This window comes from Solanum lycopersicum, chromosome 8, assembly GCF_036512215.1.
Source record: "Solanum lycopersicum chromosome 8, SLM_r2.1".
NCBI classification, from domain to species: Eukaryota; Viridiplantae; Streptophyta; class Magnoliopsida; order Solanales; family Solanaceae; genus Solanum; species Solanum lycopersicum.
In genome coordinates, this window is record NC_090807.1 from 64,233,943 (window position 1) to 64,337,933 (window position 103,991).

The 103,991-nt window shown below is 29.8% G+C and overlaps 10 protein-coding genes and 1 non-coding gene across 16 annotated transcripts in view; 7 read left to right on the forward strand and 4 right to left on the reverse strand.

The window, feature by feature from the left end:
• LOC101264960 (uncharacterized) overlaps nucleotides 1–2,360 on the forward strand; it is an 8,493-nt gene extending 6,133 nt beyond the window's left edge. The window contains exons 11-12 of the mRNA XM_004245747.5: nucleotides 1–85; nucleotides 1,819–2,360. The exon at nucleotides 1–85 is cut by the window's left edge and continues 8 nt beyond it. Of these exons, the coding sequence (XP_004245795.2) occupies nucleotides 1–85; nucleotides 1,819–2,145 (412 nt within the window). The 3' untranslated portion in view covers nucleotides 2,146–2,360. The remainder of the gene's footprint in view (nucleotides 86–1,818) is intronic.
• Nucleotides 2,361–2,653: 293 nt separating this feature from the next.
• Nucleotides 2,654–6,689, forward strand: LOC101253613 (uncharacterized). The gene is made up of 12 exons (XM_069288597.1): nucleotides 2,654–3,022; nucleotides 3,314–3,398; nucleotides 3,879–3,930; nucleotides 4,058–4,078; nucleotides 4,386–4,439; nucleotides 4,741–4,791; nucleotides 4,887–4,949; nucleotides 5,287–5,352; nucleotides 5,471–5,509; nucleotides 5,606–5,728; nucleotides 5,829–5,921; nucleotides 6,018–6,689. The coding sequence occupies exons 1-12, from the start codon at nucleotides 2,929–2,931 to the stop codon at nucleotides 6,198–6,200; spliced, it is 924 nt and encodes a 307-aa protein (XP_069144698.1). The 5' UTR covers nucleotides 2,654–2,928; the 3' UTR covers nucleotides 6,201–6,689.
• LOC101265264 (phosphatidylglycerophosphate phosphatase PTPMT2-like) lies at nucleotides 6,241–10,957 on the reverse strand. Its single transcript, XM_004245748.5, has 6 exons — nucleotides 10,013–10,957; nucleotides 8,788–8,910; nucleotides 8,002–8,095; nucleotides 7,184–7,266; nucleotides 7,011–7,100; nucleotides 6,241–6,860 (listed from the first exon to the last, which is right to left on the reverse strand). The coding sequence occupies exons 1-6, from the start codon at nucleotides 10,277–10,279 to the stop codon at nucleotides 6,489–6,491; spliced, it is 1,029 nt and encodes a 342-aa protein (XP_004245796.1). The 5' UTR covers nucleotides 10,280–10,957; the 3' UTR covers nucleotides 6,241–6,488.
• A 637-nt stretch (nucleotides 10,958–11,594) lies between these two features.
• Nucleotides 11,595–13,902, reverse strand: LOC101264355 (pentatricopeptide repeat-containing protein At5g47360). The gene has a single exon (XM_004245745.5). The coding sequence runs from the start codon at nucleotides 13,679–13,681 to the stop codon at nucleotides 12,239–12,241; it is 1,443 nt and encodes a 480-aa protein (XP_004245793.1). The 5' UTR covers nucleotides 13,682–13,902; the 3' UTR covers nucleotides 11,595–12,238.
• Nucleotides 13,903–16,824: 2,922 nt separating this feature from the next.
• LOC104648963 (uncharacterized) lies at nucleotides 16,825–18,297 on the forward strand. The gene has a single exon (XM_010327200.2). The coding sequence runs from the start codon at nucleotides 16,825–16,827 to the stop codon at nucleotides 18,295–18,297; it is 1,473 nt and encodes a 490-aa protein (XP_010325502.1).
• Nucleotides 18,298–21,407: 3,110 nt separating this feature from the next.
• On the reverse strand, nucleotides 21,408–23,547 carry LOC101264045 (homeobox-leucine zipper protein HB2-like). The gene is made up of 4 exons (NM_001348415.1): nucleotides 23,230–23,547; nucleotides 22,705–23,015; nucleotides 22,539–22,618; nucleotides 21,408–21,742 (listed from the first exon to the last, which is right to left on the reverse strand). The coding sequence occupies exons 1-4, from the start codon at nucleotides 23,381–23,383 to the stop codon at nucleotides 21,445–21,447; spliced, it is 843 nt and encodes a 280-aa protein (NP_001335344.1). The 5' UTR covers nucleotides 23,384–23,547; the 3' UTR covers nucleotides 21,408–21,444.
• Nucleotides 23,548–45,602: 22,055 nt separating this feature from the next.
• Nucleotides 45,603–47,086, forward strand: LOC101263341 (uncharacterized). Of its 2 annotated transcripts, none has more exons than XM_004245741.5 (4): nucleotides 45,603–46,436; nucleotides 46,519–46,584; nucleotides 46,683–46,733; nucleotides 46,828–47,086. In XM_004245741.5, exons 1-3 carry the CDS (start codon nucleotides 45,849–45,851, stop codon nucleotides 46,686–46,688), a joined length of 660 nt encoding a protein of 219 aa, XP_004245789.1. In that variant the 5' UTR covers nucleotides 45,603–45,848; the 3' UTR covers nucleotides 46,689–46,733; nucleotides 46,828–47,086. The 2 variants fall into 2 exon arrangements, with proteins under 2 accessions (XP_004245789.1, XP_019070584.1); XM_019215039.3 differs by having other exon boundaries at nucleotides 45,630–46,436; nucleotides 46,689–46,733.
• Nucleotides 47,087–49,593: 2,507 nt separating this feature from the next.
• LOC100736471 (ubiquitin-protein ligase-like protein) lies at nucleotides 49,594–58,662 on the forward strand. Its single transcript, XM_010327199.4, has 10 exons — nucleotides 49,594–49,943; nucleotides 52,103–52,493; nucleotides 52,778–52,912; nucleotides 53,002–53,177; nucleotides 53,604–54,005; nucleotides 54,116–54,274; nucleotides 54,631–55,125; nucleotides 56,229–56,366; nucleotides 57,224–57,915; nucleotides 58,035–58,662. The coding sequence occupies exons 1-10, from the start codon at nucleotides 49,827–49,829 to the stop codon at nucleotides 58,210–58,212; spliced, it is 2,883 nt and encodes a 960-aa protein (XP_010325501.1). The 5' UTR covers nucleotides 49,594–49,826; the 3' UTR covers nucleotides 58,213–58,662.
• A 505-nt stretch (nucleotides 58,663–59,167) lies between these two features.
• On the reverse strand, nucleotides 59,168–59,546 carry MIR9474 (microRNA MIR9474). The gene has a single exon (NR_130094.1). It is a non-coding gene; the product is annotated as a microRNA MIR9474 (primary transcript).
• Nucleotides 59,547–61,642: 2,096 nt separating this feature from the next.
• LOC101253309 (2-oxoglutarate-Fe(II) type oxidoreductase hxnY-like) lies at nucleotides 61,643–64,941 on the forward strand. Of its 4 annotated transcripts, none has more exons than XM_010327198.4 (11): nucleotides 61,645–61,838; nucleotides 61,928–62,120; nucleotides 62,728–62,808; nucleotides 62,973–63,024; nucleotides 63,179–63,300; nucleotides 63,489–63,589; nucleotides 63,793–63,851; nucleotides 64,043–64,145; nucleotides 64,242–64,321; nucleotides 64,410–64,466; nucleotides 64,603–64,941. In XM_010327198.4, exons 1-11 carry the CDS (start codon nucleotides 61,770–61,772, stop codon nucleotides 64,649–64,651), a joined length of 966 nt encoding a protein of 321 aa, XP_010325500.1. In that variant the 5' UTR covers nucleotides 61,645–61,769; the 3' UTR covers nucleotides 64,652–64,941. The 4 variants fall into 4 exon arrangements, with proteins under 4 accessions (XP_025888191.1, XP_025888190.1, XP_010325500.1 ...); XM_004246113.5 differs by having other exon boundaries at nucleotides 61,646–61,838; nucleotides 63,483–63,589; XM_026032406.2 differs by lacking the exons at nucleotides 63,793–63,851; nucleotides 64,043–64,145 and having other exon boundaries at nucleotides 61,643–61,838.
• A 7,114-nt stretch (nucleotides 64,942–72,055) lies between these two features.
• On the forward strand, nucleotides 72,056–80,331 carry LOC101262741 (transcription factor KUA1). Of its 2 annotated transcripts, XM_069288598.1 has the most exons (4): nucleotides 72,056–76,301; nucleotides 77,401–77,609; nucleotides 77,926–78,413; nucleotides 79,123–80,331. In XM_069288598.1, exons 1-4 carry the CDS (start codon nucleotides 76,001–76,003, stop codon nucleotides 79,145–79,147), a joined length of 1,023 nt encoding a protein of 340 aa, XP_069144699.1. In that variant the 5' UTR covers nucleotides 72,056–76,000; the 3' UTR covers nucleotides 79,148–80,331. The 2 variants fall into 2 exon arrangements, with proteins under 2 accessions (XP_069144699.1, XP_004245787.1); XM_004245739.4 differs by lacking the exon at nucleotides 79,123–80,331 and having other exon boundaries at nucleotides 77,926–78,639.
• The last annotated feature ends 23,660 nt before the right edge of the window (nucleotides 80,332–103,991 follow it).

The following is a 103,991-nucleotide window of genomic DNA, read 5'->3' on the forward strand; positions in this document are numbered from 1 at the left end:
TGATACTGTTTTGATACCAAAGGAGACTTCATGGTTTGGATACTATCCAGATGGGGCCTTTGAACCTATTTTGCCAGCACAGAAGGTATGATGTGGAATCTAGTTAAGAGAAATGTTCAATTTATATTATTTTTGCTGCCATTTCAGCAAACAAGACACCCTCTCAATTTTTTTTTCATATGTATGATATCCAAGAAGAACCAAATGCTTGCATTGTGTATCTGTATATATAACACTTCCTTGACAAATGCACTATTTTCATACTGAATTTCCTGTTCCTTCCTCAACAAGTTCAAATGAGTTGTCAATATCCTTCATTCCACGAAAGAGCGAGACCTTTTCCTTGTTGACGATGTTCTTCACCAGTACTGTTTTCGCTGTGGTTTGACATGCTTCAGAGAAAAATGTTAATATGAAACCAAATGTATGGGTTACTTAAATGTTCCAATGATGGCAACATATCTACTTCTGGATTACACCGCCACCTCCTTGCTTCTCACTGTTCTCCCAAGTCTTCAACATAAACACTATCACCTTACTTGGTATACTTGCGTCGTATTCTGACAATTACATACCTCCAACCTGCAATTAGTCATATCAGTAACCATGCCTGTATCATTTATCATTGAAAGGGGATTAAATCTCCCTCTTATCCAATCCAAAAACATTGTTTTCACCTGTGATCAGTTTCTTTGTTCACTCTCCCTCTCCCACTCTCCTCCTCTCGTATTCTTTACCTCCACTATCCTGCAATAGTACCAAGGATACTGCAAATACCATAATCTACCGTTGCTTACTTGTTCTAGTTTGTAGGATCGTATTCTGTGACCATTGAGAATTGGATAAGTATGTCTTGTGTTTCTGAACAGACTATATAGGTAGAAGAAAACTTACTATGTAGAGATCGTGTTTGCTACTTTTTCTTTTCTACTTATAATTAATGTCAAAACCAGGGGGGTGAGGGCGTTGAAGTGTTTTTACAATTGCCATCAATGTGTTTAGCAAAGAGTTTCATTGGATTGGATTCTGTGCAATTAGGTAGACGTGAACCAGGCCAAGCTTTAAGATCTAGTTAATCTTGGCTCAACCTGAATATGCTATGCATGGCTTTGACTTTGAGATTCAGCTTCATTGATACTTAAAATATGTTTTATTGTGATTCCAGAACAAATATGGAAAGCTCGAGATCAATATGTTAATAATTCAAAGATAAAAAATTTCATGACCTTTCTTCTCCTCTATATTGTTTTAATCAAGTCTTTCTTCCATTTATGTCTTGCATTTGCATATTTTACACTAAATGCAAGTAAACCACTTGAAGCTACCAGAGAGAACATTAACTTATTCAAGTAGGCTCTATTAGACGTACAAAAACCTCACTGTTTCAATTCAACATGTATCAAACTAGAGTCAATTCATTGATTTTGATCTAGAGCTAGGCCTTTATAGGTTCAATCATGTTGGCAGGGCAGCGTCAGTCCAAGGAGTTGCCTCTAGAGTTTCTATTCTGTAATATTAGACATCCTGTTTTCTTTATGTTTTAATGATTAACGGAAATAATTGGTTCAACTTCCTGATGGAGTCTGCTCTTGTGTTTCTTGCTAATCAACTGTGACCAAGTGTTTCATCTCTCCTGCACCCCATTCTTTTTCCCATAGTTCTATCCATACATTTTACCCTGTACCACATGATCCTATTAGTTAAGCACATTTCAGGTTCGCGAAAACTATGCTTGACAATATTTGAAAAGATACTTTGTTTTCCTGTACATTTGTGCTTCAAGTTCAACCAAGTGAGATTTTTCCTTTTGCTTGGCAGACTCAGCTGTATACTGAGGATTGGATCGGTTTGAAAACCTTGGACGATGCTGGGAAGGTGAAATATGTCAAAGTAGCCGGGAATCACCTCCAAATTTCTTCCAGAGATATGAAAAAGCATGTTGTTCCATACTTGGCAGGGAATGCATCAACAGACGGGAGCTTCTCAAACGTGCAACGCATGGTGGCATTACATGATTTGCAAGACGATGCATCAAGTGTTTTTACTTTTGAAGGTTCATCATCTTATAAATGGCCTGAACCTGTCAATACCTTCTTCGCGGAACTACTTGGCTTGACCATAGATCAACGGTCTATTGACGCTTGATTTGGTTGTTTGATAGTAGATGACCACGATATACAACTTCATTGAAATATATTATGGCTTGGCTTTGATTGGAAGCTTTATGTTGTCTTGTTGACTCTGTATGTGCCAAAATATTCAAACTCTTGCAAAAAAGATGTACTAATATCAGATAGCGTTGTTAGCAACTATGCTGCCTAGTTTAATATCGAAAAAGGATATGTTTTTAACGATAACAACATTATAATTTTATAGGTTATAATTATTTCTATGTTCATACCATATTGACATGCATCAACAGGTCACACAACCTAGTTTAATATCGAAAAAGGATATGTTTTTAACGATAACAATATTATAATTTTATAGGTGGAATCTGAAAAGGATATAATGTATACATAATCTTACTTCATAAGTAAATGTTACAAAGATAGAGAAACTCTTTCCAATAGACCTCCGTAAAAAAAAATGCACATATATGACATCAAACGTTTTTGTTCTTTTTTTTTAATCTTGATTTGCAAAAAAGAAGGAAAAAATATAAACGTGATGACAAAAAAAAAAGTTTATCCTTAATAATTAGATATGATTACTATATATAAGGTAAAAATCAAGTAGATTAATGGAAAACGAAAATTGCCAAATCAAACTCATCCAAAAATATAAAATTGAAACAATTATAAAAACAAATAAAGTAAATTTCAAATGTTTTATTTATACACTATAGTACTATATATATCCAGCTTAAAAGAACCAAAAACTTTCGCCGCACATTTTCTCCATTAAAAGCTTTAAATAAAATTTCAAATGGCTTATTTATGCTCACAAAATTTCATCTTTATCATTTTAATCTTCTGTTCCATATGTTTTTCTTCTTCTATTCCTTTCATAGTATTGCATGGTAATCTTTATTTGTATATATATTGTCATTTTTGTAACTACGTGTTTTTCTTACGTCGATTATCATTTTATTTTGTTGTTAACAATTACTAGCTATTATTTTGTTATTATGTTATTTCATACTGCTTTAGATTATTTTTTCTTGTGTCGAGAGTTTATTAGAAATAATTTTTCTACCTTTGATATAAAATTAAGATTTGAATATACTATATTCTCTCGAAAACACACTTCGTGAAATATACTAAATATGTTATTGTCGTTTGAAAAACGATTTTTTTTTGGTTGATTGCAGGACTAGGAGAGTCTTGCAACGATGCAGGAAGTACATTTTACACGTCACAACTCAGTCTCTTGTCAAAATCCAATGGTTACTGTTTGTACGTTTTTCAATTTTTTTTTCCATATTTGTAACATATTATTTTGTAATAGTATAGTCTCTTATTTTTCAAAAAAGTCTATTAATATTTATTGTTTTGTATTTTGTTACTTTTGCTTTTATGTTTTTCTTTTTTGTAATTCTATTTCGAAAACTTTTCTTTTGAATTTAGTATGTATCAAAAACTACCTTTTTACCTCGCACAGTTAGAGATGATTACACGAAATGTGTTTATTATTATTTTTATTCTTTTTCCAAAATAGTCCTCTTCTCATGCATGAAATTAACCAATAGTCTAAAATCCAAATTTTCACAACTACTCCAAATTCATTATAATTGTCCGTATATATAAGTTAAATTTTCGTAACTATAATTATTTATTGACATATATGATAATTACTTTATATATTTTCGTATATTACTATTGTTTTTACTAGTATGATTTATGAATGTTTGGATTTTTTTTTTCTTTTTTTGGCAGAGAAATTGGAGATGGAGTGTATAGTTCTTACTATATGCCTCTAGAAAATCAGGTAACAATTGATTAAAAAAAAAGTAGTGATTCTCATTATTTTGATTGGATTATTAATTGCATATATTAAAATTCTTGTGAATTGTAATCTGTGCCTTTCTCTTTTTTGGCCCATGCTGTACTTGTAGGTTCAAATTGCTTGTGAAAAGGTATTGAACATCCACTGGATTATCTTCTTTTAGTTAATAAAATAATGCTCCGGTTCAGTAATAATTGTTCTCTATATTAAAAATAAGTGTATAATAATATTTATTTAATTTACTTTTTTTTTGACTATTCCACATTTTTAAAGCATTAAATTTAATAAAGTCGAAGAATAATATTACTCCTATATTATTTATTATTTCATAAGAGTTGTGTCAAGTTAATAGTGGACAATTAATGTTGGCGGAGAAATAAAAAAATTAAATAAACAGAGAAATATATGGAGAAATCTGAATGTGAATTGAATTACAGGTGAAGGGAATGGAGGAACTTCAACAAGGTTACAATATAGTTGGTCTTTCACAGGTAAATTCATCTATAATCATAAATTTGTCTCCCTTATGATAATTCTGGTGTTCGTGCTAATTTTCGTGCATCTTTATTAATTTTACGATATATTTATTTTTTATAATTAGTATTGATTGATGTCAAGTACTTTGTCCATCAAGATTAGAACTAATAGGAAGAATCATTCAGTATTTATATTTGCACTGAAATTTAAATCTAAGACCTCATAACTCTCGATCACTTTTTTTATTTAAAAATAAATAAATAAAGATATGTTAATCTATATTTTATTTATATATTCATGTTTTTTTTTTTCCAGGGAAATATGGTAGCTAGAGGACTTATAGAGTTTTGTGATGAAGCACCTCGAGTAAGAATTTTATTAATATACTTATCTTATTATTTACATTATTTATTTTATCATTTTTTTTATTATTATTTTTTGTAACTAAAATTGTGCCACAGGTCAATAACTTTATCTCAATTGGTGGACCTAATGCTGGCATTGCTTATGCTCCTGCTTGCACTGTATGTAATTTTGTTACAATATTAATATCTATATCAGATTAATATGATTTTTCGATATGAATATAGATTTAATTGGGTATTAAATTTCTTTTACAAACAAATAAAAAAGAACAATAATCATATAACTCTATGATATGTAATTTTGTTACAACATTAATATTAATCATAATTAGAGATTTTAAATTAAAATCTTGAATATAATTTTCTGATATGTATATAGACTTGATCGAGTATCAATTTTTCTTTTTCAAACAAATAATGATAAAGAAAACAATAATCGCATGTATCGCTTAAAAATACTAACTAGCAAAAATATTTTGTTATTATTAATTGACAGGGTAACCCTTGGTGTGATGGAGCTGGTGGTATTTTTGGAATTGGAATATATTCTGACTATGTTCAAGTATATTTATCTTCAAATGTTACTCTTAATTAATTTACTTTTTATTTTATTATAATGTTTTTTCAACTGATTATTTGCTAACACATCAGTTTTTTTTTAATTAATATGCAAATCTTAGACTCATTATGCTCCTAGTGGCTATATCAAGCTTCCAAATGTGAGTAATTCTTGTTTCTCTTTTTTTTAATTCCTTTTTATTATTATTTAAATTTTAATATTCTTTAAAAAATATTTTCTTTTTTTTTTCTCTCAGGATATTGCTGGATATTTAAGAGGTTGTAGATATTTGCCAAAGCTTAATAATGAAATTCCTAACGCAACTAATCCAATTTATAAGGAACGTTTCACTAGCTTGCAGAACCTTGTTCTTATCATGGTACATTTTACTCTTTTTTTAAATAAAATAAAAATGAAAAATAATTTAAAGATTTACTTACTAAATAATTAGTACTATTTTATTTTTAATATCTTTACAGTTTGAACATGATGGTGTAATAACTCCAAAAGAAAGTTCTTGGTTTGGCTTTTATCAAGATGGAACCAATTCTCAAATTTTGCCACCACAACAGGTAACATTATTTCCCCCCTTAAATTCCAATCGAGGATCTATCAGAAACAACCTCGAGATTATAATTTTAAAAAATAGTAGACAATTTTTTTGACAGACTAATCTTTATCTAGAGGATACATTTGGATTACAAACATTGGATAAAGCTGGAAAAGTGAAGTTCATAAAGTTACCAGGATATCACTTAGTAATGGATATTCAAGAAATGCAACAAAATGTTGTCCCATATTTGATTGATGGAGCACTAAAGAATAAAGCTGATGCTCAAGTGGTACATTGATTTTTTTTCAAAAAAAATCTTCTTGTGTTCAAATGGAAAATAAAAAGAACTACTACTAAATAATTGATTATTGAGTTGTTTCACATTTTGGGTTCTAGCTGAGTGAATTAACAGACATATACTCAAACTTCTCATTTGCAACTTTGAGAAGTATATGGCATATTTCGTATTTACATAGAGAACGACGAACGTCGTCGAGGTTTTTTGGTAGAGAAAGCTGAAAAAGTAGACACCTTAGCTTATAGCATCTTTACATATACAGAGGAAATATATGTACAACTTATTAACTTAAGAAAACACATGTATATCTACAGTGAAACTTTCCAGCTGCTTGCTCTCTGGAGTCAGCTTCTGATTCGGAATCTTCTGGTCGGTGTGACAATGTAACCACATACAGGAGAGTCTTGCTAAGGCTGCCCCACCAGCAACTCGAACCCTGTAAATCAAATTCAAATCAGCCCAGAGCTCAGATCCAGCCACCCTAGAGTCGAGGCTTGAATTATATCCATCTAGATCTGTTTCGGTTATCACAACTACAGCACCATCATCGAAGGCTAGCAAATTCCGTCTGGAGAAGATTGAGCTCCGTGGGATCAAACTAGTCAAGGGGGTAGAACTGTATGACTTTTTCACCATGAGATGGTAAAAATCCTGGACAGCCTGATAATCAGTGGGGAAATAGAATCAGCAACAATAGCCAAAAAAATAAAAACCAAGTCAACTGGAGTATCTACCATCAATCTCATTTAAGGAGAAAAATAATGCATATTAGAGAAAAAGGATATAAATATGAGGTAAATCTCGAGACACCTGTCGTTGTGTAGAGGCCAAAAGCACCCTTGGACGAATTGACTTCACATAGTTATATGCATCATTTGGTGTCATCTGCTTGTACTTAACCTACAAAACGAAATAAACTTTAGAAAGAAAATGTATATAGTGATCTTTAAACAATCCATTCAAACAAGTATTAGTTTACCCACCAAGTAGCACAAGACAATGGTCGTGCTACGTCCTCGACCAGCCTTGCAGTGCACATATGTACTTTGTCCATTGGAAGCATTTTCTTCAAAGACAAACAAGAAAATTTTATATAAAGGCTTAACCTACTAGTAAACTCTACTCTGGCAGTACTTTAAGCAATCTCTTGGATATTTCTATAGTTTCTGCCAGGGGGAAAAGGGGTAGAGGTTCAATCTTGATTAGGTAGGAAGGAAAAGGAGAGAATACAAGAGGAAAAGCATAGAAATTTACTAAACCAGGGCTAATTTAATGGAACTTTGTACTTACCCTTATTTGTTTACATAGAAAGCAACAAAACAGAAAACAAGCCATCAAACAAAGGGACAGACACCTCAAAAAGTACTATATCCAAATAGAAGCCAGCAACTTAACAAATGTAGTCCCCCAATCCCATTTTTAAGTGTCATAATCACAATTTAGTGACTCAACAAATATTTGATTGGATCAGTATTTTTGACTTTTACTTAACAATGACATTTGAATTAGTAAAATATTTAACATGGAGTTTAAGGTACTTTTTGTCTTAGTCTCAAAACATAAAATATGATTATCAAACCCATGAATTGGACACTTCAACCCTCAGACTGTCATTTTTGATATGATGGAGACTGCTCATAGTTCCAGAGTTGAAAAAATTAGATGAATCTCAAATGGCAAGTGACTGATGTCGTCACAAAATACCAAAAGCATCCAGGAATTAAGGTCAAGAATGTTGACAAAACGGTAAAATCAACAAACTAATTTAAAAAGGGAGCCAAAAGGCTGGGAAGGTACGCACCGTGGATGAACTCTACTGCTTGACATATATTATTCAGAGATGGGGCAAATAAGTAATCTCTTGTTGGGAGAACCAAATGACGAATACCATGAGCCTGCAAGAAGTAATAGATAACAATAATGTGAAGAAAAAGAAAACTTGATCATGTAAAGGGAGCAAATTTAAATAACAAAGCCATAATTTAAAAGTATTTGAACCAGACAATTAGTTAATAGTGAAAAGTAAAACGTGGGAATTAAGAAGTGAAAGATTTCTCTACTGGGGTAAGGTAGGAAGGAAACGACTACTGTATCCCATATTTATATGATAAATACTAATGGTAATACCATGAAGAAGATCAGAACACAAACAGTACATAAGGTCCTGAAAAGGGTCATTATGGACAGTTGGACCGTTTCATCAAAATATGTTTGGCGATGCACAGCCTCCTCAGCTAGTGCAATGCTACTCAAACATACTTAATTCGTGTATACCAATTTCATAGGGATACAAAAGAAATAAGAGGAAGGAGAAGCTTGGATGAAGCCTGACTTTACATATCTTTCAAATTAGATGAGGATTGACCCACTTAAATTTTAAGTGAAGCATAACAGAAAGATCATGCAAAGTGGTACAGAATAAATAAGGAGAAGGGTCCTGAAGATTAAACTTGAATTATGACTGACTTCCTTTTTTTTTTGGGTATGTGTGGAGGGGGGTTGTTATAGAAAAGGAAAGACTGACCTTATCTTTTGAGTGAAGCATAACAGAAAGAATAAAACAAATATCAGAAGTTCAAGAACTAACCTCATATAAAGATGTCGGAACTAAAGTCTCATATGGCTCATTTAGGGTGACAACACCGGAGACACCAAGCTCCTTTAGCCTTTTCACATCAGATTGGAAAGGGACAGCACCTAATAACACAAACTAAACAGGATATTAAGTCAGTACTACAATCTTGTTATACCATAAAATATTGGAGTGTAAACTACTAACTAACTGTTCACTAAAATAGAATTTGAACGAATGAACATTAATCAACCTATGCAATCTTCCAAGATGATCATGCATACACGCAAACTTAATTTCCAATGTGAAGATAGATGCATATGGAATAACAAGAAATGCATTTCAGCTTATATCATGTGAGTTAAAGATGTAAGAGCACATTCCTTAATATCCCTATAAGCAAGTAACTGGTGGAGAAAGATTGTACGACATTCAAAAAAAATGCAGGAAATGGTGAGAGTAACTAACTTTATAGCAGTGAAAAGAAAAGAAGAGCTGAACAAGTTTACTATTTGTCCATCTTCCTGGATAACTATGCATCCTTTGCCACTTGTCACAGATTAGTGATTACTAATTAGAGGCAAATTTCTTTGAGCAGATCACCACAGAAAAAGTATTAGTTCCCACGTGTCATTATCTAGTCATTCCTAGGACAGACAAGTTTAATCATCTTGCTAATTTGTACAGAGTACTGTATTGATCTTAGTATATTCTTTTTTGTATGATAGAAAAGCATGCCCAGATAGAAATTAAGATTGATATTTCTACAAAATTCAGTTCCACCCATCTTTCTGATAACCATGCATATAGTACTACTATCATTATTCATGATTTAGAAGTTCAGCAAGATGTTATAATAGTTCAACATCAACAATCAAAGTAATCAACTTTAACGAAACTGACATTTCCAAAGCTTTCAGAAAGACCTATCCTGCCTTGAATGTCAATTACTTAGAATCAATGTCTAATATAACTAGTTCAAACTTTACCAGTACATTACATGAGTTAACGTTTGGATATGCAATAGGGATTGCACATTATAAGCAAAAACATTCCAACTTATCTAAACAACTATTGAAACATACTGACATCATTTTCACATTGACATAGATCCATATAAAGACAACAGATACATTAAAGGGGAAACAACAATAACAACAAGGCATTCATTACAAGTTTATACAGTATATCCAGGACAACAAAAAAGTGTCAAAAGCAATCCACGAAAAGGTTATTATACCTCATCAATCCAGTCCCACCAGCGAAACTCTAACTGAATCTTGTTCCTAACAACATTGTAGAGAAGTGTCGGGTAAAACAAGGCCCGAGCCCCAACTCCAACCATCACCCTCCTTACATCCAAAACAACAATAGCATTCTTGCCACTAATACCACTAGAACACAACACCTTAGATGATTTCTCTGCCTTCTCTATCACTCCACCCACCACCACCTCCTCCTTCTCAGTCTCCAACCCTCCTCCCTTCTCTTCCTCTATATACATCATAATACTTGGAAGACCAAAAAAATTATTATATACAACCCACTGATCAAAAACAAGAGGGAAAAACACGATGCAGAACACACTCTCTAAAGAAAATTTACACAACGCACTGATAAACAAAGTGCAAATTCCACAATCTTGCACCTAAAATTTCAAACTAAGAGACGACTCTTCAAAATCAACATACAAACAAACCCACCCTTCTCTCAAAATTAGGCAAATTATCTATGAAACGGATCTGAGTCGCTGAAATTGCAACAAAGGTTCGAACTTTGATCGAAATCAATATAGGGCTTGCAAATTTCGACCATATTAAGAGAAAAAGGTGTCAATCTGACGGCCAAGATCTGGCGGAGACAGCTGAGACCCTCGATTTGCAAAAACAATTGAATCGGAATCGGTAAAAGAGTGGAGATAGCTTGGAATTGACGAACCCTAGACAATACTCTACTTGAGAATTCAGATTGTCCCCTTTGTATATGTGTGCCACGAAATTTCGTACGTTATTATAAATATAAAATTAATTAAAGTAAATTTTGTAGGAGACTGTGACGTGCAAATCCCAAACTACAATTTACGAATCACATTTAAGGCCCTTTTATTTGATTGGATAACCTCGTTGTTATCCCATATCTTATGCTAATAGTGTATTATGTTTGAGATAATTATTTTTATAATTTATGGGCACGTTAGTTAAATATGAAATGTCGCATAAATAAGTTTTTAAATTGAATAAACTTAGGTAACCCATTTTATAGATTTCGAATCCTTTTAGTCTTCCACTTGAGCACTAACTTTTTGATCGCACACCGTACATTGAGAATATTGGGACCCTTATGAGTTGGACTTCACTCCCTGGTCCGGTCATTGACTGATTTTACCAATACAACAAGCACATTGCAATGAGCTCGATTGAAAAGGCATGTGAGGCATTCAAGCTAGGACGCAGATGAAGCAATGTACTAAACCATTAGTTGGTGAAGAAGCCTATGTCCGATGGTTCTCCTGCTACATATTGGTATCAAACAGAAAGTTCAGAGAGTTTCAAAGAACTAATTTTGAAATAAGAGAACATTGATCCAATAATATCCATTGTTCAAATCCTGAATACTAGACTAAGGTTCTTGCTTTTTCAATAGATGCAAACAATACTTGAAGCAGAAAATCTTTTAAAAGATCATCAAGTGACAGGTAATAGAATTATATCTGAAAAACGAAGCAGCAAATTTGTGTTTAACACTATTATCAGGTAAGAAGAGTAATATCATACACAAATGTAATGAGGAAAACTATAGGTAATAGCCAGCAGCACATCTGATTATTGCAAATGAGAACATTCATGCTTGAATGTCATCAAATTTTGTAAGTGAGAGACAATACTTACCCAGAACTCATATTACATAAGAGTCAACTACTGACTGTTCAAGCAGTAACACGGGCTAAACGAAAAAAGTGTACACAAAGAGATATTTTTCCCTTAACTATTGAAATCCCATTTCCCTCTTTTCCTTCTTATCAGATTCAAAAACTCTTCCTCTTGACATTCATTCCCCTGCAGCAACACAGAGTGATTCTGGTGAAAAATCATTGGTTTTTTCGTAAACTCTTTAGACTGTTCCACTTCCGAAGCACAGTTCAAAGTCCCAGTAAAATTTATATAGTAGGGAAAAGTTCAATTCTGTATATACGGCTTGACAGAAAGCACCAAACCAAGAAATGAACAATGTGAGGACTAATATAGAGGAATATAAGGGAAGAACAAGCACTAAACCCGCTCATGCATAGTCTCAACAACCAACAGAATAAGAAGGATGACCAAGCTTTGTGCACATAGTACCAACATTTATTTGATTGCACAAACTGAAGAAGAATTCAATTATGTGGAATATTCCATATAACTGACGAGGGCACTCTTTTGGTGCACAAGTAGGATCAATGTATTAATGGTAATCGCAACATTCATCAGCTCTTAACGTTACCAATACTTGAAGCTAAATCTTCTTTCCCACAACGTCTAAGACATTCAATTACATTCTTAACAGGACCTTTGAGCTGAATTCTTTTCTCTACCATCAGATGAGCAAGATTAGCAGCTTCCGCAAGATGATTTGCATCGCATAGTCCAGCCATAAGAACAGAATAAATATCAGAATCTATAGATGATACACTTGCAGACTGCTCAATCAAGTGATATCCATCAAGTATCCGATTTTGCTGACAAAGCCATCGTATTATTGTGCTTGAGGTGTAGCTATCAGGCTTTAGGCCACCAGTCAACATTCTCCTAAAAAACATTTCTGCGTCCTCGACTTTTCCAATCCGAAACAACGATAAAACTAAAGAGCTATAGCAAGAACCATATGAAATTCCACTCTTAGCTACTCTGTCAATAACTTTATGAGCTTCCTCCACATGCCCCTCTTTGCAAAGACCGTGAATCAAAGTAGAGATAAGTACCCTATTTGGTTTACACCCAAAATCCATCATTTGGTCCAAAATACTTAATGCCTCAATTGACTGACATTTCTCAACAAAATTTTGAACCACGGTAGTATATGTAACGACGTTAGGCTTACACTGCCCACCATCTTTTTCCATTTCTCTCAATAACTCAAGTGCCCTTTCCAAACTCCCGAACCTACAAATCCCATCAAGAAGAGCTGAATAGGTAACCGTATTTGGTATACATCCATGTTCCCTCATAGCTTTGGTTAATCCACAAGCTTCTTCCAACCTACCCACCTCAGACAACCCCTTAATCATCACAACATAGGTGATCATATCAGGATGAACATCAATCAGGTCCATCTCTCTCATCAAACCCATTGCTTCATCCATATCTCCCTTCTCACATAATAATCGAATAACTACATTATACATAGTCGTATCCGGGCGACAATTCAACTCTTTCATTTTCCTCAACACCCACAATCCCAAGATTGCATCTTTTCCCTCTCTACACAAATTCAACACAACTTTAAACATCTTAGCACTTGTGACATATTTATGCATCCTATAAGCCTCAATTATATCTCGAATAATTTGCGGCTTACGATCCACTCCAAGCAGTTTATAAGCTCTACTGTACATGTAGCTACTATGTCTATAGCTGGATTGAAAACCAGCCCAAATGAAGAATCTCAGACACATTTGGGGATCATCAACAGCGCATTTCTCTAATACTTCATCAACACATCGAGCATCTAGCTTAGACCTAACTGAGCTCAATGTTCTCTCCATACCCGATACATTTTTATTTTTCAGCAAATGACTTAAGTATTCTCCAGCTGATGATGAAGAAGTGCTGAGTAAATGTACCAATTTGAGTGAAAAAATTGGTTTATTGAGTGATTTAGTATCGGCGAATAGGCGAGAAATTGATGGAAGAAACATAATTTTTCTCATAAGAAAATGAATTCTAGATATGCTGTATTTTGAACTGCGAGAAAATTGAAATATATGGAATGATAGAGCAATAGAAATGAAGACTGGAACCTGTAACTTGTTTTTTCGCCGGAGAAAGAGGCACCGATGGGAAAGACGCCGGCAACTGCCGCACTTGGGAAGAGATTGGGGAGGCGTAAGTTAGCTTAATGGACGGGCCGAAGAAAATAATATGGGCCATATTTGGGCCCAAATATTCCATTTCAGCTAGATTTGGGCTTGTGAGTACAACCGGGGCCTCTAATGGATCGAATCTGATCATTCGAAATTGTTTGTAATTGGTATTATTAAAAAAAAGAAATATTTCAGAAATAGCAAACATAATAAGGCTTTATAGCTATAGTTTCGATAATTACGCTCCATAGTTATAATTTTGTTTGCTATGAAAGTTGCGGCTGTATATTTCTGTCATTTGTACATTTCGCTTGTGAATATACAAATAGGATAAGTATATACAGATTATGTATTTATATATTTAGGAATTTTCAGGAACTCTTTATATATTTCGCTTGTCAATATACAAATAGGATAATTTATTATGAATTTTTTTTAAATCTTATATAAATATTTAGGATAAACAACTAAACATATTATGCATGAAAGATTATAATTAAAGACAATTTTAAAGAGAATAGTAAATAGTTGAGTGACTTATTACACATATTATACATATTTATAGAGTAAAATCAAATGATTCAAAAATCACCTTACTCTTTTATGATGTTAACTCGATATACACATATTATACTATTCATGTGGATAGTTGAGTGACCATATAAGATATTAACTCGATATTACATTGTGATTTTAAAATCCCTCACATGAAAAATTATAATTAAAGAGAGAGTATAAAATGAACAGAGTATAATATCGAAAGATTGAAGGGAAAAGATTTTTTTTTTTTAGAAAAAAAAAAGGTGGGGACAATCAATACGCACAATGAGGATTTGTAAAGAGGGTGGTTGTACAATTCAAAGTTGAAAAGGAGGTTTGATTAAGATAGAATCTGATACGTTAACATGTTGTTAATGGCACATATCTTTTGATTTTTTTTTTACCTTTAATCAAAGAGATAATCTCCCATTAACTTTTGATTTCTCCTAATTACCCTCTGAAGAATCATACTAACCCTTTCTTAAGATTCTTAATTACAAAATTGATGGACAACTTGAAGAAAGGCATATATAATAGCAATTCGGATTAATTAAAACATCTTTCTTCATACCAAATACACAAATAATATCATCGCATATACTTCATTGCTTGCATAAATATTTTACCTGAATGATTATAATGTAAATGGGGAATTTATACATTGAGATAACTAATTTATCGTGAATACTTTATAGCTTCTAATTCGAGATCATAAAAATTATTGAATCAAAAATTTCATAATTCTTATCTAGAAGTTACTAAGGTCATTGGTAATAGGAGACAAAACTATTTGTGGCAAAGCTATACATACTTTTCTTTTACTCAGAATTATCATGAAAATGGATTAGCTTGTGTGGAAAGTATATGTCCACTGAGGTAACACGCAAAATAAGACCATTATTCAACTTATTCCTCACTACCAAATCTTAGCTTAATTATTATTTATTTATATGTTTGAAAGTTGGAACACTAAAAAAAATAAAATCATATATGTTTATGTTCTAGAAAATATAAATCAAAATACCACTATTTGGGACCGTTATTTATCGATAAAAATATAGTTATTGTTACTTATATTTAGCGATACTTAAATATAATATTATTAACTTAGTTACAATAACAAATATTATTATTAAAGAATATTTTATTATTATTAAATATCTCTTTTATTATAGTTTGATCATTCTGATTTCTGACCCAGGAAATCTTGGAACTTTATCTAGAATCATATATCAAGCTGTAGATATATTGATGACTTGGTATTGCATCAAAATGATAAAGCTTTTTACAAAAGAATAATAAGATAGCATGGAATACAACAATTATTAAGAAGACAAAATACCTTGCATTCACATTAAGAAATGGACATCATGCATTAAACCTCTAAGAATATTGTCTAATCTCTTGATATTACAATCATATATAATACTAAATAATAATCAAGAATGAAAAAAAAAAGAAGGAATAAGAAAGAATTTCTAAATACCAACCCATTCACTTAAATAAAAAATAGACAATGAATAACATGTATAATATGTGTATAACAAGTGCATAATTTATCCGATTATTGATGTAAATGATGCTAGATTTAACCGATACGACATCATCTATTTCTCATACGACTTTTTGATAGAATAAATATCAGATAGCTCTATTACTAAAAACAAATAGGGCATAACAAATATTTTCTTGGTGGGGCAACAAATTAATTAATTAATTAAATAACCTTTTGTTTTCAAATAATAATATTTAAATGATGGATCACCAATTTTGTCACTTGGTGGTCATAGAGCATAAACTCCAAAGAAAGTTTAATATTAGATGAAAGTGGGGAGGGTAGACAATATAGAAAGAAAAGCATAGCCTTCCAAATTAAAGTTTAATGCAAAAAACTCATCATATCCCAATTCCCACATACAAAGCTAGCGTACCCATTCCAAAAGAAAGAATCCTAACCATTCCCCACGCAACCTCTGGGTCCCCTCGTTTTTCTCTATTCCCAAAATACCCTTCAACCCCCCCCCCCCCTCCCAAAAAAAATAAATATTGATAACACAAGTTCACATGATATGTTACAGACGTTTTTGAGGTCATTGATGACGTGGCTCAAATGACAAATTTATGAGACTGGTTGATCCAAAGCAGATAATATGTGTCATGAGTTTGGACGGTCTGACAATAAGAGTATTTTCTAGCGTTTTCACATAGTGGTGAATTGACAAAATAGGAGGACAAGAATGTCATAAGAGTGGAATCTTTTTAAAGATAAAGAAATTAAAGCATATAGCTTGAAATCAAATCACTCATTCCAAAAACTTTCTTCATCACTCTCTCTATACTTTTCCTTAGCATTAAGACTTCTCCTCATCCATCATCTCATCTTCTTTTCACATTTTGCAACATAAAACAAACATCCAAAAACAAACCAAAACTTCCTCTTTTTTTCTTCAATGGGAGACAACACATCTCCTAACACCTCAAAAAAACAGAAAAAAGACACTGAAGTTCCACAAAACCATGCAAAACATACTAAGTTTTATAACCATTTTCTCTTCAAAGCTTCACTTCTTGTGATTTTTCTTGTTGTGCTTCCACTTTTCACCTCAGAAGCTCCTGATTTCATCAACCAAACTCTTCAAACAAGAAGTTGGGAAGTTCTTCAGCTTATATTTGTTGGCATAGCTGTTTCCTATGGACTTTTTAGCAAAAAAAGTGATGAAACAGACAAGGAACAACATAGCACAAAGTTTGATAATGCTCAATCCTATGTATCAGGATTACTTCATGTCTCATCTGTTTTCGATGATGATGATACCGATAATCATGATGAAAACAAAGTTCAAACTTGGAATAATCAGTACCATAGAGGTAAAAATCCTGTTGTAGTAGAAAACCATAGCCTTAATGAACAGAGAGCTACTAATTCAAGAATTGGCGAAAAGCCTCTTCTTTTACCTATTCGAAGCTTGAAATCGCGTGTTGTTGATGATCATTCGGGAGAAATTAATGGATTGAGTTCAAAATCAAGAAATGGGGATTTTGTAGTGTCAAGTCCTAAGAAATTGGTGGAGAGTTTAGAGGAAAATGTTGTTCGTCCATCGCCTATTCCATGGCGATCAAGATCAGCAAGAAACATGGAAATGAAAGAAGATGGTGATTTAGTTAAAAAGATTGAACCTTTTTCTTTAAGGTCTCAATCTTTTAGATTACCTAAGAATAGTAATAACTCAATGAATTCCTCTTCATCACCAAGAACTCTTTCTCCTTCACAATCAAGAAAATTGTCCTTTTCCCCAGAATCACAATCCAAGATTGTTAATGAAGATGTAGTGAGAAAGAAAAGCTTTCGTAAATCGAATCCACCTCCACCTCCACCACCACCACCACCACATTTCTTGTATAAGATGAGATCAACCTCTAGTGTTACAAATGGCAATGTAATGTCATCTGATAAGGAATTGAGGAGAAGCATAAGGAGTGTGCCAATGGGTGAAAAGGTCCAAACACCAAGAAAAGCATATTCAGCAACAACAACAGAGTTAAGGCCATTCATTGGGACAAAAGAATTCACATGTCCTGAAGAAGCATTTATAGGAACAACTGACAAAATGATGCATGAAAGTCACAACTTTTCGACAAGATCAAGATTTATGGAATTCCCAAATGAAGAGAAGAAAGAATATGTTGAGAAATTCCTTGTGGAAAGTGATCAAGAGGACTCAGAGAGTGGTAGTGAAGAGTATGATTACTTTGAAGAAAACGCGGAGAAAACAGAAACTGAAACTCAGAGTGATCATGAAGGACCAGATGTTGATAAGAAAGCTGATGAGTTTATCGCCAAGTTCAGGGAGCAAATTAGGCTTCAGAGAATTGAATCCATAAGAAGATCAGCAGGGCAAACTACAAGAAAACTTGTAAGATAACCTAATTATACTTGTTCAGTTTTCTGTTATACAGAGATTTTTAAACATATTGTAATTAATTATCTCTGACTCATCTACTATAATTCATTTGTTAACCATGAGGCTTCTTATGATGACAATATCTGGAATGAAAATCTTTTCATTATCCAAACTTTCTTAACAACAACCAGATCATGTAATCCTACAAACACGATCTGGGGAGAGTGATGTGTATGTGGTCTTACCCCGAGTGGAAGTAGAGAAAGTTGTTTCGGGTAGACTCTTGGAACAGGTAAAACATATCAAAATCAGCATGAAAAGTAAATACTATATAGTGAGGAAAACATATGACGGAAGAAGGCAAATAGTACGATAACTGGGGGTGGGCATAAATACCAGAAAATCGAATCGAATTGAAAAATTTTGTTGTCGGTTCTTTTTTTCGGAATTTTGATTCTTCGATTTGGAGTTTGATGTAAGGGTTTCGAAATTACGGTCCAAACTTTTATTAAATAAATTTTTAAAATATTTATTATATTACTTAATTTTTAACTTTACTTGACTCATTTCAATTTTTATATTTAGAGCCTAAACTTAAATTGCAAAAATCTGAATAACAAAATAGTAACCCTAAAGCCATAAAATCTAAACTAAACATAAGTTTGAGCCGCTACTCGATGTTTCTACTTTCTAATTTTTACTTTATGATTTTATCATTTTATGTTATTACTTTGAAGTGTGAACAATAAATTGATGTTCTTACCTTTTATTGTTAGACTGTTAGTTGTTACTTTGAAGTTCAAAGTGTGAAGTAAACAATAGTTGTTACTTTATCATATTCTCTCTTTATTTTTATTCATACCAAGAAACCGATTTAAAAATACCAAATTAAATTGAACCGAAGTAGAAAAAATCGAACGAACCAAACCAATTTAGTTTGATTTGAAATATGATGCACACTTTTTTAAAATCGAATATCGAAGACTCAAACTAAAATTTGATTAAATCAAATCGAAAAATCAAATGTACACTCCTAACGATAACCAAATAAGGTTTAATTGTACTAGATGAGGGTCTATTGGTCTAGCTATCCAAAGGAAAGAGTATTGTCGACGTATATTTTACTTTCTTCAGATCAAATCATATCATGTGAAATTATTTGATAATATGTTATTGTTATTATTATTTGCAATTTACACGACTTTTGAATAATTTGGTTTTTCAATAATACTCATAGTATTTTATTATAGCAATATTTGTAGCATGAATTAAGACTTCGGAAGCACCTTTCCTCTTTTTATGTTATATAACTAAAGAGGTAAGCAACTTTGCTCAAGTGTTAAATATCATTTCTCCGTCTTTAATAGTAAGATTATAAGTTCGAATTATTCAAAAGATCAAAAAAATGTAAATGCTTTTTATGAAGGATTATGTAAAAGGTCTGAGTAGTTTACTGAATAAATTGAATATTTGATATATTTCAACATCAAAAAATTTCTCTTTATCGCGAGATTGATTAGATCTACCGCTTGCCACCCCAACCCCCCACTCCTCACCCCTATCCACCCCAAGTGTTTTCCTATATTACTACAAAACAATTTGTAATTTAAAATATTTAACGCCAAAAAAAAGTAAAAAAAAAATTGGTTTTTGATCATTTAAACGTTGTTTGAACAAGCTACATATAATGTATGGGCTGCTTGGAAGTTGGAAGACCTATCTTGGGGCCTTGGTATATAATTAGATAAGTTAATTATTGTATCCTTATTTATTGTTTTCTTGAACTTGAAGTCAAGTTTTCAATAAATGAATACAAGTAATAAGTTAATTTATTTTAGATTAATTAAATTGATCAGTGAATATATATTAATTAATCATTTAGTTTTCTTATGTTAATGAAATTCATATTTTGAAGGCTAATAATTCTCAAGGGTAAAATAGAAAGAATAATGTTATTTATACGTTGATTTTATGAAATGACATGTATAAAGAACTAAACTTCAGTCTCATAGGTCTGAAGCGATTAAAGCTTTAAATAGTTATGAATTATGGCTACATGTTAAATAACTTCCACCCAAATTGGCTATCTATGCAAACTAACGTCTTGGGCCTTTTTGTGGACTATAATTGCACATTATGTACTGATTACGCTATGATGACTTGTTATATAATCATCACACTCCAATTTACAATTTTATTTTCTATGCTCTAAAGTTCGATAAATTTTAATCATATCGGGAAAATCTTATTCATATATTCTGTATCGAATACTTAAAAGAATGAAATAATACTTATTACCTTTTTTCATAGTTCAAACTTCTGAGTTATTATTTTCCTACTTATACAAGATATCATAAGTATACATAATTGTGATATAAAATATTGTTAAAACTATTCAAGCAATCATGAGCAATTAAATCAATAATTAGAAACTATTTTATATTCCTAATGACTAGACAATGACAAAGGGACAAGAAACAGCTTCAAGACACTGAACTTGATGAACCAAACCAAAAAATGTTGTTCCTAGGACATTGTCTCTTTTAATATACTTTCAAAATGTTATTTATATTTTGAACGAAAGGTCTATTGAAAATAATTTCAATCTAATATAACTAAAATTTATGTACATGTTAATATAGTTCAAACTCCACTTATAAAACTACACCATTAATTTGTTTTTTGTTATTGTTAACATATTCACTTTTTGATTTATAACTTAGCAACTAAGGAAAGTTATTTGATAGGACAAGCAATTAGCAAAAAGTTAGAAATACAAAAATATGATCAAAAGACAAACTTTAAAACTTAATGCAAGTAAATCTATAACAAAAATAGTTGATATCCTTCATAACTTTACATCTAAATAGTCCTTTTCCTCTTACCCTACCAATAACCTCAAAATGGGGGGAAAAAGCAAACTATTAGTACTTACTACCAAATATAGTAAAAAAGACTAATAACCCTAATTTGTAAATACAAGAAAAAGATATAGTCAATAATAGAAATCAAAGATTCTTTGACCCACCAAATCCCCCATTCTCAAGTCCCAACAACCATATCTTAGACCATAAATATTCATATTTTTCATACACAAAAAACATTATGGTACACTATTACAAGTTTGTCTTGTCACTTTCATTTGACCAAATCGCCCTTCTTGCAAAATCATGATCTCGGATGTAGTGCATTGGCCCATAGGTTAAATGGCATGGGCCTGGGTTGGGCCTGGCCCATTGGTGTGGATGTGGGCCCAGATGAGGATGGCGGTGGGCCCGCGACACGCTCACATGAAGGGCACATGGTGAGGGTGGTGGGAGGGGTCATTTGCATGTAGAATTGAGGTGAAAGCTTTAATGCCCTCAACTCTTGAACTTCTTTTTGTAATCTCCTGTTTTCCTCTGTCAAATTCTCACAACATCTTTTCAAAAACTCACAGTCAACTTCTGTTTGCTTCAACTTTGTCCTGTTTACAAAAATCAAATCTCCATAAGAAAAAGAACGAAAAGAATACGTAGATTTAACGATCTAAAAATGTTGTCATAGCAAAAAGAAACAACTTTCGAATGAATTTAAGTTATATGTCATGTATGGACCTTTTACATGTACTTAATTGAGATGTCAGCGTACATAAAAGTGGTTAAATTGAAGCAATCATTTGTATCACTTAACATGAATAATTATTTTACTGATCTGATAATATAAAAATTCTTTGTTAGACGTTAAATTTCGAATGGATCTAGATATGTGTGACTCCAACAACTTAATTTATTACTATTGATCACTTCTAGAAATAATAATACTAAGGATCTTTTGATCTATATATTAAATTATTTGAGATTATAATTCTTGAACTAATTCATCTAATTTGAGAAGTGGGACAAAGTTGAATATTCAAGATCCAGGTATATGTTTAATCCAAATTCGAGAATATCGCATCTTACCCCGCGTAAATAATTGTGATGGACCAATAGAATGGAGCCAATCAATAAAGTATGATGAGGAGACAATTTCTTATTGTGGGGTTCCAAAATGTCTAACTAAAGACCAAAATAGCATATGATTTGGTCTCATACACTCAGATGAGACATGTTGTTTTAATCTTTAAGTCATTATTATTATTATTATTATTATTATTATTATTATCACTCCTATCATTTTCAATAATCATGATGATCATTATTCTTATAATAATTATAGCAGTGAAATAAAATACCATAAATACCCTTGAAAACAATACAAAATTACTAAAAATATCACACCTTGCCCTCCTATTCTGAAACCACACCTCAACTTGCCTAGGCCTCAATCCCAGTCTTTTAGCCAAAGCCAGCTTTTGTTTCTACACATAAAAACACAAATCTGTAAGCAAAAACATACAATGACCAAAATACCCCTCAAAGACAAATTCTTTTTTATCAAACTTACTGGATTGAGTGTGTTGTGTTCTTTGAAACTTTCTTCAAGAATGGCAGATTGGTCTTTTGATAGCCTTAATTTCTTTCTAGAAGTTTCTCCATCTTCTTCATCAGAACCACCTCTTTCCATTTCATGTTCCTCTTGATCACAATTATTTGCTTCTCTTTCACTTCTCTTATTTCCACTCACACTCGAAATCGTACTGTTCGGCGACGAAACGCCGGCTTCCTCGTCGGCGTCTCCCGTCGCCGGCAGCCGATTCACATCTATCCCCTTCAAAAAAGTCCTGGTCTCCACTCTACATGTCTCAATGTTCCGATCTGTAAAAAAAAAATATTTACACAATTCGATCATCACTTTAAAATATAATTACACATGATAGCGATGGTAATGTTCACGTAAAAAAATAAACATCCTTTTTTATTTGAGCCTGGGAAAAGCCATGGCCCGGCCCAATACCGCATAACGAAAGCTTAATGCACGAGATTTTAATCAGATCTGAAAGTGAAATGTAAGACATATAAAATTAATTACCTGAAGAAGGGAATAAGGAATCAGTCCAAGAAGTTTTTTGAATGAGATTGAAAGGTGAAAGATTGAGCTGAGTATTCTTCTTCTTGTTATTATTATTGTTATCTGGAAAACTAAGGCTAAGGCTTAACCCCAAATCTTCTTTTTCAACCATCATTTTTGTTTGCTTTTTTTTAGATTTCTTGAAGAAAAATAGAGCTAAAAAAAAGAGCAGTGATGTGAAAAGAATTTATTTATTTTTTTCAGGTAAGAAAGATGAGGAGAATTAATGGGGAGTTGTTGATTTAGAGAGGAAAAAAAGAAAAAAAACTTTGGAGAGTGATATGAGTAGGAAGTGCAAATGAGAAGGACTTATATAGAAAGGATACAATGCAAAAAATTTCCCCTTTTTACTTTTAATAAAATTATTTTTTAAAAAAACTCTGTTTGTCATAATTTATATGATTTATTTTTCTTTTTAATTATCTTTATATAGAAAATAATATCTATCACTCCTCTTAGATTATAAGTTTTAAAAAAATCTTTTTAAATTTTTTTTTGTGTCTGGTCAAATTATATTATATATTAATGAGATGAATAGCGTATTTTTTTCCCATTTTATATGTTAAATATTGGAGTTCATTGAATTTAAAATCGCAAATTATAAAATTTATTTTATAATTAACATTTCTAGTAAGATGATTTGTGTTTAAAATGTTTTTATTTAAATATATTACAATAATCTCGATCATTCTATCAGAACTCACATGAATAGTTGAATAGTAGCAGTGGGTTATTGCCCAAAGGTTCAAATGATGACAAAGGAGTGTCAGAGAAGGGGTACCAATTATCACAAATCATAACTTTTGCCTCCTCTAAATAATTACCTCCATTTTTTTTTCCACTTTTCTTTAGGAAGAGAGGACCCATTCCTTGTTCCCAAGAGACACTTGAATTGTTATTTATGGCTGTGGTAAATGTGAAAGGAAGAAGATGCAAATAATCAATGATAGAAGAAAGTTTTGTTCTCAATGATGTGTTGTGGACTTTGGAGTCTGTGTATTTGATGGGGTTTTTTTTTCATTTTATTAGAATATTTTGGTTACATGTTCAAACTAATTTTTGTTTTGATTAAATATATCTTAGTTTCTAATTAAATTATATTAATTTAATATTTTATACCAAAATATATATTTAAAAATTATACAAAAACCAATATAAATAATTAATTTTTCATATCAATTATGAAAATGTATATGATAAAATGAAATTTAAAATTTTAATAATTTAATCTGAAAAATTAATTATGACCATTAACAATAGGCGGAAAAGATAATACTAAGAGTGTGTTCTCTTTTTTAACAATCCTCTAGTGTTTGACCATTGACCGGTATCGAACAAAACCATTTAATGGTATTGGCTGATTGAATATCTTTTTCCACTTCTTTTTTTTTTCAAGTTTTTTTCTTTTTATCTTTTTCTGTGACCTGGGTAAAGGGGCTTCTTTTTCTGCCAAAAAAAGGAAAAAGAATCGACTTTATTTAGGTCTTATGATTTATTTGGAAATATTTCTTTTTCATACATCACATGGTTAAGCTCTTTTATACCCGTGCAACCTTTATTTTTCGTTTATTTAACAAGCAAAAAATGAAATGTAAAATTCATGTTTTATTTTACTGGATCAATTTTAAAGTAAAAGTCATGATTTCTTTATGCGATACCAGGGTTATACTCGTTGACTCTGAGGTGCATCATTCAATCAGATAGTGAAATATTCGATAAAATATATATGAATAAGGATTTACTGGGATGAATAGTTAATGAAACTTATCACACATCAGATCGAGTGAGAACCCTAAGATTAGATTAGCTAGGTTCAAGATCTATTTCTTGACATTGTAGCATAGCATGGTCCATCCAAACTATTATGCACCAATCTTGGTCCTATATTAAATTATTGGCTCATAAGATGTCAAGCATGGACTCGAGGTTCAAGAGTCACACATTGAATGAAAAAATAATGAATGGTCTTCGTATAAAGCGTTGGACAATCCTATATTCATAAGTTAACATTTGAAATCGAGTCGGACCAAATCTTTCTCTTTGATGAGAGGGACAAACAAATCCCCTCAAGATGAAACTACATTGTATATGTTAGGTTAAAAAAATCTCGAATGATGTATAGTGCATACTGAATTTCCTTAATTCCTTCGTACGTTTATTTTTTTACTTTTTTAAATTTACTTCTAAAAATTTTAACTATATTATTTATAAATTCATTGAAATGTAATAAAAAACAAAACACAATATTTGACCCCATAATTATAATTGGTTAAAAAAGATGCTAGGAACACCCATAGAAAACAAGAAGATGACCCACAAGCACTAGAGGATATGAAATGAATTATGTGCAACAATATCCTTGCCCAATAAGATTAAAACAAATAGCCAATAATGGTGCAAATCAAATGAATAATAATGAAAGGGAAATGCACATTGGTAAATTAATATATGATTGCAATTAATAGACACCTTTTTTTCTTGGCCAACATACCCAACTTCAATTGCCATTTGCCCATTTGAATTTGTCCCTACAACCATCTCCTTAAGGCTCCACTCTTTAGTCATTTCTTTGCGAAAAGAAATTTTGTACTCATTTAATAATCATATTATGTAAATAATTTTTATCACTTATAAAAGAATAACTTAATTAAAAAATATGTTCTTTGAAATCAACCTATAAAGATTAATTTTTTTTATGACTTTTGATTAAACAAAATTGTCTTATATTTAAAAAAAGATTTAATTTGAGACATCTGATCGAGGATATATAAGTATTGATTTACCACGTAATAAATATATTTGAGGGGCCAATATAACTATATGTGACCAATAATTGTACATACTAAGGGAACTTTATGGAACCATATATTAGAGTTTGCTAGAAAGTCTCAATCAAATAATTTGACATACTTATGAGTTTATAGAACAAAGGTCGCAATTAGGGACAACTAAGATGGATGTGGCCATTGAAGCAAAAAACGAAATGTTATATCAAGAAATAGACATTTCACTCTATAAATAATTAAACCAATTCACATGTTTTTGTCACTTAAATACATGAATTGATGAGAAAAGGAGTCAATTTTTGTGCTTCTAAAAATTGATATGATGAAATTTTGTATTTCAATTGAAAAAGTGAAATAAACTATTCTAATTTATAATCTAAAGATTGAATAACTTGGCTTTGAATGAAACTAATTTAGAGTAGGGCTATTCAAATATTAGTAAGTCGTTTTGTAGATAGATAAAAAAAATATTCCTTTATTACTTTTCTTATAAATTACACAAATGTTTGATAAGTAAATAGAAAATAAGTTACTGTAATATAAAATTAATATAAAATTTGGTTAATAATTTACAAACTTTTTATAATTAATACATATATAAATTATATAGTAATGTATGCCTTATATAGAAGGTGAAATAATTAATGCTTACATACCTAATATGTATATGAAATAAAATATAAATCACTCATTGTCATAGTTTATCGATATTAATAATACTTGTATAATCAAATAAGGTCGGAGTCGTCTTATCTTTAAGGGTTCATCCGAACTCTTCCTCAACAAAAAGGTATATTATCTTTTATATTGATAAACTAATTTTTTAAATTTATATAATAAATATTATCCTCTTCAACTATTTCATGTATTATTATTTTAAATTTTGAATTCTTTATCGAAAATTTTGAATCCGCTTTGGAAGAAGAGGAGGTAGTGGGGGTGGGAGACAAGGAAGGGTGGTGATCACGTGGGTCAAAGAAAGTAAAACACCCTTAAAATCCCAGAACTCACGTGCTTCATACCCCAACCATGTCGTGCTGGTAGACACGTGGTTTCACGTATCACTCCATTTCCTCTTTTTATTTAATAAAGCAAAAATATGGATTTTATTTTATTAACTTACCTCTTAAGAAATTTATTAAAATTTTAGAAAATTAAGAAATAAATTATTTCACAATTAATCACTCAATTTTTTTATTACTTTCTTCAATTCAAATTAATTTAATCACTAAAATATTTTTAATTTTTTAAATTAATTAAATTTGTTTAATTTTTTAGATTACTTTTAGATATTTTTTTAATTTTACACTTCATTAATTATTTTAAATTAGTTATTAATCAATATTTAGTTATTTTAATTTAAATTTGACAATAAAGTATGCCTAATTTATATCTTAATTTTATTTTCGTAAAAAATGTGAAACACCTCAACAATTCAATTAATTATATAAAGGAGTATTATTATTATCTCATATTATGAATAAGAAGAAAGTTATAAATTAAAATTTTCATATACTAAGTAAATATACATCAATTTTTAAAATAATGAATGAATAAAAATAGACGATTAAGATGGGAAAAATATTGTTTCAGTCCCAATTTATATAATACATTTTAAATTTTTAGATTTAATTAAATTTATATTTGATTATAATTTTTTAATTGTTCTTTATATATTTAGAATTATTAATTATGGCGACTTGTAATAAAAATAAAATGTATCACATAAATCGAGACAGACGAAGAAACAAGAAAGCTTAATTGGTGGGGTCGCACTTCCCATACAGCTCGTGCGTGTCCTCTTGTCCCCCTATTACCCGACAAGAACTCCACCTACAATCATTTGAACTCCTCTGCTAATCCTTAACCTTCCTCACGTGATGTTCTCACGCGTGTTCTTCAACCACAATTTCCCTTTTTTTATTTTCTTTTTCTTTGTGACTAAAAGAAGAAGTAAAAAATAAAAATTTAATTTAAAAAATTACTAGTGAAATTTGTATTAATAAAATTTAGAAAATAAGTTACTTCACTTTTCAGTCTAAATAACATAGTTCTTGAAAAAGATTTAGCTAAACGCCTACTATTTTTTAAAATAAAGTAAAAATTGACCACAGTAATGAAAATGCAAAGAGAAGAGATTTATTTCTTCCTAAAAATATTAAAAGGTCATCTAACTAGTAACATATTTATTTTCTTTTTTAAATAATACTCTCTTCGTTTGATTTTCAATTGACATTTATAAATAATTTTAAAAAATCTAGTGAGTCATAGGGAATTTCAAAATTAAACTCTTCTCACGACATCAATGGGGCCGGGATCAAGAAATATAAAGGCAAAATATGTATAGAAATATGTTATTTTATCTTGATTTCAATTGTCATTTATGTCGTCTTACTTTGTATGTCTATTAATATACACCTAAATTTGTATAAATTTAAACAAATAAACACACTTATCCTATATGATATAATGTACATAGATCGCTATGTTAAACAGAAATATTTCATATAAAACGTCACCTTTGTTCATGCCCCATATAAGTTGAAATCAAATATAAAAAAGCGCATTTATGCATTATGTCAAATATGCACTGAGTTGAATAATTTAGACAAAATGAGCGTGTGGTATCCTTAAATCCAGGCGTGTAATATGCATGTTGTTGAACCCCTAGTAGTAATTAATGACATAATTATTTGATTATTTCCATTTTACTTTGGAATTTAGTAATTATGGGAGGTGGCTGTCCACGTGAAGTTCAACAAGCTAGAAGCCATTAAACATGACCTAATCATTAGTGTCTCCTTAATTTATATAGCTCTACGCATTATTTAAGTATTTAATTTAATTATGACACTATGATTCCTATAAATTAATATATTATACACTTCATACAATAAAAACTACCAACTCGTGGACACCTAATTATTAGTATTAGCTAATTAATCTAGCTAAGCCTATACGCATTTTATTATAATTATCTCACAGAGACGATTCATTGATCACCCTCTTTTTACTACATATTAAAATAATTATAAAGGACAATAATGGTGATACTTCTAAGTATGGACAGTTTATTATATGAGTCTAATATCGAGTTAATTAAAAATGGGATGATAACAACTCACAAAGTTTAGCAAAACCCTAATTAGCAATTAGAGACGTGGGGCCAAAATAAGAGTCAACAAAAATCCAGCCAAATCATACTATTATTGGGAAAAATAAATCATATTGCAAAAACAATTATTGCCTGCACCATCTTATAGATTCGTTTCTTCTAAAAAAATGTACAAAGTAAACATTACTATTTATACTTCTGGATTTTAAACACATTTTATTTTTTTAAAAAAAAAACTTTAAAACATATGTAGAATATATACACAATTTCTTAATTTTATAATCTTAGAATTAAGTAATTGTTAAAAAAAAAAAAGGAAAACGTATTTATTGAAAAAAAAATCATAAATATAAACTTTTAATTTTTTTTTTGTAAATATAAATGAGAGATGAAAATAAAAAGAATTAATAACTTTTTAAAATTTGAACAATCCATTATTTAGTACTCTTCACAGAAAAAAACTTAATAATTCACTTTTTTAAAATTAAGAAAAATGGATCAATAATTAATTTATTTTTGAAATCAATAGAGAAAGCGAACAGACTGAATATCATGTGACAATTATTTTGCCTACTAGTAAGATTCATGCTTTAAGAAATAATACATAATAGAGGTAAAACATAAAATATATTAATACTTTTTCCGTCCATAATTATTTATCAGAGTAAGGTGATACATTCCCTCAAGAAAATTTATTACAATATATAATTTGACGAATATAATTCTATTATATCAAAAATATAAAAAATTTACATAACTTTTCTATTGAATAAATAGAGTAATTATTAAACTGTTTAAATTGACAATTAATTTTGAATATCTATTTTTTAATGTATCTACAAATATTTATAGTTGGAGAAAATTGACTCTATTAAACATTTATTTATTCAATATATTTTTGATGGTATGATTAATTAAATAATTAGTGGCGACAAGATGTCGGCAATGGTGGGGTTGTAGTTGTCCCCACGTGTTAACACAAAGACCAATAATAGATCTTCTTTCCGACAATCCCTCTTCGTTTAGTTCATGAATCATTATTATCATCATCACCTTCCCATTTCTGGGGTCCGTACGAGGCTCCTTCTCCATGTGAGCTGCACGTGAACTTGACCCACTCTTCTTCCCATCCAATCATTGATTTCTCCTTCTTCTATTTTTTCCGGCTCATCGCTTTAAAAACAATTATATATTCAGTATAATTTATAAAAACAGATTTTATAGAATGTATAGTTATTTAGACTTTATTCTTATATCAGATGTATATAAGCTAGTCACCTCAGGATGATCAGAAAATTATGTTACGCATATATATGTGTCAGGATCTATATTTAAAATTGGAGACCCTTTTAAAAGTTATGGCACTGTGATGTAATAAAGGAGTTTCAAGTTCGAAGCTCAAATACACTATCAAAAACCTCTTAAATTATTGAGGTTTTATTACAGAGATAAATATAAATTTCGTACATAGCATTTAATTACGGATGTTTAAGTAACCCCCGCAATTTCTAAGCAATTTGTGGGGGTCATTAACTGTGTTAACCCTTTGCTAATGGTATAAGGGGTTGGTGAAAACCTCCAGCGACTTAATTATGGCAAATCTAATTGTAGGGGTGTTTTGTAACTGTCGTAACAATAAATTGTGAGGGTTATTGACTGCCGCAACATGTAATTTTAGTCCTTGCAATTTAAATCTTATTTTAGTGATAGCACAATATTTTTATTTTTGTTTTATTTTAACAACTATAGTATTATTCTTGAACACCCTTGATAAAAATTTTAATTTCACCATCATTAATATAAATTGTTTTAAATAACGTCAACTATCAAAATATACCACTGGTGATAATACCTTTATTTTAATTTCTAGGTTTGTGAGAAGATTGATCTATTCAATGGCACAAAATATACCACTGGTGATAATCATTAGTTTTTTATATACATTGTTTCTGCTGCATATAATATTTTGATTTATTTGATTTATCTTACGAACAATACATTGGGAACATTCATGGATATGTAGCAATAATGCTGAATCCACTGCTTTAATGGGAAGAAAAGTGAAATAAATTTTATATTGCTACAATTATGACAGGCCTTTCGTAAATATTTATAGTTTAATAGTAAAAAATAACAATTGAAAATTATATCATTTTATATGAAGATTTATCGAAAGATCTTCCAAGTAAAATTTTGATGTGAAATGTGACTTAAAAAAGTTTAACTTAAAAGAAAAGAAAAATAATCATTTGATTGTGTTTTGTTTTGCATAAAAAATTAATTAACTTTTCAAATATTATATTTTTCAACGTTTAAGTACTTGAATCTTGATTAGCTGTGTTTGTTTATTATTCTTTCGCTAATACTTAATCATGTGCAATCTCTTCAAAGAGAATCGTAGGTAGAGGAGCTTTAATTAATATAACTAATTAAGTGTCAAGTTGTTAAAATTGCAAGATTTGATGCTTAGGGTAGCTAAATCACACAATCATCAACTTGTTCATAAAATCAATAATTTGCTAACATTATAAATAAGAAAAAATATATAAGAAGCAACGATCAAAGATTAAACAAAATAAATAATTACAGAATCAATAAATTTTTACAAGTTGAATCTGAAAAAAGTGAAATGTATACGAGTATTACTATTAACTATCTTTAAAGAATAGGGCTATTATTTTCATTAAGTCTAATCACATATTACTAATTTTTTTTTCGGGTCAAACTTTATCTTTCTTTTAACCTATTATTTTCGACTTCTCGCAACTCCTCACTTAGATATTTATTCTTCTCTTTATATATCTAAATCATTTAAATTCGCTTCTCACATTTTATTTATCATTAAAATGATTAATATTTTATCGCATACATATATCTTTATATCTCTAATTTTATCTTTTTTAATATGTCCATACAATCACCTATGCATCCTTATTTCTATTATCTTAATCTTCTTAAAATATGATGAAATTTTTATCTAACCAACATATACAAAAGTTGATATAATAACCATGAAAATAATAAAATTAATGGTAACTTCATTTACTCATTTAGTAATAGTAGTACCTTTTTTATCGGCTAAAGTATCGCATGCATGTTTGTAAATTGCTTATTGCTATAGAACGTGTGTCTACTAATTTCGAGGTCACCTTTATAATATTAGAGAGTTTTATATTTAATTATTACAATTTGATGTTTTTAACGAGTTTAATTTTAAAATAAAAATATTAATGAACTACAAGAAAATGATGAGCTGTGAAACAAATTTATAGGATTTGTTTTCCGACAATAGCATGATTTAGACAGACAATTTCTGATTAGTAACTTTATTCCATATTTTCATGTGTATAGCATAGATGAATTCTTTAATTAATTAACAAATATGTAATTTTTTAGTTATTGTAAGTTGGCAACGACTCCATTATATGTACTATTCCATGATAATTATAAAATAATCTCAACTGGCTTACCTTTTTTGAGTTTTCAACATTTCCAGGAAATATATATATATATACACAAATTAATTTTAAAAAATATACTCACAAGACATAAAACCATTAAAATGATATGAAGCTCATAATAATGTCGGAACTTTGATTATAATACATGATTAGTAGTAATTATTATTATATATACATTGTTTGATAATTATTAGTATCATGATACTACCACGAATAATAATACTTGAATTAAGACGAACAATATATAATTGATGTATAACTAATTAAACCACATTCAATGATAATAAGTAAATAAATGTTTGAAACTAATTTAAAATCAATATATTTTTTGTATTATGAGAAACGAAATATTTGATAAGGTATACTCCGCAGTATTTCTATTTGCAACCAAATGTCTGGTTGAGTGAAACCTATATGTTATTACGAATGTATTCAATAAATATTTATTTGCATCGAACGTGAAAGATAAGCATGTTTCTTATACTTTGAAATATTCCATCAATGTAAATGTTAGTTTCACAGTATAATTTATAGAGCTTTTGAATATGCTTTGATGATCAGAAAATCATCAAAATAAAGCTAGCTAATAACGTAATGTTCTAAAATTTTGTGTTCAGACAAAGATTGTCATACAAATTACTAAAATTTTCATTTAAAAAAAAATCTCCTACCACTTCTCACTATTATGATATTAACTTTGACTCCTTCGTAACCTTTTCCCAAAATAAAGAAATAAAATTTTATATTATACAAACTCTAATACATATTTAAAAAAGAAAGGAAATTGATCTATACTTTCTTCTCTCGTCTTTCTTTATATTTTTATTTGCTTTGATTTTACGATAAATTATTAACTTGAAAGATTTTTCATCAAAAATTATAAATTTCAAAATTTAAATTCACTCGATATTTAAAATATCAAGTTGAAGATATATGATTAAGCAAGTTCATGTGATTCCTACGTGGCACACATCATTCCCATTCAACAGCTAAAGTACAGCAACAACATGCCTGTACCCACACGTGCACTACTTTTAGTCAAACACCCTTTTGTTTCTGCTCGATCCAGTCAACGGTCAGCACCACTAACCCCCTCCTTAAATTTTTTTTCGTAGATTTAAATTTAATCGAGTTTAAATGTGAGCACCAAATCTTAATCATAAAATCATCATATATCATTTTGAATTTTTGTTTGACATTTCATATTTTCATTAGAGTCTGATTAAATTCAAATTCACGTGAAATGCTTCGTAAGAAAGATAACGAAATAGCTAAGAAAATTCAAATGCGTGAACTCTGATTAAAAATCGATTGAATACTTACCATTCTGACATGGCTCTTATTGATAATTACCTATTATCTATTTATTCTCATACGTGGAACAGTAGTAAGGATTTCATCAGAACCGTTAATCAAGATTAAATGCAATCATTAGCCGTTAATCAAGGGGATTCCCACACGTGCAATGGTGCATGTGAAACAATTGCCCAGAAATAGTGAAGTTTGTGGGCCTTACATATCTGGCCCATGTGATAACCTTATCTGGCCCATGTGATTAACCGTTACAAATTCCCTAATTATTTCAGTTAATTACACTGTTTAGTTTCTTCTTAATTTAATTAAAAAAAGTTGGGTTGCACGTGTGGATGTGTACGGAGAATATATGCAACCTTGTGAAATTCCAAGTTTACCCTTGTTTATTTCTGAGTACATGTTAATTATTGTTAAATTGTGAGGGTAATTTAGGGATAAGAGAAGGGAGAAGGAATTTCAAAGGGAGCATGTTTGGGTTGGCAAATAATTATTTGGTAAGAAAACAATAATGTGAGTGATTAATTATTGAAGCACCCATCATGGTTGTATCATTTAATATTAATTTGAAAGATTATGGGATTATATACTTTTTACCTAATTATATTATTGATTCAAATGATGAGAAGCTATCTCAACTAAGTACAATTTTATTATTATTCTACATTATTTTTAAGTACGTCTATTACACTTATATTTATGATTTTTTCGATTTTGCATCTCTATGTAATAGGCCAAATACTAATGAATATACACCTTGTTTGGGGGTTGTTATCAGTTGTATCGTTAATTTAAATATAGTGTTTATTTTGACTGTTATTTAAATTTATTTTATCGTATCGTTTAAATATATATTTAATTACTAGAAGAAATTGTGAATCACATGAAAATTTTCCTTGAAATTAGTATGAAAATTTGCAAGAAAATAAGTTTCCTGCGAATTCTCATACTAGAAGATCCCGATGTAATTTACCTTGTTTTTGTAGTGAATAACGATTAATTTGATGTCATCACATTATCTAAGTATTTTATCCTCATTTTGTCTTTAATTATTAGTTATGATTTAATAATAGTTACTTTATCCTCCTATGTTTATAATTCATCTAATTATATCATAGACATCACTTCAAGTAAAGTTCATGATGAAGTTTGAAAGAAGATTAAAAGAAAGCCTTTAATCTTGAAAATTGATCCTTTTAATGGTAACCATCTTTTATATGACAAATTAAATATAACCTCTTTCATTCACTCAAAGGCAATTTTGTCTCACTTTATGTGTAATTCACCCACTAAAATTCTGCTTTTTTACACGCACGCCTGAATTAATTTTGCAACTATAATATACTTCAATCATCATTATTTACTTGTTCATATTTAATATCGACGTATTATATCATTCTTAATTATTATTGTAACTCATTTATATGTTGGAAAACTAATAGCATGTAACAATAAGAGGGTAAAATATAGATAAATGACATATTATCACATAATTTTTTAATTTTGTGAAAGTAAAAGTGAATATTTAATATAATCTGATAAGTAAAAATAAACAAAGCGAATATAGAAAAGAATCAACTTTTGAAATTACTCGTAAAGTGGGCCTTAAGTAACAAATGCTTTATTTCTACTTTCAAATCATGGGCTGTTCCTTGTTACATAAAGTTAGTGAAACATAATTTGAGTGATTAAATCTATGTTTAATTAATAATGATCTTACTTTACTGTTTTAATTTCTTCTTTTGAGAGAGACATCGAAGTTATCACTCTCACGTAAAAAAATGAACCATGTTCCACAATGAAGAAAAAGAAGAAAAAAGGAAGTGATATGATTTGTTCAAATATTGTGATTTTTTTTTTATATAATATCTGATATTTATTTTGAAGTTCGACTAATTTAGAATCACATCATGTCATGTAGGGCCTCATTCAAAGGAAAAGTATTCCTTATATCATTTTCTTTTCCTATTTTAAATTCAAACTCGACATTTCTGATTAAGGAGTTTAGCACCATCCACATTTGACTAAAGAGTAGTCAAGGTCCCATTTTGATTAATAATATTCTCATTACTATATGTTATGTTTAAATTAGCATAGTGATACCAGACAGTTGATTTGCAATAATAAAAGTTTGTCTTTTTATCAATCCATGCTTTGATGATTATACCATTGGTTCTCTATATTTGCTTCATTACCAATAAATTGATTTTTGAAGAATGTTAAGAGGAACAATAAAACAATTTTCTTTGTGATTTATAGTTTATGATTTTAAGCCATAAAGTTGGTTACAAATATTTATGTTTGAATAGACAATTTATAATTCTATATCCTCAAGATCACAAAATTCTTTTTCTAACTATGCCTAAATACAAAATTCTTTTATATATCAAAATTTCTCTTTTCCCCTAATGAATTAAGTAAATTTAGGGTCAAAATATATTCTATGAAAAAATTATTGATACATGAATTTAGGATCATCTTCAATATTTTGGAGTATGATACAAAAATTGGTAGTATGAGTATGACAAGGTGTCCAATCAAACTTTGAGATAATGTTGGAGATAAAAGATTGCATTTTTTATCCTATGTTTGCAAAAAATTAGCAATGGTGCTTCCATTAACATGAGCATCTTCTTTCTCCACTTAATTTCTAACACATCATTTCATATGACAAGTTGATTAATTAGTTTGAAACTTGTATCAACCACTAAAAGATATTGATGCAATTATTTTAGGATTGAGCTAGATATTTCTTGTAAATCATGCACTAGTGTCTATTTATATTAATATTAGTTCAAAAATGACAATATTTTATTGTTGAATTTTTTTTTCAATTTCTTGTATTATTCTCATTATGTAGGTAGAGGAAGAGTCGTATGAAATGAAAATCTTATATATGGTTCTAAAATTGAGATTCTTTCAATTGTTCAATTGATTGACCAATATACATAATAGTTTATCTTATATAATACCGATAATATACATATTTTTTTCATTATTAGTGTAATTCATAGCAATCAAAAACTCTTTTTTCACCTTTTTAACATCTTTAGCTAGCAACCACATGTGATTGCGTTACAATAAGACCAAACTATGCTAATTGGTTATAAATTTTGATTGTGACAATAATAGTTTTGGACAATAATATTGATTGATAGATGATTCTATTGTCAATATTTGAAGAGTCAAAAATTGTAATTTACTTGTAGAGGTCTATGTATATAATTAAAATAAAAGAAGAAGTACTTGAGTTGATTGAATTTTTTTCTTTTATCTACAAGTATATATAGTTTAGTAGGTCTGCCGTCAAATAAATTATATTCACTAATTAATCTTTTTGGTACAAATAAAAAAAAGGTCTTGTGGTTCTTACTTAAAAATAATTTTCATTGTCTTTCTAGGTGCCAAACATTGTTAGGTTAAGATTTAAAAAGGATTATCATTGTTAAATTTCTAGTTTATCTGTATATGTATCTCAAATGTTTTTCTTAAATCATAAATATGAGATTTTTTTTTTAAATGACCTTTATGCAAAAAAAATTTGGAAGGAGAAGAAAAAAATAGAAAAGAAAATTTGGGCTTAATGGGCCCAATAAGACAGGCCAGGCATTTTACCATGGTCCAGACCAAATTCATGCCTTTGAGGCAAAACTTTTGGTCGTAGTTTAGCGAGGTATTTTATTTTTAGTTTATTAATTCTTTTGCTATATTTCATGAACACTCGATCGAATCTATCCGGAACAAGTTGACTTACACAGAATGTTAACCTGGCAAGTCGCAAACAACTCTTATATAGTGGAGCTATCAAGTAAAAAGATTTCACAAATAGGGTTATTAGTGTTCGTTTTTGCAATAATTTTTAAGCAAATAAACAAATATAGCAACATTTTCTTTTAAAACTCGACAAAATATATTGTATTCGTGAGCTTATAATATCGAATATCGAATCGACTAATCCTAATTGAAATCGAGCGAATCAAATATCAGATTTTAAATGTATGTGTTTCCAAAACAGAAGCTAGATGTATGTGTATGCATGTTATACGTATATAAATATACGAAGCTTATATTATACGTATGAGTGAAAATATATATATATGTATATATATATAAATGTCAAATATTTATTACTGTCTCTATTGAGAGGGTACTCACTGCTCACTACTAAAATTTTTAGATACATAGATATGTGGATCTTGTATGCCTATCATAAAAATACATATTAATATTTCTATATCTTATAATATAAAAAATTAAGCACATGAGGTAGTTTTTTGTTACTATATATATCAATGGCGTTTAATACTGATCGAACTACTGAATACATTCTTTCAATAATATTTTCCTACAAATATAATATATATATATATATATATTTACAATTCTCTAACAGATAGCAATAGCTATCTAACTAAGTTATATTAATTATGAGTCGCACTCTTTAGGTTGACAATATCGACAATAGCATAAGGTCAAGTCAAGACTATGTGAAGGACACAAGAAGTTTTGTGAAGATAAAAGAGAGATTTTCGAATTAGACCTTAAGTTGTTGTACGATAATTTCCATCTAATCAACGGAAAAAGAGTAAAAATATGTGATCATGAATAATATACAAGGGATTGAATTAATTAACGAGATCTAATAGTGAACAACTATCCAAATGAATACATAAATTTCATAGTGTTGATAGCTAATTACATTATATTTTTATTGTTTTTCAAATGAAAAAATTCCTAAAATTATAGGATCTCGGATAAATCAGATAAAATAGCTCATGAACTGTGAAGGTATATTACTCAATGAAAGAGATGTATCTGACAAGGAATAAGGAAGTGTTCGAGAGAGAATAGGAATGTATCCGAGAGGAAGCTTTTTGTAATTTATTTAAATGTATAAATTTTAGAGATTATTATATCTATTCATGCAATTTTTTCAATTATTTTTTATTTTATGTGTTGATGACACTCTGGAGATAATAGACATGTATGTACACACAATTACACTTGCCCAATGGCCCATTTACAAGTGACAACGGCCCATGACAAACCAAAAATTTCGCAAGTTTAATAGGCTAACCACTTTTTGGACTAAATATTCTGATAATAACCAATATTTGAAATGCAGCTGAAAATATCATAGAATATTGTTGCGAAAATAAAATTTGAATTTGTTAGTGTTATTTTTCTTTTTATTCGGTTTTAAAATGAATGTCTTTACTATTTTTTTGCAATTCTTTGATATTTTTAGACTAGAAGACCGAAGGACATTATGATACAATCACTTATATTTAATTTAAAATAACAAAATTTTAAATTCCTCTTCAATTTCTTAAAATTAGTAGCAAGTCAAACCAGACAAACAATTGAAATAAAGTAGGAAAATTTAAATTGCGATAATGGTATTTAAACTCGGACAATTCTAAATACCATATTTAAAATCTTAAAATTCGTATTTATAGTTAAAGACTTTTCTCCCATTTATAAAATCACATTCAATTACGACCAAACGTTAAATAATTTCTAAATATTATATTTTAGAAAATTGAGTATCATGTCCATCTCTTCCTAAATTCTGTGGGGCTAATATGAGGCCCTTTGCCTTGATGGCTAAAAGGGAGGTCCCCAGCCACTAGGCTACAAGGTTTTATACTTTCTCAAATGAATAAATGTTAAGCTTTAGAGATGGTGACATTTAAAGGGTCAGAGAAATGTCAAATATCTATATTATATTGTTCAATTTTCACGTCATGCCTTCGCCTCGTTAGAAAATAAAGTTGGTTAGTTATTGACATATCTTTTATATATCGCGTTTGTCAATTAAAAGTGTTAAATAACTAATTTAAAGGACTGAATCTGTTAAGTAGATACATAAATAACTATTTAAAACCTGTTCTAAAAAATAAAAGACCAAAAATTTTCTCAAAAAGGTTAGAATGTCATCTTATAATATAAATAATATAAATTTATTACACATAACCTAAATTTATTACACATAACCTAAAAAATAAAAGACCAAAAATTTTCTCAAAAAGGTTAGAATGTCATCTTATAATATAAATAATATCTATCATTACAACAACACAAATAAAATAATATAAATTTATTACACATAACCTAAATCGTTGTTTAACTACTTTTGATTATTTTTTTGGGGGAATTTAGATATTTAATATTATTTATAGAAAGAAACTAAAAAATTGCTGACATTTTGACTTTTCATAGATGGACCAAGGTTTCTTTATTCATCCAATTTATAAAACGTGTATCGACCGGTCAAATAAAGACTTATCAACAAGTAATCAAAGAATAATTGTTAAACCTTAGTGATTTTCTTTTAATTATATGCAAGTAATCGACCGATCAAATAAATAAAGAAATTAAATACTTTTTTTATAAATTTTTTTATATTTTATCTTCAATATTAAATTTTTATTTTTTAATATATCGATTACCAAGATTAGTATGATAAAATAATAATAATTATATTCTTAATAGTATAGCAAGTTAAAGTTTAACGAGTAAAAGTAAACTAATAATATTTATTTATTATTGGCTTGGTATACTTTTTAAAAAATTATCAATATAAAAATAATTTTTATTATATTATACTTTAAATACAATAATATACTTAACAATGAAATTAAATTATAAATTAATCACTTTAAAATAATTTATAATTTTATAGAAAGAACAAGTATTACTTTGACGGAGGAAATATGATCTAAAAGGACTTTAATTGGATTCTAATAAAAATACAAAAATTATGCGCATGGAAAATGACAAAGAAATTACATTTTTAAAAAACCGTCACAAGGAAAGAGAAGTTATAAATACACTACATTAATGGTAGTAATGATTAAATGAGTAGAATATTTTTATAACATTTTATAATTTTTAGCATTTGAAATGACGTAAGAGTCTGTTCGGATTGACTTTAAAAAAATAGCTTTTAAGTTTAAAATAAACAATTAAATTAAAATGATTTTTAAGTCACACCGTAAAAAAAGTAGAAGGAGACTTATTTTAAATTATTTTTTTACTTTATCAAAAACTTCATAACTTATTTTAAGTTATTTTTTATATTTGTCAAACACTTTTAGATTAAAAACTTACTTAAAGGAGGTTTGACCAACTTTTAAATCAATCCAAAAAGGAGATAATCATACATTTGATATGTAACGATAATTGTCTATCATATTAAAAATAACTATTCAACAATAATTGTTCAGTTTAGAAAATTAAGAAATAATTTATCTATTGTGTTTAATTTACTCTTATTATTAAATACTAATATTTATCATTTCACATATTTTTCAAAACATTTAATTAAATAAAGTCAAAAAATAAAAAATAAAAAATAAAATGTACAACGTCAATAGTAGATAATTATTATTGAACAGAGGAAGCATTACATAAACAATATAAAAATAACTCAATACAAGAGAGTATGAGCAATTACTATATATACAAAATTTAACATTGATTGAATCAGTTGGTGGATAGAAGACATCAGTCAGACCTGAAAGCACCGAATAGTATAAACATCAATTTTCAATCATACAATTGTACTATTAGTCTGACCTTAAGATGTACTCAACCAAACTTTGTTCTCTTTCTTGAATTGCCCCCATTGAGTTAGGATTTGTGCTTGCAAAACGTCAAATTGATAGAATTAGGTACCAATAGTTACAATAGTTCTGAACACTAGTCGTGTGAGTAGAATGATCTAACTGGACTAGTCAACCCAATCCATTTAGTGATTCTACAAGACCCTGAACAAGAAGAGAAAAGGTGCTTCCGAAAACACATGCACCACATATTGCATCAATGTCTTCTAGAGATTTCACCTAGAATTTCTATGACTGAAGAGTTAGTTCAAGTCTATTTATATTAGTTATGTCTATTTTAAAGTCTTATTTAACTCTTTCAATGTGTAGCCTTTCGACACTGTATGAAGCATCTCCTCTTGAAATTGGCTCTTTCAAAATTTCTAAATTCACTTTACAGATTGAACAAGTGTCATCAATCTAAAATACGATATTCATATTACATCTACCAAAATAACAATCCTTAACCTTCCTTCGTCTCAAAATAAATATCATCTTAATAAAATAAATTATCTTAAAATAAGTATCTTCATTGCAACGAAAGACAAAAATAAATATTATTTTTTCAATTATACTTTTATACTTTATCTTTATAATAATGTTATTTTTTAGAAGACATTTATTAAATAAAATTATTTAACTAAATTATATAATATATTTATTTTTGTTTCTTAATAAGATTGAATTTTGTTAATTTCTGTGAAATACAGAAAGCTAATGCAATCTGTGGGCTAATTATAAACCTTTTGATTTTTTTCTTCTTCTTATTGCCTTTCCATAATCTATCGGCTGACTTAATAGGCATCATGTCTTCATACGAATCCAAAACCAAGATATAACAAAGAATTACGTATTTTTAGATATAATATATAAATATGTATTTTAATTCAATTTTATTCAATTAAATTATAGACATTTATAAATAAATGTTTAAATTTATAGAGGCTGAATAAATAGACATATATATAATACTTACTAGATATTTTATGTGCATTATTTATATTATTTTACGTGTATTATATAATATAGTATAAATATATATATATATATATTTATTTAACTTTATATAAATTTACACATCAAGTTATACTTATTAAAAGCCGATTGATATAAATATTTATTAAGATCGAGTTAAAACGATATATTTATATACTTTTTTCGTTTTAAAAAAAAAGATTTAATTTTTTTAGTCTGTTTAAAAAGGAATGGTCTTTTTTATTTTTTGGTAATATCTTAATTTCAGTTTATTACATGACATGTTTAAAGCCACAAGTATGAAGAGTAATTTAGTATATTTGACATAACTTTAATTTAGGATTATAAAATCAAAAGTCTTCTTTAATTTTTAAAATTTTGCATCAAATCAAATTAAGTTACTTTTTTTTTTCTTTTTTAAAACGGAGGAAGTATTATATAGAAATTAATTTAGAACTCGTATCCTAGTAAACTTGTTGAATAAAAGTAAGTCCAAAAGAGCACCATGCAGGCAATCTCCACGTTGGCATCAAAAGTTTACAAGAGTAATTTTTTTGTTTTATCTTCTTTTTTTTTTTTGTGGGCGGGGTGGGGTGGGGTGGGGGTGGGGGGGAAATGGCCAGAGCCTAATGGAATTAGGTCAGAAGAAGAGGGTATTTCTAGTATTGGTGTGGATTAGATGAAATGGCGTTTGTATTTGAGTTTTGTATGATAAGAATATATCATTAAAACTTGTAGCTGAGTTATGTCGTGTTTGCTTGATTAATTATGTCGTATAGAGTAGAGTGTTAATTGATTAAGAGTTTTCTTGTTCAGAAGATGAAAATCATAATATGAGGATGTTAAAATAAATATGTGTATACAGTATATTAGAAAAAATAAAATTAGAATGACCATTCAAGATAAAATAGAAATGATCTTCATAGTAGACAAGATGCGGAAGCGAGGTTGGAATGATTTTGATATGTAAAGAGGATGCAAGAGGTGGGAGGTTGACAAGATCATATTATGTTGTTGTTGTTGCTGTTAATTTTTGTATTTTTTTATAAATTGCTTAGAAATGTTTTCCTTGTGTTGAAGGTCTATTAAAAACAACTTCTTTGCCTTTATGATATGAATAAGATTCGATACATTTTACCTTCTTCAAACTTTTTAAAAAATAACTTTTATATAATATTGTTGTTGAAATATAAATTAATTTCTTTATCAAAATATTGTTATTCGGACTTTGCTACACTTGAGTCTCGAAAGAGCTTCAGGATAATTCATACCAAGTAATTTGACGAATATTTTTCTTTAAGTTAATTTTTAAGGTAAAATCAACGATCAATCGAAGGCCGATGTGATAATAGATATGGTAATATAAAATCTATCTCTCCTCTCGATTTAATGTCGTGCACTATAGTCGAGTCAAGACACCTCTTATAAAATAATTTTTGCACACTTTAAGTTAGTTTTTCTTGTAAAATTTGATTATCAATAAAGAACATATATATATCAAATTCTAATTTGGATTATTTTTTTTGTTTAGTTTCTGATTTAGAAAAATAAAAATAAAAAAATCAAAATTATATATAAATCAGTTTTATCCGTTATTGTCTTTCATTATGTTTTAGTTTATATTTATATTTGGACATCTATAATTAATATACTTTTAAGTATTGTATTTTGCATTTTACTTGTGATTATTAGAAAATATATTTAAGAGATTTAATATTGTTACTTTGATTATTAGAAAGTATATATACACACACTTTGATTGTATTTTATTTATTGAGATAACTGAATAATCAAATCAAAAAGACAAAAACTAAACTAAATCATGTTCATTTTGATTCGAATTAAATTTTAATTTTTTTAAAACTGAAAAATTAAATGCACACCGTAATTGCAGATTCAATTTTTTCAATTCTCTTCTCTCAAGCCAGAAGACGTCCAAGGATAGCTATAGATTAATAATTGCCCAAAGAAACTCCAATTTTTTTAATTTTTTGTCCCGAAAAGAAACTCCAATTAAGTTGTGTGTTTACCAAAAATATATAATAATTTATCATAATTAAACAATAAACAATATAAAAAAATACTCAATACGTGTATGTTTATGGATGATAAACTCACCCAATAATAATTCACAATGTTTGAATCTCCCACATTAATTTCTTTTATAGAGTTAAATCTTTCTTACTCTTTAATTAATTAAATTAGATTCTTTTTCTTCTTTTTGATAAACGAGTGCAAGAAGCTCTTAGAGCAGTCAATTATGTGCTATATTTTTTATAGTTAATTTTTTTAAAAATATTTTATTCGTTTCAATTTATATAATATATGACGTCTTTTAAGTTTTAAATTTAGTTATATATATATTTTTTTAAAAGTGTTTATGGAATTTCTAATAATCAAAGTAACAATATTCTATCAAATTTTAAATTTATTTACTTAATTTTATAAAGAAAAATAATACTCTGCAAGATAAATATAAAATTCAAACTTCTACTCTTATGGGAGACTCACATAATTATTATTGTGTTATACGATTATTTGATTATGTGTTCACACATCTATACTTAATAAAAAGATTTAAAATATTAGCTCTACTCCGTATGATTTCACGAGGGGCGTATGTCACGTGAACTCAATGACCTCTCTCGTGCATACACCTCTGTATCTTTTACATATCGTGAACTATTAATTATCAATTATTTATTTTTTACATAGCTTTCAAATACGTAAATTTTATTTCAAAAGACTTCAGATACGAATTTAGGATCAAAATTAGATAATTGCTTAATTCTTAAAATTCAAATTATATCACAAAAATTGAGACAAAGAAAATAATATGTTTTCATATTTAGTAATATTTTAACTTCGAATATTTCATTTAACTCTTTATAAACCAATTTGTAACTATACATTTTTATCTTAAATAACAAATTTTTAAAATATTCTCTTTTTCAAAAATAATTTATTATATTTTATCTTTTTATCATTCAAACACTATCACGTAAATTGAGTCACGAAATAAACAGTTTAACCACCCACCCTATGGTTACATAATGCACATTTTATACGTATATACTCTATCCCATCCCTTTTACATCACATATATAATCCCTTTTAACTTGCTTCTTCATTCCGTTTCACAGTGCCCACAATAACAAGGCAACCATTTCTCCTACAAAAAACCTCTCTTGTTTACCACCGGCGCCGTCGTCGTCGTTTCTCTTCTCCAGAGACCCCATAATTCTTCAATACACAGTACCGTTTCTTCTTGTTTTCGTCATATATTTGAGCCAAAAGGGTGTTTTTACCAGTCCTCTGTTTTGTAATGGCAACAGCACCGGTCAAGTCTCAGCCTCTGCACTATTTCTCTCTACCCCAATTGAAGTGGGGTAACAAAAGTAACACAAATGCTAACCACCGTTTCCGCCGCCGTGATTCTCCGCCGTCTAATGGAGATAACCCAACCCAAACCGCCGACGTGGACGGTGGGTCTGACTCTGAGAAGGTTCAACCCCGATCGGAGGCAGAGGCAGACCCTAATGGGGTTTCGTCTTTACAAGGAAGAGAGGAGCATGAAGAAAAGGTTAAAGAAGAAGAAGAAGAAGAAGTGGGTTGTGAAGAAGGGGAGGTGAAGTTATGGAATCTAAGGCCAAGAAGGGGTGTTACGAAGGTTGAGACGACGTCGTTGAAGAACGTTGAAATGCGAGTTGAAAGCAGTAATCATATGCAGAGGTCGCAGAGGTTGAAAGATAACGCGGATGGAAATGGAGTCGGGTCGGGTAAAAAGGGGAAGAAGAAACTATGGATCTCACTGTCAAGGGAAGAGATTGAAGAAGATGTGTATTCTATGACCGGGTCAAGACCCGCTAGAAGACCCAAAAAACGATCCAAGACAATTCAGAAACAGCTCGATGTATGTAATAAAACTTCAGCATCTTTATGTTTGTTTTATGCTTTCTCTGTTTGTTCTTATATTCTGCTTAATATGTTTACAGAATGTTTTCCCTGGGTTGTATTTAGTAGGCGTCACTGCTGATTCATTCAGAGTTAATGATACTACGGTATAAGCTCGATTCGCGTTGTGTGTTCATGTTTTATATGATGTTAATCTGCTTTATATGAGTTAAAGATAGGATTAAAAATCATATATTTGTTGCAGAAGTAGATATGATATAGCTGGTGTATCCAAATTTTCGCTACTGTGGAGAAGGTGTGTTATATATGGTTCTATAACTCCATGTTGATCTTTAATTGTTTCGTAATTTTTGGAATTGAGTGTTTTAGAATTATTGATGGTTTTGCAGATTTTGCAAGGATTGAGGAACACAAATGGGGGAAAGCTTAGAGCTTTGAGGACGGCTGCATTCATGCCTCGACTGTAGGAGGTATAATGTATTGAATTACATAAAAGGAATAGGATAGTATCTTGGAATTATATCTAGTTTTGTTTTAATTAGTAGCATATACATATATTTTGGAAAGAGTTTGGTTGCAATGGTAACCTAATATATGTAAAGAATGGAACTTGAGATTTGGATGAATAGATTTTGTTATTTTCGCAAACTGGTTGCAGTTCCATGAATGTCAATGGTGGTGAACATGACAAAGGTTGAACTATTTATGTGTTTTCTGTACATGTTACTTGATTTCTATGAGTCATGATAAGACTTGAGGATACCTTCTTGAGTCGGTAACTATCTTATGCTTGGTAAATTTTTCACCTTTGGATACAGCACAAGAAGGGCAGGTATATAATCTTTTGTCGAAAAGATAACATGTTCATGTTGCCTTGTGACGTCTCTTGCCCTCAAAAGAATGTATATCCATACTGTTTTTGCTCTTGTTATAAAGTTCTTTGGCAATCGTATGATGCAACTATACAGAAGTCATAGAAATCAAGAAGTTAAATATATTTGTTTATAGATTGTCGAGTGCAGTATTTGGTCAAGTGATTTCTAGATGTTCTCGAAAGGGAGTTAAATTTAGCCATATATATTTTCAGTCTTAATGCATCTGACAATATATGGTGGGGTGTATTAAACTTTACTTTCGGACTGTCTTACACTTGACGATGAAGTGCAGAAAATGTGCGTTAGAGTCTCTGGTTGATCTATGGTTTTAAGCACTTCTTCATCCTTGATTTCTGTGTTTCGTTTGCTCCATCTCCCTTTTAGTTATTGAAATTAAGTACATCATGCTTATGTGACTTGGAAAGAATTGAATTTCTTTTTCCCAACTCGGTGTATATTGATTTATCGGATAACATATTGTCGGTCACACTTGAATAAAAGCTTGCATGTATGTTCTCTAGCATACCAATATTGTTCATAGAACATATTGGATTCTGTTAGAACAGAGGCAAGACCAGGAAAGGAATACAAAGAACGTCTATGTATGTGCGTAGGTCCTTGCTCACATTTCCGTTTACTATCGTTGTATTTCACCAGACTATCATTGCATTTCAAGGGAGCTTCAAAAAAAACTTAATTGAGGACTGAGTTATCGAAGCAAGTTGAGTCTGCTGGATGCACATACTATATCAGCATTCTTTTTGCCCTCAATTTGGCAGTTCATTGTTGGTTATAGAGGGACAGAAATGGTAGTTTTGAACCTCTTGGAAAACATAGAAAGTTTATGCCACTTTCATTTAATCTTTGGTAAGAGACCTTTTCATTGAAGATATATCTTGACTTACTTTGGGGACCTTTAGTTGTACTCTTAACGACAACATATCCAGTGTAACCCTCCCATAAGTGGGGTCTCGGAAAGGTTAGGATGTACGCAGTGTATATTGATATTTCTTTTTCTTTTTCAATATATACTACTATACTAGTAATAACGATTAACAAAAAACGAATTAAAAAAAATAGTAATAACGATTAACATCGGATTAACAGAATACACTTGATCAAAAGAAAATTTCATCTCATTTTAAAAAACAAAATATTTTCATTGACTTCTTCTGTATAACAATAATATTTTAGGCTCCATTGACCAAGTTTGATAGTAATAAGTCATCGGTGGCTAATCTCCCTTTGAGTAACCTTAGCTTTAAGAAAAAATTAATCTAACTATTTTGAAATCAGTTATTTTGGGGTTGTTATTCGATAAAAATAACACTACAATCTTAACTAATCGCAATAGAAGTTATTAAATCTTAACTAATCGCAATATAAGTTATATGGTAATTTTATAAATAAATTCATTCTAAAGTTGATTTCAAGATTAGTTGATCAAGTGTGTCAACGAAGTTCATCAATTTTTGCGCTAGAGTTTTAGATCTATTATTTCTATGAAATTTCCCAAGTGACTTGTCATTTTGGTTAAATTAAAAAAAACGTGTCCCCTTATACATTTTATTTAGGAGAAGTGATTTTTTCAACTCTAAACTCTATAAAGCTTTGTTTAAATAAATTTTCTCATATTGTCATATCTCAGTTTTAAAAAGTTGCATTAAATTAACAATTAACATACAACTTGTCACTATAAAGTAGTATTTACAAAAGAGGTTTTAAATTTTTTAAAGTTTATTATAATTAGTTACTTCTTAAAATTGACTAATAAATTAGGTTGAGATTCTAACACATAAGTAGAGATAATTACACGAGTAAATTTTTTTATACAATATAATTTTAAAGATGTGTTCTATTTTTATAAATTGTTTATAGTTATTTTGATTATTTTAAATCATGCAATTTTTTTTGTTTTAAATCATGCATTACTAGTATTCGTATTTCATTTTATCTTACAAAATACTGTATAATAAATTGACAAACAACGTATTAAGATATTCTCCCATATCAATAAGACAAATAATAACTAAATAACGAATAAACGATATTAAAATTTACGCAAACATTGAAAAACTAGCCATATATAATGCTAATTTTATTTAACATGAATAAAACATGAAAAATGCTAATATTCTGGATAATTGAATACACAAAATATTAGGTGTTCACAAATAAAATATGATGTGTTTTTTGGGAGAATTATTTTTCACCCCTTTTTAAGTTTTGAATAATTTTTTATGCCAAGATTGTCATTACCTCATGGAGCCGAAAAATTGTGAAAAAAAAGATTAAAATTAAAAAAGAAGTAAAAACAGGAAGCGGAAGGAGGAAAAAAAAAACAAACGAAGTCACACTTGAAAAGTGTTTCAAAAACCCTCCCTCTCTACTCTTCTCCTCCTCCCGTCACCGGCAACAACGGCGGCGTTGCGCTGAAACTCTGTTAGTTACGCTTCGAAATCTCACTTGTGTACAACGGCCATTAGGTTTGGGCTAAAGAAATTTCTCAACTAATGGAGAGAAGGAGATTCGACGAATCCTCACTACTTCATCACTCTGTTACCGGCGGTTCCGGTCTCCGGTATTCTCCTCCACCTTGCCCTCCGAACTACACTTGTCGCCGTGTACAGGTACAGTATTCACACACCTCATTTTCATTTACAGCTCTCACCTTTAGTTTCACTAGTTAAGCTAAATCTATGTTCTGATTGCTTCGTTTTTTCTGCTTATATAGCTTAATTTAGATTGTTTTCATTCTTTTTGTGTTGAAATGTGCTATAGTAATAGATGTGGTTGGGAAGTGTGGACTTCCCTGTTACACTGGATTTTGTTTGATTTAGAGAACTTCTGGTTTAGAGGAATCTAGTTTATGTTTTGTAAGGCTAATTGTTGCGTACTGTGATGACATGAATCCAATTAGAATTAAATGGATATAGATGATTCCTGTCGCTGACCCTAACTAGTTTGAGATTAAGATGTTCCTAATGTTTTTGCTGTATGTATAGTTAAAATTAGGAATACTGAGGTAAGGAGAATTTTTTTTTTTTTGGGGGGGGGAGGGACTTAAAGGAGTTCTAATTATCATCTTCTATCTTCTGTGATTTGATTATCACACTATTTCGTTGTAGTTTTTGTTCCTTTTTATTTCAGTGTGTTTTGTCATATGCTTGTTTTGGACTTCCGAGGCAGGGTAAGGACAAGCTCTGCGTACACTCCCCAGACCCAAACTTGTGAGATGACACTGTTTTTTTTGTTTGTTGTTAAAGAGTTCAAAGTTTCTACCAGGGAGCGAGGATTTAGAAAGAAAGGGGGCTGTGGGCAATAATAAGTGTCTTGAAGCTACCTTGAATAGTATTCTCAATATTCATTTTGACTCTATTTTGCAATGTTACTCCTTTGCAAGCTTTGTCTAGGTAGTGTGGGGTCAGTTAGCCAACTAGGTCTATTGCAGTTGTGCGTTCTAGTCGCATAAGGAGGATTTTCTGGTTAGATGTTCTTGTTGGAACCCTGATTGTGTATGGTATGTATGCTGAAACAGGGCAAATGGAGATACGGCTTTAAAAAATAAAACTGGAGATTTATTACTGAAAAGCTTTTCTCATTAATATTTCGTTTGACATAGGGGGTTTCTGCTAAAGAGCCAATTATCACATTGAGTATAGCTTATATTCATGGAGCTCTTCTCTCTTATACATCATTGCCTCTCTATTTTCCTTTAGGCTTTGTTTGGGAATACTTACTGTGATCGTTTATTTTGTACCCAACCATTTGATAAAAAACTGCCTTTCGTTAAGCATCTTTGTGGTTATCTGCATGTAAAATTACATGCATAAGGTTGCCGTCGGGAAATCTGTAACTATTCCAAAAAGTCCAAATTTCTCATCTTTTAAGCTTCTTTATATCAGCTGTGAGCAACACTTGCATTTACTAACAAGAATAAGATGATTCATTTGTTGAGAATATATGTTAGTTATTCAATTTAATTTACCAGTTTCAAATAAAAAAATAAATTAGTTTTTGAGTTTCTCTTAAGACATGGATTCAGGAACAAGTGAGAACTAAGCAAGCTACCACTGCTGGTTTTCTTTCCCTTTGTGTGTTTTGTATGAAGGGAAATGTTCTTTTTTTGGAAAATAAGTCATTTAGAAAATAAATGGCTTTCTCACTTATTTTCAGTGTTTGGTTGGTTAGTGGATTTTTTTTCTAAAATGGATAGTGCTTAACGTTTCATTTTAGTATTACAGATTGGTAATAATGTCTAACTGCTATTCGGAGCTAGGATATGGGGTAATAATTGTGGTAGTTATAAAGGAAAATGAATTCCGCTCATTAGTGAGAGGAGTCTCCCCTCTCTGATGGAAAATGTTTTCCTCGGAAAAATATATTCGTTTAGCCAAAATTGAAAGTATTTTCGGTCACACCAAGCACACGTCCTTGAGTTTTTTTCTTTCTGCTGAAAGGGAAGTGCACTGTGCTGTGTTCAATATACCAGCTGCTTTAATGGTACAAAAAGTGGTTCCTTACTATATGACTTTGGGTCGATCTTTGTGTTGAGTAAATTTGACGAATATCTTTTGGTGGTGGTCTAGTAGTATCCTGACGATCAGCAACTTACCAAGGAAGTCCATTCCCCCCCTCCCCTCCCCTACTAGCACCATTTGCTCCATTAGTAGTTTTGCTATGATCAGGGCTTACAGCTGCCTAGTGCCTTCCTTTTGCTAATATTATGTTAAGTGATGGACAGTCTTTCCAGTTTTATGGAATTACTCATAGCTGAATCTCATTACAGGGAGCATTGAAGCATTTAGCATCAATTGATCCACTGGAATTATGCGATGAGGCCAAAGTAGAGCACTGCCGAGCAACTAGAGATCTAAGAAGTTGTGGACGACATGTACAGAGTGTGTTGAATTCATGTGGTCATGCCTCTTTATGCGAGGAATGCAGTCAGAGATGTGAAGTTTGCCCCATATGTAGGATCTCTTTGCCAAAAGATGCTAATAGACTTCGACTGCGCCTATACTATGAGTGCATTGAGGCAGGTCTCATCTCCAAGAGGTGTGATGACAGATTACAAGAGAAAGAGGACAGTGATAAGCAACTGGTTGCTGATATCCAGCGTCTGTATGCTTTGTTTGATGTGGCACTGGAAAACAGTCTGGTTTCTCTAATATGCCACTGTATCCTTTTCATACTAAGACCTGTGGGGGACTAACATCCTCCGAGTTGCGGATATTTTTCTTGCAAAGAAATGAGTGCAAAAGCTTTTGAATCATTTTTCTTTGTTGTTCTGTTAATTTCTTGCGAAAGGAAGGATTACTGATGCATAGTCAGAAGATAACCATAAAAGGAATAAATAGGTGGTTGGTTGTGTGGTTCTTTTCTTTCTTAAGAAAGTAGAGCCTCTTAACTTCTTAGTAGCTGGTTATATGATTTATTATGTTGTCTTAACAGCAGCAAACAGATGTGACAGATGTTTGTATGGATGAAAGTGCTGTGTCAAGTGATCCCATCATTGCCTTCTTGCTTGATGAAGTGGTGGTCAAAGATTGGTGCAAGAGGACGTTCAACAATATTCTGACCGAGATTCAAGTGATGTGTATCCTAATTATTTTACTTAAACTGTATTTGTAATTCCTTATCAAAGGGAAATAATGATTGGTTAATGTTCCCTTGATTTGATTATAGATAATCTAACCATGACTGCACTGAAAGAGAACTTGACTTTGTTTCTCAAGTTCTCTGTGAAGTTAGGTGGTATCTCTAACGTTATTGATGTCTTGGAATCATCATTTAAAGGTTCTCTTTCTGCAAAGCTTCATGATTTGCACCACCTTCAAGAGAGCATCTTAAAGACAAAACAGGTAAGCTTTCCTGAGATTCTTGTCAAGTGGACCCAAGCTACCGTTTCCTCATTTCTTATTTTTTACGTGTTTTATTTATTGGTTGCTTTTTCTAAGAGACACGTATGTACAAAAACAACATACCCAATGTAGTCCCACAAGCGGGGAAGAAACTCATATGTATCAACACAAAATGAAATTGAGTAGATTTACTATTTCTCTGTGCTACTTGCATTAACTAGAGATCCTGGTTGGTGTGAGGAGCTAGTGATTATCACCACATGCATGTCGATTGAAAAACTTTGGTTCCAACAGGTGTTTTCTAAATTTGTGTCAAAAGAGCGTTTTTTTGTAACTTGCTGATTTGTTTTTTAGTGTTGTATCTTGCTGGTAAGACAACTTCTTGATAGCATTTTATGAGATTTGAAGTACTGTGCCAATCTGCAGCACATGGAGATAATGATTTGGTGTATAAGACATGAGTTCTTGGAGAAGGTGAAGTCCAGGCATAAAAATTATGCATCGTGGCGAGCTTTGGGTCGTGAAAGGAAATCTGCTGCAATTAAACGGGCATGGCCCGATATAGTAAATCATTCTGATGAATACAATGCTTCAACACTCTTTATTGAAGATGCTCTATCGAATATTGAAGCAGCCGAACAGGGAGACTTGGATGATCATGAAGAAGAGTTAACACTTGCCTATTTACAGAAAGATGAGGGCTCTTTATACTCACGGTCAAAAATAGAGGGAATGGCTGGATGCTATCCATTTGAAAGTTTGCGGGCTGCTGCTGACATTCTCTTTTTACGTGGAAGTTCAGACTTGGTAGTTGCAAAACAAGCAATTGTATCCTTTTGTAATAGAATACCTAGTTTATTGTTTTTTTTGGGATAAGTAGCTGATTTTAGTGTTTTTTCATGAGAATGTTCCCTTTTCTTTTCCTTCATCCTTCAAAGTTCTTGTATTTTATGTTTGACCGGCAATGGACAGTACCTGATGATGAGTGGAGACACATCATCGATGATTTTGCTGCCACTTTTGGTGTGACCAGGCACTCGCTATTGGAGTCCTTTACATTTTTCCTCTTAGATGATGAAGGTGTTGCGGCTCTGAAGGTAAGGATGGATATGCCGTTTCAATTATAGCTGTTGAAAGCGTTGTGTTGTAGTATGAGTCATCTTATCATAATCTCATATCTGTTATTTTTAATTTAATCTCAGATATGCTCTCTAATGAGTTGTAACATGTGCCAGAGTTTATGTGATGAAACTAATTCTGCTTTATAGTTTTTCCCTGGGGATCCTATGAATTGTTTTAACTTTTGTCATTTCCACAACATGAATAGACTTGGTCATTGTATCTTCACTTTGTCCTTTTTAAAATAAAGAAATCATCATTGTGAGCCTTCTTCAGCAATGATATGGTCTTTGGACTGGTGTGTATGCTGATAATCAGTTACTGGTAACCCCAGGAAGCCTGTCAACTTCTCCCAGAAATATCAAGCCCAACAATCCACCCGAAGGTTGCTCAGGTTCTGTTGGAGCGGGGAAACCCTGATGCAGCTCTCATGGTTCTGAGGTGGTCTGGACAAGATGGCACACAGCTAATTTCACTTCGTGAGGCTGTAACTGCTGTCCGTGTGCGGGTAGAATGTGGACTTTTGACTGAAGCATTCACGTATCAGAGGCTTATCTGTGCTAAGATCAAGGAAAAAAAGTTGAGGGATGAACAGTTTCAGAGTGCTTCTGCTGAAGTAGAGGACCAATGCAGGTCGTGGGGTCTCTGGTTGGAGACCCTTGTCACTGAAATTTGTTGTCTGTGCATTAGAAGGAACTTAGTTGACCGCATGATAGAACTGCCATGGACTGCTGATGAGGAGAAGCACATTCATAAATGTCTGCTGGATTTTGCTGCCGAGGATCCTTCAACGCCCATAGGAAGTCTTCTTGTAGTTTTCTACTTGCAGGTACTTCCTTCTACATCCAGGTTTCATGTTCTTCTATTCTGCAATTTTCTCAGACTTGCTGTTGCACTCAGAAAACTTGTTTATGTTGGCAGCTTATTCACCCACTTACATTCTCACTTTCATTTGAACTCATTTACTAGTTATTACCTATTAATGATAAGAATAAGAAATAAGTGTCGTTGAATAGTCCTTTTGGCATTAGCCACCAGTGACGAGACTTTTGTCATATTGCACTTGATTTTTCACTGGCAACCTACCGGCAGTTACTGGACTATTGACTTTGAATTTTGTTTCCCTCTGAAAGTTTTTTTTTTTTTTGACTCTGCAAAACCTGGGTAAGAGCCATTGAAGTTGGTAGCCATAACCAGATACCTCTGGTAACAGGAAGAGGTTGAAAGGAATGTTGTTCATCCCTGTCAGAAGAGATTCCAAATATATCTTCTTTCTTTGAACACCCTGTGCATTCTGAAAGATATTTGTTGAAGACTATGAATTTGCAAGGAAACATTGATAGGTAGGTAGGTTAATAAATTCATCAGATTCCATCCAGATGAGTGACATTTGAGAAACATTGTGAAATAGATAAAATTGGATTAGTCAACTTTTATCCCAGGTCTATTTGCACTTACCTAGTTATGACTTATTTAGGACAATCAATGATGGACATGTGGATGATATTTAAGAGTACAGATATAAAAGAGGGAATTAACATATGTCAGGACTCAGGGCATCCTGACAGCTATAACTAACTTCTGGGAATAAATATTATCTAATTTTCTTGGACTCTGGTACAGGGGTCTGATACCGTGATACGGGTGTGGATCTGGAAGTCGGATCCTTCATCATCTGAATTTTTAGACTTTGGGGTATGGATACAGGTACAGGGACTAAACCGAGCCATTTTGGCAGTGATAAACATGTTTAATATAGAAGTTTCAAAAGAAATAAACATGTTTATTATAGACCTAAGTCCTTGACTTTACACATTATGTCCTTGCTGGAAATGATTTCATGATTACTTTTGGTACCCTGTAATCTATCCATCTCGATAGGGATTTCATATAGTTGCCTAACAATTGTACTACTGATGTCTTTTTGTAAAGCGTCATAGATATGTTGAAGCATACCAAGTTGATCAGAAGCTTCAGAGCATGGAGGAGAACTTCATTTCTCAAAATTCTGTCAGTGAAGAAGTCTTAGCGAGGGTCAGATCAATAAATCATTGGAGGACTTGTTTGGTTGTGAGTGAACTTCAACATTTTGATTGGTTGTTTTCCATATGCATATAAAGGATTTGGATATTTACTTGTGTCATGTTTTGGTGTTCAAATCGTAAATTGGTAGAGTTGATAGTATTATTTTTGTTCTTATGAATCATGGTCCTCTTTTCTTTTCTTATTTTTAAAATCCAGATCATACTCTGGTTTGTTGCACACCGCTGCCTAAATGAAATCTCATGTTTTCATTCGAATAGATTATATGGACTGCTATTCATAAATTGATTTCTTTCTTATGTCATAAATTTTAATTGTTCCACTACTGATTGTATCTCATTGGATGCTTGGACCAGTATGTTATCTAGTTTGGCTGAGCATGAAATCTTGGGAAACCTTGAATATTTCATTATCTGTTGAAGTTATTTGTAGATGCCTATTTCAAAAAGTCGAATTGTGTGATAACTGAGGTTTCAGATAGGCAGCTTCATATCAAAGGTTGAAATGGTTGTGGAGTGCTTCACAATCCTCTACCCTGCTTTCCAGACAAACTATTAAGAGTTAATATACGTAGAAGTATCACAATAGTAGTTGAAGCTACAGTACTGATTAAGAAGATAGGGATTAACTAGTTGAATTGTGACGCAGAGCTGTGTAGGTCACTGATCATGAGGTCCTTTTCTACTTAATGTCATTTTATAGATTCAATGGTGATAAGTAGCGGACTTCTCATTTTGCTTTCTTGTTATCTCTTGGATCATTTTTCAGCTTTTCTTTGACTGGGTTACTTGGTTAAATGGCAGTTGTTATTTATTACAACTACTTATTTTGATGGTGTTGCAATGTACGTTTGTAGTGTTCTAAAAAAAGTTTAATTGTTTTAGGACAAGGGAGTAGAGTTGTTACCAGATATCTTACAACAGCAAATAAGGACAGGGAAGTTGCCTGAACTGGTTGTTACTTGCAATGACACAGTCAACATCTCTGAGAGGTCCAATGCTGTAGCCCAAGAACCTATCATGACCAGTTTATTGGTTAATCCTCCCACCGTTTCTGGCCTCATTCAGCGAGTTGATGTTGTTAAACCTTCTGTTCTTGACGCTCCATCTGTACTTGGGGGATCATTAAATCTGTCGAGCTTTAAAGTTGGGCATTATAGTTCTCCCAGCTCCCCAGCTTTTTTTAATGATGCTGGAGTGTTGAAACCTGAAAGTATCCTTGGGAAAAAATTGAAATTTGATGAGATTTTGACTCCTGCAAGTCGTCGTGTTAATCCTCCTGCTCCTGTAATGAAGATCAGCAGGAATTCGTCAGTGGAACCTTCTATTAGTCGACTTCGCAATTCTCAAACATATAGAGTTTCGCCTGAGAAGTCTCAGAATGGGTTTCCAAAGGAATCTTATATTTTTGACCAGACTGCCGGCAACAATGTCAATTCTCTTAGTAGCAACAGAGGCATATTAAAACATTCAGTTGAAGATTCATACATGAGTTATCCTGGTAAACGTCAACTGTCAGATGCTGCTGATAGATCACGGATGTTACCATTAAATGATTCAATGGATGTAAGCTGGAGGTAAACCTTATTTTTCAAATCTCTTATGTTTTAGGCGGCAGATTTAATTGTCATACGTTTAGTTGCCATCTGAACTTTGATCTAATTTTGTTTTATTACCCTGATGATCACTTAAAAAGCCATGAAGAAAAGGATCCTTCCACCGTGCATCTAGAAACTAATGGTGGACCAAGGTGGAGGTCTGATGATACCAGTGAAGACGAGGAAATCCCCTCACCAGCTGTATTCACTGGAGTTGTTTCTCCTGCACACACTTCAAGGGGAGTGAGAAGAAGCAGGAGGCTTGCCAGGAGATGATACCCCTTGCTGTTATAGAATCTGAAAATGTGACAAAACATGTATCCCTTTTGCTGGATGTGGCTTTTTGTTGACAGACCAGAGTTGGGAGGCATTGAAGTTTTCTTTTTTATAACATTTGCTGCTTGGATTTCTTGGAAATAGTAAAACTCAGGTTGAAACTGATATTTGACGCTCCACACCACGATCTTTCCTCTTCCAACTCTTGCACTGGTTTTCACTTGGATGCAGCACATAGTTTCAAAGAGCAGCTGATGTCGCGATTTAAAAATTTTTGTATGTGAGATGAGCGATTTGAACCTTGGTTGTAAAAATATTTATCGTAACCTTTTCAAGTCGTTCCCATATTTGCCAAAACTTTTCTTTGAAAAGCATGTAGATAGATGCGTAAAGAGACCCTGATATTTTTGTTTCCGGTTTCATTTTCAAGCAGGTAAGGTTTTTGAATAATTCATTCTGAATCTCAAAAGTTGTAGTCTAACATCATTTAGTTCTTTTTTATTGGAGATGTTTACTGTCTGGGTGAACTTACAAGAACTGAAACGTGTTTTCTTTTGGAAAATAAGTTTCACAAACGATATTTTTCATTTATTATCGTTGTGTAGTTAGTCAAGCAATTGAGCTACTAAGATTGAGTATGTAATTATCCTCTTTCCGTTAAAAAAAAAACAGATTAGATCAACTGGAATTCTTCATTTCAATGACAAGGTCAAATACATATATATGATATGAAAATCATCAATTTCATACAAGTGAGTTTCTATGATCATAAAACAGAAATAATAGGAGTAGTATTATCGCGTTCTAATAATAACAAACTTCACAATTAGATGCTTATAAATATTTTAATACGAGATATGAGCAAAAACTGCTAAATTCCTATGAATCAGTAGCTAACATTTTGGATCCGCCTCGCCAACCACCTCCTCCGTATAGACATAAAATGCTCTAACCCCACATGAGTCCATAAAATGGCTACAATCACTGTAGTATCTGCGAACAAAATGTAGTCATAATGAGTGTTACTGGTTCTGAAAAATCAAAATTCTCCATCGACTTAGCCACTCATTTCTTTCCTTCAAAAGTCATTAACTCCGATAAAATCCAAGATTCCAAAAACCTTAACATTACCAACTCATCACCATTTACTTGACGAGTAACATTAAAGCCTTTGGAAACTTAGATTTTATCGGGGTTAATAATTTCCAAAGAAAAAAGAAATGAGTGACAAGGTCAACTGAGAATTTTGATTTTTCAGAACTAGTAGCACTCGTTATAACCACATTTTATTCATGACTTCTACAGTAATTGTGGCCCAGTTACAGACCTATGTGAAGCTTGAAAGAAATTAAAGAGTTTTGTAATTGTATAAATGTAGAAGATATCCATGAGTTGTTTGATTGAAATGATAATTTAACAAAAGGAAATTAAAAATTTGGGTTTGTGAAGGAAGAAGAGTAATGGGAGGATTTTATAGTACTCAAATAATCCCTATTTCTTCCTTCTTCAATACAATAGGGGGGAGGGGGGGGGGGTCCTCTTTTTTAACTAACATGTCACTAAGGGTCCTCTTTTTGACAAACATGTCACTATGGGGTCCTCTTTCTAACATGTCATGTGTATTTGTTTTTGGCACATGTATATTATTATATTATATTATATTATATCATATCTAAACGTGTCATACTTATAATTTGAATGATAAATCTATAAGAAAATTTAACTACAGATGAGAGCTATCATAAAAAGGTAAGATACAAAATAAAATATGATTATTATTAAACAGTTAATAAAGACTAAGTGAAAAGGAAATATTGAAATAACAATTTGATCACATCAAATCAATCGTTACGAAAATTGAACCCGACTATAGATTTTCTTCATCTAATAAATATTTCCATACCTCCTCAACTATTGATCGTGATTAAAACAATTCTTTAACTTTTGACCAATTTGATAAGTTGTTTACTTGATAGGAGACAATTGTATACATTATTATCACCAACCAACGTGTTGGATTCCACTAAGATGGATGACTTTATGAGAAGTTTGGTGTTATTCTTTAATGAGAAAAAATACATAATTAACCCACGAAACTTATATTATTTTTTGAAACAGACATTTTAAATTTGCGAGGGTTCTATTACTTTGTAAAACTATTTTTAACCATGATAAATACACCTTTTAACCGCATGTGCTGTCTCATTGTGAGCGTGTATGTCTCACCCCCAACTAAAACAATGTAAACTTATTTTTTCCTGATCCTTTAATAACGGGTTGAGTAAAATCCATACACGCTCAAATTATTGACAAATTTCATTTTTTATCTTAAAATTTTTGTAAATAAATCTGGATGAAGATGACATTCTCAATCATTACAAAAATTTAGAAATTCCATTGCAGATGTTTGTAGAACTTTAACAGTAGTCAATAGAAGAAGCTCTATCATTTGGAGAACTTCATAGTGACATCTCAAAATGACATCTCATGACACTCAAACACTGGCTTAGGGATTAATTTTGTCTCATTCACGCGTCTCTCAAACTTGAGATCGCACATGCTCTGAAAATGGATTAAAATGTTGTATTTATCATGATTAAAGATAGTTTCGTGAAATAATAGGACCCTCACAAACTTAAGGTGTCTTTTTCAAAAAAAGGTATAAATTTGATGGAGTAATTATGTATTTTCTCCTCTTTAATATATAACTTTTTCTTTTATCGTAGATTTTTATTTAAATTAAATCAAGTTTTTATTACGTCAAATTACTTCAATTTACTATGATTTTTTATTATATATAGTGAAAATATATATTACCTAATCATAATTAAATAACATATATGCTTATTAGTGCGAACACCTAGCTAACGCATTGGACATTCGAACTGTTTATTTTAGTCATTGTTATCCTATAACATTTCTTTAAAGTCCGTTCATTATAATACTGTAAAACTCCTGGTAACTAGGTTCTGATTATCTTTAACACGACTATATATTATATATAAAAAATAATCAATACTTCAATAATTTTTTATTGTCCACTTGTGTATTCTTTAATCTTACTTTTTTTTTCATTTTCTATAGAGCTATTATAGTTTATTGGTTCAATTACTTCGATGATTTAGCGTCAACTTGAAGCATCCTCTCGTTTTGTCCGTAAATTAAATTATTTCACCTATTTTCATAAATAATCGCTATAATAAACTTAATTGTGCAAGGGTTGTAGTTGCGGTTTAAGTTGTCTCGTTTATATAATTTACGGTTTGGTATATCACTAATGTTGATCCTGAGTGGTAATTACCTAAAACTATAACTATGAAGACTAATTAACTAGTATATGTTTGTTTAATCTTGTAATTTTCCCTAAAATAATAAATACCAAGTTGAATGAGATAATTGATAATGTGTATATTCAGAATTAAGTTTGAGATAAAATTTATCCTTGAAATATCCCATATTATCCCGCGTAGTCGCGTACCAAACAACCCGTTAGAGTATTTATCCTTTATAGTATAGGAACATAGTTTATGGTGTAGTATTTATATTTCAAAAAAAAGATGGAGGGAGCTTTGCAAGTTCCAATAATTGATCTTAGCTCTATAGATCTCAGTGATTCACTCAAGAAGGTACATTACTATACTCTTTAAATTGATTCAATCAACAAGTTAAAGTAGTAAAAGTTTCAATGCTAAATGATGAGAACATTTGTTTGTAGGCATGTATTGAGAATGGATATTTTTACCTTATAAATCATGAGGTAGAAGGTGATTTGATTCGACGAGTTTTCGATGGAAGTAGAGGATTTTTTGATCTATCAATTGGAGAGAAGATGAAGGTACTTCGCAAGAATCATAGAGGATATACACCATTTTATGATGAGAAGCTTGATCTTGTTGACAATCCTAAAGGTTCTTTCCACTTTCATACTTACGTTAGATAGATAGATTTGTTTGTTATTTAAGTCGAGAATCTTTCAAAAACAGTCTCTCTAATTTCACTTGATTATAAGAATATGTACACTCTATCTTCTCTAGTTTTTAGCCTCACATGTAGGACTATACTGAATATGTTGTTGTTGAGTTACCGATGATTAGGCACTCCTTGTTGTCTTTTGTCTTAACATTTTTTCACTTTTTATTTTGTTGCAAAAAAAATATATATACTTTTATTTAACAATTTGAATGTTAAGCTTTAGATCTTTACTCTTAATGGCATGAGTTTATAGTTGAAAGGGGTTAAAAAATATGCCAATGTAAATACATGAAAAAGTCAAAGAGGTTCAATATCTACTATATGTAAGTAAAAATAGTAATTTAATCTTGTATATACATTTAATAGAAATGTTATTATATGCTCTTCGCATTTGTCCAAACCTTGGTGCACATAAATATCTGATACTTGGTGGAGGTAGTAGACTAATAGTATCCTGTAAAATTAATCAAGGTGTGTGCTAGTTGATCCGGACACGGTTCGTTCTTTTTGCTTATTAACTTTCCCTTTTAATTGGAATTTCAGGGGATCCAAAAGAAAGCATATATTTTGGAGCACCTGAAGACATATCACCCTATGGTAATCTAAATCAGTGGCCTACCGAAGGTATATATCCATACTATTTCTCAATTTTGCATCAGATTTATATAGTCGATCCCAACTTGTACAGGATTGAGGCGCAGTAATTGTTATTTGCTTGATTTTCTAATTAATAGGAGTACATTGTTTCACTTAAATATGTCATGCTTTTTTATTTTTTGGACATGTAGAAATTTTGCCATGTTGGAGATCTACAATGGAAGAATATTACAGAGTTATCCTGTAAGTATAAACTCTCTTATATTTACATAGTGTTGTCTCGGAAACAATGTCTTTACTTTCACAAGATAGGAGTAAGGTTGCGTATGCACCACTTTTCCCTGACCCTGCGTTTGAAATTATACTGAATATGTTGTTTTTTCTTCATGTTAATTAGGAATCTTGGTAAAAGAGTACTCTCACTCATTGCTCTAGCTTTGAATGTGAATGAAGATTTCTTTGAAAAAGTTGGTGCTTTTAATCCTCCCGGGGCTCTTCTTCGTCCTATGCATTATCCAGGTAAGCCAATTTCGAGATCTTATTTGATGGATGTGTTATGGAAACGGAGATGTTAGGACATGTTTGAGATCATAAAAATTTAACGTCTTTTTTCTTCTTTAGTATGCTCGGTGTGCAGTAAAAAGGTGTCATATAAAATGAAACATAAGGAACATTAACTGATTCTTCAAGCAAATTACTAGTTGCAGATGAAATAAATTATTGTGATCAATATATGCATGGTTGTGGAGCTCATACAGATTATGGAATGATAACTATATTAATCACCGATGGTGTTCCTGGACTTCAGGTACGTTAAAATAAGTTAGATTTTTCGGATGGTCACTCAACTAAAAGTAGTTATTCTCTCAGAAAGTCACTTTCTTTATTGAAGGAAATTAAAATAAAGAAGAAAAAAAATGACTTTCTGAGATAATAACTAGTAGACGTAAGTTAAGTGACCAACGTCCAGTTGATAGTTATAATATTTCAGTTGGATCCTGTTTTTATCAGGTTTGTAGAGATATATTACAGAAACCTCAGATTTGGGAAGATGTGCCTCAGTTGAATGGGTACTTTAATGTACCATACTTTACTATGATTCTTTTAAGGGTCGTGTTTGTTCACATATTAGTTACGCAGAGATTAATTATAACAAAGGGATTGTTATTTGGCAAAACAAAATTGTATGGTGTTACGTGAAAAAATAAGTATTATGAGCTTAAATAGGATTAGTTTAAACTTATAATTTGTCAATTTGAAGGGGATTCATTGTAAATGTTGGAGATATGATGGAAAGGTGGACAAATTGTTTGTTTAAGTCAATATATCACAGAGTAACAAAGCCAGAACAAGAACGTTATTCGGTATATATCCAACATCCTTTGTAACGTGTTTTTGTTCTTCGACTTCATAGCTAGGGATCCTAATTCGGAGTTTTCGTTAAATGTTTTATAAATCAGGTAGCGATGTTTTTCGATCCAAGTCCAGATTGTGTTGTGGAATGCTTGAAGAGTTGCTGTAGTGAATCTCCTCCTCCTAGGTATGATATTATATAATTCATTGCTAAATATTCAACGAATTTGTGTTGTTTTGTTCAATTTATTATGTTGTTGTGATTTGTCAAACAGGTTTCCTCCAGTTCGTGTGGCTGACTACTTGAAGGAACATTACATATGGCTACCAGTGTAAGTATTTTGCGTTGATTCATCGATATCTCATATATCACCAATTTATACTACATTAAAAGTGATCGTTAACCGCAATACCATTAAGTGTTGGAACACATATATAGAGGATTGACTTTTATTTGTTTTGCTGCAGAAATATGTGCAACAAAAATATCACTGAGGAAGAGATGAGAACTGGTTAATTTGTTCACCAATTTTTCTCAAATATTAAGGACCTTTTCATGTGTGCCGAAAAATAATATGGAATGGCTTTGACTTTTAGACAGTTTTATCGAGTCAATTTACTTTTAGAAAGGAAGCGATATTCTTTTATTTTTCTTTTTTTCTTTCAATATCCTTCGTGAAATTCATGTCTGCTCACTCTATACGTTCTAATATTATTCGGACTAAAGTCAATGAATGCTCGCGCACCCGTAATTGCACGAAACAATATCCAATTTTTGGTCCGGTAGTATGGTCTCCACTTTCTTTAGATCAAGTTTTTATTTGAACTTATCTTATAGTTTATAATCTAAGCTAACAAGATAATTGTGGCAATATCTAGATAGGCTTTCTTTTTAGATCCTTATCCAGACTGCATACTTCCATTTTTTTCCTCCATATAATTAATTATTATATTAACTTTAGAGTCGAACTAGATCCAAAATTTTATTTCTTGATAAATATATATAAAAGATGATTTTCGATTCCATTTGAAGTGTTTTCTTTGGTATTATTAATTACCACTGCAAGCTCTAGAAAATAAAATCGATGAGCATGTCCGTAGGTCAAAAAAAATTAATTTTTTTTAATATATATCTAGTAGGTAGGTCAAAATATTCAACAAAAAAAAAATTAATAGAAAATAATGCCTTAGAAATTAAATGAGGAAAGTGACTAACTTAATCTAAAAATGAAAAATGTGAGGAGGAGGAATTTAAAAATTAGAAAGACGTCTTTTTACCTTCATCAGATTCTTTGGAGGGGAGCATTGTACCTGACCTTATTTGGATTCATGTTACTTTTGGTTAGTCAGAATGGGGAGAAAATGCTTCAATCCGTTGACACGGAGTTAGAATTTTTAACGAATAATTTAAAATATAAAAATTAAACATGTAAAAAAACTAAAGAAGGGTCTAACATATGTTATATACCGTCTTTTATAAATTGAGAATATAATAGATAAAAAAATTATTTTCTTAATTTGTTAAATATGAAATGTCAAAATTGGACTAGTAAAAAGGCATAGAGAATATCAATATCCCAACATTATTGGAAGTCCAGAACTACCCTTGCAGGAAAATTTTTAAATTTATTTTTTAAGTATAGTTTAATTTTTCAGTTGAAAAACAAAAGTAGATCTGTATAACAATTCCGTACTATCTTCTTTGCAACTTGTTTTTTATGTCTCAAATCTTAATGAATTTGATATTGAAAATTAGACCAGATTCATTGCATCCTTGACTTTAACTAAAGAAAATTGTACAAAATTATATTAGATGGTCTCCCTTTTTATCTTTTTGACAGATCATTAAATTAAATAAATTTGTGGTGAGCAGTGGAATCAGAAATTTGGTGAATGATATGTATACATTTTCTTTAGAATTTTGTTAAAGATGTATAAAAACAAATCCACATTTTTAATGATTAATTATATTTAATATATCTATATCACGTAAAAAAAATTTGTTGAAAATTGTAAATCGAACAACCTTCAAAGAACGTGATTCCTCCTTAATGAGACTAATTATTTTTCTTGAATTTGAATTTGTGACATCGTGATTCAACTAATGATGAAAAATAGAAATTTATACCTACTTAATCATTAATTACACCATATCAATAATTAACGCATGATATGTATTTTGTACATATATTTCTCATATACTTATGGTTAAGTGATACACATTTTTTTTATATAGTTTTTAAATTCTAAGGCTGAATTACATTACTTAATGTAGTTACAGCTATAGAGCCATCATTTTATATTAAAAACATTATATATAAGTATATATATATATACACACATTTACATATTTATACAAATAATATTAATCTTCTAAATATATATAATTTTCTGGCGAAAAAAATAATTTGGACAAACCCTAATACGAAATGAGAATAGGCATCTATTTATCATACTAAAATTCTTCATGCTAAGATTTAAAGCTTAAAGTAAATGGTAACATGCAGTTTTTGTTAAAGAATCCAATCTAAAAAAAGATAGAAACACACTTTTTTTAAAAAAAGTATGAAAATGAAGAATATATTGATGTTGTGCACTTTTGAGGCACTACACGTTCTTATATACTGGTACGAAGTTAGGTAAATTCGAGGGATTTATTCAAATTTTGTTTAGTAAAAAATTATATCGTCTATACATAATTTAAATTATTTTAATCTTTTTGTGTGTGTCAGTATTATATGAAAAAATATCATTAGCGATAATCAATATCGTTAAATATGTAATTTTTTTGATAATTAGCATTTTTTGTTTATGTCCCTAAAACCTTTAGCGATATAATTTTTAATGACACTTAAGTAACACTGATATAATTTTTAATGACACTTAAGTAACACTGATAAAAATTTTAACACTTTTAACTAATGTCACTATTTATTCCCGCTAAAAATTATTTTGTGTCAGCATAATTTACCTCTTTATTTTGAACCATTTTAGTAAAAAATGCCGCCTCTGTGGCTACTTAAATAGTAGTACTAGTTTAATGCCCACATTTCCAATGAGAAAAATGTAAGCCTAATTTTACTGCTCTAATTTTAGCTTTTAGTTAGCTTAATCTATGAGTCTGTGACAGAAATATAGGCATAAATTAATTAATTAGTTGGTTGGGAATATATATGGAATTTTGTCCAATAAATAGTGCTAATTAAGTAGGTGTTGGTTCCATTTGTTAATAGCATAAATGGTATTTCTATCATTGTGGAAAAAGAACAAAATGAAAAAGAGAAAATTCTTTGCATTTTTGTCTTTGACCATCCAATATTTCATCTTAATTATTTTGGCATGATACAAAGATTTTGTTTGAATTGAAATAGGAGAAACTAAAATTTTGGCTTTCGTCTTAATTTACACAATTGAATTGTCTTGAGTTTTTCTTTCCGACTTTAATTTACTTTTCATCTTTACGTAAAATAAAAAATCTTCAAATTTAATATTCAATACTATCATATAGTAATAAAACTAAAATTTATTTTTATAAAAATTAAAATAATAAAAATAAACTATACAAAATAATTTATTATAATTATATATACAATATAATTTATCGATGAAAAAAACAAACGGATTATCTTCGAAAGATAAAAAGGCCAATGGCATGAAAGAAAAAAAAAACAATAATTTGAGTAGCCACGTGGCAACAAAAATAACTCAAAAAATTATTTTACAAAAAAGTCAAGGAGGACATGTTTGACTATTTCGAAATGATTCTGTGTGGGCCCACTATGAATATTAGCCCTCCAACTGGTCTTTGATCATCACGTGATCATTTCTTTCTTGTCCTTTTTTTGTTTTTCAAATATTGTATTTTAAATGAAGAAAATTCTTTTGTTTTAATGTGTTTTGGTTGAAGAATTGTGAAATATTATTTTAAAATTTGAGGTAAATTTTGATAAATTGAATAGTTCTTTTTGCATTCTAAATCTCAGTGTTAAATATTGATCGAATGTTTGGTTAAAGCAAAAATAATATTGTAAGGTGCGCGTTGATACATCTATAAAATAAAATAAATTTCTATACATAATTCACAAATAAGATTTATTATTCTCATTTTTTAAGAAAAAGTGTTTTCCTCCAAAAATATTTTTTAAAATAAAATAATTATATTTATCAAATACACCTGAGTATTATTCTTTGGAAATATTAAGTCATAATTAGTAACTATGATATAGAACTTACCTTTAAGTTTCAATGACAAGTGTATCGATCCCCACTTTCTATATCATAATTAGCAGATTCGGTTGTTTTGTACGCATAGAGGGTTAGTTAGTCATTTAAAATTTCATATGTTTAAAAAATAAAAATAACAAAAATAAAAATGCTTAAATATATATATAGACATACTAAGAGAGATAATATTATAATCGAAAATATACAAAATAAGTTGGTGAAAATAGCCATGGTGGAATGTGGATTAACCTCTATTTGTTCTCTTAACTACTAGCATTATCTTATACTTTGATTTTATTACTACCTTTACTTTGATAATCTTCGATATTTATAGTTTGAATATACTTTTTTCTTTGTTATATTTATCAGAATTTTTTACTCTTACACTTTTGAATCATTTACGAAAAAATATTTTTTTGAAATTGATAATTTTTTTTTTCTATTCTATAATAATAGATATAAGGTCTGTATATATTAAATATTTTATTTACGAAAATATATGAATATATTATTGTTATCGCTGATAAAAAAGATCAACAAAAATATTATAACTAAGAATTGTTCGATTCCTTGTTTAATTAAAGAAAGGGTAAGAAGTACCCTTTATTGTTAGTTTCACTTTTTCTGATAGAGGTGGTCCATGAAAAATTTAATAGTAAAATAAAAAGAAAAAACTTTGTAGTGATTCGAAAATTATCCACTTAATTAAGAATAAGATCTAGAGTTTTAATCATTAAGCTAAGCCCTAATCTCGCAAGTGTACTATAACTTTGATTAAATTAGGACTTTTTTAATTTTTTTTATTTCTTATATGGGTTACGTCATCGTGTAATTAGAGCCGTTAATTGATTATGTGGAGGTTAATTATTTCCACATATTTTGACCCAAAAGTGGGCCTCAATAATTAAAAAAGAGACATAAAAAAAAGTGGCTGAAGATAAAAGGCTGCAAAATGTGGATAAGTTAGTGATAACGTTTTATAATAAAGTTTTTTTTTTTCAATTTTTTTAAAGATAAGATAATAAAATAGTAAAACACGGATATATAGAGAAAAGAATTTTCTATAAAAATCTACGAAATGGACGGCCGACCACATTAAAGGGCCCATGTGATGTGCTTTTGCATGCCTTGTTTTGACAAATCTGAAAATTAATTACATATAAATTACTAATAAATTTAAATATATATTAATTCTATATATTTTGAAAAAAATAAATAAGTTATCACCGTGCCCTTGACTCCAAGAACATCGTAATACCGTAATAAATATGTCCTTAGTTTGTATTTAATTGTTATTATTTATTTCGAGTGATTAATTTGATTAATCAATATATTTATTTTTATATTGATCACTAAAACTAATATTGAGAATAAGATAATCTTCACTATATTATCTTATTTATTTTAACTTTTAAAGTGACGGCTCATGCTCTGTCCCCATCTTGTCATGTTTGGATCATTCTCATCTGTAATAAAACTATATAATATAATATACTGAAATAACTAAAAAAAAAAGAACTGTTTTTAAAATTTGTCAAATAAAAGAGCGGATATTTCCTTCGTGTCACATAAAAAGTATACTTTATATTATTGAGATGAAAAAGGTTGAAACAAGAAGATATTTTTTGTTTTGTTATATTCTTGAAAAGTTATGTTTAATTTGTTAGTTCTTAGAACTTCAAGAGCCATTCTTTTCGAATGTTTAATCTATAATAATTAGTATTATAATTTTATGATAAAATAGAATAATTATGACAAATAATATAATTTATATGACATTTCATCCGCTAGGACTCGCAATAAGTATTCGTATGAACAAATTGAAATATATTTTTTTTAAAAAATTTAATATGATAATTATATTTATAACAAAATACAGAATAAAACATTTTTATTCATAAAATCTTTCACTTTAAAATAATTTAGAATCTCATGTGCAATTTGCTCATAATTTTGTGGGTGTGAATGAGAGAGACATGAAGGTGCGTCCCCACCTCTATGCTTGAGTTGGATTAAAAATACAGAATATATCATCAAATATTTTTTTAATTTTTTTGTCAAAATTAATATTATATATAAAATGAGAGAGAACCTAAATTTGTACGGCAAAAGCACCTAATGATGGGTTAAATCAAATTTTTTTGTTGTCTAATCATCTACTAATTGTTGTTACCCTAGTATGGTTTTATTTCTTACTTAAGCAATGTTAAATGTTCTCGATGAATAAAGAATATTCCTATCTTGTGTTATAAAATGGTTCCCACTAATTTTTATTCATTTCTTGTGGAAAACTATACCATTTTAAAAATTACCCTAGCCCAAAGAATGGTATCATTCACAAAGTGATTGTAATTTATGAAAGTAAAGTTTAGATCGAAATAAGTTGTGATTTAAATTATAAAATAGATATATTGTTATTCGAGATTAGAAGTTCAGGCGAATTTAGATGGTTAGTTATTGATTAATGTAAACTTAATAGTTATTGTAGATGACTCTAAAAAAGTTGATAGCACTTTGAGTGATCTTTTAATTATTGATAATTTTTAATTTTTATAATATTTAATTAGCTAAAATTTGTTTTTTATTTATTTGAAATATATAGTTTTGATTTTTTTTTGTAAAAATTTAAAATTTTCTAAAATACTTATCGCTTAACTATTTAATTACACATGCATTGTGTTAATTTTGTGTTGTTACGTATGCATATGAGTGCGATGTGCTTCTAAAGACAAATTTATATGTTACATTCTGGTTCCTACATAAAAAGGGATCAAAATTGCAACATTTCAAATAGTTAAAGAAAAATCATTTAATTAAATATCAAAGTAATTAAAATTTAATAATGATTGAGGGGGGCTAAAAAATAATTATTTTTATCAATTAATATTTATTTGTAAATTTACTTTATTATGATAATTCATATTTGATATAAAATTTTTATGAAACTTCGAATTTTGAATTTGGAAAGATATTTCCTCTTCTATAGTGTATACTCATAAAACTTTTATTCTTTGAATACTAACCAAACGTAATTTAGGAAGAGGAAAAGATAGCCCCAAAACGACATGATAATCTTTTTTTTCATTTTTATATTAAAGTGTACTTTCTTCGTTTATTTTTATTTGTTGTGTTACGTTTTTACGAAAGTCAATTTGATAAATTTTCAAAGTTAAATTAGATTATATTAATTTGATATTTTAAATAAAAAATTATATATTAAAAATTATAAATTATAATTTTTTGCATATCAATGATCAAAAAATATATTTTTAAATGTTAATTAAAATTCTTATAATTTAACTCTAAAAATAAAAAAATATGACGAATAATAGTAAACGGAGAGAGTTTTGAACCACATGAATATCTTTTCTTTATGAAATTAGAACTTTATATTTCTTTGTCCCTTCCTCTGAAAATAAAAAATATGACGAATAATAATAAACGAAGAGAAATTTCAAACCACATAAATATCTTTTCTTTAAGAAATTAGAACTTTATATTTCTTTATCCCTTCCTTTTTAGTCTTTTTATTTTATACCATACAAAAGCATACCGCAATTATAGTTACGTGCCTAATTATCTGACTGAACCTAAATGATAAAACATAGAATCTTTAATTCCGCTAGAAAAAAGATTTCCATTAAAACATTCCATTTTTTTTGGAGTCTTATATGGATAAGTCAAAATAATTTTTTTTTTTTTTACTTTTTTTAATGATGAATTCTGAGCACCGACAATGCATAAATTTATCTTTTTTAATATCATTAGGTAAGAATTTACTTTATTTATTAATGATAAAGAGACTTCACTTTTCATGTTATCCTTGATAACTATGGTGGGTAATTTTGAAAATGAAATATTTTCGATGAAAACGTAATAATTTTTTACATAATTAATATAGGCATGAATTATCTCTTTATTGGTTCGGTGAATTAACTTGTGATCACTTATTCATTTGATAAAATGTCAAAATACTTATATACTTATTTTTTTAAAAAAGGTTTTCGCATTTTTTTGATAGACCAAGAGTATTTATTTATTTATTTTCAAAAAAATCATATTATTTGAAAGAAATGAGGAGTTTGGCTTGCTATCGGGAGAAAATAAATATTAATAGGGAGTAATTGAAATTGTTTTTTTCAAAAGATTAAAATAATATTTTTTTCTCCAAAACTATTATTGAGAAAAACACACTTAAAAACACCTTAATATAGGTTTGGCCAAATATATAATTAAAGAACATAAATGTTTTTTTAAATTACATGGATAAAATACAAATCACTTCTAAAAGAAATTACTTTTTTTACAAAAACATTTTTTAAATATATTAAATTTTAAAAGTTTAACCAAGACATTAGTAATAAAATCAATTAATCCTCACTTAATTATTACTTATCCATATGTTATACTTTTCCTTTTTCCATTCGTATTTTCATTAAACTCCGATCATTCAGAAATTGTGCCGTGTAGGTCCCTATCAAGAGGAACATTCTCTACTAAAGTTTTTTACATTTAAAATTTTAATTCGAAATTTCTAATTAAAAAAAAAATAATTTCATTTACTATCTAAGCTTATTGAGCTAGTACTCCACACTATTGATATTTCATATCCAACACACTCTTTACATTAAATATTTTCAATTGATTAAAGATTAAAAAATATATTTCGTCATCTAACATGTTCTTGAATTAATTGAGTAGCAAGTAATTTTCAACTGTCAATGTCTTAAAAAAGCAATTAAATTATTCAAAACCCTATTAAAAATCACGTGATTCACTATATTGTTGGAAGTACCAACAACCAAATTATTTATTTTTGGTTTCAATCACTCAAAACAAATCAGAATTGTCCCTCTATTATTGAGGGACATCCTTGTTCTTCTCTCATTATTATTACTATTATTATTATTATTATTATTATTATTATTGTATTATTTAATATACATGCACAATAAATTCCACATCTCATTAATTACATAAAGAGTTAGATAAGGATATATTTTATTTTATTTTTGTCTTTTAGCCTAAGTAGTAAAAGCAAACAAAGTTTCCTTTGGACTAAAGTCTCTTAACGTAATTTCCAAAAACTTTGGTTGTCATTACTTTGATCAATTCTTCTCCATCTACTACGTAGTATACTTTTAAGACGTGTTTGACCTACTAGTATTCTAAATGTCTTTGACATAAATGTTTAAAAAATATATATATAAAAAAATTAAGAGAATGTTTTGTAATGAAAGAGAATATTTTTCAATTTATCATGTTTTTAACAATAAACTCCAATGAAAATAAATTACATACGTGATATTTTATACTGAGTGTTTCATGTCATCATTTTGAGGATCTGTTTAAATTGATCTATTTTAAATGATTTAAGTTAAAATAGCTTGTTATAATATTTGAAAACTTTTGGAAAGTGTTATTAAATACTTATTTTTAAATTTTAAATAATAGACGTAAGTTATTAAATATAAATTAAATCTTACTTATAAGTCGTAAAATATAAATCTAGTAAAAAAAAATAAAATTCTAACTCTCCACCCACCTAGCCTAGACTATGGTCAAAATAATATTATTCTACTTATTTTCAAAATGTAAAAAATAAGTACTTAATTATTTGTTTTCGAGGTTGAAAAATGTTTTCTTCATTTCATATCAAACAAACCTCAAAACACTAAAATATTCCACACGTTTTTGCAATATTAGTCTTGTGGATTACTAATTAGGGTAGTAAATATTAATATTAAAATTTGACTTGTTTTTCTTGCTAGCTAGGACATGTATTTGTGTTGCGAAAGAAAGAATGTTTCGTTCAAATACGGCACTTATAATATCAAAACTTATAATTATTCGAAGGAAATCAATTTCATAATGATATCTAATTAATTTTTTAAAAAAGAATATTTGTCGGTCTAGCTTTAGAAATTTTGAGGGTACCAAGGTAATTTAGATGCTAGTAAAATTAAGATCGTAAATTCGTAAAATTATTTACTTAAATTTTGTAATGTTTGATTGAGTGGAAATGTGTTTTATATGTAAATCGTATTAAAAAAGGATTTGTGTGATCAATTTAATCAAAAAAATAAAGCTAATACGAAATTTCGAACTTATAAGTTTTTATTTAATATATCAGCTACTCAATCACCCTTACAGATGTGTTGAAAGTATGTTTTGAAATATGTATTGATCAGGAAAATTATCAACGCGTAATAAATTAGAGCCCTTTGAATTAACTTAAAAAATTAGCTTATAAATCAAAAATAAAAAGTCAAACTGAAATAACTTTTGAGTCAAAAATTAAAAAATAGGGAAATACATACTTTTGGTTTCTACTTATTGCAAGTCATTTTATCTTGTCAAAAACTTCGTAACTTATTTTAAGTCATTTTAAACTTATTTTAAATTATTTTTATATTTATCAAATATTTTCAAAAATTAAAAACTGATTAAAAAATAAATTTGATCGACTTTTAAGCCAATCATACGGGCTCTTAACCAAATTACTTCTTTTTTTAATTGGGTAAAATATAGCAATGTAGAATACATTTTAGCAATTCAAGTCAAACACTATAAATAATTTCAAAAAGAAAAAGGTCTCTTTTTTTGGAAAAACATTTGTGCTTTACCATATATAGTTTCCTTTTTTTCAAATGGCTTGACCAATATGTGAAAATGCCTTTTAAAACTAATCATACAATTAATGAATAAACATAATTATTTAAATAATCTTACCAAAAAGATTTGGTTTGTAACCACACATCATTAAAGAATTCCTTAGAATAACTCAATATCCAATTGACCACAAAATCAAATCATATATCATATGTTTGAATAAGTAAAAAGTTTAATTACTTGAAAAAACTTGATAGAAGACTTTATTTAGACATATAATGAAAATAACTTAATAGAAGACATTATTTAGAACTATAATAAAATAAAAACAACCTAATAGTAAATAACTTAATAGAAGATTTTTTTAATAATGAAAATAACTTAATAGAAGACTTTATTTAGAAATATAATAAAATAAAAACAACTTAATAGAAGACTTTATTTAGAAAAAGAATAAAAATAACTGTATAGAAGACTTTATTTAGAAGTATGATAAAAATAAATCAAAATGACTAGATTTGTTTGTTTTTTTTTTAATAAAAAAAAGGGTAGATTTTTCACAAACATGTGTCTCCACTAGATGGAATATAAATTAATAAACTACATTATCTAAATCTACAAAAATATATAATTCCTATATTACCCAAAAATGAAGCCACCTACCCTCACATAATTACCAAATTGCCACCTTATCTCTACCTTAAACCTAAATTTATATTTTTTGTTCCTCATTTTATATTGTCCTGTCCTTCCTCCTTTCTCTCTCTTTGTAAGCATTTTCTTTTTCTTCCTCAAAAATTTCAACTTTCTCTCACTATATATCTATATCTCTATAGTTTCGATTGTAGCAAAAAAAAAAAAAAACTTTAATCATATAGGACCTTAATATCCCCAAAAAATCAGAACCCCAGAATCAGTTCTTGTTCTTGTTGTTTTTCTTGGATCATGTAAAAAAGACCCATTTGGATTTGGATCTTGATTTGGGGATTTGATTGAATTGGGTTTTGATTGGAATTCGGGTTTTTCAGCCATGACCCGTCGATGTTCACATTGCAGTACCAATGGCCATAACTCAAGGACTTGTCCTAATAGAGGTGTGAAGTTGTTTGGGGTCCGATTGACTGATGGGTTGATTCGAAAAAGTGCTAGTATGGGTAATTTGTCCCATTTTGCCAGTGGAAGTGGAGGTGGTAGTACACCTCTAAACGGTGTCGTTCATGACTCACCTGGTGATACACCTGATCATCCTGCTGCTGCTGGTGGCTCTGTTGATGGTTATGCTTCAGAGGATTTTGTTGCTGGTTCTTCATCTAGCCGTGAAAGGAAGAAAGGTTTGATCTTTTTTGAGTTTTGATAAGTTCTTATGATTTGGGTGTTTGTAAAAATTGCATTTTTGTGGTTCTTGATTGTGTTAAATGTTTATAAAGCTGATTTTTTTTTATGAATTGTGGTTAAGGTTTTAATTTTTAGAGTTTTGGTGTTTGCTGCTGCTGCTGTTGTTGTAGATTAATGTAAAGAGATATGTTGTGAACATGTTTTTTCAAGTTGATGAGTTTAATCTGTAATTTTGTATGTATTGAAGAAAACAAAAGATTTTGGGAGCTTTCTGTTTGGCAAAAGTGGACCTTTTTGCTCAATCCAATTTGTTGTCAACTAATAATTCAATCAAGGAATGTGGTTATTATTCTTTTTGTTTCTTATTGCAAAACCTTGCCAGTTTATTGAATTGGGTTTTTTCTAAGTTCACTGTTTTTGTATTTTTTAGTTAACTCATCTAATCACATCTGTTGATGGAACGTGATTATGAGTTTGAGAATCATGTTATTTTACTCGGTCACATTCCTCTTTGGCTCGGTGATCAGACATATCATAAGAAATGATTGGTATAAGGCTTTATATGAGTTGCTTGAAAAATTCTAATTTACTATCATCCGGTGTTGTTTGAATGACTTGTTAGACATCCATTTGACCTGTTCTGTTTAATGAACGCTGAGAATTTTGTCGGCGTAATGCTTGAGCTCCCTGCAATTTTTTCTCTCTTCTGATCATTTTTACAATGTGAAATGGGTGGAGATTTATGCAGTTTATCAATCTTTTCTCATTTCTAGTGAGAGTGAGTGATTGGATGAAATTGATCTGTATTTTCTTTCTTTGTTGTATATAACTTTCTAGATTTGCTAATCTTCATCCTTTGGAGAAGCACTTCCCATTTCGAAAAATTTTGATTTTCAAATTATTAGAATTTTCCTCCTTTATGGTGGTTATGTTTTTTCAGTAATGCTGAAGCTGATATAATTGCTCATATTGCTTCTGACGGATTTATGTTGCAATTGGTTTTCTTGCTATGTTGGTTCATGAAATTACTGCTTTATTTTTGTTTTTGAAACTGGTGATAGTGGATCTTAAAATAACTTTAAAACATAATTGCAGGGGTTCCCTGGACTGAGGAGGAGCATAGGATGTTTCTACTTGGTTTGCAAAAACTCGGTAAAGGTGATTGGCGTGGAATTGCTCGTAACTATGTGATCTCTAGAACGCCCACCCAGGTTGCAAGCCACGCCCAGAAATATTTCATTAGGCAAAGTAATATGTCAAGGAGAAAAAGACGCTCCAGTCTGTTTGATATTGTTGCTGATGAAGTAAGTAAATTCTCACTTATAGACGATTATAATGTTCCCTTAAGTTCTATAGACCTAATTGGCACCGTGAAGTTGCGAACTTGTTATTTTTCATAAAAGGCGTTGTCTTTTGTTCTTATCTTGATGATTCTCTATTACAATAGTTATTTTACAAACATTATTAACTAAATGTTTAGTTCTCTTCCATATTGCTATCATCTGCTATGTCAAAGATGCACATGCCTATATGCTACACCCTCATACTTTTGGATTGAATATGTTTCCAGTGAATTTTCTTGTAATGTTTATTTATTTTGTCTTTTTGGTAATACCATAGTCAGGGGACACTCCAATGGTATCGAGGGATTTCCTCGCAGATGATCCTGCACAAGCTGAGATGCAAAGCAACAATCCGTTGCCTCCTACTCCTGCTGTGGATGAAGAATGTGAATCAATGGGTTCAGCAGCTTCTGCCAACTCCATCGATGGGGAACATGCTCTTTCTATACCAGAAAGCTCACAATATCAGCATCCACTTGTTTATCCTGCTTATGTTGCTCCATTTTACCCGATGCCTTATCCATGCTGGCCAGGTTACACTGCAGAGCCAGCAATAGCAGAGACCCATGAAGTTCTGAAGCCAACAGCTGTTCATTCAAAGAGTCCAATTAATGTTGATGAGCTGGTTGGTATGTCAAAGCTAAGCTTAGGTGAGTCCATTGGTGATGCTGCCAAGCCACCTTCTCTGTCACTAAAGCTGGTCGAGGGCTCCTCCAGGCAGTCAGCTTTCCATGCTAATCCGTCATCTGGTAGCTCAGGCATGAACTCTAGCCACAATCCAATCCATGCAGTTTAGAAGGGTGCATTCACATGATATGTTTCCTGTTAATATATGAAAATGTTCTCTAGTTTGGTTGGTTAGTTATAGTTCTATTTGTTGGGTCGATCTTAATAAGACTATTTAGGTGTTAACTGCTTAGTTGGCAATACTCATACCTTTGTAGGCACTCTTGTTTTGAAGTATTTAAGTTGTTGACTTTGAGTCGAAAAATTTCCTTCTCCTGCTTGGTATTCTTTTAATTGTTGGTTTAGATTGTCACAACTGTGACTATCGAGATAGTGTTAGTCCATATTTCCAGCTTGAATTGAAAGACAGAGGGTTTGTTCGTTCTCTGCCTGTTTTCCTAATCTGGCATCGCACATTAAAGATTGTGGAGATGTGAAAATGTAGTTCTGTGGATAAATCGATTATTAAATGAAGTTGTGTGCAAGTATTTGGTAGCTTAGTAATAGTATCAACTTGTCAAAGAGTATGACTAGTACACATTGAAGATAGTAAAGAGGGTGATCCTGTCTGAGCTTTAGATGTTGATAAGGTGCTATGGAGTCTTCTTGGAGCTGAATGTCGGGATCCCATCTTAATATATTCCGCTATAGAAGAAGCTCAGTACTGGGTTGTTGATAAGTTCATGTGGAGAAAGCGAAGGACGACTTAAAGATACTGGTTTTTTCTGTCTTTCCTTGTAGGTATGACTCCTGAAGGAACTGAGCAACAGTAAACTGATGCAGCCAATACCATGTCATGCATGCAGTTCGAGCCACGCACCAGCTACTGTGCGAATAGAAGGTATGAGAGAGCAGGTCAAATGATATTAGAGAGGCCAACGACATTGGACCGAGTTTTAGCGTTGTACTATGCTGAATTTTAGCATGGTTGAAATTGTGATGTTGAGAACTCTTGGAATAGTCAGTGACATGCTTGTTGGATACATTTTAAGTGGAGATTTAGCTTTCATCTGCAATTTGAGTTTTGCAGAAACCCCATTAGTGTTTAGGAAATTGAATGCTAGGATCATGGAAAGGAAACTCTAGCATTAAATTGGGTAAACTGTGGATGGTCTGCATTTAAGATACTTGAGAAAGTGGTAGTAGAAAAGATGCTATCTTCTTGCAATATTTGCCATAAATGAAGCAGTTGATTTGTGCGCAAGCTGAAAAGATGTTGTGCAACACTAAAAGATTTATTGAAGTTCATAGTTGAACCTAGTGGAAAGAGTTACTTGGTGAATGTGGAATAGTGGGCCTCGTGAAATAATTGAGTTGTGTGCAAGCTGAAAAGATGTTATGCGACACACTAAATGATTTATTGAAGTTCACATGTAGTTGTATTTGGTGGAAAGAGTTACCTGGTTAATGTGTTGATGGGATAATGAGCCCAGTGAAATAGTCGAGTTGTGTGAAAACTAGTTTAGAAACTATCGTCATCAAACAAAAAGTTGGTGGGGATAGTGAGACCTACGAAAAGATTTATTGAAGTGCATAGTTGTACTCGGTGGAAAGAGTTACCTGGTAAATGTGTTGATGAGGATAGTGGCCCTCTGAAATAGTCGAGTTGTGTGGAAGCGAGTTCAGACTCAAACCAGAAGTTGGTGGGGGAAGTGGGACCTCTGAAATAGTCGAGCTGTATGGAAGCAGGCTCAGACACTATCATTATCCAACAAGATGTATCTGTTAGCTATGGATCATCTATATGAACAAAAACTCAAGGTGTGAAATAGAGAAATTAAATCCCCTCTTAACTAAAGATTAGATATGAAGGCGCTTACTATTAAATTATCATTGCTTATTTACTTCATTTTTACTATATTGTTTGATTCTGAACAAGTACTTCTCTTTCTTGAACAATTCCAGTAAAATGTGACCTTTATAATTGATTACAAGCCAAAAGTAAGTTCATATAAAAGTACCATCTACAATTCAAAACTTTTAAGATTTCATATATAACTTTTTCTTCAATGAATACAATAATATTTTTTTTGATCGTGTTATCGATTTCGATTTGAACAGCCCATATTTAGTGGAGTTAATGTAAGTCAATTGGACTAGAGATGTGTTAGAATGGACTGGCCCAAGAAAACTCATGTGGGCTATGGATTTTTGTGTGTCCAATCCAATCTAGCTCCAACCAAAATAATTTTTGAAAGGCTATAACAGGTATAACAAGCCCAATCCAAAATACAAAATAGTCGAGTTAAATTTTGTCCATGAATATAATTTTAGAGGCGTTAAATAGGTGTGTTTGATTGAATTTACACGAGTTCAAATGGATTGAGTTAATTAATTTTGCACCTCGAAAGCTAACTATATTGGATTGAATTTAGACGAGTTCAAATGGATTGAGTTAATTAATTTTGCACCTCGAAAGCCAACTATAGGATCTTTAAGAAACTATTAAAAAAAATCTCAATGACAATTAATTTTAGGGAAAATCAAAGTAAAAGTTACTCCTGTTTAATTTACGTGACACATGTCTTTTAGTTTGTTCAATTAAAAAAATAATATTTTTTTATTTCTTATGATAATTTAATTTTAAGATGCTCATTTTATCTTTAAATGAGATGATTCATAGTCCAACACACATATATGACTTGATTTAAAGTATAAATCTCAAATTTCATTTTTTCTTAAATTCTATATCAAGTCACATAAATTGAAATGAAAAAACTAATTAATTCTATCTTATTTTTATAAATTAATAAATATTATAAGTGTCATTTTAAATAATATTGCATTTACTCCATCTCTTCCTATATGTCGTCATTTTAAATTTCATGCCCTTAAGAAACTACGTAAGTTACTACTGTATCCTTATTTAGTAATATCTTGAAGTCAAATTTTCAATAAATGAACATAAGTTAATTTATTTTGATTAATAATAATAAAAATATCTTTAGACCAGACAAAATTAAGTCGATGGCAACCTTTCAATTGTGTTGGCAATTAAACCGGCTGGCTTTCGAATGTATTAAACAATTCGATCTTTATTTTTTCTTCTTATTTTCATCCAAATAATTACTTGTATTACTGGTTGAATTAGTGGTCACAAAAAAAAAAGTGACACTTAATTAAATGAAGTGCTTATAATTTACAATTTATTTGTCATTTTCATAGTGTTGGCCGAATTTATTGGACCATATAACAGATTCGTGGACCACACGGCTAAATCTTGTTTACCACATTTAGAAGGGTTGATAATTAACTAGAGCAGCTGATGATGTAGCAAAATTGATCGTAAAATAAAATTTGTACATAAAATGAATTAATTAGGAGTTAACACGAAGAAAAACTTTAAAAATTCAGGTATGTGAAAAAAAATTCATAAAATAATCTTAATTAAAAGCAGATATATAAATATCAGTCATGTTTTGTCAATGAAAATACGATAAAAGATGTCATATTCTTGTTAGATTGAGTAGAATGGGAATGAGTTAAATTAATATATAGCCACCCAAAACTGTACACACGTTAGATATATAATGTTTGTATTGAAAAATCATTATGTGCTTAGATAAGACTTACGTCTTTGCTGATGTATAAATTTTTTCGCAGTGAACAGAAATATTCGATATCTGTATATATTTTTCTTTACAAACACACTTGACCCATAACTAAAAAGTTTGGAGCACAAGAATATCAATGTATTGTTTTAATTTTTATATTGCTTAGAATTCAATCCTTTATATAGTGTGCTAACGTACAATTTATAGATAACAAAAATAATACATCGATCAATAGAAAAGCTCCACACGAACCCTAAAATACCATACCCAATATTCTGCTTGAGAATACTATACTAATATTCTTCCATTAATGGACTGCGCCAATTTTCGTCTGTTATTTTTACTTATTTTTGTACTGACAGATTGCTATGAAGAAAGAGGAATTTAATTTGCATAAATTCCGCTATTTTAGGAGCTATACATTTTAGCTTATAATATTAGGTATCTTATTAGATTTTGGTGCTTTCAGATATATGCATTTCATATACATGGGTCAAATTTATGTGTAATTTGTAATAGATATTATTTGTTCTGAGTTTCTTACTATAAATAGACTTTTCTTTTAGGAAAAAATTTAGGATTGGCTAGTCCTTTTCTTGTAGGAAAATATTTAGAACTCTTTTGAATAGAGATTTGCTCCTTTTAACTTAATCGACACTCACAATGTAGTCCTAGGGGCTTTGAGAATTTTGTTTAGGAGGAGAATTTGTGGATCACAAGTGATACGTTATTAGTTGTGTTCTTGTTTTTAAAAAAGAAAAGTTATTACTTATGTGAACCTCCTATTCCTAGTGAATTGGTTGAGTTTATTTCTCTATATATTTTGTATTCTCATGTTTATACAGTAGATTGATCATCTTTTTTGTGACCGTAGCTCGATTGACCGAACCACGTTAAAACTTTAACTTTTTGATATATCCTCGTTTGTCTTCTTATAAACTCATGATTTTTCGAGGTTCACTTTGTTAGTTTTCGCATTACAACTAATTAAACAATTTGTTCTAGATACATAATATTCAAGTACATATATATAGTGAAGTATGTTTAATTATCTAATTTTCCGATGAATAAAAGGAGCTCCAGTATTGAATTGAAAAACATGAATGGAAGAAGTATAATCAAATCAGATAGGAATAAAATGTGGGCAAGCGTGAGAACTATTTTTGGGGACGATTGTTTGAAGAAATTAATCTTAGCTTGACACATGCAGTGTTTATGGATGTATATACATTTTTCAATACATAATCATATACTCCCTTCATTTCTAGAAGAATTGATACATTAATTTCAACTTTCTACGTGGCATGTTTAAGTCAATAAAATTAAAAAATATTTTCATATATTTGACATAACTTTTAGTTTTCGGTCACAAAATTAAAAAACTTTTTTTTTTTTAATTTAGTGTCATGTCAAACGGTAGGAAGAGTATCATATGTACATAGTTATACATTATTTATAAGGATACATTATACATACATTAAATATACATATGACTATTTTATTGAAATTCTTTTTGTCACCTATATCAAACTTCAGATTATTTTATTTCATTTTTCAAATAAAATAAAATAAAATAGAATAAAAATTTTCGAGATAAGATAGCCTACTTATCAAAAGACACAAATAGGTTTTTTTTCCTTGAGAATTCCTTTTCCTTCGGTTTGAATTTCTCCAATAAGTCAAAAGCAAATATATAGCCAATCATAATTCAGTATTGGATTTGTGCTAGTTGCTTGGCTTTTTCCTTACTTTGACAATTTGACTTAGCTTACCCAATCATAATTCAGTATTGGAGTACTAAGTTGAATAAGTGGTCACGATCGGTATTTTAAAAGGCGGAACGTGAGGTGAGGTGAGGCTTTTTATACGGTATAAAGCAAGATACAAGTTTCAAAATACATGGGACGTAAGTCATACAAATTTAATGATGAGTTATGATCTCATGCATATTAAATTTTATAATAATTTTATCAGTAATAAATAAACAAAATTAAAATTTTCAATGATTTTATAATTTTTTAAAAATAAACAACCTATAATATATAGAAAAATGTTGTGTTTTTTTTTAGGTATTAATAATTGATAATGAAAAGAAATACTTCTATATATTTATTGAAATAGTATAACACTAATGATAAAAAAAATATATGATTTAAATAGAAAAAATTAAAAAAATTATTGCCCGAGCCACACGTTTATATGCACATAATTAACATTTTTATGCTCGAATTTTACTCCTTAAGTTTTAGAATTTACGCCCTTATAAATCTACCCATTAATTTGTGCCCGAAGTAATTTTAATATGTCCAAAACTCACCTAAAAACGTTTTTGAAAATAATGATCACAACAGAAATGACATTTAAATAATTTACTTAATTATTAAAGATGAAGTGTCGTATGCAATTCACTTGTCATTTTAATTATGTCGAAATTGAATTTATTTTGGGCCATATAAAAGATTTGAGGATCTTTTTCGCATATTTTATAGATGAATAAATGTGCTGATCAATTCGTAGGGCCATTTGAAATACTGATCTCAAATTTCCAATCCACGTTGAGGATAGAATTTGAATTTTCGTTGTTGGTGTCAATTATAAGTTTGTAATATTATTTTTCATAATTTAGAGTTTTAGCCTATAAGTTTATATTTTATAAGAAATATTTCAAGACCAACGTTAAGAAAGGAAAGGGGGGTAAAAACATAAATAGGTTGTTTTAAATTGTTCGTATCGGAAAACTATATTAAAAGAATAGTTAGTATTATTATAGATTTTTTAGATCGTTATATTTTTTTATAAAAATATGTGTATTTGAAAGTTTTATTATATATTTGCTAGGCCTTGTTTATGAACTATTGTTTGATCATATGATAAAATTGTTAAAGAGTTGAGGAGGATTTAATAATTTAAACAAATTGTGAGGTTTTCATGTTTCTGAGAAAAATACACAAATTTCAAAATTTAAATTGCATATTCAAATTAAATTTTAACTTCAAATCAGTTTGCACCTAAATTAATAATTTCAAATCATGATTTTAAAGTTCATGTCCAATCGCTTGTTAATAAGAAGTTATATAAATATTAGCGTCACACATTTCATCCATTTTAATATGAGAATTGCAAAATTTTATATTGTATCGAATTAGCTATTTTTAGGACAAAAATAACAATCCTATAAATATTAATAGTAGTTTGGTAGTCAATTTGGATGTAAGTAATGTAATTATTAACTTTTCTATATATAATATCACATTTAATAGCTAGGAGTTAAGTTATTACGTATAAAAGTAATACCGTAGTTGATTTACTATTTAAAAGCTCTTGTTAACACATGTATAAGTTACAAAAGATTTTATATATTATTTTAAAGGTGTTTTATACTCCATTTTTTAAATTATGAATTACTACCACTTTTTTTAAAAACTTAATTTTTTTTCTCTTTGAACTACTATATGCCACTGAACTTCTGAAAACATTTTTTTTTGGTCTTTTTTTGAAGATTATCAGTGGCAACAAATTCAAATAGTTGTGGTATTGGACACACACATGAATGGTAACCACCCATTATAACCTAATATTTCACCATAACAATTATATTTTTCCATCATATAAATTTATTATATTATATTATATTAACACTATATTTTCTCATAGTAATAACATTTCACTATAATAATCAACATCATTATAATAAAAAGTAAATTCCGGAAGAGCCAAGAACATTCAACATTACTTATATATCCAAAAAGAATAATCAAACAACACAGGGTATAAAACTTTCAACGAAGAAGATCGAGTTTTGATACATTCTTGCACCACTGTGCTATAGAGAACTAGAAAAAAAAATTAAAAAAATAAAGAACTATTGCTCAATCATCCGGTTGAGTGTCCCGTTAAAAAATTGAATTGCAAATTGTCATGAGATGAATAATAAGATTTTAGTCGCAGAGTTGGTTGATTACAGTAGTACTTTTTTCAAAAGAGAAGGACCTATGATTAAACAGGAAGTATAAGCGTGGGTCTACCTGAGATGAATTTACGATAAAAACATTTGAATAGTTTGGTAAATCGTGTGGTATAAAGCAGAAGAAAAGCAGAATACAAGATAGACCCCGAGTAGAGAAAAGGGACGAGTGAAGGGAAAAGGACTGATGAGTAAGATGCCAATGTGAGTGGCCCAAATATGGACCCTACAAATTGGACTATTTTAACGTAGTTTGAATTATAATGATAACGATGGTTTGAAGAAGGAATCGATCTCAATTGAGCATCGTATGAAAAACAGTAAATTAGGAAGCTGGCGATAGCCAAATTCATCTTTTTGGGATGAACTTTAAACGGGGATATATTATCGTTGCTTGTTTGGCACATGAGCTGTAAAAGCTCAACCATCGCGGGGAAAACATAAGCAACTAGTAAATTTACGCGATGAGGAGAAGGAGAAGGAGACGGAGGAGGAGATAGAAAGAAACTATCTTGAGAATAATAGTTTGATATATTGATGTTGATGAAATTTGTATTGTATTGCCCAATATTAGTGTACTTGCGAGAAACTGACGTTACTGTACTTCCAACAGCATTCGCCATTGAAATTTGAATTTAATTATTACGTAGCTGAAGGAGGAAGAGATATTTTTTGGGAGGGCGGATATAATATGGTATATTTTTTATATATATATAGTTAACTGTAAAAACTCGTATGGACCGTGTTTCACATAATGTCAACGTTGTTTTTTCATCGAGCCTTCCTGTTTTTGTTTTTGTTTTATAATTTGACTTTCTTAGTCTCACTGCAAGTAGTGATTGCATCATTCAAATCCATAAGGACATGAAGTGATTATAATATTCAATGTACATTTTACTCAATTTTATTTAAAATCATTACGAAACATATCTAATCTCTTTTTTTTTTATTGCATCCAAAATTTTGATATTGCCTTTTCTAATTACACCATAAAATTGTGAAGAGTTCTAGATGCAAGTGTTTGCATACGCGTAACTGATTCCAAAAGTATTGTACTATCTTCAACTTTATCATCAAAATTGTATTTCCAATAATATTTATAATTTGTTCTAAGTTCTCGACCTCTGAACATGTATTATTTTTACCCATTCAATAGGTTATTAACATCCATTTTATTGCAATAACTGAGATGTTTAGTCATGACCTTAAGTACATGAATGACGTTTTTACAAGTGAATTTTTTCAAATTATTGAAGATTTTATCCCTGCACAATATTTCAGTGTCGGCATACACTTTACATTAATAAATATTGATTTATCAATTAAATAATACCTCTACAAAATTAGAATATTTCATGCGCGTGATATATTGCTCTAGTGTCTTGGGTACTACTTGTTATTTTTTGCAACGAAGATCCGATTGACTTGTAATATAAATTTATGGTTAGTTTTGATAGTTTTTAAAACTTATGGATGTAAATCATATTTTTCTAAAAATATGAAATATATTTCTCAAATATTATGACCAAACATAATGGTCAAATTTTCACTTAAATTGTCACCTAAATAATATTTACCAAAAATATATGAAAATCTATAACCATAAAGCTAGCTAACTCTCCAATATGGCAAAACAAACTTTTTTGTTAGTTAGTGAGGTATGTTATTTTTTCAGAGGTAAGCTTCTTTTGCCTTGTTTTTAGAAGGATAATTTTGTGTCTTTGTGATATATTCAGAGGGGGTAAAGGCCAAGCCTATCACAAATCATTTTTGTTGATTTTTTTTGTGTGATCAATTAGCTCTGAATTAGTTTCAAATAACTAGAAACATATAGAAGACATTGAAAAATTGTAGGACTTCGCTAGATGAGTTCTTTTTTTAGTTATAATTCTTGGAGACTATAAAAAGAAATCAAGATGTGGCTTCCTACATTTTATAAATATTATACTAATCGTCTTCGAATCACAAAAATATGTACAAAAGATGCATACTAACTGTCGTTCGATGTATTTTTTTAAAAATATATTTTTTAATCCAATTAAAAAGGAATGTTTCTTTTTTTTTAAAAAATAAATAAATTAAATTTCAACTTTTCATAAGATTATAAGATTAAAGGATTATAAGATTAAAGGATGTTAGGATATATTTTAAATGATTTTAATTTAAGATCATAAGTTTTCTTTATTTTTTTTTAAGCTCCGTCTAAAATTAAATTAAAACATAAAGAGTATTTCATTATGAGATTACAAGATTAAACAATGTGTCGGTATATTTTGAATGTTTTTATATTAAGATTTAAGATGAAGTCTTTTTTACTTTTTTTTTCATCTGAAAGTCGAGTCCTTCACCTTTATGCCAAAACCGTATCATTGTCAACCGCAATTCAAGTCCTTTGACTTCGTGTATCTAAAATATACTACTTTTGTTTTAAAAAGTTATAATGTGTTAACTTGACATTATTTAATAATTATGATATTTAATTTTAAGTGTATACAAGCAGACACTTATATTTGTATAAAATTAAGTAAATGAACGCATTTGTGCTACATGACATCTTACATGATAATTTTGTGTCCTATATGGCGTCATATATGTATTGTGTCATGTAGGACGCATGTGTCAACTTGTTCAGTTTTATACAAGCTTAAGTGTTTACTTGTACACATTTAAAGTTGGAGGGTATGATTATTCGCTAAAATCAAATTAAATGTCATGTTTATGTGTTATGCCTTCAAAAAAATAATAATCTATTTTTTAAAATCTATTTCAAAAAACTCTTTCCTTTTTGTTGTGGTAATATTTTAATTTCAACTTTCTATTTGACATGTTTAAGACCTCATAATTAAATTATATATTAATACATTTGACATAACTTTAATATAGTACCATAAGATAGAAATTGTTTTTAATTTATTTCTTAGGATGTTATCATTTTAATGGGCAATTCGAGGCCTCCGACTCTGTAATATCTTAGTTGTACGTGTCAAATTCATCAGTATAAACTATTTATAACACCTTATATAAAAAAAAAATGTACTCGATGCAGTATATATAATTTTCTTTCGTTTTATACAAAATAGAAATGCAATTTATACACCTCTGTTTTATAAAGCGAGCAGAGGGAGAGTGTCGAGCGAGAACAGAAGAGTGGGGAGCAAGAGTTTAGAGAAAGAGGCAATTGACAAACGTTTATAATGGTGCACAATTAAATCATATAGTAGCTACTCCATTTATTTTAGATTATAATTTGCTATTCTATTTCTATAAAAAAAAAAAGTGTTAAAAATATTGATTGTGTATCAATTACACAATTACTCTATTATTTTTTCAGCCGAGCACTTCTATTCAAATAGATAATTATACGTTTTATAAATAAGTTGTGGAAGTGTTTCTGAAGTACTTTCTAAAATTCGTTTTTTTTTTCCAAACAATCCAAACAAGCCGTTGGTCCGTCTTAAAGAAGAATGAAAAGAAACATTTTTATATTTTAATTTATTTGACAACAAATCCACAACTATGTACTTTCAATTTAAATATAGGTTTTGGAACATTGCAAGACTTGTCATGTTAAGAAGTAAATTGATGGTACAAATTTTTTTTAATTGAGTGAATAGGCGCGCTGCAAGCTACATCATCCTTGCATACAAAAGAAAAGTGTAAGACTCACCACAATAAAAGATGTATCAATGCCATCAGCTTCTACCTCGTTCGGTATTCTTTTCCAGTGACGGAGCCAAGATTTTCAATGAGAGGTTCAAAATCCGTAGAAATAGACACATGAAATAGTCGAAGGGGATTCGACATCTATTAAATATGCATAAAAAAGTATTTCAACTATACATATATAATTTTTCGCCAAAGGGATTCGGATGAACCCCCTTAGTACAAGGTGACTCCGCCCCTGTTTGAGAGTCATCCGGCGACCTACTAAAACAATTGTGGGAAATCCAAGAATATTATTCACATAATTTGTGGAAGGGTTGGACATGGACATCAAGGAAGACAATCAATGATACAAGGAACAATAAAGCAGCAGAATCAAAGGTAGACCTTATCACTGACTCGTGGGAAAGACCTTAGGATATGATAAAAAAAAAAAAGGAATAGCCAACAAGAAACCACATAAAGTTGAGACCTTGGATATAATTCTTGGATTTAAACCCAAATGAGCTGCACAAGTAGAGCATTCCCAGTATTCACACCTCCCTGCACCTATACAGACCAAAATTATCCATTGAAATTCCAATTAAAAATTAAAAAAAATAAAAATTGAGTTCGTAATTTCTTATTAATAGCAGATAAAAATCAATAAGATATGAAAATTGGTGCTACGAATCTTATCATCAGACTTAGGATAAAAATTAACAGTAACCAAGTAACCCAATGCCACCATCCCACAACCCAACTGCTTCAGCCACCAAAAAAATAAAAGTTAATCCTTTAATTTCAATTTGATTATCCGACTTTATTTTTATCCAGTCTTATTCTTAAATGTCAAGTTAAAATTAGACAAACAAAATTGAAGCATAGCAAGTAATTAGATAAACGAAATCATAAGAAGTAATAATCAACAGCTAAAAAGAGGACAAGATGAGTACACACAACAATGTTATCAATTGATTTTGCTGACGCAGATGGGGTTGAGTGAATCGACGTTTTAGCCATAAACTTTCTGCAGTATGAACAAAAAATTAGCTCAATCAACGTAAAAATGGAAAGACCCAAGTTGGAGATTTTAAGAAATTAAAGTTTTTGTTGATGGTATGAAGAACCTGGAATAAGAATGAGTGAAGCTTGTTGGAATTTGACATCTCGACGGTGGGGAAGTGTCAACTAGTATGTACCGTAAAATTTGTTTAGTAGACATTTGGCCATGTAATATCGCGAGATGAAATCAGTGGTCAGAAGTTGACTAGAGGAGAGAGCTTAGAGCTTTGCCTAGGTTTTCGTAAATTTAGCTCTAAATGTTGTATTTGTATTTAAAAATTCACTTCATAAATAACTTACAATTACTCACAAACTCAAAATTCTATGGAAAAAACATGCTACCTAACTTTCTATTAAAACCACAAGTCAACAACCGTAATCTTGACGCGAACATGAAAAATAAACATAATACAAAGTACACAGAGCTAGAATTTCTCTGTGCATTGGATAAACAATCCTATTCGTCCTCCTCCTTAGGTAGGTCCAAATTGATTCACTGCGAAATTTTGCATAGTTTTGTCGAAAAATATGACAAAATAGTACTAGTGTTTTAGATTTGACAAAGTAAAATTAGACTGAATATGTTACGGTGACAATTAAGGACTTTGTGATAAAGGCGATATAATTGTGGTTTGAAGAGTGTTGCACAAGAGTATAAGATAGAGATTGAGTAGAAAAAGAAGGAAAATGTAGGGCAAAGAAGAGAAGAGCAAGATGCCAATGTGATAGGACCAAATAGAGAGGCAACCATTTTAGGATAGTTTGAAGAATTTGTTATTGAAACGTATTTGATATGAGCATGATAAGCAAAAGAGTATATGAGGAAACTCGCGATGACCATGTACATTTTTACAGGATGGATTTCATAGGGCAACTTAATCTTATATTTTGAAAAGGAAAAGCACATGAACCTAAAATGAATACGTCAATCCTTAAACCCTAAATATTATGGTTTCCCATTTTACTTGTTCCTTTTTTATGGAACTTACATCTAATATCAACCTTCCTTTCTTGCCAACGACAAGTTATAATCAAAAGAGGATAGATTCTTATTCTTCAAACACAAAACACGGTTAAATCAACTACTTACAAAATAGCAAAATCTACGACTTACAAGTATTATTCACTGCATAATTAAATTCAAGTTTGGAGTTATGGGAGAAGGAGATTGTAGAGTCCGGTACAAAATATTAACAAAAATTCCAAAACGATATATAAAATTTTATATTAACCAAAACGGTAAAATCGCTGCTTTAAATTTTATTTTATTTTTAAAAAATAAAAATTTGGAAATCGCTGCGTGTGCAGCGACTTTCACATTTTTAATTTTTTTTTTTGAAAATCTATGCATAGGCAGCAATTTTCCTTATTTTAGAAAAAAAGAAATTTTTTGAAAAAATTATAAATCGCTGCATAGGTAGCGATTTTATTTTTTTAAAAAAAATTCACATTTTGCAAAATCGCTGCCTCTGCAGCGATTTTGCTTTTTCCGCTAGAGTAAATCGCTATTGATGCAGCGATTTTGCCGTTTTGGTTAATATAAAATTTTATATGCCGTTCTGAAATTTTTATTAATATTTTGTACCCTTTAAGCTCCGGACTCGGAGATTGTATATATAGCACACAAAACTCGTAAACTACAGAGTATCGAATATGCTATGTTCAAACTTTTATATGGAGTATGCTATTCTTCCAACTAATACATACATGGATGTGTCATTCTCAGCTTATTCTTATATTTTGAAAAGGAAAAGCACATCAAGCTAAAACGAATACGTCAATCCTTAAACCTAAATATTATGGTTTCCCATTTTACTTGTTCCTTTTTATGAAACTTACATCTAATATCAACCTTCCTTTCTTGCCAACGACAAGTTATAATCAAAAGTGGATAGATTCTAATTCTTCAAACATTAAACACGGTTATATCTACTACTTACAAAATAGAAAAATCTACTTACAAGTATTATTCCCTACATAATTAAATTTCTACTCTAATTATTTAGCATAAAATGGTAAGTTCTTATTTGTAAACGTAAATTTTTTTGTAAGAATTTGTTGTTGATTCTTCTGATTTGAAATGGATAGATTTTTGACAAAACATAATTTTTCTCAACCAAGTTCTAGTTTTAAATACAATTCTTTGCGTTTTATAACTTAAATCAGATCCTGGAGAAAGAATATATAGTGATAAATATAGCCTTAGGATATGAGATGAAGTGAGAAGACACTATATTCAATAGGATCTTTGTCAACCGGATATTAATGATAATGAATAACCTCAAACTAAATTCGGAATGAAAATACGTCTATTTTGTAAGGTATGATTTAGGGGTTTATATTCTAGATGGTCGAAGTACGTATAAAGAAAAATGTTGTGTTTTTGCTTATGTTGCTATTTATTTAAAAATGACTATTTAAAGTGAAATGCATGTGAATTTTTCATGAAAAATGGTTTTGCTTTTTTTATTTTTTAAATTATAATATTTAATATTGATTAAAGTTAAATAAAATGATAAAATTCACTACGAAAATTTAGTGGGATCTCAAAATTTTCAAAGACCTAATCAGGATGCTCCGCTAACTTACCCTTAAGTCACTCTTATCCTTACCCTTGAGGTACTTTTAGTGATGCCCTCTACTTTCAAATTATAGGTTCGCCTCTGATTGTATCATTGAGTTCGGAGAGTGACATACAAATTTGATTTTTTTCATAAAAGAAAGCCCTACACAAAGTAACAAAAAATTTAATATAATGTATAATTTAATTAATATAACTCTATCATAAAAAAAATATTAAAAGTCTACATAATTATTTTTATTGAATAAAATGACATAATTATTAAGGATACAATTGAAAAAAATAACAAATTATTTCTTGATCGTTTAAATTAACAATCAATCTTGAAGACTTATTTTTAATATATTTGTCAAACAAACCGTTAGGAACATTTTGTTATTATTGTTGTGAAAAAGGAAATACATCCGTACCAATGAGTCAATGACACATTTTCCCAGTAACTTTATATTGGGCACTGCACAAATTTCAGGGGTTCCTAAATCTATTTTCCACACTTTCAAAAACAGAGTACAAGTGGTATATATTTATGCGTAAGAATATATTTATACTATGATTCATTAGTTTCAAATTTTACAACTAAATTTGAAAAGAGCAATTTTCACATTTAGTAAACATGAAATTCATATTTATATGTTATAATAAAATTTGTATAATTGTGCTTCATAGCAAATATAAATAAAAAAAAAAGCAGTGGTATAGAAATTTATTATATAATTTGTGTGTATAGAACGAAAAAGGAAAAAAAGACAAAATAAAAACTAACCAATGAGTCAATGACACGTGTATTTTGGCTAAATTCTCCCCCTCTCCCAGTTTGTAAAAATATATTTGAAATATGCCAACCCACACACTCATATAAATTGAATCAACTCTCAAAGAAAGAAGTATTAGACTTTATTTTTTAGAAAAGTAAATGGAAATAAGATTCCATACCGACCCGCTAGTTTACCCCCGAAAGTATATCATTTTCATCAGCAATTCGACTTATTAATATCTTTCTCAAATAAAAAAAATATATATATATATATTGTGAGTATTATAAATTCATTGAATAGTAAAATGTCCATTTAATTTTTTAAAAAAATTTATCAAAAAATGATTCAATTAATTTTTAAAGAAATCAAATTCATAGTTATCGACTAATCAAAATGTGCAACAAATAAATCATAGAATGTAAGTTGACAAGTGTTAAAAGAAAAGCTCATCCAGCCCTTCTATTTTTCTTTCTGCATCAATCATAATAGGCATACAGTTTTTTCTTTCCATTTAGCAAAATAAATTTGCAAAAACAGTAGTCATAGCATTACTCTAAAATTATCCATTGAAATTCCAATTAAAAAATAAAAAAATTAAGATCATTCTTTCAGATTAATAGCATAGAAAAATCAAATAGACCTCAAACTGGTACTACGAATTTTATCATCAGGATTATGATAAGAATCAATAGTAACTAGAGTCGTCAATATGGGCTAGGCCTGTTGTACCGGTCTGGCCTAGCCCGGGATTTAATAGGGTTGAATTACGATTTTTAGAGCACATTTAAGAAAAGAGTTTTTTAGTCCGACCTGAATAAGCCTATTGATTTGTGGGGCTTGAAAAATATCGGTAGGGCCGGCATGTGGGTCAATAAAAATTAATTAAAAATATAATATAATATTAAAATTTAAAATTAAAGAGAATACAAATTCAAAACAATTAGGTTAATATTTCTATTTAGATAGTTATAATTTTACTTGAAATAAAACTTAATAAATATTACAAAGATAATTTTATTTGTGGATTTGATTAAAAAGTAGTAACATTAACATCATAAAATATTGTTTTGTCGATATTTATGATAATATATTTAAATTATAATTTATATTTTAATTTAAATAATTTTAAATATAATATAATTTTTAAATAAAATTGGCTGGCCCGACAAGCCTGTAGCCCACGTACTTGTGGGTTGGGCCAGCTATTTTCTGGCCCACACCAAAAATGGACTACCCCAATCTAACCCATAAAATGTCGAAGCCTGTTTGGGTTAGCCCAAATAGGATGGGCTAGCCCATATTGACAGCTCTAATAGTAACCAAGTTTATCCAATGCCACCATCCCACAACTCCAACTACTTCAACCACCAAAAAATTAAAAATTAAATATCTCGTTTTAATTTATTTGTTTCATTTTATTTTTGTTCAATCTTATTTTTAAATTCTGTATCAAGTCAAAATCAGACAAACAAATTAAAGCAAAGCGAGTTATTAGATAAACCAAATTTACGAAAATGATAATAAAGAGGATTAGATGAGTACACACAACAATGGTGTTAACTGGTATTGCTGACGCAGATGGATTTGAGTGAATCAACATTTTAACCATGAAAAATATATTTTAAATTATTGATCAAAGTTTTTATATTTTGACTTTAAAAATAAAAATCATACAGATAATAGTGAATGGCGGGAGTATAACTAATTATTAGTTTACAAATTATATTTATATATTTTTGATAGTGTCAAACTCTCAATTGTTTTATAATTTGTCACCATTTGCTTTTGAGCAAAAATAAAATTTGTCAACTCAAGTACATGATTTATTTAGTTTGTTTTCTTATTCTAAAAGTATTTTTCAGTAACTTTTTTGATGTTAAAACTCAAATATAATGAAATCAATGAATCCCAATAAATTAATATCTTAATAATTCTTTGAACAAACCATCAACAAATTGAGATATTGAAAGAACAATGTAATATTAAGATAATGGGCTTAGATTTTGTCAGTCCAAAACCTAGCTCAACCATAAGTACCCAATCATTTGAAAGGCTTTATTACAAACCGAATAACACAAAATCTACCATAAGTCACAAGTGTTGTGTTTAGCAAGTTGCAGAGAATAATATACAGGTTTCGATTTTTTATGGGTTAGATTGGGGTAGCTTATTTTTTGTGTGGACCAGAAAATGGTCAGCCCAACCCATAAGTACGTGAGCTATAGACTTGCCGGGCCAGTTTACTTTATTTAAAAATTATATTATATTTAAAATTATTAAATTAAATTATAAATTATAATTTAAATATATTATCATAAATATCGACAAAACAATATTACATGATGTTAATGTTACTACTTTTTAATCAAATCCACAAATAAAATTATCTATGTAATATTTATTAAGTTTTTTTTCAAGTAAAATGATAAATATCTAAATAGAAATATTAAGCTAATTGTTTTGAGTTTGTACTCTCTTTAATTTTAAATTTTAATATTATATTATATTTTTAATGAATTTTTATTGGTCCACAGGCCGGCCCTACCGATATTTTTCAAGCCCCACAAATCAACATACTTATTCAGGTCGGACTAAAAAACTCTTTTCTCAAATGCGCTCCAAAAATCATAGTCCAACCCTATTAAGTCCCGGGTTAGGCCAAGCCGGCCCAACAGGCATAACCCATATTGACGGCTCTAATAAGGAAAATAATAAATATTTACAACAACTTAATTTAATTTAAAATATTCTCCTAATTTTCTCTAGTTTGTTATTTCTTAATTATATTATGTTAAACTAAATAAAGAAACAAAATACATTAATTAACTCATCACAAACTAAAAAACCATCAACACATTTAGATACTTAAAAACAAAAGTAGAATGTAATTCATTAAGATAACGGGCTGGACCAACTCATGTGGGCTTAGTCTCTGCCAGTCCCTAATCACTTGAAAGGCTTCATCAAGTACTATTACAAGCCTAATCACACACTACAAAACATTCACGTGCGTAATAGAAAAAGTATAATAATAATTACTACTAAATGGAGCAAGTGTGCTCGAGAGATGAAATTACACTGAATATATTATGGTGGTTGTTGATTCATTCGAATAATTAAGAAATTTATGATAAAGTTGATATAATTGTGCTTTGATAATCGTTGAGTATAAGATAGAGATTGAGTAGAAAATGAAGGAAAATTAGGGTAAAGAAGCGATGAGTAAGATGCGAATGCGATAGGACCAAATAGAGAGGCAACCATTTTAGCATAGTTTTGAGTAATTTGAATTTGTTGAAATGTATTTGATGTGGGCATCGTAGGCAAAAGAATATATGAGGAAACTCGCGATTGCTAGGAGATATGAATATGTGTTGCTCTTGTTGAGGAGAATAAGTAGTAATATTAATTGTAATGCTTGTGAAATGGATCTCACCATCAATGGACCTTCGGCCATAGAAATAACTTGCTCTACTTATTGCCTCCGCCATTAAAGAAGCAAAGTTTGAGATTAATTAAGGTGTGAGGCTATGGGGAAGGGAGATAGTGTGTGTCTATTCTTCTACGATCTATCAACATATATATATATATACTCTCCACTTATTATTAATTAAAATTAGCCATCTCATCGACAGATCATCAATTCATTTAGGAAAAAGATCAAATATGTCCCTAAACTATTCGAAAAGGTTTAGATATACCCTCCGTTTAAAGTTTGGTTCACTCATGCCCTCGCCGTACAACTTTTGGTTTGAATATGCCCTTATGGGTGTTAGTTGCTATTTTAGACGTATCCAACTCATTTTTCATTTCTTTAAATACCACATGAAATTGACATGTCATTTTGACCTTACCTCATAACACTTATATGAAATGAAAAGATATTCTAACTCATAAACACCTAATCCGACCCATAAATCAGCTCCTTTTAAATTCGCCATCCGACCCATTTTTAACAATTTTGTTTAGCTTTTATTTTTTTGATAAATCCCGAAAATGAGTAATTGATTAATAAAAAATGGAAAAAATATGAAAAAAAATATAAAATTAACGCCAAAAATTCACAAATAAATATAGTGATATATGTATGCAAGTTTTCCTAAGTTATTTCCTTTATTCCGTACCAATTTAATTTCTAAGGTGTTTCACATGTTTTAAGAAAAGTAGATTTAGACTTAAATTGAATTTAATTTTTATTTTTATTTATTCTTGTCAAATTTATGATTAAAATAACTAAATACTAATTAATTATTAATTTCAATACTAACTTGCTAAGGATAAAATTGCAAAAACACTCTAAAAATAATTTTGAAAAATAAAAAATACCACAAAGATTAAATTAATATGGAAAGAAGGAAATACCTTCTAAACCGATTAAATTGCTGTAATAATAATGAAAAAGAAAAATGATAGTATTTGTTAAAACTTTTATAATTTTATATTAAAATTATATAATTTAGAGAATTTTAATTTTCACATTAGTTCGCAAAGTTAGTGCAAACTTTTAGGTAGCATTTTGCCCACGAATTTCCAAATTTTTGGTAAGCTTTTTTATAAAAAAAGAAAAAGAAAAATAATTATAATTTATTTGACATTCTCTTCATGTCATTGTATCATAATGTGGACCCCAGTGTTTCATTAAAACCCTACACAGATGTCTACTATGTTGTTTACCAATTTGACTATGATGCCAATTATAATTCGTGCATATTAATTTATTTAAACTTATAATTAAAAATAAATTTATGTTAATTTTATTATATAAATGTAATAATTTTATTTTCAAAAGCATGGAGAATCGATTACTACTTTAGAGGAAACTATATGTAAGTGGAGTAACTATAGATGCCCGCATTTCTTGACTTTTTTGGCATTTTTTTAAAAAAAAAATTGTAGTATCATTAATTTGGTTTTCACTGCGTAAAGTTTTATTTGGGAAGTAAAAGAATTTATTCATATTTAAAATTAAATATGAATATTTGTTTTCTTAAATCAAATTAAATCACTTGTAAAACAAATATACATAAATATTGTGACAAATACTGTATTAATAATCTTACATACAAATAACATAAAAAACTTATTTTTTAAAGAAAAAAACAAAAGAATGATAATTACATAGGTTAAACTATGTTACACATTATTAATTAAAAGGGGAATTTTTGCAAACAGGCACTGTCAGTGTTTTTAAAAACGTTTTTGGGGCGAATGTTGGGACGGAGCGTATTAAAAATGCTATGAGGCGTAAATTAAAAACGTAGATTTATAAGGCGTAAATCCTAAAATTTGAGGCGTAAGTCTTGAAAATAAAAACGCAAGTCCCGGACGTAAAAATATACGCCCAAGCGTTTATTTTTTTACTTTAAATCATGTTTTTATTATTGGTGTAATGATACTTCTCAAATAATATTTATAATAATTATTTCTTAATTATTGATTATTGATACCTATCTCAAATAAAAGTCATAAACCGTCGGAAGATTAACTTTTGCTTATTTTATTAGTAGTATAACTATAAAATTTAATATACATGAGACTACACCTTGTAGATCCATGAGACTTATGCCCCAGTCTCGAGGCTTACGCCTAGGCCGCTACTGTATAAAACATCTCGCCTCGCCTCACGCCCCCACCTTTTAAAACACTGGCCACTATAATAAACTTAATTATGTTCCATAGTTATAATTTGCATATTTACCGACTGTAGTTATAGTTTAAGTTGTCTCATTGTATAATTTGTGAGTAAGTTTGTAATAATTGAGTTATTTTTGTATAAGCTTGAAATAATGAATTTATACAAATACAAACATCTATTTTAAAAACTTGTACAAATTATATTATACAAAATTACATTATACAAAAATTAATATATATCATATTATACAAATTCAGAATTAGGGAAAATAGCCAAGTACCCTCTCAACCTATGCCCGAAATTCCAGAGACACACTTATACTATACTAAGGTCCTATTACCCCCCTGAACTTATTTTATATGTAATTTTCTACCCCTTTTTAGCCTACGTGGCACTAGTTCGAAAAAAAAGTCAACCATCGTTGGGCCCACAAGATAGTGTCACGTAAGCTAAAAAGGGATAAAAAATTATTAATAAAATAAGTTTACTGGGGTAATAGGACCTTAGTATAGTATAAGTGTGTCTCTGAGATTTCAGGCATAGGTTGGAGGGGTACTTGGACATTATCCCTTCTGAATTATACAAACATGCGGGCGTACAAACTTGAAAATCCAGTCCACATAATCATCATTAAATATTGATCGCGAGTGATAATTAACTACTATTATAATGATGATGACTAACTAATTAGTAGTATATGTATACTAGTTACATAATTTTCCTAATTATAAATAAGACTATGACTAACCGTTACATCTTAATCGATAAATGGATCTTGGATTTTAAAATAATAAAACCTTCAAAGAACCACTAAAGCCTAAAGGACAAACATATTTCTATATCTATATCTTTTACCTGCACTTTTATCAATTATAAACAATGTTAATTATAAACATATTTGATTAGTAATACTTGTTAAATTATTAAAGATAAGAGCTTGCACTAATCATAGAGAAAAAAATTAAAAATAACCTGGGTCAAACAACTTAATTTATAATATCAAACAAAGATAAGAGTTTGCACTAATTAATCATAGAAAAATTAAAACGACACTATAGGTGAGTACACCACATAATAGATAGACTAACATGAAATTAACTATATTTGCTCAGATCAATATACATTAAATAAATTTTGAATATTTATAAGTAGATATATTCACGATTTGGTTATAAATTAAACTAAAAGGCAAATCAAGCCGACTATAAAAAAATAACATTAGATTTCGTTTGGTTTTGAATTTTTATAACCAAAAACATCTGATTTAATTTTGAGTTTTTACTTTTTAAAAAAGCTGATAAAATAACCAAATTAAATAAATAAATTATATACATAACTTTTTATAATTATAAACATATGATGTTAGATTTTCATAAATAACTGTAATATTTTATTATCTTTTAATTATTAATTTAACTATAATTTACATAAATCTCATAGTATTAATGATAGCTAATTATATTATTTTTTCTAATATTTTTCAAATTACAAGAATCTCTTAAAATTTATGGATTCCACATCACTGGACTTGTAGATACATCACTAGACTTTGCGATATATCAACAAACATCCTAATACATAGGCGAGAGATGTATTGAAAAAGCTAAAGATATATCCTAGAGGAAAGAGATGTATCCGAGAGAAATAGAAATGTATTAACGAGGGAGTGATATATATATATATATTTGAAAGGGAGATAGAAATATATCAATGAAAGGAAACTGATGTATTTTGAATTTTTTCTAAATGAAAAAAATCTTAAAATTTTAAAATAAAACAAGACATATATTTAGATAAATTTTCCGTAATTTAATTTGACTCTTCTTGTTCCACATGCAGTACAACATTTTAATTTCTTTTTCTGGAAGGATGCTCAACGCCTCAACCTCACCACTCTACCTTTCCTGTTTGGTCTATACGTGTGACTGTTTGAAAAAAAAAAATCTGTTTTTTCAAAAAAAATAAAATAAAGATTAACCCATTCCCTAAATTTTTTATTTATTTATTTTTAAAAAATCTATTTCATTTCACTTGTATGTGCTGGATATGGATTCTCATATTAATCTATTTTGTTCATATTTATATGAATTTAAATAAATTGAAGACCATATAAATTCATGTTGACTTTCACATTTTCTGTTATTATGTTAGTTTCACATTTTCTGTTAGTTCTGTTACTCTGCATTTCTGCACATAGTTAGTTAGGAATATAATCTGTTAGTCAATGGGCTGTAATAGTAAGTGGTAGATTAGTGTTAGTTAGCGAATGCAGTTTTGGAATGAAATGAAATCTGCAACATTTGTATATAAAAGGAACAAGTGTAATATTCATGAATAACAAAATAAGACTTCCTTTCTTCTTCTTCAAAATCAAGTTTATTCTTAGGTGCTTTAATGGAGTTTTTCAAGTTCATTACTAGAATTTTCACATGGTATCAAAGCAGGTTGTACTAGTAATCCAGTAAAACAAAGAAGAAGTCAGGGGCGTAAGCCAGGCGCGGGTGCTTGAGCACCCATTGATTTTGAAATTTTTTGTATATATATATATATATATATAGAAAATATGATACATATGTTATTATAATTTAAATGAGCATCTATAGAACAAAAATAACTGTGGGTGAGCTAGTTTAAACCTTTGCAATAAGAGGCGCGAAGCCACTGGTGAGGGTTCGAATCCCACCAGTAGCATTTCTTTTTTTAAAAAATTTTTCCAACGAATTTTACACCTGGAAGTGAACACCCACAACCTTTAAATCCTGGATCCGCCACTGGAAGAAGTAGATCAGAATAGTGTTTACACTATAATAGAGTTTTGAAGAAGACAACAATGGCGGTAGGACGAATTGATCCAAATGATCCTCTTTATATTGGTCAATCGGATGCTTCAAGTGCAATTCTAATTCCTATTAAACTCACACGACCTGAAAAATATGGAGTATGGAGTAGATCGATGAGAATTGCTTTGACAGGAAAGAGGAAAATTGGATTTGTTACAGGAGCTTGCAGTAGATCTTTGTATCGAGATGAATTACATGAGCAGTGGGAAACATGCAATGCAATTGTATTGTCATGGTTGATGAATTCAGTCAGTGAAGATCTTCTAAGTGGAATAGTGTATATTACTAGTGCTTATACAGTTTAGCAGGACTTGAAAGAAAGGTTCGACAAAGTCAATCAAATGAGAGTTTATCAGCTGCACAGGGAAATCAACACACTCTCACAAGGTACTGATTCAGTTTCAACTTACTATACTAAATTGAAAAACTTGTGGGGGGGGGGGAGGAGGAGGAATTTGATGCACTTGTACCTTCTCCTAGTTGTGCATGTCCAAAATCCAAAGAATATGCAAATCACCTGTATCAGCTTAGACTAATTCAGTTTCTTAGTGATTTGAATGAGTCGTATGCACAGGCTAAGAGACAAATTTTGCTAAAAGGTGTTACTCCTACTATTAATCAAGCATATGCCATGATTATGGAAGATGAGCTACAACAACAAACTGCTTGTGTAACCATTGCTAATAAGGTACCTGATGTAGTAGCTATGAATGTTAATAGAGTGAACAATTATAATTAGGGAAGTCAGAATCATAAGGGAAGATGATGTGAACAACTGGGCACACTAAGGAGAACTGTTACAGATTAATTGGTTATCCAGCTGATTGAAAACACAGAAAAAAATATGGCTTCAATAATTCAAGGTCAGGTCAAATGCATCCTTCATCTGGAGGACATAGCTACAATTAAGCTGGAGAAGATAACAATATATCCAAAGATAATTCTGGAGAAACTTCTTCTAGTCATCATAAAGTAAACAATGTTTTTATTGACAGAGGACATGCATTTACTGATGGAGAATAAAAACAAATAATGGACATTTTAGGGAAAGATAAGAAGGAAATGAAGCAGGTCAACATGACAGGTATGGCAAATTGTTTTTCAACTAATGTTGCCTCTCATTGTTGGATAGTAGACTCTGGTGCTTCTCATCATATTACAACAAATGAGCATTTGTTAAAAAATAGTAAATGCACAACTAGTTCTCACCAAGACAAGGTGAACTTACCTACAGGTAATAAGGCCTCTATATCACACATAGGTGAACCATGTTTGTTTAACAATGAAGTGATTAAAGATGTGTTGTGTGTACCTGAGTTTAAGTTCAGCCTATTGTCTGTATCCCAGTTAACCAGGGAACTGTCTTGTTTTGTTTCCTTTTACCCTGAATTATATATATTTCAGGACCTTTACAGTGGCAGGGTGAAGGGGATTGGTAGGGAAGAAGGGAGCCTCTACATATTCAGAAATGATTCTGGTATGAAGGGCAAATGTGAATCTCAAAATCATCAGAAAATTGTTGAAGAGGTATCATTATAAGATTGTGAATTGTGGCATAGAAGGCTTGGTCATCCTTCAAAT

What these genes read in the sequence shown, in the direction of transcription:
- LOC101253613 (XM_069288597.1), top strand. Translation starts at nt 2,929, where the DNA reads ATGGCTTATTTATGCTCACAAAATTTCATCTTTATCATTTTAATCTTC. An exon ending in ATATGCCTCTAGAAAATCAG is followed by an intron (nt 3,931 to 4,057) that starts GTAACAATTGAT and finishes CTGTACTTGTAG; the next exon opens with GTTCAAATTGCTTGTGAAAA. An exon ending in AAATTTTGCCACCACAACAG is followed by an intron (nt 5,922 to 6,017) that starts GTAACATTATTT and finishes TTTTTTTGACAG; the next exon opens with ACTAATCTTTATCTAGAGGA.
- LOC101265264 (XM_004245748.5), bottom strand. Translation starts at nt 10,279, where the DNA reads ATGATGTATATAGAGGAAGAGAAGGGAGGAGGGTTGGAGACTGAGAAG. An exon ending in TTCCGACATCTTTATATGAG is followed by an intron (nt 8,096 to 8,787) that starts GTTAGTTCTTGA and finishes TACTTCTTGCAG; the next exon opens with GCTCATGGTATTCGTCATTT. An exon ending in AGCAGTAGAGTTCATCCACG is followed by an intron (nt 7,267 to 8,001) that starts GTGCGTACCTTC and finishes TTGTCTTTGAAG; the next exon opens with AAAATGCTTCCAATGGACAA.
- LOC101264355 (XM_004245745.5), bottom strand. Translation starts at nt 13,681, where the DNA reads ATGAGAAAAATTATGTTTCTTCCATCAATTTCTCGCCTATTCGCCGAT.
- LOC104648963 (XM_010327200.2), top strand. Translation starts at nt 16,825, where the DNA reads ATGGGAGACAACACATCTCCTAACACCTCAAAAAAACAGAAAAAAGAC.
- LOC101264045 (NM_001348415.1), bottom strand. Translation starts at nt 23,383, where the DNA reads ATGATGGTTGAAAAAGAAGATTTGGGGTTAAGCCTTAGCCTTAGTTTT. An exon ending in TTCCTTATTCCCTTCTTCAG is followed by an intron (nt 23,016 to 23,229) that starts GTAATTAATTTT and finishes TTTTTTTTACAG; the next exon opens with ATCGGAACATTGAGACATGT. An exon ending in AACACAACACACTCAATCCA is followed by an intron (nt 22,619 to 22,704) that starts GTAAGTTTGATA and finishes TTTTATGTGTAG; the next exon opens with AAACAAAAGCTGGCTTTGGC.
- LOC101263341 (XM_004245741.5), top strand. Translation starts at nt 45,849, where the DNA reads ATGGCAACAGCACCGGTCAAGTCTCAGCCTCTGCACTATTTCTCTCTA. An exon ending in CAATTCAGAAACAGCTCGAT is followed by an intron (nt 46,437 to 46,518) that starts GTATGTAATAAA and finishes ATATGTTTACAG; the next exon opens with AATGTTTTCCCTGGGTTGTA.
- LOC100736471 (XM_010327199.4), top strand. Translation starts at nt 49,827, where the DNA reads ATGGAGAGAAGGAGATTCGACGAATCCTCACTACTTCATCACTCTGTT. An exon ending in GGTTTCTCTAATATGCCACT is followed by an intron (nt 52,494 to 52,777) that starts GTATCCTTTTCA and finishes AGCAGCAAACAG; the next exon opens with ATGTGACAGATGTTTGTATG. An exon ending in AAGGTGTTGCGGCTCTGAAG is followed by an intron (nt 54,275 to 54,630) that starts GTAAGGATGGAT and finishes TGGTAACCCCAG; the next exon opens with GAAGCCTGTCAACTTCTCCC.
- LOC101253309 (XM_004246113.5), top strand. Translation starts at nt 61,770, where the DNA reads ATGGAGGGAGCTTTGCAAGTTCCAATAATTGATCTTAGCTCTATAGAT. An exon ending in AGTGAATCTCCTCCTCCTAG is followed by an intron (nt 64,322 to 64,409) that starts GTATGATATTAT and finishes TTTGTCAAACAG; the next exon opens with GTTTCCTCCAGTTCGTGTGG. An exon ending in CATTACATATGGCTACCAGT is followed by an intron (nt 64,467 to 64,602) that starts GTAAGTATTTTG and finishes GTTTTGCTGCAG; the next exon opens with AAATATGTGCAACAAAAATA.
- LOC101262741 (XM_004245739.4), top strand. Translation starts at nt 76,001, where the DNA reads ATGACCCGTCGATGTTCACATTGCAGTACCAATGGCCATAACTCAAGG. An exon ending in TAGCCGTGAAAGGAAGAAAG is followed by an intron (nt 76,302 to 77,400) that starts GTTTGATCTTTT and finishes ACATAATTGCAG; the next exon opens with GGGTTCCCTGGACTGAGGAG. An exon ending in TTGATATTGTTGCTGATGAA is followed by an intron (nt 77,610 to 77,925) that starts GTAAGTAAATTC and finishes GTAATACCATAG; the next exon opens with TCAGGGGACACTCCAATGGT.